The following is a 107290-nucleotide window of genomic DNA, read 5'->3' on the forward strand; positions in this document are numbered from 1 at the left end:
ACGTGTCACATGCTTAATTTGGACAAAAATTCTCCCAAAAGTAATATTCCATGTTTTGTCAATTCTGATACCAATTTTATTAATTTTACTTTATATACCAAAACTGCAATCGATCATTGTGTTAGCAACGAGTGTTCCAATTTACTCATAAACAGAATTTAGACACTTTACCCAATCACAGCCACTTCTACCATATTTGGTTGCATTAATTTCAACAATTACAATTCAATCCAAGGGCAAAGGCAGGTTCTTTCATTCTATTGCCGTCTTCTTTTGCATAACCGAAACATAATGATTTACAGAAACACAACATGAAATGATAAATAATTTTCATGCTATTGGCTTTGAGAAGCTTAAGGATGATTTATTTTTACTTTTCTGAAAGGATTTACAAGAGTTTATAATACAACACTACCCGATTATTTAATAAGTATCATCCCTTAATGTTGGATGAGATTTCGAGTTTGAATCTCTTTCATCGACAATAAAATAAAACATTTCCAAAGGCCAACGGGTTAAGGATCAAAATTATGGGTTGTTTAGTTATAGTTTAGATTATCCACATAATTCAATGTTGTTTGATGCTTTCATGTATGAATTTTTGTAGTTTACATTATCCCCAACAACCGCATTATCGGGATTGGAAGTTGCTACAAATATAGAAAAAAGGACCAGAAGGCTTTTCGAAATGACTTGTTGCCAGGTCAGATGAACCAAATGGAAAAACATACGTCTTCTTTGGTTGTCTAGTGCTTGGTTATAAATAGAAGCTACATGAACAAAGATTTTCATAGAACGAGAATGTCGCATTGCAAAAGTTAAACGAGAATATCACATTACCATGTATGAAAGTTCAACCACTACAAAAAATATGGGCACTGCACACTATAAATTATTTGTGCCCTTTGAGGTCAAAGAGCACCAACATATGTGTCCATAGACCAATGGCAACCGTGCAGCAACTAAGTTTGTATTTGTGCCCTCTATGGGCGTCACCATTACTAAAAGGGCACAATACACTGTTTGGTGCTCAAAGACACAGGCACAAATAAAGGCCTTTTTGTGTCTGTTCTGACAAACTTGTCAGATGACCTTCTCCATCCATGTTTGCACTATTTTTGTTATTGTGCCCAGTAGGTTCCATTTAAAAAAAAAATAGAAATGCAAAATTTTGAAATAAAACCAAAAATTTAAAATTTTCATAAAATCAAAGATGGCAAGCAATCCAATAGTAGAAATGGAATGTCTATAATGAAACTACAGAAATATTCCTCATAAAGAACATGTTTACAAGTGTTAAAGATAAAAGACCAACAAAATAATGAGATTTTCCTATCAATGTATCCATGCATTCCTACATAATTGCCACCCGCAACTGATTTTACCCTTCTTCCCAGCTCAATGGATTATGCAATCACCTTCCTGAAATCCAAACCAAAGGAAAAATGAAAAAGGGAAAGGATCACATATTTTCAGTGATGTTTAACTACCCAAATATCCAATCAACATTGAGAATTCATGGTATCCTGAAAATCTATTTAAAATAACCAAATGTGATCAGAGCTCGTAACACCAGCATGCTTATGTTTTCAAGTGCATTCTAAGTGCTGCTTGAAATATTATATGATTAACATATTGGAATCTGGTAGCTTGTTGTTACCAATGCGTAGAAAGGGTAGCTCACCTTAAGTTCGACCCCAGACTCTAGACGTGAGTGCGCACCCACAATGGAGTGTTGAACGCTACATTCTTGCAAGAAGCAACCATGAGAAATAATTGCATCCATAATCTACAAAATTCATTTGGCCATGAGATCAAATATGTTCTCAATAATTACAAATCAAGTGATATAATATTTTTAGAGCCAGAATTTGATCCCAAGTGCAAACCAATCCACAACTATAATGCCAGTGAAGAAAAAGACCAACCTCTGCCTTCTTGATGACTGGAGACTTCTTGAATGGCAGTAAAATATGTGGGAACAAATACATATAGACCGCAATTGATCATGAAGCACCAACTAAATGAACAATTTTGGGACAGTAATTGCATCGTGTACATACAAAAGTCACTGGATTCTCAGTATAATGCAATAGTTCTTTGGTGGCAGGATCAACAACCAACTGCCAAAACTGGTTCAAAGATTCAGCAAAAACTTACAGATGAACCCAAAAACGAAGTATGGCATGATGAAAAAACAAGAGGAAAGAACATCAGGAATATGGGGGAGAGTTGCAACATTATTCAATAGTTCAAGCAGTCTGTCAACAAACTAACCCTTTATTACTAACATTGTACCCATCACCTTATATCCTTTATGAGCAACCGCAATGACGAACAAGAAGAAGCAATAAAAGGAATTAACTTTTCAAAATCTTATCTATAATTCCAAGCAATAATCACAAACAATTTTCATTAAATTCCAGAAATGAATTGTATAGTGGTACGACTAACAACTACTAATTGTTCTTTTGACATGTCGCAACAGGCCACACCGCAATCAAAATTTAGGTCCAGTGACATCAATGGCACTCTAGATTAGAATTTCATTAACCTTCAATGTTTATCGTGTTTGAACTCCAATCCAAATCAGTCGTGACTATGTGTTCGATATATGCAAATAGATTTGAGTGTTTAAAAAGGATTAAAGGCAACTGCAGAAGAAGATGGGATGGTGCTTAGATAACTACACATGCTTAGAAACAGAGAGCTATTCTTCCTACTATCCAATCAACAAAATTTGAAACATCAATTTGTTGCTTTCCTAATTTTATTATGCCAATGCAAAATGCAATGCTAATTAATATGCAGTATGCTGTGTTTAAGGTTCAACCGTTCTTACCAAAGAAACATGCAAAACTCGCCAGGGCCTAGCTCGTCCCATAATCATAGCAAAGATTAAGAAATAATTAGATGAAAGTAAAACCCATAACCTCATATATTCCACACACAACAGTAATAGAAGAAAAAAGCACAGCAGACATGCAACAGAGCTATAAACAATCAACGTAAACAAAATTAAGAACCAAACAGATGAGTGAATCGTTTCTGCACCTCAGAATCGCTTCAACTTCGTAAAATTTGGAGTCTGGGACATAACCCACAAGCAACTAACAATATGGAGTCAGAAGCCATGCCAAGATTTAAAATTTAAAATCCGAGACACCCAAATCATAATTTGAATGGAACATGCAATAACATTGAAAACCCATAAACCATATTTCCAGAAAATGGGAAGAAGACAAACCATTTTTCCGAATTTGAAGGTTTCCACAACGGCGATAAAATATTGTTGACGACCACGACTCCTCACTCCCTCTTCGACTCGCACCTGCCCTTCCCTCACCAACACCTCCTAACCTGACGTACCTCCCTCCCATGATCCTTCCCTATCGGACTCGGATCCCAACACGATTTCCGATTCAGGCTCTACATCCACCGATCATCCCAAACCCGACCCACCCCCTCCCTTGATATCTCCCTACCAGACCCCGATCTTCCCAAACCTTCCTCCATCACGTGCATGGGATTTCTGCTAAGGGATTCTGGCGATTATGGGGCTCAAGAGCCTCCACGATTTGTCTGGAGAAGGTAGAGAGAGAAAGAGGGGTTGGAGAGAGAGAGAGACAAAGGTAAGAGAAAGAATCTGAGGGGAAGCAGGGCGAAAGGGGAAGCTAAAGGGAAATAGATAGAAGGGAATAGAATTAGGATAGAATTTTAATTATTATTATAAAAGTTAGTGGGCACAATTGTGTAATGTGGTGGTGGAAACCTAAGTTTTTGAATTTAGTAGTGGGAAACCCAAACTTGCACCATAAAAGAGAGGGAGAAGTCTAATTTGGAGAAGGGGAAACTTATTATAAATCCAATTTTATAAGCTTGTCACTTCCGATCTCGACATACGTCCCGGATTGACTCGTGACGTCATCAAGTATCCGTACGTCTATCATACCCCGCCTTCGGAATATGGCAAAACATAACTTGAGCATTGATTTGCATAGTATTTTTTTTTCTTCCTAATTTCTGATTGGTTGCTCAACCTCCAACACCCCCCCCCAACCCCAAAAATTCTGATTGGTCCTCCACCATTTAACTTATTGGTTCCTTCCCTTTGGCCTGAATGGCCTCTTTCCCACAAGGTGGGAGTTTATATTCATTTAAATCTAAGTTTAGTGAAACGACTTCAAATGTTTGTAACTATGCTGTTATAATCCAGATTCGCAAACGGTTTTCATCTGTGCGTTCGTGGTCTCGAGATCTATTTGAAAACATCAATTGTGAACTTGAAAGGTCAACGAATTTTAAAGATTGATTACGAAAATTCAAATCCGATAGTTATTCGATTTAATTCCAAAAATCAATGGAATTAAAATTAACTAATGAAAATAATGTAAACGTGAAATACGAATTTAAATAATGAGATATGTAATTAATAGTGAAATTCCGAGGATGGGATTTCACAAAGCCATTATTAGTTATAGTCCAATTTTGTTTTAATTTTGAAGCTCTATTGAAGGTTAATTGTGTTTAGCATGATAAAAGGCTTGCGTTGTTCTTTTATTATTTTTTTTGTTTTTTTCTTTTCGTTTTTCTTTTGTTTTTTTCTTTTCTTTTGTTCTTTCTTTTTTGTATGAACAGGGAAACATAATTATAAACCAAAAAATATATAATGTTGGGAGTATCTATATCATGGGCCAATTAGAAAGAAAATATTATTATATTGTAATACTACATAAGTTGATAAAAGGACCCAAGAAGAGTCCAGCATAGCATAAGATAGTTATATTTTCACAGTACACCAGTGAAATATAACATAATACAAAATATATTAATTGTCCTCGTCATCGCTGCTTAAAATCTCAACGGTAACATTCTGCATATTTCGTGAGCTTAACTGTGGGAGATACAGACCTCTAGGACGAATTTGTGCTTGATAAGTGCGTGGTTCTTCAATAATAACGACAGAACTGGTAGACTCTTTAGTTGTTGTTTCAGTAGAAACCAAATTGACAGGATATTGTTCTGTCCTACCTGGGTTTGCCCATGCTGGCAATACACGTCCTTGAGGTGCGCGCACGCATCCGTTATTGTAGGGTAATGCGTAGCCAAGGCGACCATCAGCAAAAGTAGTAAGAATGTATGGATTATCAAAAGAACGAGGTATGCGCCCAGCATTAACAGGTTGTCGTGGACGTTGAACTGGAGGATTCGTTGTGGAATTTGCTGTTGTAATGTTGGAAGCAATATACGAATGTGATGCTGGAGATTCAGTTCCAATTCTAACTCCACGACGTTGCCTGTGCGCCATTCTCAATGATGTAGAACTTGATCAAATTCAAAAGAAACACAAGTGTATGAAGCAACCTTCTTAATTTCCATATACAAATTAGTAAGGGAGTGTGTGGACGTTTTATGGTAGAATAAAGGCACAAATCCATAATTGTGCCAACATATTCTTTTGCTATAGAGTATTTATTATTTATTAATATTTACTGGACACAATTTCTAACATTTGTGTCAGAAAAGAGGAATTTATAATTATTAAAATATATTCTCTATTTGAAGACCCAATGAGAAGTAGAGTGATTTATTATTTATTAATATTTAGTGGACACAATTTCTATCATTAGTGTCATAACAAGGAATCTACAATTATTAACTCATTTGTCTATCTGAAGACCAACTAACTTTTGCACAGAGACCAACCCTAAGGGCACAATTGTTGGTTATGTGTCACTGCAGGTAGGACTTTAAAACCAAAAACCATGTCACCAAGTATAAAAAAAAAACCTGCAAGAAGATAACAATCTAAAAAGTAGTTCAAAAAGATACGAATCTAACAAACATTCATTGCACCTGGAAATGATCCTTTGTAAATCTAAAACATGCCACTTAGTACTACGGTGTAGTGGTATTCTTCTTTACTTGTAAGTGAGAGATATGAGGTTCAGCTTTCGGGAAAAACAAATTTGAACAACATTATTGCTAACTTATTTTGAGGCTAAAATATTGCATGGTAATAAACAGCTTTATACCATTATTTACCACAATTTTATAAATTTTAATTATTGGTGTGCTAGAGGAGGTAAAGACAAACGAGAGAGAACATATAGTGCCTCTAACAAATAATTTTTATAGACACAAAATATTTTTTGTGCCCATTTTCAGTAAAAAAGTTGTCATGTGACCCCACTCGACACGATTTCCGTGCCCATTAGTGTTTTGTGTCTGTTTTTTTTAACATTGGGCACAATAGATGGTGCCCTCTATGGAATGAGAATTCTTTAAGCTTTTTGGTGGTCAAACTGACACAAAATTCTCAATGGTGCCCTTTGTTTTGTACCCAAAGCTCATTTTTCTTGTAGTGAACGCATAATATATTATGATGGCTGAAAGTTTAACTCATAACGCTTAACGTATTGCATGAAAATTTGAACGCCTAACAGTACGCATTAACCAATGAGACTGACATCTCTTGGGTTGATTTGTCCCGACAGAGTGGGTGAGTTTGCATTTCGCGAGTGATGGCATGTCCCTATCATATATGCTGGGCGAGCAGAGGCCAATCGGGCCAATTTGGAGCAAACACCACGACCTCAATTAAAATCATGAAAGTACTGAGTAATGTTAGATATATTAAATTTGGGGACTAAATTTATAAATTAAATAATGTGTAATTAATAAGAGTAAGCATGTTTATCAGCATTTAAGTAACAAATCAATTATTAACTTCTATATCTCTTAATGTTTAAAATTTTCTCTACAAATTTAATTTTCCTAACATTATCCGGTTAACATTGATCCCAAAAAGAAATATATGGAACATGATGAAATACATAATGCCAATGCCAATGCTTCATGTTCCCTTGATATTTTGAGGGAATTGAATCTAAATAACCAAATGAAAAATATTATTTTGAATTAAAATGATTTATAACTGCACAATGTATGATGACCGAATACGATCCATCGATCTCCGAAATCCTCACAAAGAGGATCCGAAAAGAATCCTGTTGGTATTATTTTGTTATGGAAGGGTGACACATGTATGACACATAAAATGCAATATCTGATGAAAAATTGAATTCATAGTCTAATGCAATACGTCTCTTCCGTCCTTAAAATGTGTTTTCATAAGTTTTATATAACTTAAATTATTTTATTATTACGATTTAAAATTTAATAAAAATAAAAGAAAAAGAAGAATTTTCTTTTCTTTTTTGAATGCAGTAGGTTTCTTATGCATTCGTGAGGTGTCAGCGTTTTTTTTTTTTTTTTTTTTTTTTTTTTTTTTTTTCCGAGCAAGAAAATAGTATATAAGCATAGTCGTTGACTTCAACAAACATATCCATGGCAGTTTGAACTCAGATAAAAAATTCCTAACTTTTAGGTTCAACAAAAAGGAGATCATAACGATTCAGTATGTACACAAAGAAATTGTGGGAACCTCTCAAATAATAATACTTCAAATCTTGCACCTCCTTTCCCAACTTTTACGTTCGCTTGAGCCAAAGTTTTTGTACAAAAAACGTAATGCAATCCTAAACGTAGTCAAGATGGCTAGACTAGCAATGTCAGACCATCTTCAACCAAATGGTTCAGAGGGTCAGAGGATTGAAAATAGCTCGAAAACCATCTCTAACTAACGGTTTGGCCAAAGGGCCAACAGGCTGGCCCAATCCAACCAGCCTTGAGTAGGTTGGATTTTTCATTATTAATACATTTTTTATCGGATATATCTGACAATATTGTCTTTTTTTTTTTGGCCAAATTTTTAAATTTTTTTATAAAAATTCCCTCTTTTCTATAAATACCTAAGTCATTCGTACACAATTTTTCACATAATTTTCACCCTTTTTAAATTTAAGTTGTTGTAATTTTTAAATTTAAATAATAAATTATGTTTGGCCCTATGACCCTTTAGCCTCCGGTTGGAGACGGTTTTTAGTCGCATGGCTAAAACGAGCCCTATGACCCTTGGTTGGAGATGAAGGCAAATATGGCCTATTCATTAAAATATTAATATTTTAAAAGATCAAAGGACTAAAACGAACCACCTGACCAGCTTTCAGTTGGAGATTGCCTCATTTCTTGAGTTTTCAAGTTCAAATCTTTTTATATATACCATAAATTATTATACTATATTAAAATATCACTCGGATAGGAAAAATTGCTACCAGCAAATCCTACAGTTGCGGAGTTACAGAAAACAGATGCTTCCACTTTAGCACCAGAGAGAGTCAACGATGATATCATGATTAAGCAAAATGGTGATGCGGATAATAAAGGCGGACGAAACGGGCAATGTGGTAATTTAATGTGTTTGGCAACGTCTTCCACTTCACTTCTGCCACCAAAGGCAGGCTATTTCAGTCGGTCTCTATCCACTCCAACAGCTCTCCTTGTCCTTTGCTTGTTTTGTTGCGCAGGGTAAACGAATTCAAAAGATGGGGATCAATCGTTTTTTTCGATCCAATCTCAGAACACAGGTATCAAATCTTAATTCTCAAATACCCGTTTGGTTTTTTTTTGGATTACATCTTCCTGTATGTGTTTTTTATTCACTCTCTGTTCTGAAAACTACGCATTAGTGTGAATATTCTGTGCATTTTGTTTTTGGATCACTTCATACAGTTCATCGTGGTAGATTTATTTTTTATTTTTTATAAAGTTTTGATCTTTCTGGTTTGATCAGTTTGTTTTGTTGATGAAGTTTCCTGATTCAAGTTTATGTTTCTTTGCTGAAATGTTGGAAAAGCTAAAAATTCAATCACCCTTTTTTACTTTTCTTCAGATTGTTATTTTTCATGCCTTATCCGAATTCTTGAAGCTTTTTGTTTCTTGCTGGGTCTGTGAATGATGGATCAACTGTTCTTTAAATTGTTTTTTAATCATCCCTATTTCGTTATCAAAGATTCAAAATTAATTAAAAAAAGGAAGGTTTGTCTGTGTGCGAGTGTGAGAGAGAGAGAGAGAGAGAGATCCCTCCTATGACCTTCCACTTCACTAATTGCATGTAAACTTTTTGACCTTCTGTTTGGTTGCTGAGAAAAAGCTGCTGAAAAACGACTTTAGATGAGTATTTCAAACTCGTTTTAGTTCTTTTAATTTCCTTTTTGTACAGTGGAAGTTGGGATCAAAATAACTGTGTGTGTGAGAGAGAGAGAGAGCGAGAGAGAGAGAGAGAGATCCGTCCTATGACTTTCCACTTCACTAATTGCATGTAAACTTTTTGACCTTCTGTTTGGTTGCTGAGAAAAAGCTGCTGAAAAACGACTTTAGATGAGTATTTCAAACTCGTTTTAGTTCTTTTAATTTCCTTTTTGTACAGTAGAAGTTGGGATCAAAATAACCTTGTTTTTAGGTGGCTTTCTTACAGTTAAATTTATCAGTGGCCATGCCCTTTATGTGCTTATTATGTTTATAAGGATATATTTCCACTATTTTTTGCTTTTGCTTGTTCAGTTCTAAAATCCATTTTGTTGCTAAGTAATTGCATTTAAGAAGAGATATCAGTTTTGAGAATTCAAAATGCAAAGCCTAGTATGACTAATTGTACCGACTGATATGACCTCTGTCTTATCAAGTGTTCTCCGTTAACGCTGATAGATGTCCTTACTCCAAAATGTTCATAAAGATCAAGAACTTAAAATGTTCATAAAGATTGAGAATTTATTTTTCTCATAAGTTAATGGCCCCATTCGTTTGAACATATGATTACACACACACACACACACAACTTGTTGGAGAAATTTTAGTAATTAATATATCTGTCTTTCTTGTTCACAGCTTGTTTCATGTACAAAATATGCTGCTGCTTCTAGAAGTCCACTGGAGCATGTCTTTCTGGTTCCCTTTCTGGCCAGGTCTTATAGTACAGGGTCACCTTTGCGAAGGGAAGAATCAACAGCTGAGGAAAAAGGCCTCGGGTAGGTGGTGTTCTACAGTTAACAATCTACACATTAATCCCCCTTTCGGGGTACTTTTATATTGTGTATGATCATGTATATTTTCATGCATTTGCGGTTTTGTATCTCCACTGTACTAGTAGTCCGCACAAGATAATCCAATCTAACATGTGCTTTATTGTCGACAAATATTCACTTACTCAGGTTCAAGGGGCATGATATGCTTGCACCCTTCACAGCTGGGTGGCAGAGTACTGATTTGCATCCTTTGATTATAGAAAAGTCTGAGGTAAACTTCTTAGTTGTGTGACTTGTGTCCTAGAAATTGGCTTAACATTGTCTCTGTGAACGTTGAAGTACCCCAGTTTAAAATCATTGTATCTTATTTTCAAGGTTAATCTGTTTTGAAGTCATTGAACGTTTTTCATTCTTGGTTTCAGGGTAGCTATGTTTATGACAGCAATGGGAAGAAGTACCTTGATGCTCTTGCTGGTCTGTGGTGCACAGCATTAGGTGTGAAAGATTTGTTTCCCTATTTTTTTCTTCAGCTTGAAGCTTCCTTCTTCGCCTTAGTTCATAAGACTGTTATATTACTGAGTCACTTGAAGCAGTCAGAACTACCTCACAAAAGTTCTGAATAACTCCTCAATTGCGTTTCTCATCATTATGCATGCTTCTTCCTCATCTTTATTATCATTCACTAATGAAATAAAAAAGATAAAAGAAAGTTTCAAAAACAGATAACTCCACAATCAAAATTTGAATGTCTAAGAACATCGTTTCCCTCTCGTAGCCTTGTATTTCAGCTTCTTGCACGCCCTGATCTTGCAGAGGACTATCTGCACTAGTCACTTTGACCTCTTTATTACCCGTATAGAATCCTAGGTTACTCCTATTATCTGTTTTTTAGCTTTTCCTGACCTCACTATTGTATGTTTGTTATGTGTATTTGTCAAAAAGTAGATATGTTGAACGTCATCTATGTCTGTTTACACGCTAATATGTGAAAGTACTTGAATTCAAATGTTTTATTGTTAAACTTGCAGGCGGAAATGAACCTCGACTAGTTGCAGCTGCAACTAAACAGTTGAATACCTTGCCATTTTACCACTCATTTTGGAATCGTACTACTAAACCATCTTTGGTATTCATTTTTTTTTTCCTACTTCCTAGTTTTTTATATTACTCTTCAATTCTAGATTCAATTATTTTCTATTACAGATAGTTGAATGGATACCTTCTTAAGATGCCTGCATGTGATATTCAGCAACATATTTTCTTTTACAGGACTTGGCGAAAGAACTTCTAGAAACTTTTACAGCTTCAAAAATGGCCAAAGCCTTCTTTACTAATAGTGGATCTGAAGCCAATGATACTCAGGTTTGATTCGATTGTAGAAGAAATATATTTGATTACAGTTTCCAATTTATCTAAGATGGAAAAGCGAATTTTGATTGATGTTACATACTACCTTTGCATGGTAACAATGACGTTAAACGTCAACGAGTTGTTGAGAGAATAACATTAATCAATTAATACAATGCATGAGCACAAAGTAACCAAACTAAAGGACTTCGTTATCCTTCTTGTTATTATCATGAAGCGGAACTGTGGAACAATTATTTATACTTGTTCAATTTGATTCCATGTAATTATCAAAGGAAAATTCAAAATCTGAAAAGGTTATGAACTCCGCAAATTTGGAAGATATCTTAGTTGCCTGAATACCTAATTCATGCGAATGTAATCAATAACCAGTTTGGATATTATAGATGATGTCTTTATAACTATTTGAAATATTTGCTTTGTAGGTGAAGCTGGTTTGGTATTATAATAATGCACTTGGACGCCCAGCTAAAAAGAAATTCATAGCTCGACATAAATCGTATTTTCAACTTTCTCAACTCCTTTTGTTTTCTCTTTATTTGCTCCAGTTATTGTACCCAGTCCCTTGACGTTGTCTTTTTGTCCTAACAGGTACCATGGTTCAACTTTGATAGCCGCAAGTCTTTCTGGGTAGGATAAATATTCTAGAGAATTTTGCAGGAAATATATCCTTCAGTCCATTGACTCTAAATTTTTTTCGCAGCCTCCCCGCATTGCATCAAAAGTTTGATCTTCCAGCTCCATTTGTTTTGCACACTGACTGCCCACATTATTGGCGCCATCACCTTCCAGGTCCATTTTTAGACTGATCTAATCTTTGAGATTTAACTGTGACTGATTTTATTAAAGTTTTAGCTTGATTATGCCAGGTGAGACAGAAGAAGAGTATTCTACAAGACTAGCCAACAATTTGGAAAATCTTATCCTCAAAGAGGGACCAGAGACAGTAAGTTATTCAAGTGTAATGTTTAAAATCATTCTAGAAATGCCGAGGGTACTTTGTGTTTTTGAGACGATGTGTTTGTTATTTTCAGATTGCTGCGTTCATTGCTGAACCTGTCATGGGAGCAGGCGGTGTGATACCTCCGCCTGCAACTTATTTTGAAAAGGTGAGCATTTGCAGAGTGTCTTACAAAATGAACAGGACTTGAAATGCTTCATTGGATGTATTTTTCATTAGTCTATCCAGGTTACTTAAGTCCCTTACTGTTAGATAAGCTGAAATATATCTTTTAAGTGATTAAACAAATACTTTGTCCCATACTTGTTTTTTACTTGTCCTGCTTTGTGTTGATTTACTTCAGTATGGGAATTACTGCTACTGGATAATTGCAAAGCTTTAAGCTGTTGTTTCACTCAGAATAGACAGTGACTCTCTCGCTCTCAATCTTTGTAATGGACAAGCATTTCCTATTTGATGCAGGTTCAAGCTGTTGTGAAGAAATATGACATTCTGTTTATTGCCGACGAGGTATATGGAATTCTTTCTTTATTGTAAACTGATTTTTTAAGTCAGCTTTATATGTTGGTTGTTAAGCTTAGGCTTTATTTCTTTACTTCTAAAGGTAATCTGTGCATTTGGAAGGCTTGGCTACATGTATGGGTGTGACAAATACAACATTAAACCAGACCTTGTATCTGTGGCGAAGGTAAAATGAAACCATGTACAAATACAGAGCCGCTCTCTCACATCCCACAGAAATATTTGTTTCCTCATCACTTTGTTGTTGGATGTCCCAGGCTCTTTCTTCTGCATATATGCCAATCGGCGCTGTTCTTGTGAGCCCAGAAGTTTCAGATGTCATACACTCTCAAAGCAGCAAGCTTGGTATGTTCATAACTATAAACGAATCAAATTCTGTTCCAAGGTATTATTGTTGAACAAGACAATTTCTTTTGCGCCAGGTTCTTTTTCTCACGGGTTTACATATTCTGGACACCCCGTAGCCTGTGCAGTTGCAATTGAAGCACTCAAGATCTACAAGTATGTTCTTACATTTAAGGATTTAAACAAACCATGTTTAGAATCTGGAGGAAACAGCGTTGATCTCATGCTGACTAAAACACCAATCTTGGTAATTGGAAATTGACATTTCACTTGTTTGTAGGGAAAGGAATATTGTTGAACAAGTACGGAGCATTGCCCCAAGATTTCAAGACGGTGTAAAAGCCTTCTCTGACAGTCCAATCATAGGGGAGGTACATGTTGTTACCTAATTTTTTGCACTACAGAAATCAGAAAGAGAAATTACAATCAGTACGATATTAACATGGTTCTTCTTATGTCGGTTATGCAGATACGGGGAACTGGATTGATCATTGGTACAGAATTCGCAGACAATAAGTCACCCAATGATCCATTTCCTGCTGAATGGGGTAAGTCTCATCCATACACTACAAAGAAAAATGACGTAGGTAGATTACATCTCGCAAGGATAGTATTTGTGGGACAAATTTCATCTTTTACATATTAATATAATGACATTACACCTTGATGATATGCATCACAGAGGTATGTGCATACTTTGGAGCTCAATGCCAGAAGCACGGAATGCTAGTACGCGTCGCCGGGGATAACACAATGATGTCTCCACCATTTATTATGACTCCTAGTGAGGTTGAAGAGGTAGGCTATTCCCCGATTTGTTCCAATCTCCCCAAAAATTGAGTAACACTTGAATCGCGTAAAAGGTTTTCGGAGTGAGTTTTTGACGAACATGCTAACCGGAACCTGTGTTTTCTCTTCCAGTTGATAAGCATTTATGGGAAAGCATTGAAGGCCACTGAAGAGTATGTGAAGGAACTCAAGTCTAAGCAGACGTAGCTGCAACTTGTAAATGTATTTGTAAATGACAATGGTGAAAAAAATGTGTAGACTTCATGTAGAGCAAAACCTTTCCCGTTATGTTCTCTGTGATGAATGATATTCTGAATAATGCGTTTTCTTTCGCATCACGTTGGTTCTTTGAATTGGAGATTCGAGCTATTCACCTACTTCACCCACAGTTTTCGGTTAAGTGGTACTTCTCTTCTCTTTCAATTTTGAAAGAGGTTTCAAGTTTTGAATCTCCTCGTCCCGTTGATAAAAAAGATCATCGACCAACTTCCGAAAGAATGTGTTTTAAAATAAGATTTCAGGCTCTCGTCATAAACAAAAATGAGCAAAATCTCCATCCCCTTCTCTTTTGACCTCCTTTGATATCTGCACTCGTATATTTTTTTTTCATATAGCCGTTGGATTGAATAAAGAGAATGGAGGGGCATGAACAAAGGGCGAAGAGTAGGAAGAGAAAATGAGGGTGCGGAAATCATTTGTCTTTTATAAAATGCTGTAGCTTTAGTGGAATAAATCAAGTTCAAAGATTAAAGATACTCCAGGCCTTACTAGACACTGATGTGGACTATATCTGTTTGTATTCTATAATAATATCATTATATGCAAGAATATCTTACTAAAATCACAAAATGATGGAGGAAATTGGAAGCTTTAGAGTGATTTTTTTAGTTCAATATATTTCACTCATCTATGAAAGAAATGACAAGTGAGAAAAAGAGGTATCCAACCATTAAATTAACAAAATAGAAAAACTAGACGGATCTCACATTTAATCTATTAAAATCATGTTACTATAACAATAGTGTAATTTGAATCAAACTCATGATGCTTAATTCTTATATAAACATCACACTCACCTAAACCCGTATGAATGAGCTAAATACATTTAAACTACAGAGTTAATGGAGGGTTTGAACGCAATGGGTTGAAGAAAAATACTTCACCACTTGCGCTTGAATTTCCCTTCATCGTTCCACTTTCCTTAAAATGACAAAATATTAACTGACCCAGTCGTAATATTAAATTTAAAGTTTTACACTACTACACAAATTGCTTGCCAACACAAACATAAGCGCCTTGTTTTTCTTTTCCAATGCTTAATTGTTACGAGAGTTTTCATCTCTCACATGATCTCGTAAGATAAAATGTTAATCTCAAACGACCTTTTGTGGAGACATTTTTGCATATAGTGCCCAATAAAAAGGTCCTTATACTTAAGCCATATTGTAAATTTTTTCAGAAGCTTGCAACATTTGTGATTGTTATGTATTTTCAATTAGTCAAGCATTCATTTTATTTTCTTTATTTTCTTGATCGATGACCAATTAAGACTGCCATCTTCCTTTTATTTTTCTTTTCTTTTTTTTTTTTTTAATTGGAAAAGAGTCTTTCTTCTTAGAGTCTGCCAAATTTGAGTAGTTGGTTGACGTTTAGTAGTCATCCAAAACAACTAGTCAAAGACTTAAAGGTGGTGGTTGGGCCTTGGCCGGCTATGATTTAAACATTCTACTCCAATAAAATTCTCTAGGGGAGATGTCACACTACTTACATATGCGTGCTAATATTATATTCACGTTTTTAACTTCGAGAATTTAATTAGATTAATAGCTAATTAGTCAGTTCGTTTTGAGAATAATATAAAAAAAAACTATGTAAATAAATATGTCTTATCGCATGTGAGTCGTATTCAACGTTACCTTGGTAGAATCCTAGCTAGCATATAACACAATGCATTCGACATCACTTCCATACGATTCTTCCAAAATTAACCACCTTATGTCTTTGAAAGTTGAAGTGAAAGGGTTCCATTTTAAGAACAAGATGAAGCATTTTTTAAAATTTTAAAATATTTTGTACACACCTTTGTTTGTTCCTAATGGACTATGTTCCACAAGGATCTCAACCAAACATTTCCTTGTGCAAATAATTGTCGTACCAAAAAGCTAAACAATACTTCCAAATATTCCACCGGCTATATCTTCCACTTCGTTAACAAATAAGAATAAATACAAAGATCGTCACATGAATATATTCTTTAATGACCAACTTAATGATCGGGAGATAATTAAGTCGTTCAAACAAACATAAAGAGTAATCCCTTATTGGCTACCACGATCACTACCTTCACTAGCACAAGCACCAAAGGTTTATTTTGGAGACTAAGCACCTCAAATTGTATAGGACCAGTTGAAGAAAAGAAAGTAGAAAGCAAGGGTGGGCAGAACTAAGGAAGCCTATAAAGCCAAATTGGAAATTTGGTTTAAATTAGTTTATAAAACATGGATGGCAAAGGTGAGGGAGGCAAAGGTCTTAATCGACTAAAAAAAGAAGGAAAGAGTTGTCATGTCGTGTTGGCACGCCTGGATGGGCGGTTTGGTCGGTCGCCTATGGCCGCCAATCTTATGAGACCAAAAAGCGACCATTTCTTTTCTTTTTTCTTGTGTGGCAATGACCGATCAAACCTCTTGTATAAGTCTTATTTTTCACCATAAGTAACAAGACTTCTTGGTTATGGCCAACAAAAAGGTGACAATTTCTTTAGAAATTTCACTTTTACTAAGCAAGTACAGCATTCGTCGAGATTGTTTGTAGTTTAGTTATGAATATAGAGTGCCAGTCATACTAAAATCTAGGAGTTCAATTAATGTAAGGTTATTATCCAAATTATCACATAAGGAATGTTAAGGAGATTTTCTTTAAAATAAAATTCTCTGTGAATTCTCTGGCATCTCATATTTTTGCATAATATTTTATAATGTAGGCACGGAAAATCACGTTAAACTATAATGTGACAAAAAATTTATGAAGAGTCCTATTTTGAAGAAGTTTCCTTAACATTTCTCTTATCACGTAACATCTCAAAAGTTATGAGACTTAGATCTCAAACCGAATCACTTGTCACATAACCTTTCTTCTCCAAAAACTCTAGATCTCAAAGCGCCATAACTATTGGTCCCTAGATTTGGGTTGGGCCTGGGTAACCCTCTAAAGTCTAAACCCTCGTATAGTCCTTATTCCTGTCTCTTCCTCCTTCAATATTGCTCAGTCCGCGACGTCACCCGTCTCCTTTCTTCCGCCCCCCACATCACCTATGTTTCCCATCCCTGTTCCGGCGTTTGCCTGCCCATCACCTATGTTTTATTGTTTTGTGATTACTTCGGCAATTTGTTGTGGCATTGTTGTTTTCGCAATGGTTTTTGTAACCTCGCTTGTTTGAGAAATGTTTTTGTGTGCCATTCGGTAACAAACTTGACGTTTCTATCGTCATTATGTTAGATTTGTATTGTTTGCCATTCGTGTTTGTGGTAATCGTTAGTGGTAGCTATGTAGAGGTTTATCTGGTGAATTAATTGTGCAAATTTCTCCTTAGAGCAAAGATTTGGTTATTGAAAAATATGTATCTAATATAACACCCCCTTATATATTCGTTTCTTATTAATGAAATCATTCCATCGTTGATATCTAAAAGCTTATCTATTTATTCCTAAAATTCAAATTCCTACCTTTAAGTATTATGTCCAAACAATGGATTTTCGAATCAAGAGGTTTCAAATCCACAGATTTGAACCGTTGAAAAAAAAGATTCAGTTGAAATCTATAGGTCTAAAATCCAAACACGTCAAAAAATAACAAAAAATAAGGGGAAAATCCCAAATCCCAAATCACCATACAATTTGCGTCCCTGGTTGTCCTTTCATGTAATTAAAACGAAATCGGAGGTTAAGAGTCTGCGAAAATAGCAAAGCAGCTGCTACTGTCGGATTCCCCCCGAAGGGGTCCCACTGCAATAAGGGTGGACCCCTCTGCCCGCTCACTCATATTTATATAGTGGGAATCTCCTCTCTCTCGCTACTCCTCTGCCCTTTTCATTTTGTTTTTTCACCTTCATAGTCCTCATCACCTTCCTCCAAAATCCTAATCGATCCATTTGTTCTTCGTCTCTCGAGAAAAAACAACAAAAAAAGCTTCCCAGAAATCTCAGGAGAATCCGATCAAAACTTCATCAGGTAAGCCATCAATCTCTCTCTGCTTATTTTGTTTTTTTCATTTTCTATTTATTTTGTGCATGGTTGCTCTGTTTTTACTGACTGATGCAGAGGTTGTGTTATTCTTTTGTTTGTGGTGTTTTGATTTGATCAAGCATCAAGCTTTAATCGATCATAGGGTGATGATGGAATCTGGATTTGGTGTGGATTTTGTGAAAATTTGAGAATTTGATTTATATGTGGATTGGATTGATAATTTCATAAGAGGATTTTAGTGTGCTTTTTATGTCAAAGTTTGTGTCTTTGAAGTCTCTGAATGGATCTGCAAATGGGTTAGGCCAGTTGTTCAGGGAAACTAATACCGTCACGCGTTACTGTAAGTTAGAGTAGTTTAGAATATCGTCTTGTAGAAAAAATTTTCGAAGAAACCATCACCATATCGTAATTCTTTCACCTTCGAATTGCTGGTTGATGATCATTTATCTGCTTCAGTTTCTATGTTCGTTTTTATTTTGATGAGAAAGTCAAATTGGTTCATTCTTTTGTTTGACCAGTTTATGTTGCTTTGAGATCTTTGCAGAAGCAGGACAATTAATAAATCTCGAAATTAAATTTTATTTAATTAGGGGTGTTAGGTGGAGATTTTAGTCGTCTTAGCTGTTTAGATCGCTATTAAAGGGTTAATAAAGTATGAATTTATTGGTAAACTTAATATATTTGAGGTTGGTTTTTTTTTTTTTTTTTTGGCTATATTTGAGGTTGGTTTAATTGCACGACTTTTTGCAGTTCGAGACTTCGAGTTCCACTTGGATTCCAGCTTTTAATTTAAAAATAATGTTATTTATACCATATTTTTATACTATATTTTCATATCATTTTAGGTGACATTTGATATGGACAGCCACATCATTTGAATTAATTAGATTTTTAAATTTAGTTCGTTATTTAATAAACTAATAATTAAAAAAAATTAGTTAATAAAACGATAATTGTAGTATACGATGAATCTTTCTCCTTCATTTTCTTGGATTTTACAAATTTTTCAAATAATATGACTGTCCATTTTAGATGCCACCTAAGGTGATATAGAAATATAACATAAAAACATGGTATGAATATCATTACTTTTAATTAAATTAAATTAAATTAAATATATATTTATTTAGTTTTAGTGAAGTTTTTATTAGTAATGTTATTGAATTACTAGTAGCAAAAATAGTAGTAAAAGTAAGATGGAGAAAAAGATGCTATGTATTGTATGTATGTAATATGTAATTTACCCATTCTTGGCTTCTCGTGCGATTGCTGACGTATGCTTCATGAGATTATTTAGATAATCTAATATCTGAAAAATTGAGAATTAATTGATTAGAGAGACTTAGTTGATCTCGTACTCATTTCTTCTCTCGCCCCTATTCATGTCGTAGCATTTATGTCATGTCAAAGTTGATCTTGACGATCAACCTTAATTAGTGGCCACCTAATTTTTTCTCCATTTGTCAAAGATAATTGGTATGCCTCTTTATGTAATTAAGGAGTTAAAAAGGTGATTAAGGATATGTTAAAAAAATATGAGAGTTCTATGTTCGATTCTCGTCAAAGGCGAATTTGAATCATATCATATTATTGCGAACTTATTGTGAGTTTTAGCCTAATACTCTAACATCTTAGTGCAATAATATTTATAATAAAAAAACCTGAAATAGGAAAACAAAATTAAGAAAGAAAATGATGTCTCCTTGCTGCTTTAACTTTGAAACAATCTTTTTAATTTTCTTTGTTTTTTTCTTTTTGGTCTGTCTGTGATCTGTCAATTCAAATATAAAAAAAAAATAAAATACAGCCAAAAAATGAAGGATGGACGGACCGAAAAATGATCATCTCTGGATCTCTTCATTCTAATCCATTAAGTTTGGAGATTTGAGTTATTAAAATTTGATCCAATAATTAAAGTTATTATAACTTTTAAAACAAATCTTTATTTGTAATCGTTCGATCAAATTTCAATAATTCAGATCTCCAAACCTGATGAATTAAGAGGAAATTATCCGGAAAAGATGCCCTTCCGGATCAACCTTGTTGGTGGCAGGCCACCACCCACTATGTGCTTCACTTTTTGTGTATTAGCAACGGACGGTCCAGATGTCTCTAGAGATTCAATGATGGACAGCTTTTTTTTTCTTTTCTTTTCTTTTTTTCCAATTTTCTCTTTTTTTTTTTTTTTTTTTTTTTTTTTTTTTTTTTTAAAGCCATGTAATGATGCAATCCTCTATATTAAAAATGAATTCTTAGAAGATGGGGTTGAATGAAGTATCTTGGGTCCCACATGCTAAATCGTTCCACATGAAATTTTCACATGTTAAGATCATCACTAGTTAAGTGACAAAAAATGGCAGGCAGCAGGTGGTTTTGATCTTGGTGGTGCTATTCACATATATCGTTATTTTTTTTGTTAATTTCTTTTATTTGATTTTTTTTTAATTTATTCGATCTGACAACTGTAAATTAGGAAGAATATGTGGAAGGCAACAAGTGGTGTTTTTTTTTCTTTGTTAATTTCTTTTATTTGATTTTTTTTTTAATTTATTCAATCTGACACCTGTAAATTAAGAAGAATGTGTGGAAGGCAACAAGTGGTGTTTGATAGCACCACCTTTGATCTTACCTTAAAAATAATTAAGATGTTCTCCTGTTGGCTTTTTCATTTTGGGGTATAACAGATTTATGGTTCCACAATTGCGTAGTGTTATTAGCTCGAGCTGTGATAACATTATCGAGGTTATTTGGGGGCCAAAAACCTAGAACCTATGCTTTATTAAGGGTAGTGTTGTTCATACATTCTTTTTAACTTCTCACACTCCCTCTTCAATTTTCGACCGTTAGATAAATGAAGTGAAGAAGATCAATGACAAAAAACTAACAAGAATGTGTAAAACTGGGAAGTAAAAATAGGTATGAATAACATTTACCCTTATTAGTTAGGGAACTTTAACGAAAAATCATATTTTTACACTAAAAAGTCAATCTTGGTCTTATTCATTTTACCTTTTATTTTATCATTTTCGTTAAAATTCAAAGTTTTCAAATATTTTCCAATAGTTTTCCTTATTAGTTATCCATATTGATGTTAGAAGTAGCCTGAATAATTGACTAGAAATTTAGAATATTTTTTTTTTTTTAATTTATGAAAAATAATTGAATTATCATGCACAAAATAATAAAATTCTGTGCCATGATGCTGATGGGTCCCTGTTTGGTTTCCACGTCAGATTGTTTGTCTTTGTCCGGCCCACAGTTTACAAGGGGATCCTGTGACCTGTCCTCTCCTTGTGACCCAAATTACAGAAGTGCCCCTCTGAGCTTACCCATTTTTCATGCATTATTATTGCAAAAGCCTTCACGTAAAAGAATTTTCCTAGAAAAGAAAGTGTAATAATTAAGATGATGATTTCTTTTTAGACAATCTGATGAAGTTTTTTTGTCAAATGATAGATTTTGTTAGATTAGCCACTTACGAGTCGGATGAAGTTGTTGTTCTAAAATGCACAGAAGCAAGTGGAGTAGGTGAAAATTTGGTAAAATATGGAAGAAGCACAAGTGATTCCCGAAAGCCCGGTGAAGGTTGCTGATGACGCCGAGACTACAAATGCCGAAGCGATCAAGGTAACCGCAATCTACGATCTGTAATTTAAGCCTTTCGTGGGATCATTTGATTTTGCATGGATTTGAATCGATTTTGAATGTTTTTATTTTATTTATTTTTATGTAGGTATCGAATGGGGAAGTGCCTTCGGTTGAAAAAGAAGGAAAGAAGGAAGAGGAGGACGCAACTTTTGATGGAGAGTTCATTAAAGTTGAGAGAGAATCGATAGATGTGAAGGATGGTTCTCATGCTGCTGAAACAGCATTGGGGGAGGACGACAAGCCATCTGTTATTACGAGAAGCTCGAGCAATTCGAGCAGAGAATTGCTAGAAGCTACGGGAGAAGGTGAGTGACCTTGAGGTTGAAGTCGCAAGGTTGGCTGGTGCGTTGAAGCATTCGGAATCAGAGAACTCTGAGCTGAAGCATGAGGTCTTGCTTACGAAGGAGAAGTTGGGAGAAAGCGGAAAGAAGTATGAAGAGCTCGAACTCAGTCATAAAAAGTTGCAAGAGCAAATCACTGAAGCCGAGGAGAAATACAGTTCGCAGCTCAATGTTTTGCAAGAGGCATTGCAAGCTCAAGAAGAAAAGCACAAGGATCTGATCGGGGTGAAGGAATCGTTTGATGGTCTCAACCTTGAGCTTGAAAGCTCGAGAAAGAGGATGCAGGAATTGGAGCAAGAGCTGCAGAGTTCTGCCTGCGAGGTGCAAAAGTTTGAGGATCTGCACAAGCAAAGTGGTTCACATGCTGAATCTGAGACAAAGAGGGCCTTGGAGTTCGAGAAACTGCTTGAAGCAACAAAGTTGAGTGCGAAAGAGATGGAAGATCAGATGGCTTTGATACAAGGAGAACTCAAGGGCCTGTATGAAAAGATTGCCGAAGATGAAAAAGTCAAAGAAGCACTCAGTTCTACCGCTGCCGAGCTTTCTGCTGTCCAAGAAGAGCTGGCTCTATCAAAGTCTCAAGGTGTGGAACTGGAGGAGAAACTCTCGGCTAAGGCAGCTCTGATAAATGAACTGACTGAGGAATTGAACCTGAAAAAGGCCTCGGAGTCTCAAGTGAAGGAAGATATTTCCTCTCTTGAAAATCTGTTTGCCTCAACTAAAGAAGATCTTCAAGCAAAGGTTTCTGAATTGGAAGAAATCAAGTTGAAGCTACAGGAGGAATGGAGTGCCAAGGAATTAGTTGAAGCCGCACGAAAAACTCAAGAAGAGATGGCCGTAGCTGCACAAGAAAATTTGGCAATAGTAACCAAAGAAAAAGAAGCTCTGGAAGCAGCTGTGGCAGATCTCACCAGTAATGTGCATCTGACGAAGGAGCTGTGCGGTGATCTTGAAGAAAAATTGAAGCTTTCGGAGGAGAACATCGGTAAAAAAGATGATCTTTTGTCTCAATCTTTGTCAAACAATGCTGAGCTTGAACAGAAGTTGAAGTCGCTGGAAGAGCTCCACAAGGAATCAGGAACTGCTTTTGCAACTGCTACTGAAAAGAATCTTGAACTTGAAGCAATTATTCAAGTTTCAAATGCAGCATCAGAGGAGGCAAAATTGCAACTGAGAGAGCTTGAGACGCGCTTTATAGCAGTAGAACAAAAGAATGTAGAGCTTGAGCAACAGGTAAATGTGGTAGAGCTGAACCGAGGAATTGCTGAGAGTGGTCTGCAAGAATACTCTCAAAAAATATCTGCACTCAATACTACATTGAGCGAGGTCGAGGAAGAAAAGAAACAGCTGACCAGTCAGGTGCAAGAATACCAAGAGAAGATAGGCCAGCTGGAATCTGCGTTAAACCAGGCAACTTCGCAATATTCAAAGCTTCAGGAGGAATTGAAGACTGCCTCCGAGAAATGTGCCGAACATGAGGGCCGGGCCAGTGAACACCATCAGCGAAGCCTCGAACTTGAAGATTTGGTCCAAATTTCTCATACCAAAGTGGAGGATACTGGTAAAAAGGTGAGCGAGCTGGAGTTAATGCTTGAAACAGAGAAGTACAGAATTCAAGAACTCGAGGAACAAATAACTGCGTTGGAAAAGAAATGTCAGGATGCAGAAGCAGATTCTAAGAATTATTCTAACAAGGTATCTGAACTTGCCTCTGAACTCGAGGCATTCCAAGCAAGAACATCTAGCCTTGAAGTTGCACTGCAAGCGGCCAACGAAAGGGAAAGGGAGTTGTTTGAAGCCTTGAATGTTGCCACAGAAGAGAAGAAAAGGTTAGAGGATGCATCGAGTAGTTTTACTGAGAAGTTTTCCGAATCAGAAAACTTGGTGGAGGTCTTGAGAGATGAGTTGAAGATGACTAAAGAGAAATTGGAAAGCATTGAAAATGATCTTAATGCTGCTGGAATCAGAGAAGGTGAGGTCATAGCAAAACTCAAATCTGCGAGGAGCAACTGGAGCAACAAGGCAAAGTAATAGAGGAAACAACGTCAAAGAACTCAGAACTTCAAGCACTACATGAAACCCTAGTGAGGGATTCAGAGATCAAACTTCAAGAAGCATTAGGGAGCTTCACTAACAGGGATGCTGAGGCAAATTCTCTGCTTGAGAAACTAAAGGCTCTTGAAGATCAGGTGAAGGTTTATGAAGAGCATGTTGCCGAAGCAGAGCAGAAATTTGCATCGTTGAAAGAAGAGCTGGACGACAGCTTGGCTAAATTCGCATCTTCGGAAAGTACGAATGAAGAACTCAGAAAACAGATCTTGGAAGCCGAAAACAAAGCTTCTCAGTCCCTCTCAGAAAATGAAATGCTAGTTGAGACGAATGTTCAGTTGAAATGCAAGATTGATGAATTGCAAGAATCGTTGAATGCTGCTCTATCTGAAACTGAAGTCACTACAAGAGAACTTGTTTCGCACAAGAGCACTGTTGAGGAATTAACTGAGAAGCACTCAAGAGCCTTAGACCTTCATTCTGCTTCTGAAGTCCGCATTGTGGAAGCAGAGACAAAATTGCAAGAAGCCATTGAAAGATTCAGTCAGAGAGATTTGGAAGCTAATGAATTGCTCGAGAAGCTAAATGCACTAGAAGGCCAAGTAAAATTGTATGAAGAGCAAGTTCGAGAAGCATCTACGGTTTCTGAAACCAGAAAAGCAGAGCTGGAAGAGAGTCTATCGAAGCTGAAGAGTCTGGAGAATATTGTTGAGGAACTGCAAACCAAGTTAGCTCACTTTGAAGAAGAGAGCGGAAAACTTGCTGAGGCAAATATAAAGCTTATGGAGGATGTGTCTACATATGAGTCCAAACTAAGTGACCTTGAAGCAAAATATTCTACTGCAGTTGTTGAGAAGGATGAAACAGTTGAACAACTTCAGGCTGCAAAAAGGACTATTGAAGATTTAATGCAGCAGCATTCTTCTGAAGGGCAGAAACTACAATCTCAGGTTTGCACCAAACTTTCTTGTGATTATTTTGCGGCTATTTATTGTTGCTTTATGCTTATTAGCTAATTCGTTTGCCACAGATATCTTCGGTTATGGATGAGAACAGCCTGCTTAATGAAGTGCATCAAAATACTAAGAAGGAACTCCAGCAAGTGATATCCGAGCTTGAAGAACAGCTCAAGGAACAAAAAGCAGGAGAAGCTGCTTTAAAATCTGAGATTGAAAATCTCAAGGCTGAGGTTGCTGAGAAGCCTTTGTTGCAGAATTCTCTCAAGGAACTCGAAGAGAAATTGGTGAAAACCGAAGCTCAACTGCAAAAAGAGGTAAATATCAATTCATGAAAAAAAAATCCACAGAATATGTTCTTATCCTGCAACCGTATAAATATTTATTTTCTGCATGCGATGGGGGCGGCCAAAGAAAGGGGCACATTCATCTTTTTAAAAATTCTTTCTGACTCAGATGAATTGTAGGTTGAAAGCATTAAGGCGGCTGCGGCCGAAAGAGAGGCAGAGTTGACTTCAAAGTTGGAGGATCACGTGCATAAGGTCCATGACAGAGATTTATTGAATGAACAAGTCACAAAACTCCATAGCGAGTTACAACTTGCTCATGCCACTGTTGCTGAACAGGTAAGGCACCGATCAATGTTTAAGATTTTTTTTTACTTAAAACTGTACGATGACAATTCTCAACATTCCATGTTTGAATTTCCTATTCAACAGAAAGAAGCAGATTCTCAAAAGGACCTGGAACGAGAAGCATCATTGAAGTGTTCCCTTGAAGAACTTGAAGCTAAGAATAAGGAAATCGCACTTCTAGATAAGCAAGTAAAGGAGCTCGAGCAAAAACTGCAGCTGGCAGATACCAAAGTAACAGAAAGGGTATGTTTATTTCTGTTTCCCAACTCCCTTCATAAATACCACCACAGTAGAAGTTTCGAAAACAGCATACACTAGTTATGTAATCATAAGTTGTAAGTGGCTGTCAAGTTTGTCAACATAATTGTCCTAAACAACTTGTGGGAAACGAAAACAACTTGCAGGGTGATGGAGGCAGTGTAGCCGGACTGGAAGTGAAATCCAGGGACATTGGATCAACCGTTTCAACTCCATCGAAAAGGAAGAGCAAGAAGAAGGCAGAAGCAACACCTATTCAAACCTCATCATCTTCAGATATCCATACACATACTGCCGAGGCTTCCCCAATGATGAGCGTTAAGTTCATCGTGGGAGTGGCTGTGGTGTCTGCGATCATCGGCATCATTCTTGGGAAACAATACTAGATTACATATTTATGTTTTTGGGTTTGACCGTCAGGTTTTTGGGTGATTACTTCGTTACTTGTTTCGCTTGTTATTAATTTTGCACATGAAGATTGAAGGCTTTGTTTTTATGCTTTCAAGCTTGGTTTTTTGAGAGGTTGTTGGTCAGGGAATTTATTTTAGTTCTATCCCCTTGGCTGTTTGCAAAGCAAAACACAGATGATTCATGTGTTATTTAAGTTTGTATTTAGTTTTTATACCGGGTTGCAGATGCTTTCGGAAATATAAGAATTTGTGCGTTTGTTGATATGAAAAGGAGAGGACGGTCTAAGTTGTTTGTGAGTCGTATCTCCCCTCATCAAGAACATTTCCTTCTCGAGTACGTTCACCTACTCCGCCAAATACAGATACACCCCCATGAGCTTTGGTAATGTTGTTGATCACTTCCATAACGAGTACTGTTTTATCCACTCTAGCTCCTACGAATAGTCTTATTTTTCCTCCCTGACAATAAGTATTTAGCATTTCATTTTAGTTTTTTTATTTTTTTTATTTTTTATAAATTGATTCCTATGGGGTTTGGATTGAGTGTGGCCTCCACAGTACCTTGGCAATCACGTAACAGAAGGTGTCGTAGTCCTCCATCCCCCGCGGATGTTGATATATTTCAAGTTGAAGCATTCAAGCATGTTCATCTTCCAAATTTTTCTGAAATGAATCTGAAAGAATTCCTAGCTTCCACATGAATATGATAGCCATGGAAATTCAAACATGGATATCATATAAGTTCATCTTCCAAACATAGGTTCCGGTCTCATATCCAAAGAATTTGAGACCGGAACTTGACGCTTTACTAAAACTAGGATCGCAAATTGAGTCAACAGACAAATATGTTGGAGCAATATTAGAAAATATGAAAATAACAACAAGAATTACAACAATAATAATTATAAAAAGATTCACAACATCACATGTGTACAAAATTAATATAAACAATTAGAGAGAAAGTTTTAAAAATTGACAAATTTGGAGATTGAGACTTGCATATATGCAATGTCCTAAAGACAAAATTTCGCCCCTACTCTTGTGCTTGTAGTTCGGTAGGCGTCCATCTCCTAGGATTCAACAATCTATAATCCGAAGTCAAAGTACTTCAATCTTTGAACTCTAACGAACTTTATATATTCCGTACTCTTAAGACACGACTCGGATTTTTACTAAGATATTGGAGAAAACCCTTCTCTTAATTGTATTAGACAGGTAGGAAGCTTGAGTTTATATAGAACTCAAGCTACATTTTTTGAAACAATATGACTGTTGCCTAAAGTTCTAACAAACAAATACAACTCATGAATTTGAATTTAACTATGACACATGACTCTTATTTTTTATTTATACAAAAATTAAATATTATGAAATTAATTATGATCTATAATTTCCAATAAAATACTCGATTGAACGAAACATATATGTTCGAGCATTTCTATTGGTAGTATTGTTCTAGACCTTAGGGGCTGGTAGGAATTTGAAGTTTCGCATAGTATATTATTATATAATTTCACGCGGGCGACTACGTCACGTCGTTGTAGTATAGTGGTAAGTATTCCCGCCTGTCACGCGGGTGACCCGGGTTCGATCCCCGGCAACGGCGTTTTAATTTTGATTTTTCAGTTCACTTTAATCAGAATGGAAGTGAATATAATTACTAAAGCCCCTTAATAAAATAAATTATTTTATATACTAATTTTTTGGTTAAATTTTATTAAACTAATAACCAACATGAAAGCTAACACTAAACCTCAAGGCTAAAAGCAAAAATGGACGAGGATATGGGTTCTTTCTGTTTTTCTCTCTAGCGGGTAAGATAATTTTTTTTAGTGCGAAATTCAAAATATCTTGAAACGTGCATTTTTACATTTTTAGTTGCAGAAATTTCTTCAATGAAGAGATGTAAAATATTCATCTCGGCGGAAAAATATAAGTAGATACATAAGTTTACATCTTTTAGTGGTAAATCCAGCCAATCATAAAGAGAAAATTAAATGAGATCTTAAATTTACGTCTCTCCGATAAGTGTAGAACTCTCATTTACAACTCCCGAAAACATAAAACGAGATGCGAATATGATTTTGCATCCCCCCCACCCCGTTGGAGATGCTCTTATTGAACATTCTGCAAAGTAAAACCTATTGTTTCCCTCTTGATACCTTGCAAATTCCTCCAACCGAGCTAAATTTGTGAGCAACATGCAAAATGATTTTATAACTACAAGGATATCTGAAAAGTTAAAAGCTTCAGCATTCCAATTGTCAGCTACAAAGCCCTATTTTTCTACCATGTACACTACCTACATTTAATTGTTTGTTGCAGGAACTTGCAAAACCAATTCACATCACGGGACGCTGGCCACGATCACGTATTTTTCCTCGTACGTTTGTATACTAACGCATCTCAGAATCGATCACTCAGCAGTAATGCCAGGGAAAGAAAATAATCGGGACCGAGCAGTATCTCTATACATACGACCTTGCTTAAGTGCTTTGCTCACTGCAGGCACTCCAAGAAAGTGACGGTGGTGTAGTGAATGCTTACAGCGTTGTGTTTAACATTCTTCTTTAACCACTTTCAATCCGCTCAAAATTTCACCGTCATCAAACCCTACACATTGACCAACATTCTAGTTTAACTCAAGATGTAGAAAAGAATACATTCTTCAACGATAAATTACAAACCATACATAGTTCGTTACCTGAACCCAATTCTTCTACTTCATCAACCGAAAGTTCTAAAAGCCTCGAGTTCTCAGAGGGGGGATCAAGTGACCTCCAATCAAGATTTTCAATGTCTTCTTGGTGCATCTCCATCTCTGCTACCCAGTCTTCGGCAATGCTGTCACCGTCAAATGATATAGGATCTGTGCACTCCTGTTCTTTGTGCCTATGAACACTATAAGACAGTCTATTAGCAAAAGATCTATTTTCTTTGACCAAAGAACATTTGGAATATACAAATAAACAGAACCTATTGGTTTCCACTTACTTCTGTTTTAGTTTGAAGTTGTATTGAACAAAAACAAGATCATTAAGCCGCTGATGTTCTAAGCTGTTCCTCGTCTTGTGCAACTGTTCGAAAAGAATCTGATTCTCCTGACACTGAACTAAGCTGCAAGTTTGACTGAGAATACGAATTGCCAAGTGCGCCAGGTTTGGGCAACCACCACCATATGTCGACCACCATTCAGCTAAGACAAACAGAGACTTAAAGAAGTGAGCCAAGCGATGCAATAACATCTGAACTCTGCAGCATATCCTCAAAAAAGAGGACCTCATACCTTTTTCTTTTTTTTTTTAAAAACTATATGGCCGGCATATTTTATGCATTTTATCACATCTATCATTCTATTACATAAAACCAAGTTAAAAGATGGCTTAATTACCTTCCGTCTACATGTATAGCCAAGATCGAAACCATGCGACTCAAAATAACAATGTATTCTAATGAAATATTCTCACCAGGAAGCAGATTGTTCCTCGCTCGGACTGCCAAATTCCTCCCCAAATCTCCAAAAGCTTTTTTGTACAAGTTTATCTCTTTGATTACTTCATCTTGGACTTTTATATCAGGAACCAATCTCTCTATGCAGTCAAACATCCTCGACACAATTTCATTATGCATGTCTCCATTGAAGCTGTAAAAGAACTTGGGATTAAGGTAAAATCCTGCAGCGTGAAGGGGAAAATCCACTATTTTTTTCCATCTGTGATCTATAATGTTCCAGTACACCATATATTCTTCTTTCTTGACAAGTTCTCTTTTGATTGTTTCTTTTGCTCGATACATCCCTGCAAAAACATATCCCATTGCTGGCCTCTTCTGGCTACCAACAATTCTTAAAACTCGCAAGAGTGGATTAGTCAAACGGGTGATCAAAATGCACGAAGACCAAAATGAGTGATTACTTAATATATCTAACACTGCCGATCCTTCTGGTGTTTTAGAATAGGGGCAGTCCATCCACTCGTTTGAAGTAACCATCGACTGCAAATTATATTTAAGGTCAGCCATTTGTTTCAATGTCATAAAGTTTGTCGCAAACCTAGTTACTCCCAGCCTAACAATGTCATTCCCAAACGTAAACCTTCTCATCATGTTCAAAATGACAACGTGTTTGTAGATAAATCTTGTAACAGATCTAGCCTGTTCAATTACAGAATTTATCCATTCAACTTTTCCAAAATCCTCGAGGATGGAACTTATGCAAGCGGTGGAACAGGGAGACCAGTACAGAGTTGGGAACGTATCCATCAACTTCTTCCCAACAACAGAAAACTGCTCTTCAGTATTTGCAATGACTTGCAAAACATGTCCAACTCCAATTTCTTCCACCACTTCCTTAAAAAATGCGAACAAGGCATCTGGAGAAAAAACAAAATAAGAAGCATCCACAGATTTCAAATAGATTGTTCCTTCAGGACAGTACACAGCAAAATTTAGCAAAGTTCTACCCTTTTCAGAATTCCATTGGTTGACTAGAAGAGAACAGCCCGTCCTCACCCACATTTCCTTGTGTTGTTGAATTTCACTCTTCACCTCTTCAACAGCATTCTTCAACATCCAACCCCGAATGTCATCATATGAGGGTGCTACAGTCTCCTTTCCCCCAGAGGCAATTGCATCAATCATTGGCTGGAAATAAACAGAGTTCTTTACTGCATCCAGGGGAGCCTGAATTTCATACAAAAACCGACCAATTGCCATATGAATCTGTTCAATGCTCAACCTCGTTACCTCGTAATCATTGCCTATGGTTCCATCATTGGCAGCCCAGGAAGCATTTTCATCCCTTACCCTCTTCCTACTCACATTTGTATTACTTATGCCAACTTCTTCATTTTCCAACAAATTTGAATTGGGAAAAGCATTACCTATTGCAATAGGAACAGGAGGTGAAGCATTACTCAATTTCGTAACACCATTAACTGAACCAGAACCAGTAGCTGCTTTACAAGGTGTACCCCTCCGCCTTACCCTTCTATCAACACTCAATCCAACATCTTCTTCCAGATCTACCGAAAAATTCAGTTTGATGCCAACTTCTTCTTGGTTTTGTGAAAAAGTTGAATTGGGAAAAGCATTGCCTACTGAAATAGGAAAAGGAGGGGAAACACTAAATTTTGTAACGCCATTAACTGTACCAGAACCGGTAGCACCACCAGAAGGTCTACCCCTCTGCTGTACTCCTCGATCAACACTCGTCCCACCATCTTCCTCTTCTACTTCATCTACCGAAAAATCCAATTCGGCCACTCCAATTAATCCCTGCTGAGCATTACTCCTATAAGAATTATCTACTTCAATGGGCACATTAGTCAAATTATCAGTTAACCTAATTCCTCCATTCCCACTCAACCCACCAACCTCCTCATCATTCACCAACGCATTCGGTCCTACAACCAATTTATACTCTCCATTTTCGCCTATTGAACCGTCAATTTCGCTAATGCTACAATGTGGGTTAACAACAATATGACTCTTCCTCTGCCTAAACGCTGCAATCCCATCATCCAAACTCTGCAACATTATGATTCTAACATCGGGCGGGGCCTGATCACAGGTGGGGCCATTGCCCTTCCGACCGGCAAGGTGGGATTTAAGGCGATTAATCCCACCACCCTGAAACAATTTGCCACAATATATACACTTTTTCAACTCAACTTTACCCCCATTGGGTTGGTCTTTCATGAAAAGTTGGCAGTGTTTCCATGCCGGGTCTTGTTTCTGGGGAGAAACAGCTACGGGCTCGAAACCGTCTAAAGATATCATCGTAATCCTAATTAACTTAATTATCCAATCAATCAATCAATCAAATTACTACCCTCTGAATGTTTCGGAATAATTCCCAGAATTTAATATGAACTGAGAAAGGTTTTACATTTGGCATAAAGAATTTGAAGGAGAAGAGTGGGAAAAAGATGACTTACTTGTCTCTGATGATTTCTGTCAGGCTTTGGAGGATTTTGGAACAGAGAGAGATGGAGACTGGAGAGAGAGAGAGAGAGAGAGAGAGAGAGAGCGAGAGAGGCTTTTTTTGATGGATTTTTGTGTTCGGTGCGGGCTTTTGATGGATTTTTGTGTTGATATAGAGTGGTCAGGTCAACCACTTTGTGAAGTTGTGATTTTTTTTTTTCATTTACTCGTAAGTCGTAATGGTTACGGGATCAAATCTTTGCACCTAAAATGGGTGTAGCTTTTAGTGGTGGGTTCAAAAAATGGAGAATAATTGGACTGTAAACAGAATTAATGCCTAAAGAAATTGAATTAGAAAAAAAACCGAACCAAATGTGAAAAATTGAACCAAACCAAATCGAATGTTGTTGGTTCAATTTCGTTTTCTGAGGTTCGAAAACCAAATCAAAAATGTATTAATTTTATTTATATTGGATATTTATTTTTTGAGCCCAATTTTCAAACTCAAATGTCTTGGAAAGCAACTTGAAGCCCAAATATTTTGAGCCTTCTTCTTTTTCTTTTGTTCCTCCCCGGCTGCTATCAATGTTCTGCAAGTGTTTTTCACTTTGCATTTTCTCATTGTCAAACTGTGAAAATTGTGGTGGTGAATTTGATTGAGCCCTCTTCTTTTTCTTTTGTTTCTCCCCAAACTGGAAGTAAATCGAACCGAACTGAACAATAAATTTGGTTTAGTTTTCGGTTTCTAAAAAAAACCAAACCGAATTGAACTGAATCCACCTCTAGTAGCTTTTCCTCAAAAAAAAAAAAAAAAAAAAAAAAAAGGGTGTAACCTCTCTATAGCTCCAATCATTCACTAACACATGTTAAGTTTTCTGACAAAAAAGTTAAGAAAAGTTAAGTTTATGAACATATATCAGTTAATAATTAGGCTATAGAAAGGCCACACTCATTTTAGGTGTAGAAAATTTAATCTCAATGCTTACTAGCCTCTTAGCCCACACTTGCAGGTGAACTGAGAGTGATAACTACTTTCTAGGAGCTAAATAAATATGCGTGGACATTATTTAGCTCAATGACACCGAAGGAATATTAAATGAAAGCAATTGGGATAGTAATCCATGTCAAAACACTCAAAAGCAATGTTATAAATATAAATCTAAAGGTATTTGAATATAAATAAAGTAAGGTAGGAAGAAAACAAAAAATTGAATGGAAAAAGAAAAACAAAAAGAAAAAAAGGAAAAAAAATAGAAAATGATATGATTGGTACTCCGCTACCGATTATCCACAAAAGCATTCGCTAGCACATTAGCAACTGTATTGCAATTGCTAGTATCATACCGATCCCCCATTTTCAATTTTTTTTCTTTGTTATTTTTTTAAATTTTTCTTACCCTAATAATAAACTATCACATTCATGTTCTTTAAACAAAAAAAAATCATGCAAAATCTATTATAATTCATATTTAAACACTTGTAATCAACAAATTTAAAGATATTTGAATTTAATAATGGCTACTCAAATAAAGTATATAAATTGGAATAGGGAAAGATCGGTGCCACTCGACCGATCCTCGCTCAGTCGCACTTAAATCATCGTTCAATCTATTTATTTTCACCTTTGCCTCAATGTGATATTTTGGAAATTAAGGTAAGGCTTTCCATTGAGTTCTTGAGGGAAGACCCTTATTTGACAATGCTTTTAGGTCTGACTACCATATTTTTCACATATTGTTTTAGTTTTCGGCTTAAATATTTTACTAAATATACATTTATTACTTAATAAACCATCAAATCGCTTCCAAATACTTTATATTGTTTTCCTTAATGCTCAAAAAAAATATTTCGCGCTAATACAAAATTTGCCTTTTTCACAAAAAAAAAAAACTTGGGTTAATATTCACGGTTTGTTGCCAATTTTAAAAATTTGTACTTAAATTTTCCATTTTATCTATCTATTTTCACATTCGCCTCACCGTAAAGTTTTGAAAATTAAAGTAACACTTTCTGTTGATATTCTCTAGGGTAGAACCTCATTTTGACATTGTTTTCGACCTCACTACTATATTTTTCACATAGTTTTCGGCTTAAATATTCTACGAAATACACATTTATTGCTTAATAAACCATCAAGTCGCTTTCAAGTGCCTTATAATGTTTTCCTTAATACTCATGGAAAATGTATCCATTCGGATTTTGTGCACGTAAAACGAGGCAGGCTCTGCTGGCATAGAAGGAACCCACGCGCACAAAAAGTGAGGTGGGCTCCACGTACCCAAAATGAGGCAAGTGCAAACCAAGAAGGATCCAAGTGCAAACCGAGCCTGGCTAGGTGTACGAAAAGTGTGACACGTAAAATGAGGCTGGCTCGATGCACAGGTCAACCATTGTTGTCCCCATGAAGCATTGGTGCCTGAGGTGGGCATATATAAGCCGCTATCAATATGGGGTAGGGTTTAGTTTTAATCTCACGTTGTAATCATGGTTTTCATGGAAGGGTACAAAGAAGGGAGATGACATTATTTAAGTTTGATTTTTATTAAATAAAGCAAAGAAAAATTAATAAACATAGATAAATATGAGTGTGCAACACGAGAAAAAGGCGTACAAAAATTATATCCCCACGGAGGCCACTCCCACCCTTCATTTTCTATTGGCACAATGGCTCTCACATTTCACATATTAAAGAGTGTTAAACTTCATTAAAGAAAATGGTAAAAAGATTATTTACCTTAGTGAAAATGTGATTGAGGTAAGTTACTATTATGTCACTTGTGGAACTTTCTTTTAGCTATTTCTAATCCCTTAATCCACTGTATCCACACATGTTAAATATAGGATGATGGGATTTAGTAAGATTAATCGTGCACGTGAGTTGATTTGACCATCCTATTTTGCCGTTGGTATATCAAAACTCAAATCTAAAGTATCATCGGTCAAAATCTTATCATCTGTGTGAACGACTAATCGTAGTAAAATGATTAAGCAGACAAAGGAGGACAAGTCTTCTCTCCCACGTTTTGATTGCAACTTCCCACCAAGCCAAATATCATAATTCTCGTCATCTCATGATATTGCATCACCAAAACTCGATTCAACCAATCAAACAATTGCAACGAATTTAACAACCCAAATAATTCTCACTTAAATAATAAGACCTCATTGATGAGCTATGGATTTTTCCATTCTTTTTTTTTTTCTTTTCACATTTAACAAATAACCAAAAATAAAAACTAACTACAGTGTTTTTCTCCCGCAAAGAATTACAGCCGACTGAAAAACAACTACGATGATCATTCCGGATTCCGGTCAAAGTATTTCAATCCAACGGCTGCCAGGCAGAGGCTGTGAGCAACGACAGGTCCTTCCAACCCAACTTCAAGCACCCATTCTCCTCCACCAAGGTGTACCCTTTCCACGGAAACATCCCCAGCAGCAAGCTTGCCTGCGCTGCCGGGTTCCCGCCAAGCGAAACGCCCCGAAACCCGACCCTCTTCAGCTCATCCCCCCACCTCTCCACCTTCACCTCTCCGGTCCTCTTCGGCCCGCCCACCGCGAGGATGTTCCTAATCTCGCAGCCGAACAGCTGCTGCTCCACCATATGCCTTTCCAGGCTGTCCGCGCCCAGTCCGTCCCCGAGCGCATCAAACAGCGCGCTGTAGTAATGCAAGGCCTCCACGAACCTTCCCAAGAAGCTGCCGCTGTGGCTCAAATCCTGCTCGGCGATCGTGATCAGCTTCGGTCTCAGAGAGCCCAGCAAGCCTCAGCGCTGCCAAATCGCTGCCGGTGACGTCGTACAAGCAATGGTGCATCCAGTGGATCACGGTGGCCTCGCTCGGTTTGATTCCGAGCTGATTCAGCTCGGTTATGCTCCCGATTTTGCCCTCCAGCGGCTGGAACTCGAAGGGGAGGCCAAGCGAGCTCGCGAAATCGGCGAGTCTTCGCCCCGTCGACTCAAGGAGCTCCGACGAGGACCCGAACCCGGTTATCCGCATTGACCGGATCTTCTTCGTCCGCGAGGCTAGGATGTTGAACAATCCTGGCCACTGGAGGCCTTGCATTATATCCAAATCGATGACGTGGATGTGATCCTCGCCGTCCAGCGCCTGGAAAATCGCCTGATTGGACGTGAAGTGAGAGAATTTGACTAGCGGACTGATGGAGTTGTAGGATTGGAGCGCGTTGAAGATCCGCTGCGACTGAGCGAGCGTTAGGGTTTTGGCAGTGAGCGGCGAGTAGGCACCTAAGCAGGAGCTGACCACGCGCGTCTGCAGTGCGTGCGCGAAGTACGCGCCGACTCGCTCCGGCGACGACCCGAAAGGCGATGATAGCTCCGCGATCTCCGGTAACAGGTCGCTGGCGTCGTCAAGTTTGTCCATGGCGACGCACTCGGCGCATTGTAGCAGGAGCCCCAACAGTCTGAGTCCGGCCGACTCGCCCTCCTCCACCGGTTCGGTGTCACGATCGTCTGCGGTTTTTTCACGGAAGTTTCGGCCCGAATTGAGGCGCTTGGTGAAGGAGGGGTCTTCAGCGTCGCAATCGCCACTTCCACTGCCAGCGAGGTCGCGGTCAACGCGCTTGGTCTTCATGGAAGAGGAGGAGGAGGTAGGGTTGTTATTGTTAGGGTTGGCGGCGGCGATTGGGGATTGAGCAATTAAGCTCTGAAGCATGACTGGTAGAGGAGAAGGAGGAAGGAGGAAGTGTGGAGAGAATATAAAAAGCTCGGAAGCTTTCGAGCGGAAAGAGACAAAGAAAAGCGAGAAAGACAACCAAACGCCCGTACAGAGAGTTCTGCAGAAAGCTTTGTCAGAGAGAGAGGGAGGAGAGAAAGTAGAGAGAGAAAGCTGTTTGGAGAGAGAGAGAGTGCGAGAAAGTGAGAGAAATTACAGGAAATGAAACAGAAAGTCTACAACTTTAGGGGGGAGGCAATTGGAGAGATTTTTCATTGACATACGGATATCATAAGATTCATAACAAATGTGCTTGGATAAAAATTTCAAATACTTGTATTATAAATTATATATCGAATTATATTTTTAACATACTAAAAAAAATTTCGCTAATAATTATAAACATGTGAAGAGATTTTTTAATATATTAACTCGTATTTTTGATACACTAAAAAATTTAAAATATTATAATACAACTAATTGAATGCTTGAAAAACAATTTCGTCACTTACTATAAAACTTGGTCCATCGGGCTAGGTTCTAGCACAATGAAAAAAAAATTCCGGAGCGTGTGGGGGGTGAGGAGTTGACACGTGTGGGGAAATCGTCCTCGTTAGGGACTCCGTTTAGGCGTTGTCGTTAAGTCCGTTTGTTGTGTTGGGGGATTAGGGAAAATATAGAATAAGGGTGGGTTGATTGTGGATTTAAATGAATAAGTTAAGGGTTGATAAGTTGATTAATGGTGCAATTAGCATCATCTTTGGATTCTCGGGACGATGTTTAGGGGGAGGGTTTGTCTTTGTGTGGATTGTTAACTTTATGTTGAGAGAGAGAGAGAGAGAGAGAGAGAGACAGGAGAGAGAGATTTGAATATTGTTTGTATGTATGGTTGTATGCAAACATCTAGACCATTCAAAATTCTCAAATTTTTGGAACTTTAGATGGCGGCTTTGCAAGCTGTACAACCTTGGACGCTTAGTTGGACTTCATCGTTTTCTTTCTTTTCTGATCTTGTTTTTTTCTGAACAAACAATATTATTTATACTAAAAATGTGAGAGAGTGAGATAAACTTCATCATGAGCTAATAATAATGTAGTTCAAATTTACATTTGACGATAATCGAACATAAGACGTCTTACTTACATATGAAAAGAAATATCACACGTGTGTGATATATGCTGTTAAAATATAACGACCAAAAATAAAGCATTCTAGAGAATTTAGCGTGTGAATCGGAATCACTTAAACGTATTGTACACTGCGAATTGATGTAAAATAAATTGATTCATCATTTTCAATATAAAAGACTTAGCTCCCTTTGATTCATCATTTTCAATATAAAAGACTTAGCTCCCTATCAGACAAGATTGTCTGCCTTCACACTTTCAGTGTCCTTCCGTGCCCTCATGTTTTATGTGGTCACGATTAAGCCACGTCAACAATTTATATTGTTTTTTTTATAGAGATAATAAGATAAAAATGAATAGTAATATAAAATGTTGACGTGGCTTAACCATTATCACACAAACAGGAAGACACGGAAGGGCACCGTAGGAGGGCAGACAATCATTAAAGATTCTGTGGGAGGGTGTACATAAGTTAGAAGGTCAAGTCTTCAAAGTCCAAACTCTTAGTATTTCTGGTTTATATCCACTTAGATTAACAAATAAGCAAAAATAATATTTATCAATTCAATCATGATTAATCATTTCACATACTACTAAGTAGATCGGATTATTGAAAAAAAATTTTGAATTTACAAAACTCGAACGTCAAAATGAGCAAACTGAGCAAGTGGCCATCAAAAAGAATAAACTGAGTGTTGAACGATAGGGGCGGTTGGCTCTTCAACTGGTAAAGAAGGATTCTCTACTTCCGGTGGTCAAGTGGCGGAGTGCCAAGGCCGCGGTGACACGGAGCAGCGCAGACTTGAGCAGGCAGGGAACCGGAATTGCTCGTCAATGGAAGTCTGTTTGACATATGTTTTATATTTAGAAGGGTTCTGCTTGGGAATTTGGAGATTAGGATTGTGCTTTGCGAATTTGAATGCATCTAATGAATAGATACAGAGGATTTTCACTAAGGCTTCTATTGAGAATTGTAAAGTTTCGTTAGATGGGAAGTGATTTCCGCACACACGACTTTCTTCCACTGAACCCCTCCAGTTTTTTCAGCCTTCGAATTGGATGAATCAACAAAGAAACATGAGAAAACTAGTGAAAACGAGACTTCTCTCGGAATTCAAAACCAAATTGCATAATTTTCGACATGAATATGAAAGCGAGACTTCTCTCGGAGTTTTGATTTTCAGAAACCTGTTCTATGAAACAAGCATCCACACGAGGCAGCTCCACCTCAAGAGACTAAGGCAAAGATGAAATGGATTAAACCTCACATTACAAGATTAGGCCTACGAGCAAATACTGTACTTGCCTACACATGAAAAACTGAAAATCATCTCCGAAAGAGTTGGCATGGAAATGTTTGCAAATTGCAACAAAAAATTCACACCACCAAATCAATCCATACAATGCTACATCGGTTTAGCATCGAATCCTTTCATGATAAACACAAAACAAGCAGAACCACATGATTATAAGTTACAACCGAAAACAGACATCAACTTCATTCACGTCTGTATTTTGACACCAAAATCATTCGATCACCAGCCACCAGTCGATGACTCAACTCAACACATCATGCTGAAATGATAAACAATGTCTAATCAATAAAGTCCGAAGTTTGAGGTCCTATCTAACTTGAACCCTAATTTTACCACAAGCACAAACATAAAACTCAAGACACCCATCGGCGAAGATTTTATTAACCAACAATGATATTGACAGACAACAAACATCGGTTAAGATTTTATCAACTGACAATGACACTGACAAACAAGAAGCCACAACATACAATTCAATCACATAAACCCGAAACAACATGGTTCAAGGGCCAAAAGCAGAACATCGGTGCAAAACAAAATTTCACAAGTAGGCAATCGACAGAGCACATCTAGCAGCTCAAAATAACCTAAAACTTAAATCCAATCACTACGAATCCCGAAGTAAAATTGACAAAGCAATTGCAAGAAATAAACATTTCAATCAACACAGAAGAGCAATGCTGGTCTAAAATCGCAGAAAAACATAGCTTAACAAGGAATGCCACCAAATTAAATATCTCAATAACAGCAAAATTTAAGTGTTTAGCTAAACGTTAATCCATAAATCCATGAAGAGGTCACATCCATTTAATTCCAAAAATTAAAACTTTTAACTTGAAAAAAAAAACACAGTAGGCAAATCAGACCCCATTTCCGATACGGCGCTGTTGAATCTCCTTTCTCAGAACCTGAGCTTGGTGAAGAACCACCTGTTTTTCCCGGTCTTGAACCGCTCCTCGAACCGCTTCTTCACCTCCTTCAATGCAGTGACCTTCTTGTCCTTGGTCTGCAAAGACTCGACGTTGACGACGTCCTTGAGATCCACATCCAGCGTGTACCGGGTGGGCATCAGGTGCTGGTAGTTCACAAGCTTGACGAAGGCCTTCACTCTGGATTTCTTGGCCGTCTTCTTGGCGGAATCCTTGCGGATGACCTTGCTGGGGTACTTCTTGATCCCCGCAACCAAACAGTGGCCGTAGGGACGATCGCGGGTGCCCTCGTCGAAGGCGCGCACGATGACGGCCTTACGCCCGGCGTAGCGGCCCTGGAGGTTGATCACCGCCTTGTTTGGCTTCAGAAACTTCACCATTGTTTCTCTCTGCTCTCTCTCTCTCTCTCTCTCTCTCTGATGCTCGGTTTCGGCAAGGAGTGGTGAGGAAAAAACCCTAACAGATCTAATTTATAGTAATGACGGCTCAGTGAAACCCTAGGTTTTTGTAGGTCTGGGCTGAACTATTGAGATTTTTCATTGGGCTTGGAATGGGCCGAGTTATAGCTTTATTATGCAAAATCCCAACATCCAAAAAATGTTATCGTGCTTAATCGGGTAACCCAACATCCAAAAAATTAAAAACAGGTAGAGATATAACTTAGAGTTGGTTTTTCTCAACCCCTTTAGAATCGATTTTATCATATTTGGAGATTGAATGAAAATTCTAACCATAAGGTGCCCCTTTCTTTCAAGAGGATTCACAACATGTCAAGCTCTGGTAAGCTTCTTCGCCTTGCATCAAATTAAACCACATGCTCCACAACTTTGTGTTGGCTTCTGACATTTCCTTCTAAGGTTCATTCTTATGAACGTACTCTCTATGTGAGATACTTAACGCACTAGCTACAACACTAGACGGGTCGATATGCACAACGCCTAGTATCCATCATTTACAGCTAGGACTACTGAAAATTTCCTATTCCCGTACCGTACTCCATCTTGGTAGTTTGTACTCCATGTCCATAGTTGAGTTATCACATGGGGCACTATAACAAATCCGAGTATTTAGAGTTACGAAGGTGTGGCCCAAGCACATATTGTGTTTTCGGACTTGTTCTTTTTGGCAGCTATATGCATTGGGTGTATCTAGAAATATTTATTGATGAACATACAACAAAACTGTTTTTTGATTTTCGGAATTCATTTATTTCTATTAGGGGTGGCTTTCTTTGGTGATGCATTTCATGTAAGAGGATTGTATGGTCCTAGAATACGGGTGCCTGATTCTTATGGACTAACTGGAAAGGTACAATACATAAATCTAGCGTGGGGTGTAGAGGGTTTCGATTTTTTGTTCCCAAAGGAGTAGCCTCTCATCATATTGCAGCCAGCAAGGACCTTGGGCATATTGGAAAATCCATACCATCTTACTAAACGTCTACCTCAAAGCCTATACAAAGGATTACGTATGGAAAAATATTGAAATTGTCCCTTCCCATTTGTGCAACCACATATACAAACGATAAGCATGGATTAGCCGCTTCAGTGGGATCTTTTACTTTAGTTGGAGGAGAAATTACCAAATGAAGCATTCCCTCACGCTTGACGCCAATGATTTTTTTATTTGATTTGAGAAAAAAAAAGTAGACTATTCCTTCATGCTATATGATATATGAATATTAAGAATAATAGCATGGCACTTCGATTTTGATATGAGAATTTTTTTTTCAACTCTTAAATCATGTATCAAAAGAGTAGTATGAGATAAAAGTTATTTCTGATTTTATCTGATCTATTGAGAGGCCTATTTCAGCGTCATGAACTTTTTTGTTTTCACGCCAATAGGCTCTTAATCTTAACAAGATTTATCTTCTTACCGGATTTAATATTTTTTCATTAATTTATTAATATAAAAAAATAATTCATAATCATCCGGTTAAGATCAATCTAAACCTATATGTATATGATTCAATATACCAACTATTAAGCAACTTATTAGAAACACAAGGCAACCAATCAGAATGTCAGGAAATCCCCCGCTTTTGAGGGATGCCCTCAATGACGAGGGACATGTAATAGGGTGTATATACGACTCGTTTAGATCATGGGCTAGGACAAAAGAAAGAAAATAATTGATCAAGTATCATTGATCGGTACCAATGCAGACTAGAATGGAAGAACTCTATTCAATATCTAAAGATAAAAAAGATATATCCTTCTATTGTGGTATCAAATGTATGATTTCATTGGTGCAAATCCAATCAACTCCGTTTTAAATTTAAGATGAGAAACAATTCTCCATTGATGGCTTATATTCATTAAGCAAGTGAAATACTATTTTAAATTTATGCCTTACTCTGGCACGATCGAACGAACATGATCAACTACTCAGCTTATCTTCATAATTAAATATTGTTACTGTATAAGTAGATCTCATTGTGGAAGACCTAGTACTGAATAAATATGGGTAGCGCCAAAGAGTGTGAATTGTACAAGTTAACAATAACATTAATTAAATGAAAGAAAGAAGGGATTTGTTGTATAGAGGACCTCACAGTTTAAGAATTAACCATAGAAACGTCGAAAGCCACTATATCCATTTATATTATATTTACTACTTTCATGTGTTTTTTTATGCCTAATATCAATAAAGAGCTTTGGTTTCGGCTCACCGGGATAGAGGTAGACAAAAGAGAGATTTTCATCGGTTATGAATCACAATTAGTAAACTTTAGTTATGGTAAGTTTATACATAATTTGTACAATAGACAATTACTTCTTAATGGTAAAATACTTGTACAAATAGCTATATTAAATAGTTGTCCTTATATGGTTTCCAATGAGATCTCATAAAATAAAAAGATGGGAAGAAATCTGTTGTAATAGTTTTGAACAGAGTTCCTTGGCGAACGAACTCTAGAAAGGTAAAGTAGAAATTAGTATGATTAAATGAAATAAAGCCATCAAAATGAAGGAAGGCATTAAATTATATATATACTAAACGCCTAACTTCCTGTTAATTCCTTCTGTGTCCTTTTTACTGTTACTTCGCCAGTGTTCTTCCGTTTTTGCCCTTTAATTGTTCTTTAAGTTTTGTTTTTTGTGTTTATTATACAGTAAAATGGCGTTTTTGTCCCTGCTGTGCGGTAGAAATCTGTCGATTTCTCCACGCGTCCTCTACTTTTATGAGATGTCGACGCGTTTTCATAGTTCCAGAAGTTCTCGAGCCTTCCTTTTTTGATTTCGATTTCGATCTCCAGTTGTCTGTTTCTCTCTCTCTCTCTCCCCCCCTTCCCTCTCTTGCTGCGTTGCGATCCTCACACCACAATCTCATCCTTACAGATTCGTCCTCTTCGTCTCGATCCCGAACTGTAAGTCTCCTCTCTCTGCTCGCTCTTTCGCTCTCTTCTCTAACCCTAATTTCCTCCCTCCGATCATCATTCCGTTCAATCTCCCAGATCCCTAATTGTTTTTATCATTTATATAAAAATGGATTAAATTTTCGATTTTTCTTTTCAAATTAGTTTGTTTGGTTGATTCGTCCGTGGCTATAGCTGTCTGATTGATGTCCATTTGCATCGTTCCTTCTGTTGCATGTCAACGATTCCGATTAGGTGTTTAATTGTGTATTTTTCTGTAATTTGATGATTATTGTGTGTGTGTTTGTATTAATGTTTTTCAAATTTTGTGTTTTTTTTTTTGTTGTAATTGGTACTGGATTTTGATCTGCTTTGCTTTGGATTCCGATCTGATTTGAATTTTGGGGACTGATTTGAATTTTGAGTTTGTTAATGTAAAAATGGCGCCTCAAAGATTATTTTGGTCTTTCGTGCATACTGATTTTTAATTTCTATCTGACAGATTCTCTTGGGTTTACCGTGCTGTTTCTTACGTGTGCAGTAAATTCTTACGTGTGCAGATTCTCTTGAATTGTTTTTTGGATCTTTTTTATTTATTCTGTGTTTGTATATTCATTTTTGGTTTACTGTGTTATGGGTGTTTATCAATTGATTTGCTCCAACTAATTCAGGGATGTAAATTTGGATTCCAAATGGGTTTTCCACATCAATTTCGTTTTAGTCTTTTGGAGGTTTTGATTCCAGGAAGATACTGAACGCAGAGAGCAGAGTAACCCTCTTCTTTTCATTTCTTCTTCATCAATACTCTAATTCGATTTGATTATATCTACTATTGTTTGATGTGATCAATTTATTGTGTTGCAGATTGACTTAACCTCTCATATTGTGAAGGTTTTCTTGGTTAAAGGTATGGATTTTTCTGTATTGTTGGATTTTTCTGTGTAGTAAATTGAACCCAGTTTGTAAAAATTTCAAAAGTTTGATGGATTAGGAATAAATTTTAAATCTTTGTCATGGTTTGATATTTTGTACGTCTTTCATTTATCGTTCTCGGCATGAATGTGGATACTTGAGTTTAGGTTCAGTCTTTGATTTGAGTTTTCATGCTACACTATATCGTTTTCGGTGCAAATCTTGCATAATGTGGACCAATGAACTACTTTTGATTTTGAATACTGAAAAATACGGGTCGTTATATTTACAAATTGGCATGCTACACTTGCATAATGAGTGTTGTTTCTGTCTGCAGGTTGTACTTGGAGAAGTCTATGAAGACCCAATAAATGGATTAGAAGATGAACCAAGCTGGCGAAGGAATCAAGGGACACGGAGCTGAGAATATCAGAGGTATAAATCGCTTCCATGAAATTTTTTTTATTTAATTAATTTCAACCGGGATCTGAGAAATTCTTAGTCATGGATCTATGAATAGTGTTTGTGTGAGCATCTTGATTTTTTTGTATCAAATGGTCTATGTAATGTCTCTGTGTATTCGTGTATCCATGTATGAATATGATTTCTTTTATTCATTGTTTCCTATATTTGATAATAAAATTTAATACATAATTTGAATGGATTGAAGATTTTTTATTGTTGAAATGTTTGACTGAAGCTTTTAGACTCAATCAAATAACTGTTCATAAGAGATTAAGACACATGTAGGACCTATTCTAAAAGAAAAATAAACAAAGGTGAAATCATTGCTACAACTATAATTTGTTTTTGTCATTTATAGATGATATTCCTTGATAATTATCAAATTATATATATACTAAACGCCTAACTTTCTGATTAATTCCTTCAGTCAATCTTAATTGAGTAATTAATCTATAATATCTCTTTTGATTTAATAGTACCCAAAAAAAAAAAAAAAACCGGGGCTTTTGCTTGCCACTCAGGTTTGTCTCGAAATTAGGTTATAATTTTTTTCCTTTTCCCTTAATCTTTTGTTGGATGGAATGGATTTTTTTTTTTTAGTTTTTAGTTTTTTTTTCGGAGGGACTATTTTTTGTTTGCATATGAGTTTTTTGTGGTTTTTGTTTGGATATTTAAGTTTTGGCCATTTGCAAATAGTTTTTCTCAATAAATAATGAAAAATGGGTCTCTGTTTTTTGTGAAAAAGGGAAATGGTGTGTTGTGAGTGATTGAATAATATTTACATTGCAATTAATAAAGTTAGCTTTAATTGTGGTAAAATCAATTGTAAATTATCCAAAATGACTATATGATTGGAAACACTATAGCGACGACAACCAACAATCTTTGATACTGTGAAGATAACAATTTTAGTCTTTTTGGATTGAGAATGCCAAACTAATAAATTTATTGAAGAATTACAAGATCTTAAAAATATGTAGATTTGAAAATGTGTAAAATTGTATGCATTTTTTTTAAAAGAAAAGTAAAACAACAAATATATATATATATTTTAAATAGTTTTCGGCATCGAATTTTGATTTGTTTATTTGCAGAGGAAGGAGAATGTGACCCGATTAACTATAAACTTGCAGTAAACTTTTATATTTGTTTAGGCTTAAAGATTTGAATCTGTAAAGTGGTTCCACAAAACCTGTAAAGTGGTTCCAGAAAAGCTGAAAAGTGGTTCCACAAAACCTGAAAAGTGGTTCCACAAAACCTGAAAAGTGGTTCCACAAAACATGCACAGTGGTTCCACAAAACCTGCAAAGTGGTTCCACAAAAATCTGCAAAGTGGACGATATGTTGCTTGCAGTAGGTTGTTCTTTTCTATTTAAGTTGTAAGCTTTGTTTTCTAACCCATCGTTTGATTTCCGAGCAAAAAAAACTTCGAATTAATTTGAGTTGTGCAGAGGAAACGAATAATTAAGAAAACAAATTGAGTATGTTATGAATAGTATTTTTTATTCATTGTTTCCTATATTTGATAATAAAATTTAATACATAATTTGAATGGATTGAAGATTTTTTATTGTTGAAATGTTTGACCGAAGCTTTTAGACTCAATCAAATAACTGTTCATAAGAGATTAAGACACATGTAGGACCTATTCTAAAAGAAAAATAAACAAAGGTGAAATCATTGCTACAACTATAATTTGTTTTTGTCATTTATAGATGATATTCCTTGATAATTATCAAATTATATATATACTAAACGCCTAACTTTCTGATTAATTCCTTCAGTCAATCTTAATTGAGTAATTAATCTATAATATCTCTTTTGATTTAATAGTACCCAAAAAAAAAAAAAAAACCGGGGCTTTTGCTTGCCACTCAGGTTTGTCTCGAAATTAGGTTGTTTTTTGTTCCGATTTGTGTCCTTCAATCAATCTTAATTGAGTAATTAATCTATAATATCTCTTTTGATTTAATAGTTGTGATAATATGATGATGTGGTGGTTATTATGATGGAAATGGATGTTAAAAAATTATGAATTTAACATGATTAAATTTCAACTTTTCCTTTCGTATTAGGCTATATTGGTTTGAGCATGATTGAATTGATTAGCTTGCATATGAATGGTATTAAAATTGTACTCTTATCGTTTCTCACAGGTGTCACACGCCCATATATCAGTTGCTTGGCCATTACCCCAAAAAAAAAAAAAAAAAACCAGGGCTTTTGCTTGCCACTCAGATTTGTCTCAAAATTAGGTTGTTTTTTGTTCTGATTTGTGTCCTTCAGTCATGTTGTGTTTATCCGTTTTTTAATTGTAAAAATTGTGAAAAACTGCATTAAGGTACTCCCCCAACGAAATCGTCAATCACCTCTTCACCCAAGGTCTCCCTCTATTTCTCTTTCTCCTCACTCTCTCTAAAATCTTCATCCTTCTCAAATTTATTTGTCTAAATTTTTAATTTCAAGTTTTCAGTCTTCTTTATTAATGATAAAAATTTTTTTTTTTTTTAAAAAAGTACTAGACTAAAGCATAGTTGTATTAATGGATCTCTAATTCTAATAAATCTTGCATGTTGGCCGAATTGACAATAGTCAGAGTTCACCCTCTGCCTGTCTTTCCAACTTTCTACTGAGGCATAGTTGTATTAATCAGTCTCTAATCCTAATAAATTAGGGATTGTCAACCCATATATGATTTTAGTTTTGGGCCAAAGTTAATTGATCCTTAATATCTATATTAATAAATTTTGTTATTAATTTAAGCACAAAAATCCTAAATTATTTTCTAAATATAGGGAGGGATCTTTTTGCATTGTTTTAAAGGAGCATGAAAGTTCACTATTGTAAGCCTGATGTTCTGTTAAACCCTTTTTCCAGTTAGATCATAAGATATCAATCAAAGATCGATTTGATAAAAGCTAATGTTTAAAATTGTTTCTCTTCGAGTGTTTTCTAAATATGTTGCAATTTATTTATTTACAACTTTATCATAATCTTTTGGTAATTAAATTATAATAATCTGTGACGACGATCTTATTTATTGGATTGCATATTTGAGAATTTAGATCTTTGTTTGCAATTTTAATTGCATGACTTTAAATGTATTCTATTTTCTTATTCCCAGCTTTGAATTTAGAAAGCAGTGGCTGCTACAGTACAACTCCAATTGCATATCTTATTTCTGTGCCTTCTGTTTAATCCGTTGTCAGGTAAGGCTCACATCTTTCAAATTTGTCTTCGTTTTGGATTGCATGTCTACATAAGGATTTAACATTTTATAGTGTAGTTTCAATCATAAAAGATAGTTAACTAAGGTTTTCTGAATCATTATTAGGGTTGGTTTTTGCATAATAGTTTCGAAATGTAACCTCTATGTGTTTGTTTTGGTTGATTGTAGATTACATATTGTCAAGTATTTAATAATTGACTTTTTTTCCTAGGGTTCTCATCCCATTATCTGTTGTTTGGAGTTCAAACATTTTTCAAGCCATGTTAACAAGGTCTAGAAATACCAAACTGAATAGAATGATACAAGAAGGCCATATCGTTGGTTCTTCCAGTGGTATACAAGTTTGTGATAAACCAGGCTTTGAACCTCAGAACAAAAGACGAAAAGAAGATCATATTGTTGGTTCTTCCAGTGGCATACAAGTTTGTGATAAACCAAGTTTTGAATTTGAAAACAAAAGACAAAAAAATGTTGACAATGTGTGTTCAACAAGTACAAACACAGTTCAAACAATTGTCAATGTCGATACATTTGATAATCCGAATCAAATTAGTAAAGGTCAAGCCAATTTTCAGAAAAATAAAAAAGGTAAACTAACTTTTTAACTTACAATTTATTTGGGTTGGTTATGTATTTATGACTTTGTTTCTAATAGGTTGACTTTTTTTTTTCCCTCCCTTCACCTGTTTTTTCAATAGGAAATGTTCAGAAATATGTGGATTTGGGAGACAAAAATTATAAGTGCATCCATTGTGGTGCACTTTTTTGGCTAAAAGAGTCTTTAAAGCAGAAGTCCAAGAATAATGAGCCCCTTTATTCTCTTTGTTGCCAACAAGGAAAAGTCAAGCTTCCACGTCCAATGCCTACTCCTCACTTTTTAGAAAATTTGCTTGACCCAACTAAAGGCCAAACAAGCTTATTGTTTAGACAAAACATTAGAGCTTATAATTCAATGTTTGCATTTACTTCAATGGGAGCTAAAGTTGATCACACAGTTAATAATCAATCAGGCCCTTACATTTTTAAAATTAGTGGTCAAGTGCATCATTTAATGGGCTCTTTATTACCCCCTGATGGTGAATGTCCAAAGTTTGCACAACTATATGTGTATGATACTGCTAATGAAATTGGAAATCGTCTCAATGCTGTTAATTGTAAGGAAACAAATATGAAGCTTGATCAGAATATTGTCAAAGGTTTGATCAACATGTTCAATGAATCAAATGAATTGGTTCAAGTGTTTCGAACAATTAGAGATAAATTTGAAAACAATTCTCTTCCTTCTTTGAAAATAACTATATTGGGTAGGCAATTAAATGATGATAAACAATATGGACAGCCTATATGTGATGAAATCGCTGGTTTAATTGTGGGTGATATTGGTCAATTTGACTCAAATAGAGATATTGTCATAGAGTTTAAAGATGGTGAACTAAAACGTGTGACAAAATTAAATCCAAAATTTATGTCTTTACAATATCCCATTCTTTTTCCATATGGTGAAGATGGATACAGACCTGATTTGAAATTGAATATTCCCTCAAACAATCGCCCATGTAAAAGAGGAAGAGTGACTATGAGAGCATTTATAGCCTATCAAATTCAAGAAAGGGAGTCTCAAGTAGATACATTGTTAAAAGGAGGAAGACTTTTTCAACAATTTTTGGTGGATGCTTATGCAACACTTGAAGAGGATCGATTGGATTACATTAGAAAAAATCAAAAAAATTTACGAAGTGAGGTGTATAAAGGTATTTATGACGCTGTATCAAAAGGTGATCATGATGCTGATAACATAGGCAAAAAAGTAATATTACCTAGCTCATACACAGGAAGCCCTAGATATATGCTTAACAACTATCAAGATGCAATGGCTATTTGTAGACAATTTGGTAATCCTGATTTGTTCATAACATTCACTTGCAATATCAAATGGCCTGAAATTGTGAGAGAATTTGATATAAAACTTGGATACAAGTCAGAGGATAGACCAGATATCATTTCTAGGGTTTTTAAGATGAAACTTGATGATATGATTTGCTACATAAAATCAGGAGAACCTTTTGGAGAAGTTGAAGTAGGTGAGTTTAAGAAATAAATTTTTTTCTCAATTTCTTTCTTTTTTTCTTTACAATGAAATTGACTGTGATTTATATATTTCCTAACTTGATTGCAAACAGATATTTGTACAATCGAGTTTCAGAAAAGAGGATTGCCTCACGCTCACATCTTAATTTGGTTAAAGAAGCCTTACAAATGCTACTCTGCGGATGACATAGATTCCATCATTTCAGCTGAAATACCAAATAAAAATTCAGATCCTCTCCTTTATGAAATTGTCAACCAATTCATGATTCATGGTCCTTGCGGACAACTTAATCAAAATTCTCCATGCATGCGAGAGGGAAAATGTTCTAAGTTTTTCCCAAAGCAATACAAAAGTGAAACAATTTTTGAAACAAATACTTTTCCTGTGTATAGGCGTCGTGATGATTCGTCAAAATTTGTGGTTAAAAATGGGATGCAAATTGATAACAGTTTTGTTGTACCTTACAATTCAAATTTATTATTGAGATACAATGCTCATATAAATGTTGAATCATGTTGTCAATCAATGCTTATAAAATATCTTTTCAAATACATAAACAAAGGTTCAGATCGAGCAAGAATTGTTTTTAAAGAGAATTCAAACAATGAAATACTTGCTTATCTAAATTGTAGATATATATCTCCATACGAAGCTGTTTGGAGATTGTTTGAGTATCCAATTCATATGAGAGAACCTCCTGTTGAACGATTGCCAGTACATCTTCCTTTGGAACAAACTATTGTTTTCAATAGTAAACAATCACTTGAATCAATTGTTAATCAAAAAGCTTCTGAAAACACAATGTTGACAAGTTGGTTTGAAATAAATAAATTTTTTCCTGAAGCGCGAACATTAACTTATGCAGAATTGCCATCAAAGTTTCTATGGGAATCTCGACATAAGATTTGGAAGCCTAGGAAAAGAAAAGGAGGATCCATAGGCAGAATTGCCTACGTGCATCCTGCATCAGGTGAGTTATACTATTTAAGAATGCTTCTCAATATTCAAAAAGGTGTTCTCAATTTTGATGACATTAGAACTGTGAACGGCATTATTCAACCATCGTATCAAGCTGCGTGTAAATGTTTGGGTTTACTAGGGGATGATAAAGAGTGGATTGAAGCTTTAGAAAATGCAGTTAATATTGCAACATCTCGCGAGTTGAGGCAATTATTTGTTACAATGATTTTATTTTGTGAAATAGCAAATCCTCAACAACTTTTTAATAGTCATTGGCAATATATGTGTGATGACATTTTGTATGAGCTTCGAAAATCTTTCGCAATGCCAACTCTAAATTTACCAGAATTCGAATTAAAAAATTCTCTTCTATTTGAATTAGAGCAACTATTTAATGCATCATCTAGCTCTTTAAAAGATCATAATTTGCCTATGCCTGATGAAAGAAAAATGTCAGAAATTAGAAACAAATTGTTGAGGGAAGAATTAAATTACAATTGTGATGATTTAAGTAGAGAACATTCTGTTTTGGTAACACAGCTTAATGAATCCCAAAAATTTGTCTATGATTGTGTTATTAGTACTGTGAATGAAAAAAAGTCGGGTCTCTTTTTTGTTTATGGCCATGGAGGAACTGGAAAAACATTTTTATGGCATACAATAATAAGTAAAATCAGATATGAGGGTAAAATTGTTTTAGCAGTTGCTTCATCTGGAATAGCTTCATTACTTTTACCAGGTGGTAGAACTGCTCACTCCAGATTTAAAATTCCTCTCATAGTTACAGATTGCTCAACATGTCAAATTAAGAAAGGGACTCATCTTGCTAAATTAATTGAAAAAGCAGATCTTATTATTTGGGATGAAGCTCCTATGAATCATAAACATTGTTTTGAAGCATTAGACAAGTCACTTTCTGATATTTTATCACATTCAAACGATTCAAATAAAAGTGCTCCATTTGGTGGTAAACCTTTTTTATTAGGCGGTGACTTTAGGCAAATTTTACCAGTTATTCCCGCTGGAACAAAAGAAGAGATAATAGATGCCTCTTTAAATAACTCTTATTTATGGCATTTTTTCAAAGTATTTCAGTTGAAGGAAAATATGAGGCTTTCACAAAAGGGATTAAACAATGATCAAAAGGAAAAACTTGCTAATTTTGCATCTTGGATTTTACAGATAGGTGATGGCCAAATTGGAGATACATTTGATTCAAATGACAAAGATACATGTTGGATTGAAATTCCAGATGATTTACTCATTCATTCATACTCTGATCCTATTCATTCTATTTTTTCAGCAACTTATCCAGACTTTGAAAATAATTTTGCCAGTTTTGAATATTTACGAGAGCGAGCTATTGTTACACCAAAAAATAATATTGTAGCGGAGATAAATGATTATGCAATAGATTTGTTACCTGGTCAAAAACACATTTATTTAAGCTCTGATTCTTTATACTCATCTTCTGGAAATTTTGAGACTCTTAGTATAATGTATCCTACAGAATTTCTCAACACACTTGATTTCAATGGCTTGCCTTCACACAAGTTATTTTTAAAAATTGGAATGCCTATTATGTTGCTCCGAAATTTAAACCAATCTTTAGGTTTATGTAATGGAACAAGATTAGTTGTGACTCAATTATTTGATAGAATTATTGAAGTTAGAATACTTGCTGGCAGCAACATTAATTACAAAGTTTTCATTCCTAGAATAACCTTGACAGCAACTGAAAACAAATGGCCTTTTGTATTTAAAAGACGTCAATTTCCAATAAGACCATGTTATGCAATGACAATTAACAAAAGTCAAGGACAATCATTGAAACAAGTGGGACTCTATTTACCACAACCTGTCTTCACTCATGGTCAATTATATGTTGCATTATCTAGAGTCACATCAAGAGAGGGTCTCAAAGTTTTAATTACTAACAACAATGAAATGCCAAATACATTTACAAAAAATATAGTTTACAAAGATGTTCTGCAAAATTTAACAACAGGTTATAGCTTGCATACATCTGCAATTGAAAACTTGCATATTACACATTTTGATATATAAACACTTTTTTCCTAACAATATGTATATTTTGCTTGCAGATTTACAAGATAATCAGCATCGTACCAATTCGTAGCAAGAGTCACTCACCAAGACATTGCAGGGCACGAGTGTACAATTCAGACTCAGGATATGCAGGTATATATTGAGTTGATTTCCGTTGTATTGGTTGAAGCTTTGTTAACAATACTAGAGTTGTTAAATTTGTCTGCCATATATATTCACCAAATTATGTCTCAATGTTGTTGTTGCTGTTACTCGGTCATGGGTTTTCTTAAGGTAGATTGTTATCAAGTTTGAATTTTCTAATTTTCTTTCTGCAAATTATTTTTTAATTATTATTTGTTTTAGGAACTGCAATTGTATAATTGGATAAGAAAATTAGAAAATATGTTCGATTAGAACAAATAATTTTAATCATATCTTTAATTTATTTTTGCATTCTATTTTGGTATCATGTTGAGTGTTAGTCTTATCTTTAAAGTTTAAGCGATGGTGAGTTTGTTTAAACTCTAATCGTAATTGTAGGTTGATTTGGACCCTAGCAACAATGAACGCTGCCTAGATGTGACTCTTACTAGGGATAACAACATTATCGCTCGCAAGATATATCAAGTGCTTCTAACTCAATTTTGACTTCCTTTGCAATGTGTATCATTTCCAAATTTTGACTTCAAACTTGATCTTGCTTATAGTTTTTAATTTTTGAAAATGATGTAAATGTAATAACTGAGGTTTGTAATAGGGAAGAAGACACCATCAGTTTGCTGGAATCATTAACCCCGGTTATGAGAGATTTCAGAAGCTATTTTTCTGTTAAGAGGAAATTGCCATATCAATGCACTCAAAGTAAGTCGCCATTCTCTCATCCTCTTCCTAAATTTTGACTTTTGTGGCTACAAACTACCTTTTGTATAGTTATGTATATGCATATATGCTTGGTTGATCTTAATTTTCCATATCCAATGTATTCAAATCATGTTCATAGTCAGATTACCATTCTTAATCTGTTGTTTCAAGATTGTCTAACCTTTGTGTTGATAACTATTGAAGCATCATACGCTTCACATCCTACTGCTAATGTCTTAATTAACTTTGCTTCATACAGAAAGTCAATGATTATTCTATGAGTAGTGTTCTGGAGTGCGAAACTTCTATAGTTGTACCTAATGATGAATGTATGTTGATATATCTGCAATGCTCCCACTTCTTCCATGGCTGCTTCTATGCAACCAACCATTAGAGTTGTGGCAATTATTACTGAAGGTGTACCTAAGTCAGACACAAAGCAATTGATCGCATATGCACGGGCAAACAACAAGGTTACACCATTGATGCAAACTCATCTTAATTTCAGTAACCTGTGAAAATGAACTAGCGATACTAACTTTAATTATTGTATCTTTTGCAGGTTGTCATTGGCCCTAATACTGTTGGAGGAATTCAAGCTGGAGCTTTTAAGATTGATGACACTGCTGGAACAATTGATAACATTATTCACTGCAAGCTATACAAGCTTAAATCTATTGGTTTTGTCTCCAAATATGTATGTAGCTAATCCAATATCTTGAACTTCAGATAATTTGATTATCCAATACCTTAAACGTTTAGCGTGTTGCAATCGAGTTCATTCATTTTTGTTCTGTGCCCTTATGTTGGCAAGACTGTCCAGGTCATGGTAAAAAATCACAATGTTCATATGTCCTACCTTTTCTTTTTTGCTTCACTTGATTGAACATTGATGACTGCCTTTCTTCTATGATTCGAGTCAATTTAGGTGGTTTCACACATAACTGATGTCATTAAGACATGGGGCGAATCTATTTCAGTCATTTCCATGGATAGAAAAGAGCGCCCTGCAAATGTTTATGTAGATCATTGGGAGCTTAATTTATTAGTATTTATGTAGAAATATAAATAATTATAAATCAAACCTTCTTATCAGACATGACCTTTATTTTGTTTAGTTGTGTTGTGCAACTCATCAACAACAGTAAACAAATGAAGGGTATAGGCTCTTCATAATAGGGTAGTCTTTTATTTATTTTAAAAATCATCTATATGATAGTTGATAGATTTTTTCTATTTGAAATTTCTTATTGTTGTGGTAGAGTTGTGTCGGAATTTCTTTTGCTATATTGATATTTTGCTATACATTCTTTACATACAATTTAATATGTCCATTTATGCTCTCGAAAATTAATAAAATATATATTTTGGTTCTGCATCTTTGTAACAGAATGGACAACCTCCTGTGATTTGCAAGCTTTTAAACCACCAAAGAAACATAAGGGTCTCTGCATGTAAAGTGTGCACAAGTTAAGGCAGGTAAATTTCAAAAACTCATCTTTGTACAAGCTGTTATAATTATTATTTTCTTACTATAATTTTGGTTTTAATGATAAAATTTGGATTTGCCCATTTGGGGATTTTCCAGTTCAGAACCTATGAAACAAGTAGCACTACTGACGCACTGTTGGAGAGATTATGAACCTCTGTTAAGTCACAGTCCAGTGAAGGGATTAGCCCGTTCGACTTTGTGTTTTAGATGAATCCGTTTCGGATTGGGAGAAAATTTAAACCCAGAAAAAGTTGGGTTTCCTGATGAGTTGTCCGGCAGATTTCAGGTGACTAATTTCATGATTACAGATAACTTTGTACCATGACATTGTGGTATGCTATCGAATCTAATTAGCGATTTTTTTGTATGGTTTTTCTGTGGATGCAGGTCGACAACAAACAGGTTGATCACATCTTGAGTTTTCTGACTGATTTATTCAATCCTATCAGTTCTGATTCTGTCCCTCCATAACATTTCCAGCACCATCTGCCTTGCTCTCATCACAGCTTGGCTTTCAGCTCCTCAGGTAAAGTTTTCACCTTTTATTCTTTAGGAAAATAACAAAGATTCCAAATTTATTGAACTATATAGTGATTTTCTGTCGAGTTTTTTCTTAAAATTTTTAATTTAAATTTTTTTAATTTGAATAGGAGGAATAGTGGAATGGTGGATGTGAAAGTTTCTTTTACAGCAATTCAAAGAGAAGAGCTTGACAGACAATGGACTCTTCCCCTATTCCTCCACATTCACTTTTACCAATTTCCAAGAACATATTAAATTCCCTCAAACTATAAGCCGACGTATGGAAAAGCTTTGAATTCATTGGTTTCCTCCAATTAGTATGCAGAACTCTAAAAAAAGAAAAAAGTGAGGGTTGAATGACTACCCTCATATATACACAGACAGATATGTAAAAAAATTAGAATGGTGAAATGAGGATTTAATGACCTATTACTCATTTGGTTCTATTTAAATAAAGTTCGCTGATTGGGTTCAATGACTTATTACTCATTTGCCATTCATAATTCTCTGTTTTTCACTCAAACATTGTGAAAATTGAACCTATAAAATATTTCATATGATTTTAAATCCCGCAGCATCGCGCGGGTACAAATTTCTAGTATAAACTATTTCTTCTTTTTCTCCCTTTTTTCTTACAACATGACATTTAGGTTTTATGATTTTTTGAAAGAAAGAAAAATGCATTTGAGATTAGATTGGAATTTAATTTTGATTCAATTAAAGAGTCAACCTACCTTTTCTAGTTCTAAGACTACCAACTATAGCGGTTGACTCCACTACAACAAAAATGGGCTAAGAACACAATTGATTTGTGCCCTTCTCATTTTCATTGAGCACAAATATATATTTGTGCTTTTTAAATTCCACTGAGCACCAAAATACCTCAAATGTGCCCTCTAACATAAAAGCACATTAGTTTGTGTCGGGTATTTGTGCCTATTAAAATTTGAACACAAAACATTGTGTCTGTCACATCCCGGCCCCGGACGGATCACTTCCCAGGCCCGCTCCACCACCGTAGCACGATATTGTCCGCTTTGGGCTTACCATTCCCTCACGGTTTTGTTTTTGGAAACTCACGAGCAACTTCCCAGTAGGTCACCCATCATGGGATTGCTCTAGCCCCCTTCTCGCTTAACTTCGGAGTTCCTACGGAACCTGAAGCCAATGAGCTCCCAAAAGGCCTCGTGTTAGGTAGGGATGAGAATATACATATAAGGATCACTCCCCTGGGTGATGTGGGATGTCACAATCCACCCCCCTTAAGGGCTCGACGTCCTCGTCGACACACACGCGACCAGGGTTAGGCTCTGATACCAAATTGTCACATCCCGGCCCGGGGCGGATCACTTCCCGGGCCCGCTCCACCACCGTAGCATGATATTGTCTGCTTTGGGCTTACCATTCCCTCACGGTTTTGTTTTTAGGAATTCACGAGCAACTTCCCAGTAGGTCACTCATCATGGGATTGCTCTAGCCCCCTTCTCGCTTAACTTCGGAGTTCCTACGGAACCCGAAGCCAGTGAGCTCCCAAAAGGCCTCGTGCTAGGTAGAGATGAGAATATACATATAAGAATCACTCCCCTGGACGATGTGGGATGTCATAGTGTCCAACTTGCATGTCAAAGATGGAATTTTTTTTTTATTAATTTACACAGACACAATAAAGGCTTTTGTGCCCTCTATTTTAATATATTTAAATAAAAAAAATGTTTTTGTGATCTTTACATTTACTTTTTCCTATTCCCAACTATTTTTCCCTATTCACAATTTGTGAAAATATCTAGTTACAATCAACTTGAATTATTAGTGAGGCATTTAGATTGACATTTGTGTGTTTTAGACCTTTGATCAAACTAGCTCCTTAAAATGGGGCACCATTTAGATTATCATAAGCCTTTTTTTTATAAAATTACGTTAGGCGCCATTGCATTTAAATAAATGGACCACAATTCTTGAAAAACAGTGATTGGTATTTCTATATTTCTGGAAATTAACTGTTTAAGTCATCGATATTTTCGAACGTCATGTTTGGTTTTGTACATACATGTTAATAGTTGTCACATATTGTTCATGCAATTTTCTCTCTTTTTTTTTCAATTTTATTCTCACATCCTACCATATAAATCAATGTACAAATGTCAACAAAATTATGAAAATGTACCCATAGTACCTATAAAACAAATGTACGCAATTTATTTGTAATACCTTACGTAGTTTTAGATGTATGATTTGGTTATTCATTTTTTGTATGATTATGTGGAACTTGTTGGAAAACAAATAAGATGGTGGGTAATTTCATCTTTTGTGGGACCTTCGAGTTCAAGACACTTGGTGATAAATATTTTATTTTATTTAAATAATATTTATCTTAATGAACGTGTGATCGAAAACGGATGTGAATTCGGAGTTAGAACGAGTAAGTTACGAATTTTTAAAGTTAGAAGGCAAAATGGTAATTTTGGGAGGGAGTATTCTAGAAGCCAAGGGCTTCTCCCATTTTACTTTCCCAACAGGCTGATGCAGCAGGGACCCACCCACGTGGGTCTTCACCCTTCCCACCAGGTCATGTATATATAATTATTTGTTGTATAGACATAGTTATGTATATAATTATTTTATAAATTTTCTGATGGGTTTTTGTGTACCGTGGGACCCACTCACGTGGGTCTTCACCCTTCCCCGTGCTTCTGTTCATCTCTACACGCCATCACTCTTCCGTCTCCCTCCTTCACGCAATCCTCTCTCTCTCTCTCTACTCCTTCACATTTTTCTCTGTCATCTCCTTTACCATTTATGCGCTCACTGCACAGAAAACTGCGGCATCCATCTCCATCTAACTAGCCACTTCGGCGAACCTTGCCATCACCCAAACACTACACTGCCACCTTCGCTCTCTCACAATCTTTTTGTATCTCCCTCTTGGCTTCTTCCTTGACACAGAGAAGCTCATAAGCAATGACGGCGACAGAACTAGCAATCTCTGGCGAGGCAACCACCAATGTCACCTTCCTCTCCTCACTGCAAACTCCCCATTACCTTTTGCTTTCTGGAAATCAAAACTGACGCGACGAAATGACAAGCTCCGTCGCTGCTTAACTCCTCGACGAGATTTTCTGTTAAATCCAGTATGAGTGAGTCTCGAAAACACCTTAGTAAGGTTCTTTAAGTTGTCTAGAGACGTTTTGCATTGCATGCCTGATTTGGTGAAGTTTGGATGCAGTTTCATCTCAGGGGACAAATTCCCTAGATTTCCAGCAAGGGCTATGATTTTAGGCTGATTTTAAGATATCACTGGCCACCCAATGGCCCTGAAGAAGGTAAAATTTGAATACTTACCTTTGTAGCTTTGCTTTAGCTTTTGAATTGTTGAAAATGGTTGTGATTTGGACCAAAACAGACTCTGAAACCTTTGGCGTGGCTGCAGGTCACACTGTCACTGCGTGTGGCACTGTTGTGGATGGCACGTGGAGCATAGGCGCCTCCACCGGAAGGATGACTGCCTGAAAGGATGAATATACGTTTTCAAATGTTTGTTTCAAATTGTAGGATATTTCAAATATGTTATTTTTTTTAATATTTAATTGATAGAGCATAATTACAAAAATTGTGCTAACGTAAATCTGAAATGGCATCTGACACAGGTGTCAGAACAGGGCACAATATAAACCTTATTTGTGCTCAACTTTTTGAGCACACATGGACGTATCGTGCCCTCTAATCAAAGGTGATGCCTGTAAAGGGCACATATACAAATATATTTGCTGCATTGTTGCTATTGGTCTATGGGCACAATTATTGGTGCTTTTTGGCCTCAAGGGGCACTGATAATTTATTGTGCGCAGTGGCCATTTTTGTTGTAGTGCTCGCTTCTTTCAAATTGTTTCTTATTATTAAGAAAAGGTAATGGAGATAAAACATGAGCTTGTATAATACCCATCTAGATAATATTTTTCCTTGTTCACTAATAAATCGACTAAATAAACTCATGTTTCTATAATTAATTTGATCTCCCGATTGGATCAGAGGCGAACCCCTACAAAAAGGACAATTGAGAATAACAATTAAGAAAAATTCACTTGGATTTATCCATGGTTTGTTTATTCTTTATATTGAGAATAACAATCCTATTTCTTAATTCTACATCATCTTTGATCCAATCAGTAGGATTTGGTTTGTTTATAGTTAAATAATTTTTTATAAATTATATATACATTGTTATATATACTATGTAATTTTTTTTTTATCTTTTTTGGAAGACAGACACAAGAGCGATTCGTTCAATCTATTTTTTTATCTACTTGAATCAAGGAAGAAGAAAGGACAAAAAGAATATATGCATGTAACTCGAAATTAGATTATAAAAGAAATATTTTGTTGCAATCAATATAGTAATAAAAGAGCATGTCAAATTTTAATCGAGACTTGTGTGTGTAGTTATTAATGTTCTAAAAATCACTAGACGTGGGCAGGCGGCAAGGAGGGACTTGTAGGTCGATACACTTGATTAAACCATAATTAATCATGGGCAAGACTATTAATTGAAGATTAAGAAATTAATACACAATAGTGGGCACATGGATAACAACACACATAAATAGATGTAATTCAAAATTTCAACCGAGTTGGAAGAAGAAGTACCAATTAGCCAGGATAATGAGAAATTCTTTATTATGTGTTATCTAGGCCACCCGATAGTACTACACTACTATTTAATTAGTATGAATTCGGTGTTTGGTGTTGTACGTGTTAAATAAGAACCAGATAAATTAATATGGGTTCATTTATTTTATACCGTTCACACCCTCTAACTTAAAGTTATAGACCCCTAAATCTATGTATAATTAGTTGTGTCGCTAACAAAAACACGCTCGCTCTCAATCCCTCTCTCGTGAATCCTCTTCTAACTGCTTGCGTTTGCCATTGTCTATCTCAAGATTTCCTCCTCTCTCTCTCCCTCTTCTTCTCCATCTCTCTCTCCCTCTCCCTCCCTCTCCCTCTTGATTCCTTACTTGTACAAGTCACCCTATTCGAATCTCTCCCTTTCCCTTCCTCTCTGCTTGCGTTTGCCAACTCACCCTATCCCAAATCTCTTCCAAAAAGTTTTGTTTTTGTTTTTTTATTTTTATTTAAAAAAACACATTTGTGATTTTTTTATGAACTATCGTTCCAAAATATCATAACAAGTAATTAAAATTTTAAAAAATATCCAACCTCTTAATCCGATACATCACCAAAATTTTGATAACTTAGCCAGTAGACCAACAATTCTCTCCTATCCGATGTACAGCTAGTTTGTCCGACTAAATAATCAGCATTGTCTGATGTACGAGACCTAAACTGTTCTCTATGAAAACATTATCTGAGCTACTGGGTCATTGTTAGAAGTGCCCAACCCTAATCCCAATATCGATATCATTGTATTATAAAAAGATAAAATTAAACCGTGATTATCGTTGTTCAGAGTAAGTGTGCCTAACTTTCAAGTCTCTATATATTGACGAGGACTGGATGCCATTTTTCTTGAAAGAAAGTTGGCAACGGGACCATCCCTCCCTCCTATTGCTTTGTTCTTATCTTCATCGAATTGAATTCAATAATGTTTAAAATCAGTCGTCAACCCACACCTAACGTTTGAAAATTGAGAAAAAAAAAGTAGAAACAATATAAACAAATAAATAAAAATGGTAGCCAGATAGCTAAAATCAACAACAAATTATTATACAATGATGAGTAACTGGACAATCAGATACCATCTAATCTACATAAACAATGTCACACACTGTAGTACCGTAAAAACTGGAAAATAATAATAAAAACAAATGATCAAACATATTGATCAATATTTATCTGGGGTGAAGAATGAATCGCTGGATCTTTATATCTTAAAAGCATGCATCCAGCATACAACAGCAACAGACGGCAGCGCAGCAGCCCTTCCAGAAGCCATCACCCTTTGACTTGGTTTCTACAGAAACGGCGTTTTGGGGTTCATCTCTTGTTGGGTAGCCGGCAGGTGGCGGAGCTTGCACATGATACGGTCCCTGTGCGGCGGAGGAAGCTAGTGCGGGGTATGCTGCTGCACATCAATTAATTAAGATAATTAACAATCAATTTTACATAGAATTCAGCAAAGAACTAATTAACAGAAAAAAGAAAGAAAGTGATCAGCTAGTTTTCATGGAATCACGCTTCCAATTTCATATATTTTGACCTAACAACTGGCGTTCATGAGATTTTAATCTTAAGACTGATCTTTAAAGGAAAATAGAGACTTCGTGTCACTAAACTAATTTGATCATCGGATTGGAATACAAAATCATCCAAGACCAGTAGTACTAGGACTTAATTATTTATAATCATATATACAATTTAGAGAGTTTTCGATTCTTTGGATTAATATTCCCAACCATAAAGAAACTCAAATTCAGAATATATTCCTAAAACTTAATCAAACTAAGAACCAGATTCAAAGACTTTTATTTGTTACAAAAATTCATCATCTTCACTTACAGGGATTCTTTCTATATTTATAAATCTAGACTTAGCGTAGATAAAAAGTTAATGAAATTAAACATATATATAGACAACTTAAAAAAAAAAAAATTGAGGAATCAAGAAACTGAAATCTCTGCTGTAACTAAATATTCTCAGCAATATATTGAATAAAGTTAGGGCCATATATATGCATGGAGATGTATAAATTCAAGGGAAGAAATTAAGATAATACGAGTGAGGGTGGATCTGACTAAGTACCTGCTGTCTTAGTAGAACTCATCTTGGATCAAATGAAGGCGACGATCTTGAGAAGAATATGTATCGGGGTTTAGAACTTTAGACAATGAAAATACTTGGAAAGTTTGCAGTTGTTGGTTTAGAAGGTGATAGATGATGAATATTTATACATATAGACAAAGGGCAGATGGAGCAAGGAAATGGATGGAGTGGTTGCTTCTCAGAAGGCAGTCGAGCGCGGGCGGCTAAGCTGACACCGCGTGCGGAAGAATATCAAGCCGATTAATACAAGGCAAACCCATCGATAATCCTATAAAAATACCCCACTTATATATCACCCATGATCCAAATGGCATGCCATGCTTATTAAATTAAGGAACCGGATTCTCTCCGGATCCTTTAATTGAGCCCACTAATTAATGAATCCGGACCGTTAAAATTTGATCCAATGGTTACACGGACCGTTAAAATTTGATCCAATAGTTACAAACAGATGATCCTTCTAAAAGTTATAATAATTGTAATCGTTGGATCTTAACGATCTAAATTCATTGATTAGTGGGTTCAGTTTTGATGGATCCGTTCCTTAAATTAAATTGAAAATTAATTTGTCATCACGCGGCTAAGTTTACAAGACCGCCCTATTCTAAAAATCTTTATTAATCACGCAACACTTCGAATTTGACGATTATGAGATACGCTAAGATCAACACGGACGTTATGATGTAGATGTCAAATCGTTTTATAAAGTTGAATGAAACTCATAGTCTTTCAGCAAATCATGATAAACAACCACTAATTCACAAGCTAACTAAGTCTTACAATAATTAATTAAAAGCAAAGAATTACACAATTCTACTTATTTGAAGATTTTTGTAACCAGAGAAAGGTTAAGGAGACTCTCTTCAAAATGAGACTGGACTCTCTAGCACTTTATAATTTAACGTGAATTTACATCCCAATGTTATAAAATATTGTGCTAAAATATGAAGCGACTGAGAGTTCAGTCTCCTTAACATTTTTCTCCTTGGAATTGGATCACTCTGGACCTTAGCGTTTGGAGCCAAGAGATTAAAAAAATCTAGACCACACAAATTGAATCTGATGGTTCTCATTAACTCATTTCGCTAATCCATTTCGCACAAACTTTGATTTCTTTTCCACACAAATTAAAAACTCATATTTTTGTCCCTAGGTTCGTTGTGGATTCAATTCCTCTCTCCTTACGAATTGGATCCTCTCCTGAGCTTAGAATAAGGATTCTCATGAGCAACCCATCCGGGTCATTCAAACTTGATCCAACGGCTGCAATTATTATAATTTTTAAAAGAGCTCCTTATTTGAAGTCATTTGATCAAATTTTAACAATTCAGATAGACTGTTCAGGAGGATCCTCATCCTGAATTCAGGAAAGTATTCAGTTTCCTCTCCTTAACCAACAAAAGCTGATAAAACTGCAAAAGTAAACTCCTAGAAATTGACACGTGGCCCCTACTTACGTAATTTCAGCCATGTGAGTTTTTGAGAAAGGCCTTTATTTGGGGAAGGCTGTATTGGAACATTAGCAAATATCGACACGATCTCTGCCGCCTTCAACGTTAAGAAATTATTAAAATATGTTTCTTACCCAGTTTTGCGTGATTTTTAACGTAGTGGTAAAAATGTGTTAAACTTTTGCATGATAATGTGGCTTTGAACATTACCAATGAATAATCTAATATTTAATCTAATTAAAATCTATCGTTTGATTAAAAAGAATTCCACGTGTCCCTTGAAATGTTTGCTTATTGACCAAAAAAATGAAACGTTTGCTTATCTTTAGGTCTCATGGATAATTACACATAATAGATGGGCCTATGATGGAAATATCTAAAAACTGGGCCATACTTGCAAAATACCAATTGTGGGTTTTTCAAATCTTTCATGCCTTTAGACTGCCTAGTGCATGCTTTGGACTTCCATTAGTCCATGGAATTTTTTCTAGGTCAGGGATATGCATAGGAGATCTTGGTCTTCAACAAGATTAATTTATAAGGAAAATTAATGAAAATAATTTGAAAACTTTGAGTTTTAATGATAAAGACAAAATAAAGGGTAAAGTGAATAGTACCATGATTGACTTTTTAGTGTAAAAATGTGGTTTTTCGTTAAAGTGAACAATACCAGAAGCTTTTCGTTAAAATTCCCTAATTTATATTACTTAGTACTAGTACTGCCATTCAATAATATTTGTAGGCATGAATATGAAACGAATTAAATAAGATTAATTAATGTTACTTAGCATATGTAAGTAAGAGATTTTAGATTCAAATTTCGTGAATGACGAGTTCAATACCAATTTATTTCTTTCATCCCTCTTAGTGTAAATATATCATCGTATATAAAAATTAATACCAAGTCTCCCACAATACCTATTTGCCAATGTTCTAAAAAACGGCCTAGATAGCGCTTAGGCGCTGGGCGGTGGTGAGCCGAGGTGTTTTCTTACAAATCGGTGGGAAAAATCGGATGGGCTATTCCACCCCATTGTGCCTTTATTTATAGTAGTAGGGATGTGGCATAGAGAGAGAAGAGAGAGATGTGTAATTGTGGGTGTATTATATTCCATCCCATTGTGTCTTTATTTATAGTAGTAGGGAAAGTTAATTTCTTACCCTTTTAGGATTACAACTCTAATAGGATATTAACTACTAAAGGGAATATAAAAGATATTCCAAGATATACTAGGATTTACACAATCACATTCCTAATCTAATAGGACTGCAACACGACCGAGTATTTGTGATTTGTTTTTTTGTCAAAGATCATTTTCTTTCCTTTTGTATTAATTTAAATATAAGTAATGGACTAAAGGATTTAACTGTATTTTTTTCTTTCCATAATCTAATTAAAATAAAAATAAACATACAAATGATGGGGACATAATGCCAAACCTCATTAATGGAAATAACATATGAAGTAACATGGTAGGGAAACCCCACTTACAAAGAAAACATATGACAAAAATCATTTGAAATGATAGTTGTTCGAAGCAGAAAGATCATGAACATAAGCAGACGCTACACATGAAGGAACGTTGGATCACCAAAATCTTATTTAATTGTATTAAAAATGATAATAACTTGTTAATAGTAAAATGATGAGGTGTACAAAGTTAAGAGACTTTGATGAAAAATTGAAAATCAATAAGGTTTCAGTTTACGAACATAAATGATTAGGGACATGATCCTAATTATTCCTAAGCAGTTACCTAAAAACCGTCATGAAAAGTTATTATGCTCATTATAAGGCAAAATATATGCGAGTTTTTCACTCATCGATGAGGATAGGGTTCTAACTATAAGGCAAAGCCGATAAACTGGCACTTTTGCAAGTGGGAACAACAAAAGATACACTTTTCCCTTTTCCTATTGCTTTGGTGGCCACAAATTAAATTTTGTTAGCAATTTTGACCTGAACTATGTCTGAATCATAACTTTACAAGTCATCTCCCAACATTTATACAAAAAGAAAGGCCTTCTACTCTTCCTGGTGGGTGGGTGTTTTATTTGAGGTTCGGCCAACTTCCAGCTGCAATTTTATATGCAAAATTACGTACAGACGTGCTTTATATATAATATGCTTGAATTCCAAGAAAATCTCGTCTGATTTTCCTCAATGAATTCTTCTTCCTTGTAGCGGATCTCAAATGTAATAGTGTTGCCGTGGAGTGCTATTGGCATTTTGGCCACGTTTTTTTTATTTGCTTCCCACATTTTGACCACGTTTGTTTTTATTTGCTTCCCACTTTATGTCTCGATCCCTCTTAGGCCTCAGCAAAGTTTTAATGTTACTTAGTACTATAATCCATTGATGTTTTTAGGTTTGAATTTGAAACGAATTAAACAAGATTAATTAATGTTAGCACTTGAAAGTAAAAGGTTTTAGGTTCAAATCTCGTGAATGACGAGTTCGATACCAATTTATTTCTCTCACCTCTCTTAATGTAAATATATTGTTTTATATAAAAATTAATACCAAGATTCCCCAAATGTGTTTTGCTCTTTTAATAGTGTTTCATCTTCACCAAATTCGTGAATTGGTGTTTCTATTTGAAATACCACTCTTATCTTAGTTCACCCACTTATCCAAGTTTAAAACACCACCCACCCTTTAGTAGTACAACACTGGCGGCTAGATTTCAACTCTTGCCTATTTGCTTGTACTTTCTACTTGTTTCTTTAATTTCCAAATATCGGAAATGAATTGAACTTATGTTGGTTGTCTTCGAAAGTCCTCCTAATAGCATCTCACCAAAGTTAGTTACTCCAAACTACACAAGGCAAAAGTTAGCAAACGCCTAAACCACCACTTAATCTAATAGTTTGCATGTCCTATGTACTATTATCGACAAAATGGGTGATGGGTGGTGTTGATGCACAAAATTGAGTCGATTTTGGACCAATGTAAATCTGACAGTAAATCACACATACACACATGAATACAAAGGTATATCATGGTTTACACCGAGTTGGGGCTACGTCTACATTGATGTAGATGCAGTTTCATTATGTAAAATGAGAGTTACATTGTTGTTGCTAGAAAGACTAGAGTTTGTCATATTTTTAAAATGAGCGTGAAGGATCCCTTTTGTAAAATAAGGGTTTCCTCCCCTCTTACATACATCATGAGTTAAGTAGTGAGACCCAAGAGGCAACTTTGCTGCTTTAGCATCGTTGAATAATGGAAAATTTTACATATCCTTTGTTTTCATATTCTTTTTTCGGTGTCTCTTATCACATGTATAACATAAGTCTCATGTAGTGAGAAAAAAAAAATTGTATGCAAAAGAATATGTAAGATTTTGTGACGTAACAAAACCTTTTCCTTCTTCTCTAAATTAAGATGCTATATATATATATATATATATATATATATATATATAATTTTCACTTTTTGATCAAGTGAGCATGAGCGGCTGAATGCGTATTCTCTAGAAACCCTTCAAATTAGTAATTTTTTTTTTCCACTTTTTGATCAAGTGAGCATGAGTGTGTGTGTAATTTTCACTTTTTGATCAAGTGAGCATGAGCGGCTGAATGCGTTTTCTCTTGAAATCCTTCAAATTAGTATTTTTTTAATATAGTTGTTGACTGTAAAAATTACAAAGTTTACTTGGCGTGCAGACTAAGTAACCATTGAGCAAATTACGTCTTTCTTGTGAATGTGGACATGCCAACTCCTGACCGAGGTTGATCGGGCAAGTAGAATAGATGTGGTGTGTGTGTGTTGAACGCCCTGCTAACTTTTGCATTGGAGCAACTACGACCGAGGAAGGAACACCTCCCGGTCTAGGGTTCTAGAACTTGAAAACAAGGTTATTTAATTCACTGCGAATTTCATGATCTTATGCACCAGGTTCAGCAGCTTCAACTATATCGTGAGAATATAGGTGCGCCGAATTGATATCTTGATGCATATGAAAAGATACTTAAAGGAGATGAGTGTTTTATGATAAATGTTGTTTGGTCATCAGAATGATGAACTCTGAAGTGCACATGGGAATAACCGATCATAGCACACCTCACTTTGCGTGAGAGTTAAAGAAGTGACATCTTTTGGTGAAAGAATTATAAATTCTTTACCGATTGAGACTTGGATAAATAATCAAATCCAAATTGAAGATGCTCATAAATTGCTTGATTCTACAGCTGCAGTGTTGTTAATCCAAACTGAAGATGTTGCCTGTTGTCAACACAGTGCTGCTAATCTAAACTAAAGGTGTGCTGATTAAGACATTTAGGATAATAGTATTTTTCTTAGGATTTGAGAAGGTTTCGCGTAGCATTTGAGTTTGTTTGTTTGTTGAGTTGAAGAGCTTCTCATGTTGCACAACCACTTCTATATATAGGGATGGGTTTCAAGATAATCAAGCTTTCCAAGGTAAAGTCCTGATAAGACTATGTCTTATGAGCACCTACTTGGATATCCTTTGACATTATCTCTTCAATCCCTTGTTTAACCAAAACTCAATCTCTATTTGGTCTCTTCAGTCCCTTCAGGATAACCTAAAACGTCATGAAAAGGTATTATGATCATTATAAGGCAAAAGATATGCAAGTTTTTCACTCAACGATGAGGATAGAGGTTCTAACTATAAGCAAAACCGATAAACTAGCACTTTTGCAAGTGGCAACAACAAAAGCTGCACATTTCCCTATTTCTTGAGAGATTTTTCAATATAATTGGTACACGGGATGATACATCACGTGTTATTATACAAATGGTGGGATACGTGTGTTAAAAAATTAATAACTTATGTGACATCCCGTCCCGAAACTATCAAACCGTACATGTAAATTTACCGTTTTACCCCTAAATTGTCTTATTACGTTTTTTTTTTGGTGTTTTGTGTGGTGTGGACATGAGTGGGGCCACACACACACATCCACATCTGCTTCTTCTCTCCCTCCCTCTGACTTTCCTCTCTCTCTCTCTCTCTTTCTCCCCCCCCCGAGTCCACTATTCTTCTTAGTGCCGATGCGAAAACGGCGAAGCATCTCCGCTGGGTTACTAGCAATCTCAGGGTGGTAGCGAGACAAGTCGGTAAACTTCCGATAATACTCATTCGCAGACATCTTCCGCTGTTTCAATTCAGTGAATTCCTGTTTCTTGCGATCAATATACTCTGGGGGCACGAATCTCCTCTTAAACAACCTAATGAAAACATTCCAGTCCGTCTTCTCGGCTGGAGTCAAACTACGAAGCTCCTGCTCCCACCAGGATGCAGACTCCGTACCCAGAAACCATGAAGTAGTCTCGACCCACCTCTCCACAGGGAGATTCCCCTGGTTGTTCAACACTCGAAAAGTCTTCTCAATATGCTCTAACCAACGCTCCGCGGCCTCGTGCCCCTCGTGACCGTGGAATTTATCCAATTTCAGGTTGTACATAGTCTCCAGAGGAGTTCTCTGGGGAGGGCGGATAGCTTCCTGGATAGCAGTAGCAATAGCTTCCCCCAGCTGAGTGATATCGGGGAAACTAGACTCATCTGAACGGCGTGGTTCCTGACGAGGCGGCATAATTCTGACAGAAGGCACCAAAACCATTAGAATACTCACAAAAAAAAACACAGGACTGCCAAACCTGGCTCTGATACCAAACTGACACACCCCAACCGAGATCGGGGCATGCTGGCCGTCACGTGGAAGTGATGTAGCCATGTGCACGGTGCGGAAGCTAGAAACAGTAATAGAAAAGTGCGAAAAAAATTTAAAACTAGCAACCATAGAGTAATAGGATATGTGCTAGTGCAATTAAAACACTGAATTCAGAGCCTAAGGCATACAGCAGCCCGAAAAATAAATGTTACGACAATAGTGCGCCCGTAGGCGACCCTACATAGGTGAAGGTCTGTCAGAATGCCGGAACGTCCCTGGGGAAACCACCGAACCCGCTAAGCTACTAGAACCTGGAGGGGCGCAAAAACAAAAGCGTGAGTGGGCAAAACAAATCTCTTAGAAAACCATTTCATAAAACATAATATAACCCCTCGCCGTAAAACCTGTATACTTCCCAGAAAATAAACATAAAAACGTAGGTAGAAATATGCCAAGTATAATCAAGGGTATGCCAACATGCTCAAGGCCCCAATATAACATGCAAATGCTCAGGTATGTATAGCACATCAATAGAATAATAAAATGACAGCTGGAGTCCCCTAAGTGACCTGTACGGCTGAACCTAGAGCTCAATTTACCACTCATTCCCTAAACCTGCCCACGAGTCGGAACCACCTATAGTGGTCTGTACGACAAGCCTGGGTGTAATACATATAACGCTCTAGTGCTACGATCACGTGAAGGCTGTGCGAATAATTGCGGGTCACCTACGAGTCGGAACCACCTATAGTGGTCTGTACGACAGGACTGTGCACCTAACTTGGATTCAAGCTGAGCGTGTGGTGCGGGAGGTGAACAACACGTGAAAGACTGTGCCCTACTCTGGGCGGGAGCACTAACACCGGGGGTGCAGGTTATGAGCTCTCTAAGCACCTCGAACCACTATTTAATGCGAATGTAAAACAACGCTTACCTGGCACTTACCTAGGCCGCCGCAGCACCAACATATATGTAAATGACGTAAGAATAAATATATAAACCAACTCATATGCCACTAATCATGCATAGTCATCAATCATATAAAATTTCGGCGTAAAACAAGGTATTTATACTAATTTCTGGGAAATAACATGTATATAGGTATATACGGAAAACAAAAGCCCACTCACTGGTAAGTAGAAGGGTCGTAGCCCCCCTGCCTCGAATGTGCACGCTCGTCCTCGGGATACGTGTCACCTATATGCGAATTAACTACAAAAACGTTAACTTTAAAGCACATAACTGTCCGTTCAAAATAACTTCTCATACATTGCTCAAAATGGACAAATGAATATACCAACGTGACCTACACAACCTCACGATCACAACCATATTTTTGGAATAATTTTTGGACACGTCACGCGCCCCCACGCGTCCCCACGCGCGGCCACGTGCCGTTTGACTGACGGAATATTCCGTTTGACTGACGGAATATTCCCTAACTGACGCCGTTAGTCCTGTAGGAATATTCCGTTAAAACTTAACGGAATATTCCCCTGTCCTCTCCGGCGAGCCGCCGCCGTCTGCGCCGCCGCCGTCGCCGGAAAACTGGAAAATTTTCAAACTTTGTTTTCTCACTCGTTTTTCAACCATTTTTCACGTTCTTTATACCAAAACGAAGCTTAGGACTAGTAGAATCACGTTAGACTACTTTTAAGGCCTAAAAATCAAGGAATCTCACCTGCAACAACGATCTAAGTTCGGCCAACTTTGGAACTAAGCTTTCCCGACGTCCAAATTCACCCAACGAAGCATTCCCAAGCTCCTTGAGGCCTCACTAACACATCTACAAGCTTAGAATGTCCAAAAACATGCTAGATTAAGTTTGCATGAACAGTGTTCAAAACGGAAAACTTCGAATCAACGTGAAAATGGTGGTTTCCCTACCTGAAAATGGTACCACCGTGCTCCCCTCGACTTCACGATCACAACTACACCCTTGGTTTCCTCGATCTGTGTGGAATATGGTGAGTGTGTGTGTGTCCGTACCAATTTGAAGAAGAAGAAGAAGAAGAATAGTGGACTCGGGGGGGGGGGGAGAAAGAGAGAGAGAGAGGAAAGTCAGAGGGAGGGAGAGAGGAAGCAGAGGTGGATGTGTGTGTGTGGCCCCACTCATGTCCACACCACACAAAACACCAAAAAAAAAACGTAATAAGACAATTTAGGGGTAAAACGGTAAATTTACATGTACGGTTTGATAGTTTCGGGACGGGATGTCACAACTTAAAAAATAAAAATTTTCACAATTTCTATAAAACACATTGTATAACACTTGTGTTTTTGTCACAATGAAAAATTTCTCCTATTCTTTTTGCTTTGGTGACCACCAATAAAACTTTGTTAGCAATTTTAACCTGAACTATATCCGAGTAATAGCTTTACAAGTCATATCCCAACTTTTATACAAAAGGAAAGACCTCTTCTATTCTTCCTGGTGGGTGGTTATTTTTTAGGAAAATTAATGGAAATAGCTTGAAAATTTTGAGTTTTAACAATAAGGACAAAATAAAGGGTAAAATGAATAGTATCAGGTTTGATTTTTTTTTATTAAAATGAACAGTACCGCGGACTTTTCATTAAAACTCCCGTTTTTTTTGAGGTTTGGCCAACTTCCAACTGCAATTTTATATGCCAAAATTACGTGATATGTAGTTATGTACCGACATACGTTATATACAAATATGCTTTAATTCCAAGAAAATCTCGTTTGATTTTCCTCAATTTCTTCTTCTTATTCTTTGTACTGGATCTCAAATGTAATAGTTGCCGTATGGTGCTATTGACATTTTGATCACGTTTATTTTTATTTGCTTCCCACCTTATGTCTCTATTCCTCTCCAAATGAACAATGCGGCTGGTTTGTTTTCACAAAATAGGAGTTTCAAACATTTTGTGTTTTGACCACGTTTATTTTTATTTGCTTCCCACTTTATGTCTCTATCCCTCTCCAAATGAACAATGCGGCTGGTTTGTTTTCACAAAAGAGGAGTTACAAACATTTTACAAAGGAGGATTCAAATTTAAAACCTCTTCTAATGTAAATTATTAAATTAAAAATTAGTTACATGGTAATTAATCCAGCCGGGGTACATCACTTCCTTATTAAATAAAAGATTTTAAGCCACATACATATGAAATTATTTTCAAACAATACATGTAAAGGTGAGGATATTAAGTAGGAGTTGATTAGAGATTCTACAGGCCCTTTATGGAGAGGGAACCTTATTTAAAGAAAAAAAAAGGAATTAGTTGTGGGATCCACTTCACATCGAACTTTAACAATCTGAACCGTCTATTTTGTAAGTCTTGATTTATAAATCATCTTTGTGAAATTCAATTCAATGAGAAACCATTTGCCTATTTAATTATCACCATGAAATTTCTTTGTTTCTTATAGAACAAAGTGTTTGTCAATTTCTTTGAACTCAATTAGATATCTCAAATATTTCCAATTTGGCTAATATTTTACAAAAATGGTCTATGAGATGCAACTTGAAAAACAGATGATTCAGATCATTGAAATTCGATGTGGCATGAACCCCACAACTAATCTCTATTTAGAAAAAAAAAATTGAAATCTCTTCCCTTAATGAGCTCTCATTCATGACACCAAAAAAAAAAAAAAAAAAAACCACATATTAACTATACCGGTCGAATTATATTTGTGAGTGTGAATACCATATATGACGTTTGAATTTACAACACGTTTCATGCTTTCACTTTTTGGCATTGTGTAAGTGTAAAGTGTAAATATGACGTTGCATGGTTGGCGGGTGAAAGGCTGGTGAGGCTTCAACTTTTACGAGAAAGGACGCGGGTGTTTCTACGTTTCTTTCAAATGCATGGCGCACTAAGAGATGGAGTTTAGCTTGAGTTTCTCATGCGTTTTGCACTTCTGTTTCCACCATCCAAAGTCGGCAAAGGTGGGTTTCCAACAGCCTACCTCCATCTGAAAGGACAATTATCAAAGAGATGATGTAAATTTTGGGATTTGACTATAATATTTACATGTAATTAACACAATATATTTTATTTAATATATTCACATGAAATATATATGCTGTCAGATGGGATTGTATTAAGTGTAAGAATTGTAGTCGATCCTGTAAATATAACGATGGTTGGAAAAGTTTGCAAGTTAGCAATTTAATTTAGCGAATTGTTATTAACACTCAAAAAATCTCATTCTACATTATGTATGTTTCTTTCTAATTATAGAAAGTTTAGAATGCCAAATGAGATTTTTGGAATGCTAATAACAATTCCTTTTAATTTATTTTTATTTAAGGTACTTTGGTGTTTTATATCTTAAATTCTTTTAGTAGAATAACGATTATGATTCATTTCCTGTTTTTTACTCGGGTTCAAGATTACTTCCTAGTTTATTTATTGTTTTATATTTGTTTCATAATTACGTCTTCTTAAATACAACTCTTGTAATTTGACAAGACGTAATTCTTTCTTTATGTAGCCATCTTCTATTCTCATCCCTTTTCATCCCCTCCTCTCACACATTGTTTTTTGTCTTATTATTTCTATTAAAAAATCAATATAAGATGTTAACGTGGCTTAACCGTGACCGTTCAAATAGGAGGACATGAAAGGGTATAGAAATTAGGAGGGTAGAGAATCCTCCTCCGTCAAATTATGGTCTTCTTCTATATTTTATTCAATGGAATAAAATTTAAAATTTGTGATCAATTTTTATTCTTTTCTTGTCATTCGAATTTGTCTTTATGCTAAAATTCGCCACAAAATCACTAAAAATAAAAAAAATAAAAAAAATCAAACGCATTCAAAATAACTAAAAATTATTTTGAAATCAATTTGTTTTCTTCTATTCCTTTTTTATCCAAAGTTCAACCTACATCATTTGTAATAGTTTAAAACAAAACAATTTAAATTTATACTATCATCTAAATTCCTGTATTTGAAATCCTTCTTATAGGATTTTTAGGTACCTGCTCAAAGAGGTTAAAATCACACAAAATACTTGCAAGAGAATAAGGTAGTTGTAGTATAAACTGCTTAAGTAAGGTCGTTTTCCGTAGGGATTGAATGAACAATTTATGTAAATACCAAATCTTAATTAATTATTTGAAAATAAAGTTTGGAAAAGGTTGATTTTATGACCTATAATATTAAAAACGAATTTTAAATTGAACAATTAAATAAATTGACAAAGTAAAGAAAACAAAAGAAATCGTTTGGAAAATCAAATTGTAAAAGCCTAGGGTTCCGCTGTCCCCTTAACAATCCTATGTAGATTTACCAATTACTTATGAATTACACATGCAACTTTGAAGGTTATGTTTTCCTAATGCATATTCTACTCATGGTATTCAAGCTAGAACGTATATCAAACATGCAATCCGTCTGTGGTATTCAGATCAAATATGAACATGCATGACTTATTACGCTTTGTAAAAACTCTTTGAAAAACCATGCAACCCCTAGAACGTGGTATTCATCCTAGGTGAAATTACAATTATCAATCACAAGAAGCAATACTCAATTCCCTAGTGGTATTCCGATTGAATTGCATCCAATTACTTATCTAAACATCCTAATGGTAGCTAAGCATTAAGATATAGAGACAGTTTAAAGCACAGTGATTAATAATTCAAAGTATGCATGTATAATATCATAAACAATTAAATAAAAACTACATATTCATGCTAAGGCTCAAAGTATCGCCCTAGCAAACGAAACTAGTTACTAACAATCATAAAATAAAATACTATTAAAAACATGGATATAAACCACCTTGAAAATAAACTTGAATCTTCCAAAGCAATTCTCCAAATAGTGTGTGCGTTTTCCCTTTTTAACCTAATGGCTAAAAAGCCTTATTTATATTACTACAAAATAAAATACTTCCTAGAAAAGGTCTTAAAATAAAACTAGGAAACATAATAAAATAATAAAACAGAAAATAAAAGGTTCCTATTTGAACTGAAATTCGGACTTCTCAGAAAATTGGACTTTTGACCAACCAAATCAACTTTGATTTGGTCCCAAAAGGTCCCTTTCAAAAGCTGAAGACGTTCTCTACAAATCCTCAGAAGGAATCTTTCTCAAAATATGCCATCTTGACCTCCAAAATACCCAAAACGTCCAGAAATGTCAATTTGGGAAAGATGCGCGCTGAGCCTTAAATTCATCGCCACGGTCAAACAGCTTGGTAGAAAAATCTGGAATTTTGACACAATCTTGAAAGGCACACAAACATCCTCTAACTGAAATCACTCTAAAATTCATCATTTTGATCACTTTTTACTCCAAAGGAAGTCGAATATCCTACATTGGAAATATATAATAAAGTATCAAAATTCTACCATAATAACCAATAAATTAATACTGAGATTAGAGTAAAATATATGGTATAATGTGGACTCATCACCTTCCTTCCAAATGGGCATATAGTGTCAAGATTTTATCCTTGTGTGATTAGTAAAAGACTTCACATTAGGCATGGTTCAAACAAAAGGACAAATGAAATACAAAAGTAGACATAAACATCAAAGCCAGTTGGATTATTGATTGATGCATAAAGTAGTTGAAAAGGGTGTATGGCATTAAACGTGTGGAAAAAACGCAGGCCATACCTCAATCAAATTAGAGTTGTGGGTGCCCCTAAGCCGAACTTCAGTTTCATTGGACAAGGAATGAATGAATGAACGAACGCATGCTTTAAGAGGAGTTCGATCGCATCCACCTAACAAAAGATGAAAAGGGTTGGCCTAATTTGGCGGCAGCTTCTTACCAGATAGGATAAACGAGGTATATATATGGGGTTATATTATATATATATATATATATATATATATATATATATATATAGCGGACTCGTTCATGCATCTTTTTGTTTTGGAAGTGAATGATTTTGCAACTAGTTGTAAGTTGTGATTGATTTCATACAGGAGCCTTGATTGTTTTTCCTACTGTTTAAATTATTATAATTAGATACTTTCTTCTTGATGGGGTGTGTACATAACACAAAGACAGCGCTTATTATAGACAAATGTACAAGTTGGGTTATTTTTCCCAATTAAAGTTGTACTATATATAAATTAATCTAATTAATTAAATGGTTTTAAGAAAGATTTGGATTTGGGTGTAGTGGAAGACCACAATATTTAAGTCAAGTTTTTTAAGACAAGAAGCAATAGTAATTTTCATTAACACACACGAACACACAAACAAAATTACAAGGGTTGTCGTATGAGTACATTTTTTAGTGACCAATACATTGATTGGAAGATAATTCGCACAAATAAACATAAACAGTAAATTCCTAACGGCTACCACAAACATCTCCCTACCAGTACAAGTACCTCGGTCAATTCCACCACAAAGATTGCAGGCGCATCAGACCTATATTGAGGCACACGCAATTTCATCACTGGCAAGCGAGACCACAAAAACCATCACTGACAAGCGAGGTCACATCACTAGGCGAGATATTACCCGCTAAATGCGGTACTTAAGAAACATACACTAATCCGAGAACGGAGTCCACCGTTGGCTTATCTCCACCGATCGGATCCCCTCCGCCTGAGATGATATTGCATCTGTAAGATCCGCCGCTCTTGCAAACCAAGCATTTTTTTTATTCTTTTTAATATGTTTAGCTGAGTTAGTTACGCTGGTTAAGAGAATCTTCTTCTTAGCATTTCTCATTAACATTACAACTGCGCTAGTTAAATATATTTTAAAATTAACTTCGTTGCCAAAGGAGTGACCATGAAGTAGAGGCTTATAATTAAATTATATATATAACAGTAAACATCATGTTGCACATGCATAGTTGACTCATCCCTCCCGGCCCTCTCTATAAACATAGGCTTGTTTCTGACTCCAGAAATCACTTGTGAACTACACCATATACACATGCCAAAACGGTATTAGAAAGAGTGAGAGAGAGAGAGAGAGAGAGAGAGAGAGATGGGAAACATGAAGTGCGTAAAGAACTCCAACGCGATCATCATCCTGGTTCCATATCCCGCACAAGGACATGTCACTCCCATGCTTAAATTAGCTTCAGCCTTCCTTAGCCAAGGCTTCAAGCCAGTGATGGTCACTCCAGACTACATTCACCACCAGATTGTCCGAAAAGTCGAACCCAAGGAAAAGGTTTTGTGCATGCCAATCTCGGATGGATTGGACAAGGACACCCCGAGGGACTTCTTTGCCATTGAGAAGGCCATGGAGGACAACATGCCAAGCCATCTGGAAAGCCTTGTCCGTCAACTTGATAAGGATGGTGATGAAGTTGTGTGCGTTGTTGTTGATTTGTTGGCATCGTGGGCTATAGATGTAGCCAATCGATGCGGAGTAGCCTGTGCTGGGTTTTGGCCTGCTATGCATGCCACTTATCGCTTGATCACTGCAATTCCAGAAATGATCAGGACAGGTCTCATTTGTGCTGATACAGGTTAGTTGTTTATATATTTTCTATAGTATATGCATCATGCATGATATCAATCAATGTCTTCATTTCTCCTTCATATTTTCCCTCATTTTGTGTCTTTGTTCGGGAGAACAACTTACATGATATAAGTACACTAGCACTATAGCGTTTTGTGTTAATAGTACAACAACATGTGAATAAAAATTGATATATTTGTCAATATATTTGTGGCATGAAAAACTCCTTTGATCAGTACTATATTTTCAAGTTGTCATTTCTATATGAGTATATTGTTACTTATTCCAACTTGATCATATTGTTTATCACACCTTTTTGTATAGATTATTTGGACTTAATTAATATGTTCTAGACTTCTACTAAGAGATGTAATAACTAAACTGTATTGTTGGGCTCCTAAGTAGAAGAAGTGCATTTATTTTCATTTACAAATCATAGTTTAACATATGCGCGCGTGCGCGCACACACATACACACACACATACAAGTTGCTTATTAAAATTACAATATATACATATATACATATGTCAATTTTCATTTGTCTGTCAATAATTTTATAGTACATGTAGGCATTATTCTAATTAGGAACAACATGTTATATGGGGTGTGCTTCCGTTAAACACACATGTATTATGTGTGTGTGTGCGCGTATATTTTTATTTTATTTTTTAACAAATGATGTTATCTACACACATGTGCTTCAGTTAAACACACATGTATTATGTGTGTGTGTGTGTGCGTGTGTGTGTATTTTAACAAACGATATTATCTATACGAGAGAGAGAGAGGAGGTGGGATTAGCCTCACGATATGGGCTAGCAATAATGTGGTTCAAATTCGCGTTTGAAGATAATCGAACCTAAAACTTATAAGTGAAATGCACTACCACTAGATCGTATTACTAAATGACATTATGTTTATGTATGGAGGTAAGCAAGTTGGACAAGTACGTTATTGTTGTTAGGGTTCAATCCATATATTGATACCTAATTAGCTAGTCTTCCCAAAAGGTTGTAGCTCTAATTTATTTATAAAAGTTTGAACTTGATGTTTTATATATTATGTTTGGATATATAAAAAGCTCCACAAGGTTATAAACAAGATTCTAAAAGACGCTAGGCGCTAGTTAGGTAGCGGACTAGGGCCTAAAGTCTAGGCAGACTAGGTGGATTTAAGTAAATCTATTATATTTCGTGTAAATAAGTGTCTGCTTATACTTAAAATATATAAAATTTCATCATAAACTATAAACAAAATGACAAATATATATATATATTATGAAGTATTTGAAAATAATGAAAACATGGGAACAAGGATATAATGTGTGTTCATTTAAGTATGCAACAAGTCTCTTACAATTTATTGAAAAAAATAAAATGCAAAATGAAAGTTATCTATTTTCTATCTAAGTGAGCCGCGATCTTAGTGGGTGCCTAGACATGTCTGGACGGGCTAGACGGGTGCCTAGGCGATCTAGGAGCCCTTTCTTAAATTTCAAATGCCTAAGTTTTAATCGAAGTGATGATCAACCGTCTAGTGCCTAAACGATGCCTAAGCGGCGCTAAGGGGAGATTTGTAGAACAGTGGTTATAAATATGTTTATACAACACCGATAAATATATGGTCGACCAAAAATATCAGTTATCAGTGGAAGTTCACATGAGAACCCAATTGAATATATTAATCAAGGCATATGAACTTCGTCACCGTTGTACGTGTGTCAATTAGTTCAACATGACATTAATTTTTGTAATTTAAAGATAATTAAAATAGACACGTTCCAACATTAACGAGGCAAAAAATTGGTTGCGAAAAATCACGTGTCCTTGTGGATAGATTATTTTATGTCTGGATTTTTTTTTTATACAATGATATATTTATAATAAGTGATAAGAAATAAATTGGTTGTGAACTCGCTATTTTTGAAGTGAAAAGAAATCTTATTAGATCGTAGCATTAAGGGACATTGTGTCTTTTTTTTTTTTTTTTTTTTTAACTTCGGCGGTATGCGGTCACATCCCCGCCTTAGCGAGACCACTTCCCGGGCCCGACTCCACCGTAGCACGATATTGTCTGCTTTGGGCCCCCAGCACACCCTCACAATTTTGTTTCTGGGAACTCACACGAGAACTTCCCAATAGGTCACCCATCCTGGGAGTGCTAGTGCTCTCGCGCGCTACTTGCTTAACTTCAGAGTTCCAATGGAACCCAAAGCCAGTGAGCTTCCAAAAGGCATCGTGCTAGGTAGAGATGAGAATATACATATAAGGATCACACCCCTGGGTGATGTGGGATGTCACAATCCACCCTTCTTAGGGGCCCGGCGTCCTCGTCGGCACACCACAACTCAGGGTTAGGCTCTAATACCAAATTGTCACATCCCGGCCCGAGCGGGACCATTTCCTGGGCTTGACTCCACCGTAGCACAATATTGTCCGCTTTGGGCCCCCAGCACACCCTCACGGTTTTGTTTCTGGGAACTCACACGAGAACTTCCCAATGGATCACCCATCCTAGGAGTGCTCTCGCGCGCTACTCGCTTAACTTCAGAATTCCAATGGAACCCGAAGCTAGTGAGCTCCCAAAAGACCTCATGTTAGGTAGAGATGAGAATATACATATAAGGATCACACCCTTGGGTAATGTGGGATGTCACACATAACCTTACCCCTTATAATACAAGAAAAGAAAAAAAATGATAAAAAAGAATTACATCTAGTCAGGAGGAACATTTTATCTTTTATTTCAATCACGTATTCCATTTAAAATTTCAAATGCTGTAACAATTAAAGTCATTTGTATTTCTTCTGAAGTCTCATGTATTATAGTTATTGATCACATTGTTGATCGTATTTTTCATACGAGTTAGACCATATCTTGTACATCACTGAATCTCACATATGAATATGTATGAGTTAACACCTTGATATAAATAAAGCTCGTTTAGATGTGCTATTAAAATGACTGAAAGTGATTTTGATTAAAATATTTTTGGAAACAATCCTTAGTAAAAATACTAGTAAATCCTGGAAAAACACTTAAAGTGTTTCTTGTAGAAAGCACTTAAAGTGCTTTTAGAACCCAAAAATATTTTCTCTAAAAGCGCTTTCAATCATTTAAAAAACACAACCAAACGAGCCCATAGTTTCATAATATTAAGACACTAACGTGATACCCTACTATTGTGCTATTGTTATACTATTGGCAGGATTTCCAAAACAACTAGGTGGTATATGCTTACCTAATCAGCCTGTGCTCTTTACTGAAGAGGTGCCATGGTTGATTGGCACTCCAGCTGCAAGAAAAGGAAGATTCAAATTTTGGACTAGAACCCTAGAACGATCGAAAACGCTTCAACGGATCCTTGTAAATTCTTTCCCAAATGAATATTCCATCAATGATGAACAACAACTTCTCGGTGATCAATTGGTTAAGAGCACCAAAACCCAACAACCACTTGTTTTCCCAATTGGTCCTTTAAGCAAGCACACAACCACCAAGAACCCTAGCTTTTGGGAAGAAGACACAAGCTGCTTAAACTGGCTAGACAAGCAAAACCCTAACACAGTTGTTTACATCTCTTTTGGAAGTTGGGTTAGTCCAATCGGAGAGGGTAAGGTGAGAAGCTTGGCCTTGGCACTTGAAGCTTTGAGAAAGCCATTCCTTTGGGTGCTTGGATCTTCATGGCTTGGAGGGTTACCAATTGGGTACTTGGAAAGAGTAGCAAAACAAGGCAGAGTTGTGTCATGGGCGCCACAAATGGATGTCTTGCAACACAAGGCGGTGGGATGCTATCTCACACACTGTGGGTGGAATTCAACAATGGAGGCCATTCAATGCCAGAAGCCTCTCCTGTGCTATCCAGTGGCTGGGGACCAATTTGTAAATTGTTCATACATTGTGAACGTGTGGAGGATCGGGGTGAAACTAAGTGGGTTTGGACAGAGAGATGTTGAGGAAGGATTGAGAAGGGTGATGGAGGAGGATGAGATGAGCAACAGGATGAGGAGGCTAAATGAAAGGAGTATGGGAGATGACGCTAATTTGAGAGTTGTGTCCAATCTCACTGCTTTCACTGATCAGTTTAAGGAGTTAGCACTTGGGTATTCCAATAATGGTGTTTATGACTATGATTTCTAGATTAATTATTAATTTTGGTAGAGAGAGATTTTTTTTTTTTACTGTTATTATGTAGGATGATACTTACGTCAAATTAAATTATAGTGTTGGAAGGAGATTTGAACTTGAGTGCATGAAGGAGGATATCCACTATAGTAAATGTAGCCACTGCACGTCTACAATGAATTTAAAAAACTTTAGACTGCAGTTAGTTTAATTAAGTTGTAATTAGTTGACTCCTTGAACTTTCTTAATCAACTTGATGAGGACTACGCATAAAGTTAAACACAAAAGAAAAGGGGAGACGTTCAAGCAACACAAAGAAGTTTCCCAAATCTTTTTGTAATTTTTACGCGTCACAAGTTACATAAACAACTACATGCATAGGCATGCACTTAAGTAAGAAAACTATGGTACTTTATTTAGTAGAGATTAATTCATAAAAGGAAACTGGCTAGGGCTAATGATACATGCATTTGGTGCAAGGGGAGTTACTTGAAGAATAAGGGTGTGTTTGAGAAAATTAACTTCATTAGTTGATAAAGAATGTCATTATATACATAGTTGAGTATAAATGTGGACGTAATTATATTGACTATAGTAGATGTGCGCACAGTTTGCATCAGAATTTGAATTTACTCCTCACACGTTAGATTGGTTTAAAATAAAGTATCATTTGTATCCCAAATATAGAGTACAATACACAAACGATGTTCTTATTTTACCATTCTTCATTTCTATCAATGTGATTTGATAGTCAAAACCATTTATTTTTTGGGTCACTTAAAATCACCTAGCAAAAAATCAAAATTGCAAAGATTCAGTTTTTTTTTTTTTTTAATCGCCAAAGCCTAAGGTATCTCACACCTTGAAGGATATGACTAATCTCCAATGGCGCCTTGAAAGGTTAAAGACATTTCAGCCCATCCTTGACTATCTTCAAATGACACACCTCTTCCTAAATCTTTTTAACTAGGGAATTACCGTGTTTTGCTAGCTTTGCCTAACTTTATATGGCATTTTCACTAGACTACTTGCGATATGGTCGTTGCAAAGATTTAGTTGGAATAATTCTTGGAGAATTACTAAGAAGATGAACTGATCATTAAATAACATTTTGCATGGTGAAAAAAAAAGAAAGATAAAAGATAAAGGAAATGTAGCTAGCACGAAAAATAGCCAATCACAGCATACACTGAACTCTCAAGATAAAAAAAAGGCTCTAATTGATATTCCAAATCATGATTCATGATTAAGTTGGAATTGTTTCACTTTGTGCGTGTTAGTTTCATGGCTTTTTTTTTTTTTTTTTTTTTTTTTTTTTAAATTTTATTTTAAAGATACAAATTAGATAAAATCACCCCTATTACAATCAGTACCAATGCAATTATGTAACAATGCTTTGTCATAGGTGGCAAGGTTCTGTCCCAAACATGAAAATTATGATACATAAATTCCGTACTAATAACAGCATTTGCTAAAAAATTTGCTTCTTTAAACATGATTCTAAGTGATCACTTCAAAAACCGAAGCCAACCATTTGATATATTCTTAAATGTACCTCAAACGCCAAATAATAGAACAAACCCCTTTCATATAATTAATGACCAACTTGGAATCACATTCGAGACACACTTTTGTGTTGGTTTACAGTCGAAAAAGAGGGAATGACGTTTTCCTTCCTGGCTTTTATTTTTTTATTTTTTATTTTGACCCTTCATTTGGTTACCAAGTCAAATTTCAGAAGAAAATAGCTTGATAGATATTCCCCAAAAATATATACAGTAAAGCCGTTTTAAAAAAAGATTTAAAAAAGAATAATCCTTTTAAAGTCATAAATTTTTTAAAGAAACTAACGAAAATTCTAAATTTTTTTTAGTTTTAATGGAAAAAAGATAAATAAACGTGTAGTGAATAGTAGCAGAGAAAGGTAAAAACGTACTTTTTCATTAAAAAGTGAACAGTACCAGAAGTATTTCATTAAAACTCTCTAAAAAATTTTATACTAATTTGAGACCAATTTATGTATAAGAGTAAACTACACAACGTAATATGTTATAATTTTTGTAAGTCACATATTAAGGACACTTTCATATAGTTATGATTTTTGCTTTGAGATGCGTTTAATGCTTTCTTTTTGCACTACTTCATACCAATACTTTTAGTTAACTGATTTTTCATATTGATCTTACATGACAGATTGATTTGATAGAGAACAAAAGAAAGTTATTCAATGTATACAACAGGGCCTTGAGCATAGAAGAACGCCTAAAAAATTCTATTTAAGAAAACAACATTCTTCAAGGATACATAAAGTTTTTTGTTTTTTGTTCTTGTTGTTGTTGTTTTTTTTTTTTTTTTTTTTTTTACAAACGATATTATCTACGTTAAGGGAAGAGATGGAATTAGTCTCATAATGGGCTAACAATAATATGGCTCAAACTCGCCTTTGTTGAGTATCGAACCTAAAACATCTCACTTACAAGTGAAGATGAATATCACTAGACTATAGTATTAAGTGTATTAAGCAAGTGTAATGCTAGGAAGACAAAAATTTTAAACTAAAAATTTACAAACCAAATGATGTGTCAGCAATAAGAAATAAACACATTAATCAATAGTTAATAATCTAATCATCAACAACTATATAATTTGATTTGCAAAATTAATTTAAAAAATTTAACCTCCCTATCATGATCCATTAAGCAATTGCCTCCATAAAATTGTAAAATTGGTTTCAACCTAATTTAATGATTTTATAGAGGTTGTACTGTAAAATCTGATTAGTTTCACATTTTAATCCTCTTTTTCATTTTCCCCAGATATTTAATATATTTACAATTATATTCGTATTTGTATTATCTTATTTATTCAGTTGCATATCTTGTAGTTCATTCAATTCCCTGCTTGGTTGCTGAGAAAATACGACAAAGAGAAAACTTGGATTTGAGATCTTCCTGTTTGTGGATTGCTTCTGTGGACTGCAATATTCAGTTCAACAAGTTCATTTGATTTAATTAAAGCTCAGCTGAGAGGTACAAAGATTTTCTCTGCGGATTTTTTTTTCTTTTATCAGGAACTGAATTTAGCTACAGGTTCTTATTCCCTCTGCTTGTTTATACAATTTATACTTTTGTGCTTTTCAATTAATTTTAATTTTTTTGCTGCTGCTATTGAATTGCTTTCCTTTCACGCTTTATCTACTGTTTGGCTGGTGAGAAAGTGAAATGAATTAGAAAATCAGATTGTGTCATGATCAATCACCGTGTTTCCCATTCAATTCAAGTCAAGCCTTGTACTTTCAAGAATTTGATGATAATAGAAATCAAAGATACGAACTTTTCGTTTTTTATCATTTCTTTTCTAAATTTTCTCAGCAACCAAACGGAGGATAAGTGAGGGGGCAAAAATGATATGTCATTAATCCGTACATTATTCTGAAATTGTTGCGGGTCTTAGCTCGTAGCTACCGCCATGGCGGTTGTTGTGTTTTGGATTACTTTGGTGAGTTATTACACTTGACATGTTTTTGCAGGGGTGTGTTTGTAATCTTTGTAGTTGGGCCAGTATGAACGGAAACTACAGCAATGCAAGTGCGAGTTCCAGCTCGAGTTTAGATAGCAGCACTCGCGGTACGGAAGATGATCAAACCATTGCAATCATCTTGGGAGAAGAGGAAAAGCTGAAATTTGATGGCACGCTTGGGAAAAGACTGTGCCACTTAAATTCGATTCCGGTATGTTCCTCGCTAGTCATTATGTCTACAATGTGTTGTCTTCCCTGGTTGAAAAATTGTACAGGTGTGCCAACATAAGGCATCTTTTGTGTGTGCTAGAGCGTGTGTGTATATGAACATATGTATTCATTTGTCGTATCAATTCTATCGAAAAACTAAGCCCATCTCTTTTGGTTGTTATGAGTGGGAAATAGCTAATGTGTGCTTTTGACGACGCACAGAGTAGAATAGTCCAAGAATCTGCTCAGCTGGTTTGGTTTTTATTCCGAGTAAAATCTCCAAGTTCAGAACTGAAGTGTCATTCTTAATTGCTGATCTTCGGTCACCAAATCTACATCTGAATTCTAGTGTGATAAAAAAATTTGCAGTGAATTAACACAAGTATATTTTATGTAAGTTAATGATGCAGGCAGAAAATAGGGATGTGCTAACTAATTCACACCCTTTCACACTTCATGATAACTGGGAATTGGAGGTGTTACTTATACATGCCTTTAGACGTAAATTTGTGCTGGTATAGAAATGTATGTAGTATGTGATATGAAATCTTGTTGCTACTTAGATGCGGGCCTTTGATACTTTTGACACACTAATTTTTCCTCTTTAGATGAGCACTATTTTCCTGTCTCATACGCAATTGATTGCTATGTCTGTTGGAATTGAGGAGACATTTTTCAAACGCCGATAAGTCTATTTTACTTGTTTAATTCTTGCTCCACTGTATGAGATAGGTTGTTTGCTCCTTTATCTTAAGATAAAATAACATACTCTCCACCTACTTTCTGAGCAGTGCATATACGTATGAGCTAACCTTGTTGTCCATTTGACTGAAAATTGGGTAGCTTATTGGTATTTAACTGGATATAAATATGTACTCACTGATTTATTGTCCATTGCAGCACACTCCCCGGGTAAATGGGGAGATACCTGATGTGAATGATGCAACCCAAGACCATGAGCGCCTGTCAGCAAGGTTGTAATTTCTGTAATGAGCTCTCTACACAATTTCTGTAACGAGCTTTCCTTTATTCAGTGCTTATAGTACACAACGGGTTAGACAACATAGTTTGATCATAACTTCACAAATTTTTTTTCCTCAAAACAAACTTTAGAAAAATCCTTCTTTCTTTTTTCTGAAAAGGCAGGGGTGGGGTTTATTGTGAACTGTTCATTGCAAATATCCTGGTATCCTTTGCTACTTTCCTTTTGGGTATTATTTGGTGGTGAACTACTGAGAGATGTAGCTATGACCGAGCAGCTTGTTGTGCACTTGGGTTTGTAAATGGATGATTTGATAGCAGGAAGAATCATCTTGGTTGTAATATCTTTTCATTGGTTCAGGCTGGCAACATATGATTTATCTGAACTGCAGATCAAGGGCGATGGAAACTGTCAGGTTTGGCTGCAATAATTAATTTATCACCTTATTGTTTTCAAAGATTTGCATCTGTTGACATTCTATTTATCTTTATACATTGATTTGAAACGCAAAGGCATACCACATGTATATTGTTATCATTTTATGTATTTGTTATTTTGTTCACTTGGGTTTAGTCGGTGTAACCCTTGATTTATCAACCTACATTAATTCGTTTACATCCCTCTTTTTCTCTTTTTGGGAGGAGAGGGGTTTTCGAGTAATTCCAAGATATTTGGTTAATATGCTGCAGTTTCGAGCAGTAGCAGATCAATTGTTTCGGAATCCAGAATACCACAAGCATGTAAGAAAACAGGTGATAAAGCAGGTACGGCTGAAGAAGCTCCTTTCAGTCCATTCATTTCTTAACTTAGTTTAGTTATGTACCTTGACCTAATATTTTCATTTATTACTAGTAGTTGATATGCAAATCTTAGTACTTCACTGTATGGAGTGGACGCAAAATCTTAGGAGTAACACGAGGATAGCCGTTTATGTTTGCAATTTTCCTTGCTTTTCGAATTTCACAAAAAATGGAGCTTAATTCTGGTTGCACGTTTTCTGTATGTTTCAGCTAGAGCATCACAAAAAACTCTACGAAGCTTATGTCCCAATGAAGTACGGACACTACCTGAGGAAGATGAAAAAGTTAGATTTCTGCGTTCATGCCTATTATTTACTGAAAAATTTGAGACATTTTGCAATATATATATTGAACTGTTACTAAAAATTAAATTGATTTTGTACACAAAACTATGGCACTAGAACCGGGGAGTGGGGAGATCATCTTACACTACAGGCAGCTGCAGATCGAGTAAGTTTGACTCTCCTCCTTTTTCTCCCTTCGCCAGGTTCTTTTAAGGTCACTTAGTGAAAATGCTTGCTTTCTTCTTCACCCCACCGTTATTTAAGAAGTAGTTTCGGTGAGATCAAAGTTAAGAATTGTAAACCATTGTTTCTTTGCATATGTTGATTCTTCTGTTTGCTCTCTGGTAACTCCATAATGGTTTTGTTCTTTCCCGCTTTATATAATGCTGAGTTTCACAGTGATTGGTTTCTAACAGTTACGGATTCTTCTGTAGTTCAGAGCCAAGATTTGTCTAGTCACCTCTTTTCGGGACACTTGCTACATCGAGATTCTTCCTAAAGATGGGAATCCTGCGCGAGGTATATCTCATTTGCTCACTTTATCTTTATTTGAATTAAGTCATGAAGGTTGAAAGAAAATGCACAATGTATTTATTAACCAAGTGGTACTGATATGCTGTGGAAAATCAAGCCAAACTAGCCAAGTTGGGCTTTTGGATGGAGTTAAGTGCGTAACTTGATATGTACGTGTGGGTTTAAACTTCGTAATAAAAATTTAACAAGGTTGCGATTGTTTGTATTTGGACTTTTGTGTGTTTTCAGAGCTTTGGCTGAGCTTTTGGAGTGAAGTGCATTATAACTCCTTGTATGCAAGTGCAGGTGCTGAACTAAACTATTACTTACACTTCTCATTTGCAATTAGTTTCTGCTTGACTCTTTGGTATCGCCACCATTCCAAATATAATCAGTCCTCTGATTCTTTTTTACGAATCTGTTTACAGATGTTCCGTCAAGAACTCCCCGAAAGAAGCATTGGCTGTCATTCTAGCGGTATTTCAAACGGTCTTTGGTTTCAAAATATTCCATATACAAGTTACATTAGCAAGTGTATTATGGTGATGAGCATTGTAACTTGGTGTAAACTAACAAGAATTCAGATCTTTCTTTTCGCCGGCATGCCGGAAATTAGACTTTAGATATCTGTAAATAGAACTTACATGTTAAAAGGATCACATAGCTTTTCTATGTTTGTGTTTCTAACTTTCTACGGATTCTTGTATAAAGAGCATTAACGAACTAAGTTGACACTGAAAAATTGGACTTCCCATTTCATTTGGAACGAATTACAAGTAATATGCGGTTTTAAGTCATCTCGCACATCGGTTGGCAACTGAACATCGTCTGCGCAATACGAGCAATTTGAACTCGGAACCTCTTTTATAAAGTGAGTGTAAAATCGTCACTAGATCAAATGATCATTAGATTCAGCGGGTGAATTAAGGTTACGTATGTAATATCCTATGAACTTAAGATCTCTTATTGCGAGAGAGAAATAAAAAAGCACCTAATGTTTTACCTTGGGGCATTGCTGCCGACCTTCTCAATAATCCAACTTACTTGACTCTATTTCTCGTTCTATAATATTAGACGTGTTATAATATGTAAAAGTTAGAGAGATAACCTTTACTGGTGACAGGAGTGAAGCAGGTGTAAAATATCACACATAAACTATAACACAAGAGGATGACAAATAAAAGAGGGAGGAATAGATACTGAAGTTATTAATCTTTCTTTCTTCTTTGTATTCTCTCTATATCCTTTAACTGCAGTCGGAGCGCTCTATTTATAGAGCGGCTCCATACAAATAGGTTCTTACAGTTTGAGATTTACCTCGCATGTTTTAAAAAACAATCATTTTGTTTCCAAAGTCTATTTCAATTTGCAAGGGCATTTACAATGTGTCTGTGGGTATTCATAACAATGCCAATGTTCTCAACAAGACGACGATTCAAAATTTCAAACAATTTTTGGGTCATGTTTTAAAAAATTAACCAAAAATCCAAACGGTTAGACGAATAAATGGTTTTGAAAAGATGGAAGGTGAGGTTGGTCCTTGGACATGGTTCGTTAATCAAGTCACGGAGCAACGCGCGCCAACAGCCGAATGATGTACGCAAGCATCCATGATAACCGTTGGCACAACAATACGAACCGTCTCACTAACCTCCACGTGTACAATACGACACGTGTATCTTAACCATTGGCTTCTCCACTCTCCTAATGTTCCACATAGGCATTTCCTCTGCTCTTTCTGGTAAATTGAAGTTCCGCATCTTCCAGCATTCACTGAGAAAGTTCTCGCCTTCACTTTCTTGCGACGTTTTCTCGTCAACCAAACAGAAAATTGTGCCGCCAGTCTTCTGGAGGATGCGATCTGCACATTACTGGTATCCCTCTCTCTCTCTCTCTCTCGTTCTCTATCTATCTCTTCGCTTTCGTTTTCCTCTCTCTTAATTCGATCATTTTTTCGATTTTCTCTCGACGTGAAATATAAGATGTTCAAATTTAAGTCCTCTGTTTGGTTGCTGAGAAAATGGAAAGCGTAGTGTGGAAAAAAATTAGGGTTTAAGCTTATTCAATTATGTTTTTTTTTTTTTTAAATCGAAATTGATTCGAATTTCGGATTGAAATCTGTACACAGAGCAATCAGTTGAGCTTAGTAGACTCCCGCTTTCCATTTCTTCGTTCCCAAATAGTATACAAACTGTAAACTCTCGTATAAATTAACTGTTTTTTATTTGTTTTATCAGTCGCAAGTTAGAAAAATTGAATCTTTATGCTAATATTTGTCAATTTTTGTTATTGTGTTTTTTCAGACGAAGCTTTGAAGTCCTAGGGTTTACCTGATGCAATCTAGGATGGCGTCAATTGTAATCAAGCTAGGGTTATTCCTATCTGTGCTTTGCCTCATGTTTTTGCCTTCTCAATGTGCGGTTATGAGTATAGATCTAGGCTCTGAATGGGTGAAAGTTGCGGTAGTGAACCTTAAGCGCGGGCAGAGCCCAATCACAGTCGCTATTAACGAGATGTCGAAGCGAAAGTCCCCTAACTTGGTTGCATTTCATTCTGGTGACCGCCTTCTTGGTGAGGAAGCAGCTGGATTGGTTGCTCGGTACCCGGAGAAAGTCTACTCTCAAACAAGGGACTTGATTGGAAAACCCTTTAGTTCCAGCAAAACCCTTTTGGATTCATTGTACTTGCCATTTGACGTTACAGAGGATACTATGGAAACTGTTATTTTCAAAATTGATGATAAAGTGACTACTTATTCAGTCGAGGACCTAGTGGCGATGATTTTAGGTTATGCTGCAAATTTGGCAGAGTTTCATTCAAAAGTGCCTATAAAGGATGCTGTAATTTCAGTTCCTCCGTACTTTGGGCAAGCAGAGAGAAAGGGGTTACTCCGAGCGGCACAGTTGGTGGGGATTAATGTTCTTGCTTTGATAAATGAGCATTCTGGTGCAGCATTGCAGTATGGGATTGACAAGGATTTCTCAAATGAGTCAAGGCATGTAATTTTCTATGATATGGGCACCAGCAGTACCTATGCGGCACTTGTTTATTTCTCGGCGTATAATGCCAAGGAGTTTGGAAAGACCGTGTCAGTCAACCAGTTTCAGGTAATTTCATTCCAATTCGAATTGTTTTCCAACATGTAATATTTTGAACCGATGCTTTCCATAGTTACATTCTACACATGTTATATTGGTTTCACAATAACACAATAACATCTACCGAGTGTAAATAATCCACCAATGCGAATTTCCTCACTCTGTGTTCCTCTATTTACGGAAGCATAGGTTACTTTTGATTCTCATGTGATACGCAATTATCTCAGCCAGTTCTTTTAAATTTTATTCTCATTTCTCATGTACAGGTCAAGGATGTCAGATGGAACCCACAACTTGGGGGCCAGAACTTGGAATTACGGTTGGTGGAGTATTTTGCAGAGCAGTTCAATAAACAAGTAGGGAGCGGTGTTGATGTGAGGAAGTCTCCAAAAGCAATGGCTAAATTGAAGAAACAGGTCAAGCGTACAAAAGAAATTCTAAGTGCAAACAAAATGGCTCCAATATCTGTTGAATCCCTTTATGATGATCAGGACTTCAGGTTGGTGGAATTTAAAGTGTATTATACTCTATTATCCTTGTTCCAAAGTTCCTTTATCATGGTTTATTTATATTAATTTAACTAGTGGAAGCAATGAGCAGAATGGTGAAAGGAGTTCATGTGTCAATTTTTGTTCATGTGGCTGTGCCTTTGGGATGCCACTGTTGAAAGTTTTCATTAACTATTATTTTTACCGTTGCCATTCTTCTGGTTGATATAGGCTTTTAATTTCATGATTTTCCCTTCTAGAGCAGTGGAAAATAGGCTATGTTAAGTGTTTGAATTTAAATACTTTTGACATTGCGCTGGAATTTGTCTTTAGTTGTCCAACGTAGTAGTACTGAACATAATCGTTATGTAGTTGTGCAACTTATGTAGATAGGTTTCTTTGTGATGCCTTTGTTGCCATTGTTGGAAGTTCTATTATTAATTACTATTTATTCCACTGCTATGCTCTGCTTGATGTAAGTTTTATTATAAAAAGCTTGGTTTACCCTTCTAGATTTGGTGGAAAATAAGCTATGTTAAATTTCTAAAGATACATATGTTTTCACCCTGTGTACTCTGGCAATTTGTGTCAGATGTCCAAGATAACAAGCTGAACACTATTTATTTCCCTTTCAGGAGCACGATAACTCGTGAAAAGTTTGAAGAGCTCTGCGAAGATCTGTGGGAGAAGTCGCTAATACCTCTTAAGGAAGTGCTCAAGCATTCTGGTTTAAAGGTAGATGAGATATATGCAGTGGAACTGATAGGAGGAGCTACTAGGGTGCCAAAGTTGCAGGTTTGACCTATACTATCTCCCTTTTGCTCTATGGTGATGTCCTACATCACCTTGCTATTAGTGTTGCCAATTGAATCTCGTCATCTGAGTTTTTATAAAGAGTGATCACAAGAAGGAATTCTCTGTTTTTTTAATGACAGGCTAAGCTTCAGGAATATCTTGGAAGGAAAGAGTTGGATAGACATCTGGATGCTGATGAAGCTACAGTTCTTGGTGCAGCATTATATGCTGCTAATTTAAGTGATGGAATCAAACTGAACCGTAAGTTAGGGATGATTGATGGTTCTACCTATGGGTTTGTGCTTGAGTTAGATGGCCCTGATCTTCAGAAAGAAGATAGCACTAGGCAGACACTTGTGCAACGGATGAAGAAACTCCCCAGCAAGGTACATAACATGGAAAAAAATAGCAAGTGTTACGGTTTTATTTTATAGTTTTTCCCGCTAAGTTGACTCACTATGTTTTGGTTTGCTATAAAATAGATGTTCAGGTCCTTTATCCAGAGCAAAGATTTTGAAGTGACACTAGCATACGAGAGTGAAGACCTTTTACCCCCTGGTGCCACCTCTCCTGTATTTGCTCAGTACTCTGTGTCCAGTTTGACAGAGACAAGTGAGAAGTAAGGATTTGCATTTCCAGATTCTTTCTGTACAATTTATTCTGCAGTGCTCTAAAGAAGTTCTACCTATATGTCCATGCAAAAGCATGAGATGAACACTGACAACATTTTATCTTTGTCCTTTCCATTTTATTTAGGTATGCATCACGAAATTTGTCTTCACCCATTAAAGCAAGTCTGCATTTCTCTTTGAGTAGAAGTGGTGTATTGTCGTTGGATCGTGCAGATGCTTTTATTGAAGTGTCAGAATGGGTAGAAGTTCCTAAGAAGAATCTGACTACTCAGGAGAATTCAACTAATGTTGCACCCAACATATCGACTGAAACTGGTGCTCAGAACACATCAAAAGAAAGCAATGGCAATACTGATGATGGTGGAAATAGTAACAGTTCCAACTCTACAGTAGAAACAGACATCGTTATTGAAAAAAAGCTGAAAAAGCGGACCTTTAGGATTCCACTGAAGGTATATATTTATTAGTTAATCCTCTTAAAGTTCTTTCATGCTTCTCAACAGCTCAATAGAAGCTCGTATCTTCTCTTAACTCCTTTATATATTGTAGATTGTCGAGAAAACAGTCGGACCTGCGATGTCTCCTTCAAAGGAATCTCTTGCTGAAGCAAAACGTAAATTAGAAGAATTAGACAAGAAGGATGCAGAGCGGAGGAGGACGGCAGAGTTGAAAAATACCTTGGAAGGATACATATATGGTACCAAAGAAAAGGTGTGTAGGTGCAATCGACTATTTTTTTCTTCTCGGCATAAGAAACCATCTTCATTGTATAATATGTTTTTCATGAATATTTACGATGTTACTAAATATTTCTGGTTTTATATCATGCCCTTGCAATTGTTGTTTGACTGAATTTATTAATGTAGTTTGTTTTGTATTTTCTCTCATATCATGCATCTGAGGATATTGCATTGATTTGCTTTGTATTGAATCTAATGTTATTTCTCCTTGTGTTTTTGCTTTGATAGACCAAATTATTTTGTTCTAGTGCTAGATTCCCTATTTTAAAGTTTTAGGTCAACAATACTGTTCTTGTTTCAACCTTTTAATGAATTCTTTCTTATACCAGTTTGAAACATCTGAGGAATATGAAAAGGTTTCAACTAGTCAGGAACGCCAATCCTTTATTGGAAGCTAGATGAGGTAGGATTTCTTTTATGCACCACAAAATTCTGCTTCATCATATATCTTTGACTTAATTTTTCTATTTAACATGTTATCCATTTTCTTAGGTGCAAGAGTGGCTTTACACCGATGGTGAAGATGCTACTGCTTCAGAGTTTCAGGAACGCCTAGATGTGCTAAAAGCTATTGGTGATCTGATATTCTTCAGGTATATTTTTGCTTTAAGTTTAACTGAGGGTACTAATGCGTTCACCAAGAAAAATAATTGGGTGTGGTCTTTTTTTTTTTTTTTTTTTTTTTTTTTGAGAAGAAACGATAACACTTTTATAAATAAAAACAAGAATTACAAAATAGTGGTTAAGAAATCCACCATGTAGCCAAGCTAGCTAAGACCTCTCAAACAGATCTGATTACAAGTAACATAACCTCAACCAAAATCATTTTACAGCTGCTAACATATCCCACACTGTATGAGAAAGGGAATAATCCTTGAACTCATTCGAAACTGATATCCAGTATCTTACTCTACCCCATAGTTCTGCTACCCCCACTGCATTATAATCCTCAAAATTTTGGGTGTGATCTATAATTCTCAGATGTATGAATTTCTAATAGTTAAGTCCTGTGTCAAGTGAATGCAATGTATCTGATCTGATGAATTCTTGGGTGCAGATTCAAAGAGCTCACTGCTCGGCCAGAAGCAGTGGAACACGCTCGAAAGTACCTTGTTGAAGTGCAACAGGTAATTCAGACACTTATTATTATAAATTATAGATTATTATCACATGCTAGTAATTGAACTCGGGCGTATCGTTACTAAACAAATAAATAGACTTTAGTTTTACATGTGAAACAGTTGCCATAAAAGGTCAATTACCATTAATATTTAAAGAGCTGTTCTGCTATTGCAATAAAGTTCACACCATTACCCTTATGACCTTAGTAAACTATGAGATGTGACATATTCATTTATCTTTTCCTCCTCAATGTTTGCAGATTCTACGTGGATGGGAGTCAAACAAACCCTGGATTCCGAAAGATCGAACAGATGAGGTGCTTCAATCATACATGATCCAACTTAAACTCTTTGTGAATTTGTAAATAGTAGTTGTAGTAATGATCTAATTTAGGTGCGTTTGACGGCCTCTGATGCTTAAGGTGTGGGAAATTTATGTGTGTTTCCAGGTTGCGAGTGATGCTGACAAGTTGAAGAAGTGGTTGGACGAGAAGGAGGATGCGCAGAAAAAGTAAGTAATTGTCGTTGCTGCATTGATTTTTTTTTTTTTTTGACATTATTAAGGTAACTTCTTGATGTCAACTATGCATGCGCATATAATCTTACATGCTTATTAGTGATGTTTACATATACGCGTACAGTGTAGTAAATTAAAACAAGGCATGCTGAAGGGGGGTAAAATAAAAGTTTCCCATTTAGGAATCATGCGGAGAAAGCCCATTTCGCTTTGCCTGATATGTTGCTTTATGTTTACGAGTGTTGAATGTACTATGTGTACTGTGTTGCACGTTTGTGCTGATTTTTTATTTGGTTTGAAATTATTGCTCTTTTCGTTTATAAAAAAAAACCTGCAGTTAGCAGTAATTTAAGTGCATAATTTCACCTGGTTCATGATTTGTTTCAAATTGATTTTGTCTACCGACTGATAACCAGTCTGCTCTCCTTGAATAACTATAAGTATGATAACAAGTTTAGGGCAGTCCTTCAATGTGCTTAACCTAATTTTTCTCTACCTTGAAGGACTCCTGCACATAGCAAACCAGCATTCACATCGGATGAAGTGTTCGGGAAGGTGTTTGATCTGGAAGATGAGGTATCATTTCGTATCTGTTTCTGGTTGAGAAAATAAATGGAAATGCGATCCCGAGCTATTTCTATACGATTGTAATGCTCTTATGGATGACTTTATCTTTGTCTAGGTTGCTAGAGTCAACAGAATCCCCAAGCCCAAGCCTAAAATTGAGAAACACACAAGCAATGAAACCGAGAGCAGCGGAGAAAAAGCTAAGGATTCTGACTCGAGTTCTGATAATTCTTCACAAGATGACCAGAAAGCCGGAGACTCAGATGACTCAGCAAATGAAAAAGTTGAGTCTGAGGGTCACGATGAGCTGTGATCTAATCTCATTGACATGTCAATTAGCCTTAGTGAACTGCCTTCCCAACCACCGTGGATTGGCATCGATACGGAAGAAGGGAGAATGCACCTGCAATTTTCAGACGTAAGAAAAGAGTAGAGTTGAGCATGGTTTTCAGCTGCCGTTTGGCGGTCTGAAGAATAGTTGCTCAAGAACTACATCTCTCTTGTTACTTATACTGCTATCATCTTGTACCCACATTACGTAGGGGCACAGATCGATTTTCTGCTTTGCCTCGTTAGAGAGAAGTTTTGATCTGCATCAGACGATGTGATATTGATAGGGGGGATTTTTGCTGTTGAGGAAGACTTTGTACCGTCTCATATTCTTATTTAAGGAGAAAGATTAGTCCTTTCTTGAATTTCGTTTGTTTTCTATGCTGTTAAAAGGAAAATAATAATTACCCGTCTTTATTAGCCTCTTACACACTCTTATTTAATCTGTTCGGTGTTTTCTTTATTTAGTCAGATGGTCAGAAATAAAAAGAGATGTGCGAGAATGCCGAGAAGTTAAAATGAGTGTGAAATCACCTTCCTTCTAAAATGATAACTAGAAGATTTTAAAAATAACGTAGCCAAGTTCGAATCCTCTTCTGTAGTTCTAGGTTACGTTTCAGAATAACGCATCTCTCAAAAAATGTAAGTGCATCACTTATTTGGAGTGCGAATAACACTTCTCTTCAAAATTTAACTATAACACAACTGACATTCAACTGCTCAAACTACAAAGCAGCACTTTTTTCTTCCGAGTCGCCACCAGTAAGACCAAATGAGGCTGAGATCACTAGGTGAAAAGGGAAGCCAAGTCTTCAACCAAATTCTGAAGATTACCCGGTTGGGGAAGTCTGGGAGGATCGACGAAGCGGTTAAAGTTTTCTCACAAATGACTCAGAGGAACACAGTAACATACAATTCTATGATCTCTGCTTATGCTAAGAATGGTAGAGTTGGTAACGCGCGCCAACTGTTTGATCAAATGCCACAAAGAAACTTGGTTTCTTGGAACACTATAATTTCCGGGTACCTGCACAATGGCGAGGTCGAGGAAGCTTATAGGATTTTTATTAACATGCCGGAAAGAGACCTTTACTCGTGGACTTTGATGATATCTTGCTATACATGTAGTGGCGAGCTTGAGAGCTATTTGATTTGCTTCCGGATAAGGGGGATGCAGCTTGTTGGAATGCAATGATTGCAGGGTATGCAAAGAAGCGGAAGGTTGATGAGGCTAAGGGTTTGTTGGATAAATGCCGGCCAAAAATTTAGTTTCCTGGAATTCAATGCTTGCAGGGTATACGAAAAATGGGGAGATGCGGCTGGGAGTGAGGTTTTTTGAGGAAATGCCTGAGAGGAATGTGGTTTCGTGGAATCTGATGTTGGATGGGTTTGTTGAGGTTGGTGATTTGGATTCTGCTTGGAAGTTCTTTAAGAAGATTCCAGACCCAAATGTGGTTTCTTGGGTCACGCTGTTATGTGGGTTTGCGCAAAATGGGGAGATTGCAAAGGCAGAGGATCTCTTTGACCAGATGCCAAGTAGAAATGTAGTTTCTTGGAATGCAATGCTTGGAGCCTATGTTCGAGACCACCAAATTGACAAGGCTGTTAAATTATTCAAGGAGATGCCTGAGAGGGATTCCGTGTCGTGGACAACAATGATCAATGGGTATGTACGTATTGGTAAGCTTGATGAAGCAAGGCAATTGCTTAACCAAATGCCATACAAGAACATTGCAGCACAAACAGCAATGATGTTTGGATACGTGCAAAATGGAAGGATGGATGAAGCAAGCGAGATCTTCAGTCCCATTTCCATCCTGTGATGCTGTTTGTTGGAACACAATGATTGCAGGCTATGTTCAGTGTGGGAAAATGGTTGAAGCTCTATCTCTTTTCCGAAAAATGATTAACAAGGACATTGTTTCTTGGAATACTATGATTACTGGTCATGCTCAAACAGGACAAATGGATAAAGCAGCTTGAAATCTTTGAGTCGATGGATGAGAGGAGCGTAGTTTTGTGGAATTCTCTGATTGCAGGTTATGTGCAAAATGGGTTATATCTGGATGCACTAAGGAGCATTGTGAAGATGGGACAGGAAGGGAAGAGGCCTGATGTTGACTTTTGCGTGTGGTCTAAGTGCGTGTGCCAATCTTGCAGCTTTACAAGTTGGAAAGAAACTTCACCATTTGGTTGTGAAGTGTGGTTATGTAAATGACTTGTTTGTCAGCAATTCCCTGATTACAATGTATGCTAAAAGCAGGAAAGTTGTGGATGCTAATCTTGTGTTTGAAGATATCAAGTGTGGGGATATTGTTTCTTGGAATTCTTTGATATCTGGGTATGCTCTAAACGGAGATGGTGAAGAGGCAGTAAAGTTCTTCAAAAAGATGCTAATAGAAGGGATGAATCCAGATCAGGTGACCTTTGTTGTGGTGTTATCAGCATGCAGTCACAGTGGGTTGGTTGAGCTGCAGTTTAGAAATTTTTAAGAGCATGACTGAAGTTTACCTTATTGAAACTCTTGCCGAACACTATGCTTGCATGGTTGATCTGCTCGGTCGTGCAGGGAGGCTAGAGGAAGCCTTTGAAATGGTGAGGAATATGAAGATCACGACAACTGCTAGAATATGGGGTGCATTACTTGGAGCTTGTAGGATACACCGGAGTCTACTACTTGGAAAGTTTGCTTCTGAGAAGCTTTTAGAAATTAAACCCGATAAAGCTTCAAATTATGTGCTCTTGTCGAACATGCATGCTGAGGCCGGCAGATGGGACGAGGTTGAAAGAGTCAGGGTATTAATGAAAGAAAGTAGCACGGAGAAGCAGCCAGGCTGCAGTTGGATTGAAGTCAGAAATCAGGAACATGCTTTTCTCTTCGATGATCTGGCGCAGCCCAGAACAGCAGAGCTTGCAAGCATATTGAAGAGTCTAACCACAGAGATGAGAAACACCAGTTACTTGTCGACACCTTATGATTGACAAAGATTTACAAACTATGACAAATGGTAACAGCCTTTTCGCTCTCGCTAAGCTATTAACATTATAGCATTTATCAGTAAATAATCACACGGAGTATTCATTTGTAATTTTATCAATTGTTCCTCAGTTGCATTCAAACGACTTGTGTTACTTTTGAATAGAGAACTCATATATCACCAAGGAAATATCTAATCCTCTCCTTTTCTTTTTCTGGGGTTGAACAAAGTACAGGAACAGAAAACACAAGCAGGGTTACTCTTGTCCATTCTCTCAACAAACCCAGAGATTTTCTTCCTTGCCGATTGGAAATTTACAACATGTTCCAAGTAAAAGGAAATCCATGTTCAACTCAATGGAGCAACATCCGGCTTCCACAACGATATATCTGGTATCTTTTAACCTAAGTATTAGAAGGACCATAGCCGTTCAAATGCAATTTTTGCCATCTCCATGCAATCTGTAGGCTTTCTTGAAGTGTGTACTTGGCTGTCCAATTCAACTCCTGCCTTACCTTGGAAGGATCACTATAAACTTTAGCATAGTCCCCTGGCCTTCGGCTGAGGTATTCAACCTTTATGTCCACTCCTGTCGCCTTCTTGCATGCCTCGACAAACTCCTTCACTGAACTACCTGTGATCAAAATGATCAAAAAGAACTTCAGGAAATGCGGGGCCAGCGAGGCAAGGGTAAGGAAAGGATGACAATAATTTCAACGCAAATGACAGATTTCTTGACCTTTTCCAGTGCCCACATTGTAGATCCCAACCTTCCCCGGTTTTGCATTGGCGAGAGCTTTCACATGAGCATCCACCAGGTCAGTGACATCAATATAGTCCCTCACACAAGTACCATCAGCTGTATCATAGTCTGTTCCTCTGACCTAGAATCAATGACATACACAAAAGAATTCAATTTCTCACATGGATTTTGGCCTAAAAAAGTGTACTGAAAAAGAGGAGGGGAACGGAGGGAGAAAGGTACCTTCAGTCCAGGAATAATCCCTCGAGCGGCATCAAAACAGGCACCAGATATTCGTCCCTGCTCACGTAGCTCAGGTCGAGGAGCCTCTCCTAGTCTTCCCTCCGGGTCTGATCCTATCACATTAAAATATCTGGATATATAACCGTACATATGTTAGCTTCAGTTATACCCAAAATATACATTTTGAATTCAGAAACGCTTGTGCGCACACAAACACTTTTCATGGAATTAAGAAGAATTCGCTGCCTACCGTAAGATCATGACTGCCATGTTTGAGTTTTTGGAGAAGTCTAGTATGATATCTTCTGCCATCTTCTTTGCTTTTCCATATGGATTGATTGGGACCTGAATTCGTACAACTATACATATTGAGTATTTCGAAAATTAGCACATCTTGATACAACTATTAATCTGTGTTGTATTTGGCTTGATATACTAACACAATATTTGAACTTTGCAGTTAACACATGATTAACTGACAACTAAAACTGTGTTACGAAATCTCACTTGCTCGGTTTCTTCGGTGATCGGCATCTTCTTAGGTTCACCATAAGTTGCACAAGTACTAGAATAGATCAATGTTTTTACATTGTGTGCTGCCATTGCCTCCAAAACCAACAGGGTATTTGATGTGATATTGTGATAGTATCTGCAGCAGAACACTAATTGTATGTCATTACCAGGTAAACAGAGACGAAAAGAAAACCTAATTAACGCGAAATTGACGATCGAATACCGAAGAGGCTCGACTGTACTTTCCCCAACATAAGCAACAGCTGCAAAATGCATGACAGCATCAAATGCATTCTCTGAGAAGATTTTATTGACCTAAGACAAGAATCAAGGAATGTCCAACACATTGTTCACCCGAGTTCAATTTACCTTGTACGCATATTAGATTAGTTTAAAGTAGAATGTACAAAAGAAGCATAATTAGGATACAGCTTTTGCATCTCCAAGGTCAGCGTATATGAACTGAAGCCTCCCGGGTTCTGGAAACAAGTGTTGAAGAACCCTAAAAGCACCGATGTTTCCTCGAGAGAGATTGTCCTGTGAACATTTTCAGAAGGGTTTTAAATCAACGAATCATGCAACAATTACGAAGAAAAAGCTTTCAAGAATGATCGATGTATACCACTATCGTTACACGGCATGAGTCCTTCAAGAGCCTAAGTGCAGCATGAGAGCCTATGTAGCCAGCTCCTCCTGTGACCAAGACATGAGTGACCCCTGCTTCATGAAAAGAGAACTGCAAAAACAAGGCGAATGCAAAGAAAATGCATCAAAAAAATCAAAACAAAGCGAAGATTAAATCGGAACATACCTTGTTGAGACTGCTAGAATCATGTGACTGCTTGAACATGACAATGCAGAGGGTGAGTAGGCCGGCAGCTGCGATAAATTTGCTGGAAAAGTTCCTCCTCCGTTTCGAGACTGGAATATCCATGCCCGCAACTGCAACCACAGAATTGGTTCAAAAAACAAATTTGGTACTGAAGCACTTTATTTCAAAGTGCTTGTACAGGAGTAAAAATTGTCTATTTGATGAGTCCAAAGTCTATGCTCGATGTTCCCAATGCTTATCATCCAATTCAATGCCTAACTTTGCCAACTTTAATTAATCTTGCTTTCAAGTCTAAAATCTAAAAGCACTTTGCCGACTTATCGTAGCTACACTCGTGACCTGAAAATGTCATAAAAACAAATGATACTACTGAAATTTGGGGAGAATTTTTTACTGCCTAAAAGAAAAGAACTGCACTTAAAATTTCTGGTGTAGAGAACGAAAAACATCATAAATGAATAAATTGAATACGAAAAGGACCCGCCTCTAAATTAGAAAGATTTACGTAAGTATAATAAAATTGAACATCCATAAAGACCCAACAAAGAACGTTACCAAAGTATAAAAAAATTCAGTTAATAAATTAGAAGAGATAGGAGTCATAGGCAAAGAAAGGAACGTTACAGAAACATGGAAAACAAAGTGATTTGGACACAACAAAAACATGGAACATAGCTTTCCAGTGAACTTTACGCTATGTTTGAATGAGGAAATAAACTTAGAATTTGGGTAAAAGTTAGAATTTATAAATTGATATGCACCAATTCCCTTATTTGGATCAATAACCATAGAAATTTGGAATTTCTGTGTGGAAAAAAACTTGGAATTTGGGACCTCCAATGCTCAAGTTTAAATTCTATGTAAATAGGTGTCATTTCTCAATATCTATGATTGAGAGTTTAAAAATAACAAATTCCGTATTCAATTTCATTGTTCTTTTAAGTTAACCAAACAAGAAAATTCACAAATTCTAGAATATAAAATCTCGTCGTTTCAATTTCTGTCATTTTGAAATTCCTTAGTAATATTAAATTTATTCATCCCTAAGTCACTCAATTTCCGTCACTTTGAAATTCCTTAGTAATATTAAATTTATTCATCCCTAAGTCACTTAGTACTACGGTCTAATAGTATTCTTCTTCACTTGTAAGTGAGAGGTCTTAGGTTCGATTCTTGCCAAAGACAAATTTCAATTGCATTATTGCTAGCCCATTGTAAGGCTAAGCTTATCCCTTCCCTTTACTCCTCCCTATTACGGTAGATAATATCGTTTGTTCCAAAAAAAAAAAAAAAAAAAAAAAAAAAGAACCCTAATGACTGAAACTAATAATTAAGCAAGGGCTGAAATTCATGACAAGAACCTGAGGAGTCTGGACTGCCACACAGAAACTGGTCACCTCAGAAACGCAGAAACCGGCCCTTCGAAACGAGGACTTGGACTTGGTGTTTGAGAATATAAAACGTCTCTAGTCGTTTCTGTATGCTTACATTGGCTATATATATATATATATATATATATGAAGGCTGAGGATTAGGTGGAATGTATATATAGGGTAAGTTTGAGAAAATAAAGAAGTGTCACCAAAGTTATGAGTGAAAAGGAAAGAATAACTGCCATGAATATTCGGGGGGAGAGAGAGAGAGAGCGCGACTTTGGACGAGGTCTTCCTGCAGGTCTTTGTGTTTCGTTGAAGTGAAGGAGTACGTATACAGACACATTTCACGTGCATGCTCGAGGTTCAGGTCAGCGGCTTCAGCCTCTCTCCCGGCCTTCTGCCTGTGAATTGACCGGCCTGAGCCCGCAGCTTTACGGTCTCTGTAGCTGTCAGGCCAGCTTTGCTTCAATCAAAATTTTGAGATTTTGTTGAAATACTCTTGCTATGCCTAAAGTCCACGACCATACTTGTTTATATACGCACGCGGCGCGAGTTCGTACATGACCTCAGGTGCGGAGATTGATGCTCCACTGCTTGAGATACACACTTGCTTAACAAAGAGGTAGAAGTTTGGTTGTGTATTTATATGTATGTGGTATATATTTATGGATGAAGGGTTGAATCGAATACAAGTACATTCTTTTAATCAATTTAGCTACAAGCCATTGCTTTAAGAGATGAACTTGGGTTGCTTAGATATATCTGTGTCATATGTTTATTTTAAGAACATTGATGATCGCACATTAAGCATACTAGGTGCATCTTTAAATGAGATGTCAAAATGTCCAAATTAACACTAACAATAAAAAATGTAGCAATAATGTTTTCCAACGGAAAACCCAAATTTGATGTGGCCTGATGTGGATTGACAACTCTCACTCTTGCTGCCAAAATTGATAGCATCTTCAAATTTTTTTTAATTGATTATTAAATGTATTTTATTGATTTGATTATTGCTTTTATATATATATAAATATTTATTGTAATAGCTTAAAGTAATAAAATGATATTTTAATTTAAAATATTGGTGGAGATCAAAACTTTAAAAGATGTCAAAGTGTCATACACTTTTAAATTTAAATTTTATGTTTAAAATTTGACATATCCTTTGAAGATGTTCTAATGGTTTTTGACACATCGCGATCCGGAAAGTCCACTATGATTCCGAATCGAGCTGTGCTGGCCGATACCTGGAAGGTGACGAAGCCATAAAATGTGATAATGTGTAAAATGTGAATAAATTTAAACTTAAAAGTGCCAATATACACAAATACGTGGTGAGCGAGTATAGACCAATTTTACGCGTGATACAGAGCATAATTAAGCACACTAAGGTAAGATAATGATTATACCATCATAAGGAGCCACCTAAACTGGGAGTGCCACAAGTCCTCGTCGATACGGAACTTTGCTATTAGAACTTGGAGGGATGCAAAAATAGAAAGAGTGAGAGGTCGGAACACAGATTTTCAAAATCGCGCGAGAGCAATCTCATGATGGGTGACCTACTGGGAAGTTATCGTGTGAGTTCTCAAAAACAAAACCGTAAGGGTGTGGTAGGGGTCCAAAGCGGACAATATCATGTTACAGTGGAGTTGAGCCCGGGATGTGGTGAAGGCCTAGACCGGGATGTGACAATTTTTTTCTTTTTTCTGTTGGAGTTCCACTAATTGTAGTTCTTAACAATTATATTTTCTCCTAACTAATTATTTTTAATCTGGGATGGAGAAATTATATATGAAAAAGACGTATGCATGATTTATATGTAATTAATTCTTCAAGTGAGAAAAAGACTAAACACCTACTCCTTAGTCCTATCCCGTATCCTAATTTGAACTGCCTATTAACAAAATCTTCTTTGTCAACTAAAAAGTGAAAAGACAATTTAATTTATAACACAAAATAAAATCATGTGTAATAATGTAATTTTGCACAAATCAAAGTTTGCGTTTTTTTTTAACTTTTCACCTAGATGTCATCATAACAACTCTAATTTAGAAAAAAAAAATTAAAAAAAAACCCCACATTTTCTCTCTCACAGATTTCTCTCCAACTTTTCTCTTTTCCATATATTTTCTTTTCAATTTTTTTATATTTAAACACAGTGTTACTATGTGTAAAAACATATTCTAATTAGGTTCTCTCCTTAATCGTCTCAACTCTCAAGCACTACTTGAAAGCACTTCCAAGTCTTCCCTAGGTTTTATAGATTAAAATAATAGAATGGTTATCAGCATTTCCAAACAATCATCGTTCACCTCTCTTTGTTTTGTTTTTTTACTAGGATGTCAATAACAACTCCGTAAACGGACTATCAACAATGTTATTTTGCTACAAAAGAGGGTTGATATAAAAAAATATTGTTACATTGAGTACTTATATGTCGATGCATCAGTAGGTTATATACTTATTGTATCAATTATTTTGATCAGTTATTTATATCTTCAATGTGATATATATTGTCACCAACAAATGTAATTATCCAACATTATTGTGATTAAAATTGTCTAAGATTGAATGGTTTGTTTTATTTTTTTTGGTGGAATTCTTAGATTGAATAATTGGCTTTCACATATAGGGTTTTGTTTGTTACCAAATTTCTAACACCCTACCTTTCTTTGCTACCAAATTTTCTCTTTGCTTACACCCTACTACCTAAATCATCTCTGAATTCTCATCTTGCACGTTTCATAAATGAGAAATTTTCTACAAAAAAGGAAAGAAAATAGCACTTTCCTAGAAGAAACTCTTGGCAAAAATAATAGCAATACAACCAAAAACAACCATCTCGTATATTTTCTCCAAATCCTAGGCACATATCCTCTTCTGAAACGATTGCGTGCTGAGCAATCTCACCATGGAGCCCCATATGCATTCCCTTATCTCTCATTAAGTCACGGTCCAAGTTGCCATTGTCATGCGACGATACGTGTAACTCCGTCATCGGCTACGAGGCAAATATTTTTTCAATGTGACAGTTACATTTTCACGCATTGTAACAATTACGAAGAAAAAGCTTTCGAGAATGATCGATGTATACCACTATCGTTACTCGGTATGAGTCCTTCAAGAGCCTAAGTGCAGCATGAGAGCCTATGTAGCCAGCTCCTCCTGTGACCAAGACATGAGTGATCCCTGCTTCATGATAAGAGAACTGCAAA

At 36.2% G+C, this 107290-nt stretch overlaps 12 protein-coding genes, 4 long non-coding RNA genes, 1 other non-coding gene and 1 pseudogene across 24 annotated transcripts in view; 10 read left to right on the forward strand and 8 right to left on the reverse strand.

Annotated features, from left to right (window-relative positions):
- Window positions 1–1177: 1177 nt before the first annotated feature.
- Window positions 1178–3446, reverse strand: LOC108867716. Its single transcript, XR_007255498.1, has 2 exons — window positions 1685–3446; window positions 1178–1422 (listed from the first exon to the last, which is right to left on the reverse strand). It is a non-coding gene; the product is annotated as an uncharacterized LOC108867716 (long non-coding RNA).
- Window positions 3447–8231: 4785 nt separating this feature from the next.
- On the forward strand, window positions 8232–14293 carry LOC103939502 (vanillin aminotransferase). The gene is made up of 20 exons (XM_009349594.3): window positions 8232–8400; window positions 8431–8489; window positions 9790–9929; window positions 10113–10197; window positions 10349–10421; window positions 10955–11052; window positions 11196–11288; window positions 11720–11793; window positions 11886–11924; window positions 11998–12086; window positions 12164–12240; window positions 12329–12403; window positions 12718–12765; window positions 12860–12943; window positions 13035–13122; window positions 13200–13278; window positions 13403–13493; window positions 13592–13670; window positions 13805–13920; window positions 14044–14293. Exons 2-20 carry the CDS (start codon window positions 8448–8450, stop codon window positions 14116–14118), a joined length of 1545 nt encoding a protein of 514 aa, XP_009347869.1. The 5' UTR covers window positions 8232–8400; window positions 8431–8447; the 3' UTR covers window positions 14119–14293.
- A 3678-nt stretch (window positions 14294–17971) lies between these two features.
- LOC103939501 (myosin-9) lies at window positions 17972–26661 on the forward strand. Its single transcript, XM_048576910.1, is given in 9 exon segments — window positions 17972–18137; window positions 21666–21779; window positions 21886–22095; window positions 22097–24137; window positions 24140–25140; window positions 25221–25463; window positions 25614–25772; window positions 25866–26024; window positions 26186–26661. Coding segments are annotated over 8 exon segments (4134 nt in total). The 5' UTR covers window positions 17972–18137; window positions 21666–21698; the 3' UTR covers window positions 26426–26661.
- A 1322-nt stretch (window positions 26662–27983) lies between these two features.
- Window positions 27984–28055, forward strand: TRNAD-GUC. Its single transcript has one exon. It is a non-coding gene; the product is annotated as a tRNA-Asp (tRNA).
- A 376-nt stretch (window positions 28056–28431) lies between these two features.
- LOC103964156 lies at window positions 28432–32686 on the reverse strand. 2 transcript variants are annotated; one of them, XM_048576919.1, is made up of 4 exons: window positions 29917–32686; window positions 29444–29645; window positions 29154–29341; window positions 28432–29062 (listed from the first exon to the last, which is right to left on the reverse strand). In XM_048576919.1, the coding sequence occupies exons 1-4, from the start codon at window positions 32225–32227 to the stop codon at window positions 29007–29009; spliced, it is 2757 nt and encodes a 918-aa protein (XP_048432876.1). In that variant the 5' UTR covers window positions 32228–32686; the 3' UTR covers window positions 28432–29006. The 2 variants fall into 2 exon arrangements, with proteins under 2 accessions (XP_048432876.1, XP_048432875.1); XM_048576918.1 differs by having other exon boundaries at window positions 29154–29350; window positions 29917–32530.
- Window positions 32687–35511: 2825 nt separating this feature from the next.
- Window positions 35512–37242, reverse strand: LOC103964158 (scarecrow-like protein 23). The gene is given in 2 exon segments (XM_009377056.2): window positions 35512–36134; window positions 36136–37242. Coding segments are annotated over 2 exon segments (1350 nt in total). The 5' UTR covers window positions 37045–37242; the 3' UTR covers window positions 35512–35693.
- A 2965-nt stretch (window positions 37243–40207) lies between these two features.
- On the reverse strand, window positions 40208–40875 carry LOC125473716 (60S ribosomal protein L27). Its single transcript, XM_048576924.1, has one exon. The coding sequence runs from the start codon at window positions 40795–40797 to the stop codon at window positions 40390–40392; it is 408 nt and encodes a 135-aa protein (XP_048432881.1). The 5' UTR covers window positions 40798–40875; the 3' UTR covers window positions 40208–40389.
- Window positions 40876–43623: 2748 nt separating this feature from the next.
- LOC125473705 lies at window positions 43624–52179 on the forward strand. The gene is made up of 10 exons (XM_048576903.1): window positions 43624–43790; window positions 44450–44547; window positions 44643–44685; window positions 45028–45125; window positions 47312–47537; window positions 48280–48364; window positions 48596–48972; window positions 49083–50465; window positions 51339–51639; window positions 52173–52179. The coding sequence occupies exons 7-10, from the start codon at window positions 48645–48647 to the stop codon at window positions 52177–52179; spliced, it is 2019 nt and encodes a 672-aa protein (XP_048432860.1). The 5' UTR covers window positions 43624–43790; window positions 44450–44547; window positions 44643–44685; window positions 45028–45125; window positions 47312–47537; window positions 48280–48364; window positions 48596–48644.
- Window positions 52180–54371: 2192 nt separating this feature from the next.
- On the forward strand, window positions 54372–56796 carry LOC108866155. Its single transcript, XR_007255517.1, has 6 exons — window positions 54372–54819; window positions 54909–55043; window positions 55737–55825; window positions 55935–56124; window positions 56226–56364; window positions 56489–56796. It is a non-coding gene; the product is annotated as an uncharacterized LOC108866155 (long non-coding RNA).
- A 1697-nt stretch (window positions 56797–58493) lies between these two features.
- LOC125473717 lies at window positions 58494–60191 on the forward strand. The gene is made up of 3 exons (XR_007255518.1): window positions 58494–59494; window positions 59584–59680; window positions 59788–60191. It is a non-coding gene; the product is annotated as an uncharacterized LOC125473717 (long non-coding RNA).
- Window positions 60192–62060: 1869 nt separating this feature from the next.
- LOC125473718 (protein CYSTEINE-RICH TRANSMEMBRANE MODULE 3-like) lies at window positions 62061–63275 on the reverse strand. Of its 2 annotated transcripts, none has more exons than XM_048576925.1 (2): window positions 63117–63275; window positions 62061–62439 (listed from the first exon to the last, which is right to left on the reverse strand). In XM_048576925.1, exons 1-2 carry the CDS (start codon window positions 63136–63138, stop codon window positions 62246–62248), a joined length of 216 nt encoding a protein of 71 aa, XP_048432882.1. In that variant the 5' UTR covers window positions 63139–63275; the 3' UTR covers window positions 62061–62245. The 2 variants fall into 2 exon arrangements, with proteins under 2 accessions (XP_048432882.1, XP_048432884.1); XM_048576927.1 differs by having other exon boundaries at window positions 62061–62436; window positions 63117–63272.
- A 12880-nt stretch (window positions 63276–76155) lies between these two features.
- LOC125473680 lies at window positions 76156–76993 on the reverse strand. Its single transcript, XR_007255504.1, has 2 exons — window positions 76843–76993; window positions 76156–76534 (listed from the first exon to the last, which is right to left on the reverse strand). It is a non-coding gene; the product is annotated as an uncharacterized LOC125473680 (long non-coding RNA).
- A 1168-nt stretch (window positions 76994–78161) lies between these two features.
- On the forward strand, window positions 78162–83168 carry LOC103966516 (UDP-glycosyltransferase 82A1). The gene is made up of 2 exons (XM_009379685.3): window positions 78162–78671; window positions 81873–83168. The coding sequence occupies exons 1-2, from the start codon at window positions 78182–78184 to the stop codon at window positions 82802–82804; spliced, it is 1422 nt and encodes a 473-aa protein (XP_009377960.2). The 5' UTR covers window positions 78162–78181; the 3' UTR covers window positions 82805–83168.
- Window positions 83169–85536: 2368 nt separating this feature from the next.
- Window positions 85537–89769, forward strand: LOC103966514 (OVARIAN TUMOR DOMAIN-containing deubiquitinating enzyme 11). 5 transcript variants are annotated; one of them, XM_009379682.3, is made up of 10 exons: window positions 85545–85818; window positions 86319–86519; window positions 87419–87492; window positions 87861–87915; window positions 88190–88264; window positions 88511–88584; window positions 88702–88750; window positions 89019–89103; window positions 89347–89403; window positions 89526–89769. In XM_009379682.3, exons 2-10 carry the CDS (start codon window positions 86352–86354, stop codon window positions 89570–89572), a joined length of 684 nt encoding a protein of 227 aa, XP_009377957.2. In that variant the 5' UTR covers window positions 85545–85818; window positions 86319–86351; the 3' UTR covers window positions 89573–89769. The 5 variants fall into 5 exon arrangements, 4 of the variants coding, with proteins under 4 accessions (XP_048432894.1, XP_048432893.1, XP_048432892.1 ...); XR_007255522.1 differs by having other exon boundaries at window positions 85539–86519; window positions 89024–89103; XM_048576935.1 differs by having other exon boundaries at window positions 85543–86519.
- Window positions 89770–90812: 1043 nt separating this feature from the next.
- LOC103966513 (heat shock 70 kDa protein 17) lies at window positions 90813–97750 on the forward strand. The gene is given in 16 exon segments (XM_009379681.3): window positions 90813–90971; window positions 91401–92204; window positions 92462–92694; window positions 93319–93478; window positions 93619–93864; window positions 93961–94097; window positions 94235–94562; window positions 94660–94821; window positions 95180–95237; window positions 95240–95253; window positions 95343–95443; window positions 95908–95977; window positions 96232–96288; window positions 96421–96482; window positions 96992–97064; window positions 97171–97750. Coding segments are annotated over 15 exon segments (2673 nt in total). The 5' UTR covers window positions 90813–90971; window positions 91401–91430; the 3' UTR covers window positions 97369–97750.
- A 180-nt stretch (window positions 97751–97930) lies between these two features.
- LOC103966532 lies at window positions 97931–100741 on the forward strand (annotated as a pseudogene).
- On the reverse strand, window positions 100410–104170 carry LOC103966512 (UDP-arabinose 4-epimerase 1-like). The gene is made up of 10 exons (XM_009379679.2): window positions 104055–104170; window positions 102673–102803; window positions 102484–102597; window positions 102291–102398; window positions 102085–102176; window positions 101856–101997; window positions 101599–101693; window positions 101349–101478; window positions 101103–101247; window positions 100410–100997 (listed from the first exon to the last, which is right to left on the reverse strand). The coding sequence occupies exons 2-10, from the start codon at window positions 102793–102795 to the stop codon at window positions 100768–100770; spliced, it is 1179 nt and encodes a 392-aa protein (XP_009377954.2). The 5' UTR covers window positions 102796–102803; window positions 104055–104170; the 3' UTR covers window positions 100410–100767.
- Window positions 104171–106792: 2622 nt separating this feature from the next.
- LOC125473689 overlaps window positions 106793–107290 on the reverse strand; it is a 1731-nt gene continuing 1233 nt past the window's right edge. For both annotated transcript variants that reach the window (XM_048576885.1, XM_048576884.1), the window contains exons 3-4: window positions 107170–107283; window positions 106793–107076 (exon numbers count right to left, since the gene is read on the reverse strand). In XM_048576885.1, the coding sequence (XP_048432842.1) occupies window positions 106804–107076; window positions 107170–107283 (387 nt within the window). In that variant the 3' untranslated portion in view covers window positions 106793–106803. The remainder of the gene's footprint in view (window positions 107077–107169; window positions 107284–107290) is intronic.

This window comes from the organism of the source record quoted next, unplaced genomic scaffold (assembly GCF_019419815.1).
Source record: "Pyrus x bretschneideri cultivar Hongxiangsu unplaced genomic scaffold, Pyrus_bretschneideri_v1 Contig93, whole genome shotgun sequence".
NCBI lineage: Eukaryota > Viridiplantae > Streptophyta > Magnoliopsida > Rosales > Rosaceae > Pyrus > Pyrus x bretschneideri.

What these genes read in the sequence shown, in the direction of transcription:
- LOC103939502 (XM_009349594.3), top strand. Translation starts at nt 8,448, where the DNA reads ATGGGGATCAATCGTTTTTTTCGATCCAATCTCAGAACACAG. An exon ending in TCTGTGGTGCACAGCATTAG is followed by an intron (nt 10,422 to 10,954) that starts GTGTGAAAGATT and finishes TTAAACTTGCAG; the next exon opens with GCGGAAATGAACCTCGACTA. An exon ending in GTACTACTAAACCATCTTTG is followed by an intron (nt 11,053 to 11,195) that starts GTATTCATTTTT and finishes TTTCTTTTACAG; the next exon opens with GACTTGGCGAAAGAACTTCT.
- LOC103964156 (XM_048576918.1), bottom strand. Translation starts at nt 32,227, where the DNA reads ATGATATCTTTAGACGGTTTCGAGCCCGTAGCTGTTTCTCCCCAGAAA. An exon ending in GAGGAACAATCTGCTTCCTG is followed by an intron (nt 29,646 to 29,916) that starts GTGAGAATATTT and finishes TGTTTGTCTTAG; the next exon opens with CTGAATGGTGGTCGACATAT. An exon ending in AGTAGAAGAATTGGGTTCAG is followed by an intron (nt 29,063 to 29,153) that starts GTAACGAACTAT and finishes GTCAATGTGTAG; the next exon opens with GGTTTGATGACGGTGAAATT.
- LOC125473716 (XM_048576924.1), bottom strand. Translation starts at nt 40,797, where the DNA reads ATGGTGAAGTTTCTGAAGCCAAACAAGGCGGTGATCAACCTCCAGGGC.
- LOC125473705 (XM_048576903.1), top strand. Translation starts at nt 48,645, where the DNA reads ATGTTAACAAGGTCTAGAAATACCAAACTGAATAGAATGATACAAGAA. An exon ending in TTTTCAGAAAAATAAAAAAG is followed by an intron (nt 48,973 to 49,082) that starts GTAAACTAACTT and finishes TTTTTTCAATAG; the next exon opens with GAAATGTTCAGAAATATGTG. An exon ending in TTTTGGAGAAGTTGAAGTAG is followed by an intron (nt 50,466 to 51,338) that starts GTGAGTTTAAGA and finishes TAACTTATGCAG; the next exon opens with AATTGCCATCAAAGTTTCTA.
- LOC125473718 (XM_048576925.1), bottom strand. Translation starts at nt 63,138, where the DNA reads ATGAGTTCTACTAAGACAGCAG. An exon ending in GAGTTCTACTAAGACAGCAG is followed by an intron (nt 62,440 to 63,116) that starts GTACTTAGTCAG and finishes ATTGATGTGCAG; the next exon opens with CAGCATACCCCGCACTAGCT.
- LOC103966516 (XM_009379685.3), top strand. Translation starts at nt 78,182, where the DNA reads ATGGGAAACATGAAGTGCGTAAAGAACTCCAACGCGATCATCATCCTG. An exon ending in TCTCATTTGTGCTGATACAG is followed by an intron (nt 78,672 to 81,872) that starts GTTAGTTGTTTA and finishes TACTATTGGCAG; the next exon opens with GATTTCCAAAACAACTAGGT.
- LOC103966514 (XM_048576935.1), top strand. Translation starts at nt 86,307, where the DNA reads ATGTTTTTGCAGGGGTGTGTTTGTAATCTTTGTAGTTGGGCCAGTATG. An exon ending in TACAGGCAGCTGCAGATCGA is followed by an intron (nt 88,751 to 89,018) that starts GTAAGTTTGACT and finishes ATTCTTCTGTAG; the next exon opens with TTCAGAGCCAAGATTTGTCT. An exon ending in CTCCTTGTATGCAAGTGCAG is followed by an intron (nt 89,404 to 89,525) that starts GTGCTGAACTAA and finishes ATCTGTTTACAG; the next exon opens with ATGTTCCGTCAAGAACTCCC.
- LOC103966512 (XM_009379679.2), bottom strand. Translation starts at nt 102,795, where the DNA reads ATGGATATTCCAGTCTCGAAACGGAGGAGGAACTTTTCCAGCAAATTT. An exon ending in ATTCTAGCAGTCTCAACAAG is followed by an intron (nt 102,598 to 102,672) that starts GTATGTTCCGAT and finishes TTGTTTTTGCAG; the next exon opens with TTCTCTTTTCATGAAGCAGG. An exon ending in TCACCGAAGAAACCGAGCAA is followed by an intron (nt 101,694 to 101,855) that starts GTGAGATTTCGT and finishes GTACGAATTCAG; the next exon opens with GTCCCAATCAATCCATATGG.